Genomic DNA, 129397 nt, shown 5'->3' on the forward strand with positions numbered 1-129397 from the left:
CGCGTACTACTGCAGGGTTTGCCGAGAATACGCACCCGGCCACCTGTCGGTCTTTTGCAAAGACTTGAAAGGAGAAGCGGTCATTCCATTAGTATGGACTGACGTCGGGTTCTACGATGCGCTCGCTCGTGGGAGATCGAGCAAGACGGTATCGCTCACGCCGAAGAAATGGCGCAATCCCTCTCTATCACGGAAGAGCAGGACGACCTCCTCCACTCCAACTACGACGCCGACCCTATTTACTGGGCCAACCAAGATATGTGAAGTCGGTGACTTCATCGCTAAACGAGGGGTAATGTTACGGTAACGGTTGCCCCTATATCATTTTCTTAACTCTCCCGTGTATTACGTCATGACCGCACGACATCGTGCCATCACTAGACTTGTCTCGTCACATGTATTACAGCACGACCGCTCCACGCCATCGCTAGCTTACCAATTCTCTTATCTCTGACTCGTCTTGACGACGTCACTTCTCTTATCTCTGACTCGTCTTGATGACGTCACTTCTCTTATCTCTGACTCGTCTTGATGACGTCATTTCTCTTATCTCTGACTCGTCTTGATGACGTCATTTCTCTTATCTCTGACTCGTCTTGATGACGTCATTTCTCTTATCTCTGACTCGTCTTGATGACGTATACCGACCTACCCTAAAGTAGGCCTTACCTATATAAGCAGGTCTTGTACTTAGATAGCCCTCACTTTAATCTACTAGGTTTTACCCAGAACATCCCTCGCTTAAAGACCCCCAATCTTTAAGCGTCTGATATCGATATTCAAGTCGGAGACACTCTCTCCAACTTGTCTTAGAAGACCCTTACATTTGTGAGGTTAACGACCCGGCTTTAGACGTCACTCTTATCGAGTGTCTATCGTCGAGCCCATCCTAGTCGACCTACGGTTTACCGTAACAGCATCCTGAGCTCCAGACATAGAAGTGGACTGGGACTAGCATACCCCTCAGTTTCGGATCTGATAGAGTTAGCATCACTCACCCTCCTGGCCACCTCAGCCCTCTGCCTCTCTTCTTCCTGCGCTACCCAGAGCTCGGACTGCTCAATCCGCTTCCTCTCCTCCTCACATTTCCATTCCACTTCCTGACGCATCTGCTCCACTTCCTGATGTTTCCACTCCTCTTCCTCTTCCTCTCTCTGAGCTGCAGCCTCCGCAAGTGCCATCTGGCGCTGAAGTTCCACAAGGGTCTCCCTAGTGGATTTCTGACCACTGGACTTGTTGCCAGACATGATATTCAAAGCTAGTATGAGTGGGTAAAGTGAGGAAAGGAAGGAAGACCTAGGACGCTTTGACATCCGTATATCTGTGGAAACCAGAACTCACAAACTCCATCCATCAGCCTCTCCATCAATTCTCGCCCTCATATCGTCTAGTCCAGATCGTCAAATCTTGTGCCTCTAGGGATCGGCCCTAAAGGGGGGATACTGTCATATCCGCATGTCCAGATCTCAGATCCACATCTTATCTCCGATGCTATCCACATCTTATCCCCCTCCAACATCTCGTCATTCAATCTGTCCACTCGTCCAGTCTGGTCCACAACTCATCCGAATCCACAACCAGCGCTCGTCCTCTTTTCGGTAACCCCCTAACTCCGGTATTTCAGTTATCTGTATATCCGTCCTGCTCCCTTATCCGCTACCTATGTTTCATTTCCATTTCATGATTTGTGATCTGTTTCTACTTACCAATAGACTATCCACATGCTTCGTACGTAGCCTCAGACTCTGCTGATTGATCATTCCATTAGATACCTATAGTATATAACCTCCTGTAACTTTCTGTAGTACCTCAGTTCGAATATCATCTTAGTTCTACTCATTCCTGTCCTCCGGACTTGAGTACCTCTACTCTTGTCACCCTCCGAGACTTAGGATTGATTCCTATAGTCTATCTGTATCTGCCTCTGTCCCTGACAGTCCACTACCATTAGTTTCTAGTCTGGACTCGTCCAGATTAGCCATACAATACTTATCCCTCATCCAGAAGTCATCCAGATCTGTTACACTACTCATCCAACCTTCCAGACGTGCTAGTCTTGCCTTCCTGAAATAAGGGGCAATACTTGGGTAAGGGGCACAGTGCATGAGCTGAGGTCGAAGCCCTTCAGATCCAGTTACCCTTTGAGTATGACCTTAACAAGTGGGCAGATTGGATGATGAGATGTTGGAGGGAGATAAGATGTGGATAGGATCAGAGATAAGATGTGGATCAGATCTGAGATGAGATAAGGTTCGGATCTGAGATCTGGATATGCAGATATGACATAGCAATATATAGCTGGTAAAAGCCCTATAAAAATCCAATGAAGCATAAACCAAAATGTACTATGTGATTCTCAACCACTTACAACCCTTAATCATGGGTCAGCCCAAACTTTATAACACTCCAGAAGAACAGAGGGAGGCCAAACGGATGCATCAATAGACACACTATGCAAGGTCAATCCATGACACTCTTCTTTGTACTGTAACTCTGCTCACTTCAACTAGGAACAAAGCCACAATCAGTGTGAGACTCAAGGTAAAGTATCAGGAAAATCAAGCACAAGCTGCCCCAGTCTTTCCCTCAAAAAAAGCTAATGGGTATGTGTATTATTCATATCTATTCACCCACTGATCTTAGCATTCAATTCATAGTGATACCAATTGATCATATGATCAATCCTTGCAACAATCAGGGCTCACAGCATAGTCACCACCAGAGCCCCTTCAGTAACAAACTCCATATTATATGGGTCACCCAACCTACATAATATCCTGTATAAGACAGGCTAGCAGACTATGGGCTGATGTTATGTATATCCTCAATGTTGATGGGTGGGCCCATCTATGCCAATGTTATAAATATCCTCAACGATGGTGGATGGGCTGGAAGAAATATTATTACCAATGGAGATGGGTGGGCCCATCTGGGCAATATGTAGAGTAGGATAGACATATATTATAGACAGCTGGGCTGAAGAGAGATGTATGGTAGATATTATTATATAGACAGGTGGGCCAAGGTGGGGGTTATATTAGATAGATGGGTGGGCCGACATAGGGTATATTAGATAGACAGGTGGGCCAATGGGGCAGGGAAATATGTATTATATATACAGGTGGGCCAACAGAGGGGGATGTCATATAAATGGGTGGGCTAATGTAGGGTATATTAGATAGATGGGTGGGCCAACATAGGGTATATTAGATAGACAGGTGGGCCAATGGAGGGGGATGTCATATAAACAGGTGGGCCCAGATACATATCATTTACATGTATGGGCCAAGGTATTAGTATACTATATGGACATATGAGCAATGCTGTTGCACTAGTTTTGATCAGAGTCATCAATGACATTCAGACTCAGATCCTGTCAATGTCGATCAAAGTCAACACAGTGAGTACCGAGTCTGTTAAGGTCATGTGTTCAAGGGGGTCAGATCACAAGGGCTTGGCCTCAGCTCATACACTGTGCCCCTTTCCCAAGTATGTGCCCTTAATTTCCAGGGGCTAGAACAGTCGTCCAGAGTTTCCAGGATTTGACTAGGGTGGACAATGGATGTCCAGATCTGAAATGTGAGATAAATCCAGCGGACATCCAGATGTTACTTGGACAAGTGGATAAGACTAATCCAGACAAAGTCCAGACTAGAAACTAACAGGGGATAGACTACCCTAAGGTAGAGCTGGAGATGTAGTCTAGGATGCAATCCTAAGACTTGAAATATGACAACAGACTTGGCTCAAGTCCAGAGGACACAGGAATGAGCAGGAACTAAGATGATATTCAAACTGAAGTATTTCTGAGAGTTACAGGAGGTCTATATACTGTAGGTATCATATAGGAATCAGTCAGCAGACACAAAGGCTATGTATGAAGCATATGCAAAGTCTATTAGTAAGTAGGACGGATCACAAATAATGCATATTGGAAATGAAATGTATGTAATGGATCAATAATCAAAAGGGAAACATAGTTAACCGGAGTCCGGAGACAGGGGAAGTCTAAATGGGGTTGGGCACTGATATAGAGTTTGGATTCTGGAAGGGAGATGAAGATAGATCAGATCATTGGAGATCTGGATCTTGGATCTGGACATCCAGAGAAGCAGATTTAGAGTTGAGGGTCTGGAATGGCATATGACAGATGAGTGGTTGATGAGCAGTTGATGCAGAAGTGCATGATGCTAGGGTAAGGAGTAGGGAAGTCTTGAGGAATGGTGTGGTGTGACAATCATGTTCAGGCTGGCTTGCTAGGACCCCATTCTGCAATCCCCATCCAGTCTGCACATCTCCTACCCATCTCCAATGCTTTCCTGCCATTGATGCATCTGATGCATTAGACCCACTTGGAGATCCCATGCACTTGCCCTACCATGTCCAGTCCAGTCCTGCTTAACCCCACTGGTGCATAATCAGTTATTTGCCATTACTGATTGAGTAGACAGCATTATTACATAGATTCCCACTGGCCGCAGTACCTCATGGCCTTTTACCTACATATTATCAGACCCATGTTTTTGCTACTGCTTTCACCTATGGACTCTGGACTTTCACATAGCTAGTTATCTAGGATTGGGTGACCAGAATTACAATCACCACTTAGTAGGAGGGAGAAATCCCTGATACTGGTCACCCCATACCTGTCTTTAGAGTTACCCTTGCAATATACCTGTTTACCTGCTCTCCTTGACCCAACATGAGTGTCACTCATTCACTTGACCTTCCTTGACATCTCCAAGCTAGTCCTGACACATTCCCTCCCTTTCCCTTACTCTCCTGCCATCTCCACATCTCCGCACCTGCAGACCTGATTTCCTGTGCATCGGACTTTGTCCCATACCTTCAGACTTGATCTCTGACCTTCAGACTTTTGACCCTTTGTGTTACAGTTCCTCTTTTTTCCTTTCACCTCTTCACCTCTTCACCTCTTCACTTATTCACATCACTAATCATTCTCAGATATTCCATCATATTCTATCATATGATTCCATTTTCTATTTTCTGATTCACTATTTACTTTTGATCTCCAATTCATTTATTAAAGCTCCACTTTAATCCCTTTATATAGACTCTATCTCTTATGCTTGTACTCTTTAACTTGACCTATGCAGACCAGGGCCTGCAATATACTGCTTAACTTGCATGACTCATGAATAGGTTCACACTTTAGATCATTTGTTTCCATCTAGTTGTTCTTATGAATGCCAAGTATAACAAAAGGTCAAGTTACTCCATCATTGCATGGTTCCCTCAAACTCACACCCAAAACCAGAAACCATTTCAACCATCACACTGACCCCTCCTGGTTTCACCTGGGACAAAGAGAAGAATGAGTTTTTCTGTCTAGATGCTAAAGGCGACAGATACTCCCTTGACCAGTGGGCAGCGTATTATGCCAACCAAGCCCCAAAGAACAAAGTTTGGAATTTCTTTATCCAAACTTATGAACAATCAGCCACCGCTACCATGCCTAAAGAAATTGGCAAGACTCCCTCTCCCTTCAATGGCGATACCTGCCTTGCTCAGGGAATGGACCCTCCAAGTCAAGGCATACCTTGACATGAATGACAAAGTATATGACAATGACAAAAAGAAAGTCATCTTCATGCTGAGCCTTATGACTAAAGCCGAAGCCACTAAGTGGGCCAAAGGCCAATTGAAAGCTGCAGTAGCAGCTAAGACTTACAGAACCTGGGAAGATTTCGCTAAGCAATTTAAATCAACCTTCTTTCCTAAGAATGTAGAACAGACTGTGATTCATCACATTTCCACTCTTAGGCAGACTGGCAGTGTAGCCACTTATGCCTCCCTATTCCACACCATCCTCGCTGATACCAGCATTAATGAAGAGAACACCAGGATAATGTTCTTTAGAAACAGCTTGAAGTGCAAGATTGTCTCTGCTATCTATGCCTTCGACACTACTCCCACCACCATTGAGATGTGGCTAGAGAAAGCCCTAGATGTCAAGGTTTGAAGGACCTTAATAGCACCTCCTTCCTACACCAAAGTGCACAACCCCTACACTATGGATATAGACAAGTTAGACATGGAAGAAGAAGACAGTGAGAAGAAGATAAGGAAAACCTACTTAACTCCTCAAGAACAAGAGCACAGGCGCAAGGGTGGCCTCTGCTTCAAATGTGGTAAGAAGGGCTTAGCCACAGACTGCCCTAACCACCTCACGGTTATGACCAACACCAGAAAGGTAATCAAGGAATCATCTGATGACAATTACAAGGAATTCCAAGAATGGAAGGCATTTAAAGCATGCTAGATGAAGAAAGCCAGTAAGAAGCTGGTTAAGAAAGAAGAGAGTAGCAGTGAAGAGGATTTTGCTTAGGGGAGCCTGCCATGGTGTCAGAAACTCCCAGAATCAGACTAGTAGTACAATCTGTTGGCAATACTAATTCTATTTGTTTACCTTTAACCATCAGATCAAACAAGTCCCCGAAAACCACCATAGCCGCTGCTCTAATTGATTGTGGTGCAGAAGGCAAATTTATCGACGAGAAGTTCATACTCAAAGAAAACATTTGCATGCACAAACTTGAAACCCCAATACCTGTGCGTAATGTAGATGGCACATTAAACAAAGCCAGAAGAATCACATGGTACTGTGAACTTTCCTTTTTGATCAAAGATATCCCCATGTGGAAGTGATTCTTTGTAACCTCTCTAGGAGGAGAAGATGCTATCCTGGGAATGACTTGGCTAAAGAAAGAAAACCCAGATATTGATTGTGTTATGAACTAGGATAGTCACAACAACAGTTACTTGATAAGAGCAATGACTGAAGTTGAATCAAGACCTTTACAAATGTAAGGGTCATAAGACAAGTCAAAGAGAGTGTCTCTGGCTTGAATATTGGTCCAGATGACTTAGGATTGGGGGTCCTAAGCGAAGGATGTTTCAGGTGAAAACCTAGTAAGATTAAAGTGAAGTTCTACTAAGTACATGACTGAGTATATATAGAATGTAGGTGCTTTAGGGCAGGTACATATCCGTCAGCGATGAGTCAGAGATAAGGATGAGTCAGAGATAAGGACGAGTCAGAGATAAGAATGAGTCATCTAATGACGGCAATGGTGATCGCGATGTAGTACAAATATAGCAGAAGTCAAGTCTAGTGATAGCACAGGGCAGCACAGTCATGACGTAATACAAAGGAGAAGGAAAAATGAATAGGGGCAGGCATAACTGTAACAGATTGGACTAATCAAGAAGTCCACCTAAGGGAGCATACCCTGAAAAAAGCAACTATTGAAGAAGTCGAAGAAGACAAAGACATCTTTTATGATGCCCTAGAAGAACTCAAAGATGAATGGAACCCTGCTAATGAAACTCTCCCACATATTCTAGATCCTATTAACAATAACAACAACTTTTATACCTTTATCCAGAAAACTGACAATATTTCACAGACACTCACCCAGGACACCACTAAACCAAAGAAAACTTTTGAAGAACTCATACCCAAAGAGTTCTGACAATATAAAGACATATTTGGTGATGTAGCTAATGGTACTCTTCCACCAGAATGCAAGTATGACCACAAGATCAACCTCAAGGAATATTTCAAACCACAGAAATGCAAGATATATCCACTTAATGCCAAAGAAGATAAGGCAATGAACAATTTTATTGACAAACATCTAGCTAAGGGGACAATTGTCCCCTCCAAATCCCCTCAATCTTCTCCATCCTTCTTTGTTGGGAAGAAAGATGGTTCCCTCCGACCCTGCCAAGACTATCACTACCTGAACAAATACACAGTTAAGAATAACTACCTGTTACCGCTAATCTCAGATCTTATAGATAAGCTAAAGGATGCCAAGATCTTCACCAAGATGGATATCAGATGGGGATATAACAATGTACATATGAAAAAACCGATCAATGGAAGGCAGCTTTCACTACTTCCAGAGGACTTTTTGAACCCATGGTCATGTTCTTCAGAATGTGTAACTCACCTGCCACCTTTCAGTCTATGATGAACAACTTGTTCAGAGACATGATCCAAGAAGGATGGATTATTATATACATGGATGATATACTCATTTTCTCTATAGACGATGAAACCCACCATATCCATACTCACAAAGTACTCCAATGACTCCACGACAACCTCCCACAACTTAAACCTGAAAAATGTACCTTCAACACAACAGATATCAAATACCTTGGTATGATCATTAAACCCAGTTCTATCGCCATGGACTCTGCTAAATTAAAGGGTATCTCCAAGTGGATGACTCCCACAAAAGTGAAAGAAGTCCGATCATTCCTCAGATTCACTAATTCTTACCAACAGTTTATTGCTGACTACTCTTTAATCACCAGACCCTTGATTGATCTTACCAAGAAAGATGAAGAATTCTCTTGGACCCCAGAATGTGAGGAAGCTTTTAACAAGCTGAAATGTATCTTTACCTCATCCCCAATCCTACAAATACCTGACAAAAGCTCCCCATTCACCATCACTACTGATGCCTCTCTATACGCCACTGGCACAGTACTTCTTCAGAAAAATGACAACAGAGATTGGCTCCCTTGTTCTTTCTTATCTCAATCCTTTAATCCTGCTGAACGTAATTATCAGATCTATGACTGAGAACTACTTGCGATTGTCCGGGCTTTGAAAGCCTGGTGACATTATCTCCTTGGATCTCCCTTTCCTGTCCTCATACAAACTGACCACAAAAACCTTACTTATTTCAGAGACATACAAGACCTAAACCAATGCCAAGCAAGATGGCAAACCTTCCTTTCCAAATTTGAACTCCTGATCCAACACATACCAGGAAAAGAACTCATTATCCCAGACTTACTTTCTCATAGAACAGATCACCTTCCTGACAATAGTGTCAAAAAGGACAATATTAGTATTCAACTCCTTCCTGACTCATTATTTCTGAACATCATTGACACAATGTTCACTGACAGATTACATATTTCCTTGGCTAATGACCCTGTAGTTCATACAGCGCTTCAAGCACTTACAGACTCTTCAATTCCACCTCCCCTCCATTCTGCTCTTTCCAATTGGAAATTGAGCAATGGAATTCTTACTTACATACCCCCTGGAGATCTCTGACAAGAACTTACCTCCCTCCATCATGATCCCCCTACCACCAGCCACCCTGGATGTTATAAAACCCAGGAACTCCTATCTCACAACTACTGGTGGCCTGGACTAGCCACTTTTGTCAAGAACTTCATAGACAGCTGTTGCATCTGCCAACAGAATAAAGTAAACATGCACCTGTCTACTCCTCCCTTATCTCCTATTCCTGCTCCCATCTCCAACCGACCCTTTGCCCACTGCTCAGTGGATCTCATTACCAACTTACCCCTCTCTGATGGCTTCAACTCTATCATGGTCATGGTTGACCACAGACTTTTGAAGGGGGTAGTTTTCACTCCTTGCCTCAAGACTATTGACACTGAAGGTGTTGTGAACATTTTCTTTTCTAAAGTTTTCTCTAGGTGTGGACTATATGATAAGATTATCTCTGACTGTGGACCCCAGTTCACTTCCTGATTCCAGATTGAACTTGGAAAACTCCTCAGATACAAGAATTCCCTTTCCACCACCTTTCATCCTCAGAGTGATGGAGAGACTGAACAAGTTAATCAAGAACTCAAAGTCTATCTTTGGATCTTCTGTGCCAATGACCAAATGGGTTGGGTGCCCATGTTACCACTTGCTGAGTTCATTCATAACTCACACTATCACTCCGCTCATGGCATATCTCCATTTTACCTCATGATGGGTTATCATCCACATCACCTTCCTGATCTTTATCTGAAATCCGACATCCCTAATATAGAACAATGACTCACCATCCTTAATAAAGCATGTGACGAAGTGCTAGCCGCTCATGAACTTGCACGCAACACTATGTGTCAACAAATCACATCTAAATTTGTACCATTCTCTAAAGGCGATAAAGTTTGTCTCGAAGCCAAGAACTTACACCTCAGATACCCTAATCAGAAACTCGCTCCTAAATGCGAAGGACCATTCACCATCATTGACATATCATCCCCTATAACTTATCGACTTGCCCTACCTGCACAATGGTGCATTCACCCCATCTTCCATGCAGCGCTCCTTTCTCCTTATAAAGAGAATGATACCCATGGCCCTAATTATATTCCACCACCCCCTGACCTTATTGATGATGAAGAAGAAGATGAAGTGGAAGCCATCATCAGACACCAAGGCTCATCTTCTAGATGCCAGTATTATGTTACATAAATGGAAGGGATTCCTGAGTTCCAAGAACAAATGGATGAAGGAAGCTGAACTAGGTAACACTTCTGAACTTCTCACTAATTATAAATGATCATATCGTCTTCTTTGATAGTAGTCAGTGCCTACTACCCTTACAATGGGGATAATGTTACAGTTCCTCTTTTTTTCCTTTCACCTCTTCACTTATTCACATCACTAATCATTCTCAGACATTCCATCATATTCTATCATATGATTCCATTTTCTATTTTCTGATTCGCTATTTACTTTTGATCTCCAATTCATTTATTAAAGCTCTGCTTTAATCCCTTTATATATACTCTATCTCTTATGCTTGTACTCTTTAACTTGACCTATGCAGACCAGGGCCTGCAATATACTGCTTAACTTGCATGACTCATGAATAGGTTCACACTTTAGATCATTTGTTTCCATCTAGTTGTTCTTATGAATGCCGAGTGTAACACTTTGCATAGTACTGATTATTGAACTTGACTAGACAGCAGATCCCTCAGGTCAAACATTCTTGCTTGCAAGTGTAGTAGCTAGGCAGGACTACTAGACATATGTATATTGGCTAGGTATTCTAACAACTATCTAGCCAAGTTGTGTTATCCACAGTGGGTAACAAGTGAGGGCAAGGGTATTGATTGCATGGGTAAGGAAAGTCAAGACAAGGTGTCCAGGTATAAGGTAACCAGTAGGGGCTAAAAAGTGCCCACTAATGGTGACTGCTTCTAAGTAAAACCTAAGGGAAGGAAATACTGTAGAAGGGAAGTAAATACAAAGTAGTTACCCTAGGCACTTTATACTAGCTAAGCCCTCTCGGAAATGGAAGGAACAGGACAGACAGGCAGTAAGAATACATAAAGACATGTAATAAGACTGCAACACTTGTTATAATACACAAGGCAAGGCAAAATATGTACTGATGAGGTATGATGGACAATGGACTGATGCAGGACATCTGTAAGGTAATCTGAAGGCGTGGAAAATTGACCGCAGGTACCTGCGCAGCATGGGAGTGAATGTGCAGGTCCACAGAGTGCAGGAATGCACATCTGGAGTGGGTTGAATGTGGGAAAAGCGGTTGATGCAGAGTGGTCATGTATTGATGCACCTTTCCATCACCTATATCAAAAGATGGCCATTGCAAGCCTAGCGGGAATATGATCATCACAGTGGGCAAAAATTGACCAGTATTAGTATCACAAGTGCAGGATGAATACTAGAGGATACATGTGAGCACAGCAAATGCCAGATACCAGTGCAGTAGATGTAACATGCTCAATAGAGCAGCTGGACGCAAGAGAAATAGCACAAGAGAAGGACTGCACTAAGTTACTGGTCATGGGTCAGGCATTCTTGCAAGAGCCTAAGTATAAGGTCCTAGTGGTACAGAACTTCAGAGTGGTTGAATTACACAAGATTGTCAAGTATGAGCAAACAGAATGAATTGCACAAGGTCTAAAAATTAATGTAAGAGCAACTCTCCCATAGAGCTGAGTCCAGGGGAAAGGAAACTACTCAATTGTATGTACTGTGGTCGTTTTATCATAGCACATGAATGTCCAGAATGTGTAGGCAAGAATTGTAGCATAGTAAGTGAGTGCATGACAAGTCTATAGGTAATAAAACATCATGCACTGTGGAACATGAGTAACATGTAATAAGACCTGCAGCTCATTTAGCAATGATATTTGGGAAAAATAATGCACCAGTGGAGATAGGTGGACATGGATAGGACATGGGAGGATGGATTCCTAGGACCAGACCAAAGCTAAATGGGAGTGTGGGTCTTGGGAGGAGTGCATGCCTATAGTCAAAGGAGCATACTAAAAGTGAATGAGTTGATATATATGGATTTCATGATCAGCACTTTATCTCCTTTCCTGGGAGTGAGAAGAACCATGCTAGTGATCATATGTGCCTAGCACCAGTATGATTGTCACAATGGTTTCAAAAGAACAACAAAGACAGATGGCTAGAGTAAGCTTGAATGTTAGAACATCTAGCCTGAGAGCTGACCTCGATTTTTGATGTTCAACAGGATGATCCCATTCATCTCTGGATCCCTGAATGTCAAACTTATCTTGATGAATTCATTCACTTGGAAGGGCAAGATGATGCACATCACTCATGCTATAGCTATGGCAATTCAAATGCAGTATTTCATTGTGACAACTGCTTTTCTGTTGATCTATACTGCCAGTCATGTCTTATGAACCTCCACCAGAACATGCCTCTGCATCAGCTTAAGGTATGATTTTATGGATATCAAGCATGCTTGCTACTAATGCCATTGATTCAGAAATGGCATGAAGGGTATTTCCATCCCACAACCTTGAAGCAACTGGGGCTGCACATCCAGCTGGGCCACAGTGCTGGTCAGAGCTGCTGCAATCCAAAATCAGCCTTTGACAATGACTTTACTGTCATAGATGTTCACAGAATCAATGAAGTTGCTCTCAACTTCTGTAACTGTGAGCACATGTCCTCACATTATAAATAAATCCTGTGCTGTAGAGAATGAGACCTTCCCAGGCATAGATCATGCATATTTCAACTCACAATGATTGGTACACTGCATGACTCACTATCTATGACTATCCTATGAAATGCACCAGAGGTGCAATGCATTCCCACACTATGTGATGCATTCCGCACATGTGCTCAGTTGCCCTTTGTCGTGCAGTGTCCTGGAGCCTTCATCCATCATCTAACCAGTCCCCTGGTGCATCCCTTTCCATTTATTTTCATTATCAGACCATTTCTGGCATCATACAATATATTATTCCATCACGGACCCTTACATTACATCACTTACATACATAGAGCACTCCCTGTTTGCTTCCAGGCCCAGGGAGCATGCCTAGGAAGTTTTTCATAAAAGCAACCACCATCATGTCAGTCATTGTCTAGAGTCAGAATCTATTATCATGAGTTAGCATCTATCAGAGTCATCACCCTAGTCCTCAGCAAGTCTATCATTATCAGCCTCCACTCAGCAGCCTCAGTTCATGTCCTCATGACTTCTACCAGTTTCATATACATCCACACATCACACATGCCTTATTCCCACACTTTGTGCTCCTATGCACTCCACATTCTTGCGCATGCACTCATTGCACTTCACCAGAGTTGACCTGGCATCATTTCATGGATATTTGCTTTCTTTGCTTCCCTTAATGTCAAACACATCACTTGATGCACTTTGACCAACATATAGAGAGTTAGTGGCCTTTCTCTCATCACAGAGTGAGAGCCATCTTTCTTTCTTTAGCTCTGCAAGCCAGCAGAGTAGTTGAACCTTCAGTGCACTCACTGGTTTCCAGCAACATCCATGGACCCATGAACTGCTGCTACATTCACCATTCTTGAACACTTCCACCTGCTCTCATTTGAGTCCAAAGTATCTGCATTTGAGTTTTACCACTGCATTGCATGTTGGAGTGACAACACAGGTGTCAAGCCTATCAAGGTGATTTGTATTTTGTGACTATTGTCCCAATTAATTTACCTCAGATCATTCATAGGATCAATATTCTGTCTTTTTGCAAATGATGATGGAGTGGCACAACCTCAAGGCACTCAAATGAGGTTGTGGGCATGATCCAGCTGGAGTTGATGCTACTCAAGAAGGAGAACTTGTTGTTCTGTGCCCTGCTTGCCCTCACCCTGGCAAGAATATGGCTGAGACATTAGAGGATGTCTCACCAGGAAACCAGTAAGATTTTACTATCTCCCTATTTTCAGTGGTGATCTGACATATTCTACATAGATGGATCTACTCACTATTTCTAGCTATTGATGCCAACTTTCACCTGAAATGCCATCTGGTATCCAGTAATGACAGGGACCCTGGATTGAGCCAAGGATGGGGTTACTTTGTTGAAGAAAGGAACTACAAGGCATACCTTCAAGAGAATGCAACTCTGACACAAGAGGTGAGTTGAATAATTGTTGCATACAGCCATCGCTGATTTGAATGTGTAAGAAAAGTACCTGTGTTAGTCATAATGCCATCAGTATGGCTGATACAAAAGCTTCCAAGGGACTTGTGGCAACAGGTATTGGCACTGTGGTTTGTGCAAGGCATGACATGCAGTTAGCAAATGGTGTCAGGGATCTACAGAAAGGTGAAAAGTGAGTACTCATGACACTGGAAGATCACTATCAGTTTTGATTTCACTTGGGCAGATACTTGAATATGGACTATATTGTCTTCTCCACGCTTTCATGCTTTTCATCAATCCCATCCATCAATTTCTCCTGCAACATTGCATGTCAGTGGCACAAAAACTTTGGCATCAAGTGTTGACTACTCTTCCCTTACAGCCTCATCCCAGTAGCATCCAACAATACAGGTTTTTTGTTCCGAAATTCCATCTTGCAGCACATATTGCAGCCAGTCAAGCAGTTTTTTTGTTCAATTGGTCTCCTCATGTTGGAAGAACTGACAGGGAAGCACCAGAGCGTGGTTGGGCTGACATTAATCATGTTGCTGCAAGCATGAAGGAAATGGCACCTGGCATGTGTCAAGATGTCTTAGATGACCATTTTGGGGATTGGAACTGGAAAAAAGTAACAGGGCTTGGTAAGTCTTGAGTTTCAAACATTTATTCAGCTAATTGATAACTTCACAAGGTCAAACACTTCTACATAAAATAACTGATGCTGTCTACACTGAATGGGACCATCACCATGCCTTGGTGGACTTGGAGGGATCCATTGAAGGGTCAGAGTTGGGTGCTGCATCACTTGTGGCTTGGACAGAAGAGGTTGATGCTTGAGAGAGTGATCATATGAAGCCAAACCCTTTCAACCATCAAAGTTGAGGTAAGATCTAAATTTCAGAGTGTGATTACCATCTGATTGAAATACCTGAAATGACCCAAGCTGCTGTTTGTTTAGTGCTTGTCCAACAAGATGCAAAGGATTTGGAAGAGGGATCATTGATTTCCCTCCATTCAGAGGTGACACCTAGTATTCTCATTATGGTGCAGTTCACTTATGTGCCACTATGTTTGTGCAATTTTTCTGCCATTGCAAGAACAAGTCCCAGGAACTTTCTGTCTTGTAAAAATGCTTAGATTAATGATAGGAGCATATTGTCAAGAGCAATTTTGCATAGCATTAAATTTGAGCAAGATAAATTTTCAGACATGACCCAAATTGGTGGTGAGGGCTAAGGTACCAGTAAAATTAGTTGAAAAGACATGCTACAGTCTCCAGAACATGTCTATGAGATTTGTACTTCCTTGAGCTGAACTCCTTGACCTGCAACTGTGCTGTTTTCATCTCCAGACCCAACTGGTAAGCACTCATCCATCTGTGCATCTGATGTTCCCATAAATGGATTGTATTGAGACATATGGAAGCCATAGCCTTCAGCAAGTTGGTCTTGAGTGTTTCAAAGGTGTAATCACAGTTCTCGTGCAGATACCTCTTTACTGCCCCCCAAAAAACTCAATAAAATTGAGCTTGCAGTGGTATTTTGGCAAGAAGATGCACAAGTGACCAGCAGCCTCAATGACATCTTGCACAAGTGGTTTCTGCTCAACAAAATCTGGTTGAAGTTTGAGAATTTGCTTGAAGCAGCAGTTCATTGCCTTGTCAGGACACTTTGATTGGCACCTGCCTCGATGTCTCCCCTGCAAAAGACTACATTCCTGGAGAACAGCCTTGATGCCCTTTAGTTCGTTTGGGTGATCATGGTGATCAGAGGGAAACATCATGGGCTGAATAACTTTTTGCCCACCAGCATCAATGAACCAACCATCTTTCATCTGTGCCTGCTTGCCCCCCAGATTTACATTCATGCACAAGATCAGCAACACATCATCTGCATATGCTGAGTGTCCCTGAGAATTATTGATGAGGAACAACGCCTGGTAACCAGGTCCATGAGCACATTCAAATGCTGGAATAATTTTGTCACAGAGCTTCCCCTGTTTTCAGTTTTGTGCACAATATCTGAACAACAACACCCACCTGTGCAACAAACATTTCCCCATTCCAGTATCCCTCATAATTTTTGCCATACTCGATGGTGTGTGCTGCTTCCTCAAGATGTCCAACAGTCAAGCAAATGATACTACTCTGATGCAATCCTCGACCTGCTCCTTTCTTTCTCAGCTTGTGCTCACCATCTGGCACCCAGCTCATTGACTGTCCATCATTTGCTTGAGTTATCATCTTGTCATGCACACAAATGACCAGCTGTGTTTTGACAAAATTGGAAGGAGGGATATCAGACTCCTTCTCAACATCTCCAATAACATAATGAACAAGCCAATGTTCATGTTCCTTCATTGCAGGAAGAAAGACATTTTGGTGATATTCAACAACATCTGGTCGATCGTGGCCATCAAAATACAGCCCTTTCTTGTATGCCATGAACCAAAATCCTTCAAGACAGAGCCAGCGACGGGCTGTGCTCAATGATACCCCACACCAAACCTTCATGTGAATGTGAGGAAAGGGCTCAAGCTCAATGTATCTCTTCAGCCCCTGGGGCATTTCAGTCTGCACAAGCCCCTTGAGATATTTTGTTGCTTCAGTATGGAGAAGTTCATTATTCATGAATTTCACCAGCTTCTGGGGATCCATTGACCATTTGTTTGAGTGCATGAATGTGCAGAGCTCAGATGCGATTGCAGGGTCATCAAGAAGTGATGAAATCTTGGCATGCCATCCCCATTGTGAAACTGGAAGCATTCTTGTTTGCATCCACTCATGAGTCCACCCATGAACCTGGTGTCCTCCCCACTTTGCAGCAAACCCATTGGTCTCTGCAGCCATTTCTGAGGCCACCTTGAAACTATGCTTGTTCTTGACTACAAGCATCAAGTGAACCTCAATAGTACATGCATGATGTGCCTATAAACCATGTGGACCCCCAACAAACACTGTCTTCTTCAACTTCAAATGCTTTGTGATATCTTTGTATGCGTGCTCCAGCTCAGCTTGCTTTTGTTTTCACTGCTCATGATATGGAACCTTGAGTTTCTGGCATTTCCAAGGTAGTGCCAAGGAAACACAACTGGTGCCATCATGATCGTCACTGTGATCCATGTTGGTGTTGCTACCCCCATCATCTTCATCACTCGAGAAATTGGAAAGGAAGCCCAGCAAGCTTGGAACATATTGTGTGTTTCCATGCACTAGTGCTATTCTCTTTTGCACTGGCTTTTGTGCAGCACCTTTTTGTGTAAATGCACCCATCATGCTGATTTGTGAATTGGTACTGAACAGCCACACCAGTAAGCATTCGGATCTGATGGGGTTGTTTACTGAAGAGTTCTGCTCACCTTGTCTTTGCATATTCACGAAAATCCTCTCGGGCATGAGCATTGTGCAGTCAGCACTCCTGCATGCACTTGGAGTGTCCATCATATCCTAATCCTCAGCTTCTCTCAGCTTTCTTCCAGTTCTTGCTCATCTTGGGTCCAGCCACCTTCTGATAAGGTGTGGGTTCTGCCAGTGAGGTAACCTTGTCTCTCAACTGTGCCAAACTACTTTCGAGCTCTTCACCCTCCAGCTCAACAACACTCTCTCCACTATCTGATTCTGACTCCCAATCCATCTCAAATTCTGAGTCACTGTCAAGCTCAGGCAACAAGCAGTGAACACCACCAGTAAACCCACAATCAAAGTTATCGTTGTCATCGTCATCACCATTGCCATTGCCATTGTCATTGTTGGGCTCCTGCACAGTACTATCATTGGCTCTGACAGTAGCAGGATTCACTTGAGTTTGTTGGGCGAGTCTCATGCAAGCAGCTGCCAATTTGTGGTACTTGCAGACCATTGTATAAAGGTTGAAATAATTAACTTTTGCCTGTACATAGTACATTTGTCTATCGTGACTTGCAATCTGACACCTTGTACACTAGCATCAAAGCTGTGGTTGCTGCTACACCTACCATTTTTAGCAATGAGATTGGAGTTGGAAATTTCGGCCCTTGATTTGGTGGTTGCCCCAAAGCAGCAGCACATAAGTGAACTGCACCATAGCACAGGCTTGGACCTTGAGAATGCACAGTGAGTGATGGACTGACTGTTGCAAAATTTCTACTTATTCCTTTGTAGATGATGTTTATGAGCAGATAATGCAGGCCTCACTCAATACTCAACTACTGATCAGCAAATGAAGATTCTGATGCACACCAATGGTCTCCAGTGCTGCATGGATTCATGGATTAACATCCAAGTCCTATACATGCCCTCCATTGCTCACTTCCATACTACTGGTGTCTCTCTATCTGATGAGGATGCTGGTGATGAAGACAGTGGCTGTCCAAAAGCAAAACCCAACTCTATCAAAGCTGAGGATATCCCACTTTTTCTTCCATCTTCCATATGTAATCTTACAACATGCGATGTGAAACTACTTGAGGTTGAGTGGTCATTATGCATGGCACAGGCTAACAATGCACTCAAAGAATGTCATTCTCACATCTGTCTCCACCACCAACTTCTATGCTTCAAGGCACAACAAATTCATGGACAAAGTCTCAACACTCATGCACAAAAATCCATTCAAGCGGTTGAGCATCAGCTTGTCCTTAGTCATGAGAAGTATTCTTGTGCTTGGCAAGTGCTCACTTGTCTGTCAAGGCACCTGGACTGTGTGGGCTGGGAGCACAAGTTGCAGCCATTGAGGAAGTCTGACCTTCAGCCAATGGGGGATCTTGGAGGTCAAATGCAAGGCACAGCAATCATGTCGTGGATTTGGCATGTACATCAGGCTCCTACCCATCCACAACTGGAGAGGTTTGAGGATGGACTGTTATATCGGAAGTGTTGTGTTACATCAGCATTCCCATAGTATAGAACATTTAAACCCAGCCCAACCTTATTTCTCAACCTCTCCAGCAGTGGCTGGAAGAAAACATTTGTAAACAGTCTCAGCCACAGTGGCAAAACCCTTCGGCACTTGAAAAAAATCAAAAATCAAGTAGGTATATGTATATTAATTAAATATATATAGTTATTATTTCAATCTGCCTCAGAGATGTGTCTTGGAGATCAGATAGATGCAATCACAGAATTGTTCAATATCATTGGCATCTCAGTCTCACAATTCCTGAATGAAATACTGTCCAATAATATTTATTCAAACAATGAAATAGTGGTTGATCTCCTGACCAATGGTCATCACATCATGGAGCTTCTTGCAAGGAACTCACAAACAATACAGGAGTGGGTGAGCAACATCATGAGTAATGTACAGTGGCTCAAAAAAGTATCTCAATGTTTGTGACTTTTTGTGTAATTGCTGTACTATGGGCTAGGGTGTGAGAGTATGACTAAGCTATAGGGAGGTGTGGGAAAGCTCTGCTTCTAAGCTTCATGTTTGATCCCTCTAGCGTGAGAAAATTATGTCATCAAGTGAAGATATGGTTAATTTAATTTGGTGACTCATTGAGACACTTTTTTGACTTTCAGTTTGACCAACACAATCTCTATAATTCTGGTACTTGGTGTTTCCTCCTGTTGCTCTAATTACTTCTGCCACTCTTCTATGCATAATATCTATCAATTTGAGGCATTCCTCATCAACAATCTTGCCCCACTCTGCTGCAACTCTCTCCCACAGCTGAAATAACCCCTATTGAGGATCTTGATAGACTGCAAGTGATATCTTGAGTAATTACCAGGGCTGTTTAACAGGGTTGAGGTCTGAGGACTAGACTTGCCATGATAGAACACTGATACCATAGTTTTCAAACCATTTTATGGTCAACTTGATGTATGCTTAGGGTCATTATCTTGTTAGAAGATAATGTTTTCTTCATTAATTCTTGATTCTTGCATGCTTCTGAGCAGATACTTTTCCAAAATTGAAATGCGCTGCTTCACATTCATCCTCCAACCCACCTTACAGAGAATTCCTACTCCATACTCTAGTGTTTTCTTGACCTTGCTTTCTTCTAGTAGTTCTTTTGCATTTTATTACATATATTCTTAGCTATCTGGCCCCATCCTATTGATTTTTGTTTCATCTGACCAGGTAGCCCTATTCAAGCCCTCAACAGTCCAATATTGAGGCTTTAAAGCAAAGGCCAATCTCCTTCCTATATAGGCTGAAGACAGGAAAGACTTTTCTGCCTGTTTACAGCTTTAAGATTGGCTGCCTTAAGAGTACCCCTGACTAATTGAGTGGAGAGAGCAGTGTAGATGATGTCATTAATGAATTTAGTGGCTTGAGTAGCATTGGCAGCCTGCCTAGTTGGAATATTATGAACAAGAGATTTTTTGTTATATGATGTAAGCTTGAAAGGACAATCTAATTTGATATTTTTCTTATCTGGAATGACTTTTTTATGATCCTAATGATAGTAACCCTGCTCAGACCAGTTTTAGTAGCAATCTGCCTGGTATACAGATTGGAAAAGCTAATGATAATAACAATAGGGGCTATTTCAGCTGTGGGAGAGAGTTGCAGCAGAGTGGGGCAAGATTGTTGATGAGGAATGCCTCAAATTGATAGATATTATGCATAGAAGAGTGGCAGAAGTAATTAGAGCAACAGGAGGAAACACCAAGTACCAGAATTATAGAGATTGTGTTGGTCAAACTGAAAGTCAAAAAAGTGTCTCAATGAGTCACCAAATTAAATTAACCATATCTTCACTTGATGACATAATTTTCTCACGCTAGAGGGATCAAACATGAAGCTTAGAAGCAGAGCTTTCCCACACCTCCCTATAGCTTAGTCATACTCTCACACCCTAGCCCATAGTACAGCAATTACACAAAAAGTCACAAACATTGAGACACTTTTTTGAGCCACTGTATATATGCAGGAGATTGTTGATCTGTCAGCAAAGAAACATGGCTCTCATTTTGCTGTGTCACACCTCTGTAGAACAACTAGAGGGATTTAATATGGATCTGCTTGGGAGAGGCATGCAGTGGCTCACACCAACACTGTGGGGTCTGTTTGATAAGCTTCTATTCATGGGGAAGAAGTATGTCGGCATAGCAGTAAGTGCCAAAGGTCCGGAAGATAGTGATGATGAAGATATCTATTGGGAAGTGTTTGGTGATAGGGAATTGGATGGGTTAATGGGAGTTTCAGCCAACACATCAGCGAGACAGGAAAAGATGACAGTGCATCATAATAAGTTGGTGATGATTGTGAGTAGCATTAAATGTGCATGAAAATGGGGGGACTTACTCCTCTACTAGAAAAAGGTTGTTATTTTCAGCATAATCATGCAAACTGCAAATCAAAAATCAAATATGTTTCAAAGCATCTTCAGTATCTTTCTGCAGTCTGCACACACACCTCAAAAGGTAATCAAGATGCTATCATGGATGGGAATCTGTGTCTCCATTGATTCAATCAATACAACCATCTTGTCATTGTCAAAGGAGGCTCACCATGGCATTTCTGCTCTGGGGTGGACACTTCTTGCATCCTATGCATACAATAATTTTGATGTAGACCTTAAATCAACTGTTCATACAGTTGACAAGTCAGAAGACACTCAAACATCTTACTGCTGGCCTCCTTTTTCCGCTATAGCATGGTATTGCTCTCGAGAACTTGTATTGCTCAGAAGCATTGTGGGAAAGATCACTACTCAACCCAGAAGTGGATTCAATGGATGTGACAACCAAGAAAGGATGGAAGGATCTGCTTATCTTACATCCAGACCCCTTAAATGAAGCTAGTCTGTCACAATGAGACCACTTCAACTCCTGGAAGATCCTTTCTGATTTAATTAAGTATGGGCCTACATACTTCCATCAATTCAAGGACCACCTGCATCTGGAGTCAGTAGAAATGATCCCTGTGACCAAGACAAATATTCTGGCCTCACAAGTGATGGATATCAGTAACTCAATGGTATCTGGAGATATCAACTCAGTACTTGAGTTACTGAAGCAGGGAGATATTGAAGATCCAGCAGAATGTGATCCCCTGCAAGGACTAGATGTATCAGAGTATGTAGTGCTATTCCACAGTGACCTTGGAACAGGCAAGTGTCTCCAAGTGGCACTCCAGTGACATGCAATTGAAAGCACACCTTGGAATCACCTCCAGCATGTCATCTTTATTCCAGGTTTATTTCATTTGAAGATGGCAAGTGCAGATGCTATCTGGTGCACCTTCTTGCAGCATTCCTCAGTATGACTAGATAAGAACACTTTGATGCAAGATGTTGGGATTCTTCAACCTAAAGAAACAGGAATTTATGGCTCAAAGCCTGGGTTTTGTAGAATGCACCAGCTCATCACTTACTCTGGTATCTGCTGGCACCTTGATTGTTGGAGAGTTGAGGTAAAAAAATCTGTTCCCTTACATGTGGACTTGGATGCCTTTGCAGCATCAGAGCTGCTATTTGACAATCTACTTGTGATGGCAGATGCAATTGCAAAGGAGTATGTTGCTGATCACAGACTTCAGCGGATGAGATCAAAACATGTTACTCAGTGTGATGGGGAATATGAAAATGCACTGCTCCTCAACAAGTACATGCTACTATATGAGGAACTTTCATATGCAATGAATATTGGGGATATTGGGTGAGTGGAACATGTGCATTATTGCATGGATTCTGATATTCAAGGCAACTGGGAAGCATAAATATGTGACACATGTCAGATTTTCTATCCAATGTTCACTTTGTATACCCAGATGGCTTGTGGTGAGGTTGTGTTTTTTTCAGTCAAAACACAAGCTAATTTAAATTATGGCTTAAGAGAGCTGTTTGATATCATATTCTTGTGAACCCATTGGGAAAAGCAGGCAGCTTCTGAGCCATTGACTGGTGCATGAAATTGAATAACTTGTATACAAAGGTGACTTATTTCTAGTATATACCAGAATACATTGGCTAATCACATCCAGGTTATTCAAAGCGGCAAGGGCCCTAATTGCACCATAGACTGTATAATCATGGAATCCCCCCTTGTCCAGGTTTATCATAACTTACAACAGGTTTTTGAAGAAAGTTTCTTGCATTCACACCTCACAAACCAATATGCTATTGTTGACATGACACAGAAATTTGAAAAGCTCTGTAGGTACATAGCACAGCACTCCCCACATGAACAGTGCTTGGATGAAAAAGCAAACACTCTATTCCTGATCTCTACAGTAAAGGTCTTGAATTAATAGATAACCAATGTTCAGATGGTGGAATAGAAGAGGGGGGGCATTAGAGGATGTAGCAGTAGAGCTGGGATTGTGATAAAGACTTGGGGCAGCATTAGATGAAGATGTGTTGGAACTTGCTTGAGGTATCTGTTATTTTTATGAGCACAAACATCCAGCACAGCCAATTCAACATACATTTTCCTTGTTGGCAGTGGTTTGAGAGGTTGATGCAACATGAGATGGGTTCATTAAACAAATACAGCTGCACTCTGTCATGATTGACGTGAGCCACTGCTGCCAGCATGTGAAGACAACTTACTGGTATGTCCCTCTATGCCACATGCACTACATCTAGGTTGTTTTCAAGTGATAACCAGTTGACCAGATTGAGGAGTAGATAGGAGATTTTGTCATGGACACATGACAGTAGTGAAAACAGGTTGGAGCACAGGAACTGGTATGATGCGCTGAACAATAGCTATGACATCACTACCAAAGTGGTCCACTGCAGACCACTTTGTTTCCTTATGTAGGTCATTGGTAGTAGAAATTTATGGTGATGAGCACAGTCAACAATACAGTCCAAAACCAAGTCCAGCATTGTCACCCCAGGACCATAGTCATTGAGCATCAAATCACTGTATACTCTCTTGGTTATTAATTCTCGCCATTCTTCCAGAGCATCATGGAGCTCAAATTCATGCAGTCCCATCTCATACTTGACAGTGCATGAACGGTGGGTGATTTTAGAAGGTAAAGCTGTATTGTTATGTGAGAGTGTGTCAGGATTATGGATGTCACAACAGACACTTGATGTGAGTGGTGTGCAGCAGGTGCAACTGTCAGAATTTGATGGGTCACATGTAACATGATCTGAATCTGTGTCATAATATTACAATGAGTCAATATAACCAACTGCAATTAGAGAATATATTACCAGCCAATGAGTCATTGAAGTGAACATGGAGGACCTTGTGTCAACATTGGATTGTACCTCACAGGTGAGCATTAATCAAGCAGTCCATCCCAGGATCTAATTCCCTCTTCTTCCTTGAACCACCTGGCTTTCCCTCTAACTTTGGCTGCAACTGCCCTCTTAGCTCTTGATCACCTACCTCTGCTCTGTCACCATCACTATCAGTCCCCAGGAATATCATTTTCTCACTCATGTACATCATCCTGCCTGCTTACAGGATATAGCTGGGTATGCTATCTTGTAGCCATATGTGCTTTGTTCTCCTCTGCTTTGCGTTTCTTTGTCTCTTGCCACTAACACTTTTCTTCCTGCATGTCATATCCCACAATCTGGACTCACATTCCATAGTATTCCCACGCCTTCCGAGCCTATGTCCAGACCCCATATCTAACTCATTCCCAGATCCCCTTCTGCTGTGTACTCCACACCTCAGCAGGATCAACTATGCTCCAGATTTACCCCTGAGCTCCAGACCTCCGGATCCTCACTGCTAGCCTGATCCATACAACCCTATCCTGTCCACCCTATGCGCACTCCATCCAGCAAGACATCCGGACTTCACCTCGTCTCAGATTCCGGACTATATCCACCTTCTCGTATTCTGGTCCTGTATCCACCTTGTCTTCCGGATCCCCAGATCTCCAGACCTCCGGATATTAACTCCGGACCTATTCCCACCCTCTGTCCAATATCCTGCGCCTATCCCCATTTAGGCATTCTCTGCCTTCCAGTTTTCAGTTACCTCTTGTTCTGTCTTGCTTATTGATCCTTGTATGAGTCCTCATCTCTGAGTTCATTTACTTATGTTCTGACTTACTTACTAATGTGTTTCCACATGCTCGTACATAGCCTTGCCCCTTTGCTTACTGATCCCCTCAGATATTGTTCAGTATATAACCCCTGTAGATACTCCTGTAGTTCCTTAGTTTGAATATCAACTTAGACTTGCCCAATCCTCTCTCGGACTTGGTCCACCTAAGTCTGTCCTACCCATCAGGTCTAGGGATTGATTCCCTAGGCTGGAGCTCCACCTTTCCGGCACTTACTCTCTTTCTGGACTTAGGTCCAATCCCTGTCTCTCCAACTCTACCTTAGGGTAGTCTACCTCTGTTTGTTTCTACATTGGACAAAGTCTGATGTAGCCCCTATTCCTTCCAGACCTCCTGTCCCTCGTACCTCCAGGCATCCTGTCCTTTGGATGTTCCGTCCTCCTAACCCTCGGACATCCTATCCTCCTGTCCTTTGGATGTCCTGCCCTCATCCTGTCCTTTGTACCTCTGTCCTTCATACCTCCAGACATCCTGTCCTTCTGTCCTCTGTCATCCTGCCCTCCTGCCCTCCTGTCCTCCTGTCCTCCTGTCCTCTGGACCTTCAGACCTCCTATCCTTCCATCCTGTTTCCTGTAGAAGTATTACCTTGCAGTGGGCACTCTCCTGAGCACTTCCTGCATTCCTCTGGAACTCTCCCATGTTCCTCTGGATGTTTCCCACACTCCTCCGGAAGTCCTCTAGCACTCTCCAGCAGAGTAGCCAGCCTCCAGAAGTCCTCTGGACTTTGTCAGACCATCATCGGACCTCATATGAAATGAAGGGCACATACTTGGGTAAGGGGCACAGCGTATGAGCTGAGGCCAAGCCCCTTTGAGTCAGTCTCTCTCCCCCTTGAGCAACATGGTTCTTAACACTGTATGTCATCAAAATACTCTTTTTCAGCAAATAATATTGCTGTGCCTTGGAATCTGCAATCTCTGACAGCATATCCCCATCGTGTCATATGCCATTCCAGACTCTCAACTCTAAATCCGCTTCTCTGGATATCCAGATCCAAGATCCAGATCTCAAATGATCTGATCTATCTTTATCTCCCTTCCAGAATCCAAACCCTATATCAGCACCCAACTCCATTTAGACTGCCCCTGTCTCTGGACTCCAGTTAACCATGTTTCCCTTTTGATTATTGATCCATTACATACATTTCATTTCTGGTGTTCATTATTTGTGATCCGTCCTACTTACTAATAGACTCTGCATATGCTTCGTACATAGCCTTTATGTTTGCTGACTGATTCCTATATGTTACCTACAGTATATAAACCTCCTGTGACTCTTGGAAATACTCCAGTTCAAATATCATCTTAGTTCCTGCTCATTCCTGTGTCCTCTGGACTCGAGATAAAGTCTCTTGTCATATTCCAAGTCTTAGGATTGCATCCTAGACTACATTTCTGACTCTACCTTAAGGGTAGTCCATCCTCTGTTAGTTTCTAGTCTGGACTTTGTCCGGATTAGTCTTATCCACTTGCCCAGGTAATATCCGGACATCCGTTATCTGCCCTAGTCAAATCCTGGAAACTCCGGACGACTGTTCTAGCCCCCGGAAATTAAGGGCACATACTCGGGAAAGGGGCACAGCGTACGAGCTGAGGTCAAGCCCTTGTGATCCGACCCCCTTGAGCATGTGACCTTAACACATCGCTGCCATAGAGTAGCCAACTTGCATGTGGCTTTCCACTGGATGACAAGTAATATTGTTAAGGTCATACTCAAGGGCTAACTGGATCCGAAGGGCTTTGGCCTCAGCTCATGCGCTGTGCCCCTTACTTGAGTATTGCCCCTTATTTCAGGAAGGCAAGACTAATGCATCCAGAGGGTCAGATGGGTAGCATAGTGGATCCAGATGACTTCTGGATGCGGAATAAGTATCATAAGGCTAATCCGGACAAGTCCAGACTAGAAAATAGCAGTGGTGGCTGTCGTAGACAGAGGCAGATGCAGATAGATTATAGGAATCAATCCTAAGTCTTGGAGGGTGATGAGAGTAGAGATACTCAGGTCTGGAGGACAGGAATGAGCAGAACTAAGTTGATATTTGAACTGAAGTGTTACAGAGATTTACAGGAGGTTATATACTATAGGTATCTAATGGAATGATCAATCAGCAGGGTCCAAGGCTATGTATGAAGCATATGGATAGTCTATTGGTAAGTAGAAATGGATCACAAATAATGAAACAGAAATGAAGCATAGGTAATGGATCAGGGAGCAGGACAGATATACAGATAACAAAAATACCAGAGTTAGGGGATTACCAAAAGGAGACAAGCACTGGTTGTGGATTCAGATGAATTGTGGACTGGACCAGACGAGTGGACAGATTGGATGACAAGATGTTGGAGGGGGATAAGATGTGGATAGGATCAGAGATAAGATGTGGATCAGATCTGAGATGAGATAAGGATTGGATCTGAGATCTGGATATGCAGATATGACAAATATATCTGGTACATCCATTCCCTAAACATGACCATGATTAGCTATGATACTGTGCTACTAGATGCACGCTGATACCCTTACCATTCCAAACAATTCTGTGGTGCAAAGCCCCCAAGTCTCTCCAGATATCAAGCAATCCAACTCATCTTCTTTGAATCATGTTGTCATGTCAGAGTTAAACCACTTTATCCTGTGATGCAGTGCTGATGGAAGTTGTTTCTGTATTGTTTTTGCCACTGCTATAGAATCTTGAATGTTGTCAAAGAAGATGAGAAACTTTGGAGGCACTAGGTCACCATCCTTCCAGCTATCAGGTATTAAAAATGACAGGTCTTGATATGATGAAAGTGAGTACATGATTTTTTAGACACAGAGTTTGATATTTGCATGATCGACAGACATTTGGATTGTGAGGAGCTTGTCTGAGCACATGTGGAGTAGCCGCTTCACATGTGCAAGATTGTCCACTGTGAGCATTGCGGATGCAAGCATGAAAGGGATGTAGCAAGGCAGGATGTAACAAAGATGCTCTAATTCCCTATATTCAGGACGAAATTCACCCCCGGTTGCAATGCAATGTGCTTCATCAAATATTATGCCAATAATCTGCTGTGCAAAAAGTGGTTTGCACAGCAGTGTCTCAAATTCCTCTCTGGGCTTCATAAGCTGCTCTGGACTAATGATGATGGCCTGATACTTCATACCTTCAATGTCCTGTGTGAAAGACCAGGGTATGATAGTAAGTCATCCTCCCATAGCATAACTGTTAGATCCTCACGCAAAAGTTGCCACAGCTAGCTGTCTCCAAGCTTATTGATATACTTAGCAAGCCTGCTTTTGCCAGTGATGAAATGTTCTGTCTCCCGAGCTGGTTCAATGGAGTCACAATAATTTGGGGGCCAGGTTTGAACAGTAAAGGCATCCAAAATGTCATAGTCTTCCCCATTGATGTGCCAGCAATACACACAATGTCATGGTTAGCTTCAATGAATGCTTGTGTGATTTTGATCTGCCAAAGGCATGGCTGTTTTCCGAAGTGCTGCTGGGTGATGTCTCGAATTATGCCCAAGCTAGGGGCTTCTGACATGTGATGACTAAGTGCTCAAATGGAATATTCTATATTTAATTAACATACATATACCTACTTGATTTTTGATTTTTTTCAAGTGCCGAAGGGTTTTGCCACTGTGGCTGAGACTGTTTACAAATGTTTTCTTCCAGCCACTGCTGGAGAGGTTGAGGAATAAGGTTGGGCTGGGTTTAAATGTTCTATACTATGGGAATGCTGATGTAACACAACACTTCCGATATAACAGTCCATCCTCAAACCTCTCCAGTTGTGGATGGGTAGGAGCCTGCATGTATATGGGATTCCTTTGGACAACAGTGATGGGTTGCAGGATTGTAAGTCATCAGTCATTATTATTTTTGTCACTCAGTGCACATCTAGCACTATGCATTGAATGTGTCATATGCCATTCTGGACTCTCAACTCTAAATCTGCTTCTCCAGATATCCAGATCCAAGATCCAGATCTCAAATGATCTGATCTATCTTTATCTCCCTTCTGGAATCCAAACCCTATATCAGCGCCCAACCCCATTTAGACTGCCCCTGTCTCCAGACTCCAGTTAACCATGTTTCCCTTTTGATTATTGATCTGTTACATACATTTCATTTCTGGTGTTCATTATTTGTGATCTGTCCTACTTACTAATAGACTCTGCATATGCTTCATACATAGCCTTTATGTTTGCTGACTGATTTCCATATGATACCTACAGTATATAAACCTCCTGTGACTCTTGGAAATACTCCAGTTCGAATATCATCTTAGTTCCTGCTCATTCCTGTGTCCTCTGGACTCAAGATAAGTCTCTTGTCATATTCCAAGTCTTAGGATTGCATCCTAGACTACATTTCTGACTCTACCTTAAAGGTAGTCCATCCTCTGTTAGTTTCTAGTCCAGACTTTGTCCAGATTAGTCTTATCCGCTTGCCCAGGTAACATCCGGACATGCATCAGATTTATCTCATGTTTCAGATCTGGACGTCTGTTGTCCGCCCTAGTCAAATCCCAGAAACTCCGGATGACTGCTCTAGCCCCCAGAAATTAAGGGCACATACTCGGGAAAGGGGCACAGCATATGAGCTGAGGCCAAGCCCTTGTGATCCAACCCCCTTGAGCATGTGACCTTAACAGAATGGTGCAAAATGAGGGCCTGATGCAACCAGTAGTTCAAAGAAATACAACTGCTCTTGGAGGAAATGTGTCACATCTTGAAGTTTCTTGATTGGCAGGCCAAGTGGTGGGATGAACAGGCAACACTGCATGTGGCTGAGCGGTCTGAGGACATGGAGGGCTTGGCAGCATACACAAAATGTCAGGCTGCCATCTGTTGATCCCTGTCCACAAAATTCAGGGCATCATGGCACCATGTGACTGCTTTGGTAAGCAAAAATCTGGAAGATACTGAGGCTGATGGACCAGCAGAAGAAGGCCCCTCTATTGATGCACCCCACATGGAGATCTTGATGAGATAGACTAATTAGGATGACTTCACTCCTGTACCTTGATGTGCAATACAACTTGTTTGATCCAAACTGCAGCTGTATTCAATGTGACTGACACAAGGGTGACTGCCTGCTATATTAGACATGAGGATGCTTAGACTACATGGATGTATCACTGAGCGGACAACTAAGTCAGAAGATGTATCCCAATTTTAGGCCTATAGGCCAAAGGGATACATCCATCCCCCATCATCAGGTGGATGAGGACACAGGAATGTGGATAGTTTGTCCAGGATATAGAGCAAACAATACTCCAGAGCACACCATCATTCACACTGATGCTATCTATCATGCTGCCCATCTTATTCCCATGTACATCAGCAAAACCCTGATTTGGGTACAGCGCCACAGCCACACAGCATGTCACAGGTCACATAGATTTTGTTGTAAAGGCTCTGCAGCACCACACAAGTATTGATTCTATGTAAAAATGAGTGTAATGTAGTTATAAACATGTATATAACAAGATGGTGTGCTAATAATTATGTTTTATTGAGAAATTGTGTAGTGTGCAGCACTGTACAGCACTGTACATGGGGGGACCTTGCTGTGACACTGTGATTGCTGTGCAGCGTTGTGCAGTGCTGCACATAGGGTTAGGGTTTTGCTGATGTATGGCATGGAACTCCTGTGGCAGGAGCTCAAGTTTTATCATTCCTATGATGCATTTCAGACTTACTATGTCAACAAATATGCTGACCATCACACCGTTGAGATTGCATTTTGACTTACTTTGTATATAGCTACTTGTTTGCCATTTGAATTTAACACTCTCTTGATCCATATTTTTTCTCCTTTGCATGGTTAAATCAATTGAAGACACTTTGGCGCCTTTGAAAATTTTCAGGAAGATCGAGGTATCACTCCTTTTATTAATTTTCATGCCTTGGCGCCAGCGTCAAGGCAGGCAAAGTGGCATAATGGCGGAAAATGAATCCGAGGTTTTACTGATGCTCATATTACTATGATTAGTACCACTGGTATCATATTGATTATTCTACATTTTTTTCGCTACTGAATACGATCCATTTGATTTTTTTCATTGTGTCTGGTGCACGGCTTGTTGCTATCTGTAAGCTAGCCATTAAGTATCTGTAAGGTATCTGGTAGTGATCTGGTATCAGTCATGCCAATCTGGTCATGGCAGATTCATGTGGACACAGGCTCGCATCTGGTGCCCTGACAACCTGGAGCCAGATTCTCCAGGCCATTCAGGACTGTCCGCACGTTTGCTGATGTTTGGGTGCAAGCTTCTTAGAAGGGAATGGTGGATTGCGATTATGGTGACGAAGCCTATGGTGCGACGGAAACGGCTGCGCGAGCGTTGGTACCAGTAGCCCTCACCATTGTACTTGTTCCGAAATATAAGATCGTATGGACAGGTGGCCATGCATATTTTCCATGGGTCTGCAACGGATGCACCAATCATAGCATAATAGAATTGTGCATTATGACATCTGTTTTTCAGCCCTGTTCGGGGAGCCTGGAGGTTTCATCCAAGCTCCCGCACATTGATCAGGGATGAATTCTTCTATATATAATATCAAACAAGGAACCAGGTATAATCCACTTTACAGCGAGCGGCGTAACGAGCGCGGAAGGTGGGGCGCTGTTTCGGTACTACCGCAAGTTGCAAGACGGTGATTTACGGAGGGTAAGGTGGATGGTGTGACTTATTTAAGACGGCGAACTATCAAACCAATCTATAAAGTAAACTTAGAACTTGAACTAAGTTGTGTTGTACAATGTATCTAACATCACAATCAATTCCTAGGATAAGATCATGATCATCGATCGCAAAGCCTAGAAGTATCAATTTAGTGATTGCAAGTCAGACTAATGGCTAGGAACTCACTCATCTCGGCACTTCTGCCAGTGTTTTCCATGTGCCATGCGGCTCAAATCAACCTCAGTCGGTCGTCTATCCATCACCAATGTAGTCCAAGGAGTATCAAATGAATGACGGGAGGTAGGAGGCACCCAGAAAAGAAGCCGATGATCGGGTCCCACCATCCATCCATCAGCGCCCAGAGAAAAGGAGGTCGAGATATCATCATGATAGGAGGCGCCCTCCATTAACTCAGCCGGATTGCACAGGGCGTGGTTCGGGTCCAGCGAAAAGCAAATGGAGCGATTGTTCCAAGTGTTGGTTGACATGATGTTGTCATTCGTGGCATGCATTGTGTGACTTGTACCTGAGGAGGACGTTGAATAATCCTGCTTGGGGTACTCTTGCAATGGCTGCAAAATAGCTGCCTGCCACAGCCGAACAGTGTCATCCACCGAACTAGACACAATGCGTGACCCATCTGGCGAAAACGAGGCTGACCCAACCCCACCAGTGTGCCCCTGGAAAGGCTCACCAATTTGCTTCCCCGTCGCTACCTCCCACAGTCGGACAGTGTTATCTGATGAACCAGACACAATGCGGGTCCCATTCGGCGAGAACGAGACTGAGTTAACCCAAGCAGTGTGTCCCTGCAAGGGCTCACCGATTGGCTGCCTCGATGTGGTGTCCCACAGCCGGATGGTCTGGTCATACGAACCAGAGGTGATGCGAGTCCCATCTGGCGAGAATGAGACTGAGGTGATGGCACCAGTGTGCCCCCGCAAGGGTACACCAACGGACCGCCTCATCGCTACATCCCACAACCGAACGGTCTGATCGTCCGAACCAGATACGATATGAATGGAATCTGGCGAAAATGAGGCCGAGTTGACCCAAGCTGTGTGTCCCCGTAAGGGTTCACCAATTGGCTTCCCCGTCGCTGCCTCCCACAGTTGGACAGTGTTATCCGATGAACCAGACACAATGCAGGTCCCATTCGGCGAGAATGAAACTGAGTTAACCCAAGAAGTGTGACCCCGCAGGGGTTCACCGACTGGCTGCCCTGATGCGACATCCCACAGCCGGAGGGTCCTGTCATACGAACCGGAAGCGATGCGAGTCCCGTCTGGCGAGAATGATACTGATTTGACGGCACCAGTGTGCCCCCGCAGGGGCTCACCGACCGGTTGTCCCGTCGCTGCACTCCACAGCCGGACAGTCTTATCCGCCGAGCCAGTTACGACGCGGGTCCCATCAGGAGAGAACGAAACTGATAACACCTTATCCGCATACTCTCCGAGCAGGCTCTGAACAGCCGACCAGTTTAAATCATGCCCAGACGCCAGACGGAGGGTGTTGGGAAACTTTGCAACAAATTTTGATACCGCAGATTCGACGGGCGAGAATGACAGCGCTGACACATAAAGATGCGGCGTGCTGTGTAAAATGATGCCACCAAAGGTTTGAATAAATCGATGCACGTCCATTGCAGCGCCTGAGACTTCTTCGTATCCGGAATGATCCTGCGGCTGTGTGAACGCTTCTGATACTATCCAGATACCATGTGCTTACCTTCAGCCACTGGGCAATGTGCGGCAGGGCAGTGACTGCGCTACTGATTGCTTGGATAATGCCAAGTACTTCAAGCCAAAAGAGCAGCCGCTCGTGATCGAAGAATGATTTCACTTCATTTGCGAGTTCCGTGTCGAAGTCAGTTGCTCGTAAGTGCAAAGACCAAAATCGACAAGAATAGGACAGATGCGGGGGAATGGAGCTGTTGACTCGTTCTTGTAGCTCATGGTCTTCGCGATTGAGGAGGTATGAAGACTTCAAATCACAGAGATTGAAGCGAAGTCCATACTCCATCATTCGAAGCGATGCAAAAGTAAGGTCGCGTTGTGCTTTTGACATGTCAATGAAAAAGTCTCCACTGGATGCTTGGTCTGTGAGAAATTCGTGAAACGATGTGTGAATGGGTTTGATGGGTGTAGATGAGTTGGTGGTGCCGCTGAAGAGGGATCCCATATGTTTTACGATAACCTCTGCTTTGTAATGTTCGCTTTGGTCTGGAATACGGTCCCTCATGGCATTCAGGGAAATTAATGAGAGCGGTTCAGCTGTGCCAAGTATTTGTGCCATCACAGAACGAAACATCGCCAATGCTTCAGGTTTCTGATCTTGAGTTTGTGCCAAGATCAACCGATACATCTCATATAACAGACCAGGATCGCGGTTCCGGATAGCATCGAAGTGAAGAATTGCGTCCGTGCCAGGGGCTGTCTTGATGTATTCACAAGCACGACGTGCCCACTCGAAAAGTCCATCAGCTTGCGCAACGAGCATTGCAATTTGTTTTTCCTGGAAATCCGACAACTCCTTCAACTCCTCAGATACATAGGTATGGATGTCACGCTCCACGACTTCTGGTGGAATATCGTCCATGGACAACGGTAGGATATGCTGAGCACCGTCAAACTCGTCTTTGATATCAGGAAGCGGACGAGAGGTGACGAGGATACGGAAATTGGGTGGTAAGTCAGTGATTTTAGAACCCTGATCTGAAAGTTTACCAGCCATTATGCGGAGAAGATTATGCCGCGTATTTGGCCCGCCGCTCTCGTCCAATGCTTCAATCACGATCAAGACAGGTCCCTCCGTCAATCCAGAGAGCTTCCCCAGCGGTTCCACGAGAAGCTCATGCCATTGCTGGATGATATCTGTTGTGTTCTTGAGCGCACTGGTATGCTGTACTGCATCTGCCAACGCTCGCTTCACCTCTGGATCACGGTCAGCCAGGTCACGCGCAATGGTGAAAAAGATCTTTTCATGCCGACGGTCGGCATCTTGCTGACGGTCGAAGCAGTAACACGAACCAAGCCCTCCCACATTATTAAACCAGTTTGCAATCGTGTGGGCAATGACTGATTTGCCCTTTCCTGCAGGGCCAGATAACCACAGCACACGCTGAGCATTGTCTTGCGTGCTGTTGGCCCAGTCAGTAATCTTGGAGAGGATTTCTATGCACGTCCCCGGAAGGCATTGTTTCCCAGGATTTAGTCCAGCGCCTTCCGCATAAGTTATACCACTGAGGTCCGAATCACCTGAAGAAGTATGGATAAATGTCAAGTCAAAAGCACATACGAATCCTTACCCGTACGGTGAACGGAGGGGGGATCATCCCGGAGAGTTCGGTGTTTGAAGTCATCCATGAGCTCCTGAAACACGTCGATGTACTTTTGAATCCTACGATCTGTTTCGCTCCCGAATCTCTTCCCTATAATAACATTACAAAGATTAAGAATGAATAAAGCGCAATAATTCGCGGAATCCTCACAGGGATACTTGATCGCGGAATAATCTCTGATAAACTGGGAGCACTCGAGAGTCTGTTGAACTATTCGTCCGACGATGATCTGCATTGACGGAATTTCGCAAAGAGTCTCGTCTTGCATCATGAAGTCGTACACTCGACCCAACTGCTTGAGAAGTTCAAGAACCGCTTCATCGTGATCCGTTTGATCAAGAACTATCTACACCAATGACTTCTAAGCAGGGGATAGAAGCGAGAGAGGAACTAAATATACCTTCGATGCACGAGACAACATGCCCAGTGCAATTTTAGTATACGGATGTACCTATGCAACGGGATTAGTTCAATTGCGACCGAGAGGGCTAGCCCATACATCCATTAGCGTCCCAACAGCATTCTCAAATTTCTTGAGGGGATATATGTGTCCTGGAAGTTGTTTGCAGCCCCGAGATCCGCTAGGGAGTTTTGGGCAAGGGGTGTAAATTTCACACGCCCCGAAAGTGGCATTGGGAGTCCAAGAGATGCCACACGCGCCGAAAGTCTCCGAGTCACTTTCATGGGCTTTGCAGGCTCTTCGGCGTTCTGAGGTGCCGATTGGGGATCAGCACCTTGGTCCACACTAGTATCCTGAACCTGTGCAACCAGCAGAAGTTAGACAGAAAGAGCAGAAACTGAAAAGTGACTTACCTCGATATTCGGAATCGATGGGGCACTTTCATCAATATTCGGAAGAACAGGTTCACGATCGAGGGAATCCTTCGAGCCCTTTTGTACGATCACATGAGCCTTGTTACAGTAAACTCAGGATCCTTATCGACTCACAGAAATCCTTTTATTCGCATTCTTAACCTCCCCTAGAAACCGAAGAACTTTGTCATGGCGTCCGAGTCTGCCCTAGAATAAGTTAGATGCGTCAGAGTTAACATCTTAAGGGAAATGAATTTCGTGAAGAGTGGTCCTCATCAGCGACATACCGAACTTTCACTTGATGTGCCAAGAGGAACTGAACTCGAATCCTTCGATTGCTTGCGTTCACTTGGCCTCATTGTGGATAATTGATTTAGACGTCGACTCGATCAGTCCTTCCGGAGGCTCTGAGCAAAATGGGAGAGCGATGCACAGCTAAAGAAAGGGTGGCACCGCTTCGTTTAAATAGCTGGCAACAGGTCATACCCTAAGTCTGGAGGCATGATATTTGCTGCTGTATTGACTCGAGCGCTATGTAAATGAAACAGGCTATGCTTGAGCTATATATGCCCTTCATGGGCCGCAATTGCAAGGCGAGCAATCAACGAAACTTGTTATATTTATAGACGAATCCCTCAGGTCGTCGGGAAGCACACTGCAGCTGAATCCTACCACCACTACATGATCTTTGTACCTGGACGCTACTTCAAACTTGATGGATAAAGATAATCAGAGTAACTCGACCCTAATGTTGATGCCCAACGCATCACCAATGTGCCAATGGGTGAGGTATGAAACGTCGTTGCTGGTTGTTTATAATGATATCATCTACGGATTGCAGCTGTCCCGTTCCTCCACTTCAAACGATGAACCTCGCGGACCACGCACGGCGCTTCTATCACTCTTGCGGATGCCTGCCCCCAACATCATCCGATCTCCCCTTTCCCCTCGCATTCGGACTCGATCTCCCGACCCTGTGGTTGCGCCATCAGTTCAGAAGAGCCAGGTAGGTGACTCTTCACATACCTGAAACAGCCTTGTTTCTCTTTCAACAATGAACTAAGGTTCATCATTAGGCCGAATTACCTGGCTGGAATGCCACTGATGGTATTCTCAGACGCCTGAAGGAAGTTGACTCCGTTGCTTCTCGGATTGCACATGTATATGCCCTTATCGCTGGTCTGTGCGACTGACTGACTGACCTCCATGCATAGGTAAATTCATTTGCAAGGTCAGCAATGGCATGCGCGTACAAGGTGCGCTCATGCACACATCTTCAGCGTTGCAGGTTTTACAAGATGTCTCTCAGATGATTCACGATAAGCCACCCACGGATGATGCTTTTTCCCCTCTACTTGCAAAGATTGTGGAAGTCTATGCTTTAATGACGGAAAGGCAGGAGTCGGCTAGGGTTCCATCCATAGTAGTGGTATACGGACAGATGGCACGGCAGACGCTAGAGTGCGCAGACTTCATTGTCCATTACTCAGAGACCATGAATTTTTGTGGGTCGAATGTACTGAGTGGTTGCCTAGGACTTACTGTGGTTTGGATAGGGAAACGAGTTGGCAAGTATGTTTCCGAAGAGACATTTACCACGATTCAGAACTACAATGAGGTTCTCAACAATCTGATGCAGCAACTTCAATATCGAACGACTCGTGAGATTATTATCTACCGTATGGGTGAGGGTTGGCCTCAAACTCACATCGAACCTTCTCTGATAATCACCATCTCGTCATCTAGCTGACGATCTGGACCCCAACGACATGGTGTATGCAACTGGTGCCGGACTGGATATTTCCAAGTGTTGTCTCCCAGGTACTCGGGAAGGAATCCTATCCAAGATCAAGTCCTGAGTTTGTAGCACGGGAGAGGACGTGCCGCGCGTCCTGTGGTTGTCTGGTGCTCCAGATACAGGCAAATCAGCCATTGCCCATACAATAATCAAGTGGTATATGGAGCTTGGTGGTCTGGGAGCTTGCTTCTGCTTCGATCGTAAACGAGGAGCAGACTGCCGCCATGAGAAAATATTTTCCACGATCGCACACGATCTGGCTGCTTGTGATCCTTTTGTGAGACGAGCGCTAGGGGGTGCGTTCCACGATGACAACACGCTCAAGCATACAACAGACATTATAAAACAATGGAAAGAATTCATAATTGCACCAGTAGCAAAGGCCCCGAAAGCCATTGTTTCTCCCCTCCTGATTGTCATCGATGGGTTGAACGAGAGTGGCGAAGCAAATTCCCGGGAACAGGTTCTTCGTCTGCTTGCTGGCAAGCCGGATGCGTCTTCCTCCCAGCTAATCCCACGAAACTACCGTATTCTTGTCACTTCCCGTCCAATAAGCGACATTCGCGATGCCCTTCAAACCGTACCACATGTCAAGCATGTCTCCATGGACGGTATTCTGCCCTTGTCCGCAGAACGTGACATCCAGCTTTACTTCTCCTTCAAGTTGGCAGGCCCGCGCAACATATTCGACGACGGGCATTTCAAGATGCTTGTTCAGAAATCTGGTGGTCTGTTTGAATGGGCTCGTCTCGCCTGCGAATATATCAACGGAACCACCAGAGTGGGCCTAGATCCAATGGTCCGTTTCGAACGTGTGCTTGCTGGATCATCTGGAGAAGGAACATGTCCGTTTGATGTTCTATATAGACTTATCTTGGCAGAAGTGATGCCAGAGGACGAGCGTGGGGAATTGATTCTCATATTTCGCTCCGTGATGGGACAAATCCTTGCGTCACCAGAACCGCTTCCCATGGCCGCATTGACTGCGATGCGACTTCATTTCCCATGCGTTCATGACCGTTACGACGTAGCTCGGGTCATCAGGCCACTGGATTCACTTTTTATCGGTACTAGGGATTACACGACTCCAATATGTCCGGTCCACCTATCCTTCTACGATTTTCTCACAGCGAGATCGCGGAACCATGACTTCTTCGTCGATGTGTCAATGGTACAAAGTGATCTGGCTTTTGCCTCGCTTCGTGTCATGAAACATGGGCTTTGTTTCAATATCTGCTCCTTGGAGACTTCTTACCTGCCCAACTCTGCTGTCACCAATTTGGAGGCACGAGTGAAGAAATCCATCTCAGCTGAGCTATCGTACTCGTGTCGCTTTTGGGGGACACATGTGCAGGCTTCGTCCTTTGAACCATTGCTTGCTAAGAATGTTCAAGCTTTTCTCGATGGGGAGAGCCTCCTTTTCTGGCTGGAAGCACTGGCTCTAATGAAAAGTCTCGGCAGTTCAGAGAGGTCCCTCTCGTCTATTGCAGACTGGTTCAAGGTACGTGGCTGGATCCCATTGTTGGGACCAATCTAAACTCACGGGTAGTGGCAGGGTCATGGTGAATATACGCATACAGGTGGCGCTGTCAGGGACACCCAAGAATTCGTCCGGAATTTCGGAACCGTCATTTTACACAGCACGCCACATTTATACCTGTCCGCTCTGCCGTTTGCTCCGCCAGAGTCAGCAGTATATAAAATATTTATCACACAATTTCCTTGCACCGCTCGGGTCGTTTCCGGACATGTCATAGCGCCGCCTCAGATCCTACGCGGGGATGCCAGTGTTATGTCGGTGGTACTCTCGCCTGATGGAAGACGTATCGTGTGTGGTTCAGATGACGGGAGGGTCCAGGTGTGGGATAGGATGACTGGCAAGGAGTTGGAGTCCCCTCCCAAAGGGCACACTAGCGCTGTTCGTTCTGTTGCAATCTCGCCAGACGGAAAACTCATTGTGTCTGGCTCGAATGACGAGACGGTCCAGGTGTGGGATACAGAGAATAAGAACACGTTTATCCTCAAAGGGCACAATGGCGCCGTTCTGTCTGTCGCCATCTCGCCAAGTGGGAAATACGTTGTGTCTGGTTCAAATGACAAGACGATCCGGGTGTGGGATCTAGAGGCTCGTAAGGCACTCGGTTCCCCACTCCAAGGACATACCGACTGGGTCCAGTCTGTCGTCATCTCTCCCGATGAAAAACACGTTGTGTCTGGTTCAAATGACAAGACGATCCGGGTGTGGGATCTAGATGCTCACAAGGAACTCGGCTCCCCACTCCAAGGACATACCGACTGGGTCCAGTCTGTCGCACTCTCGTCGGATGGAAATCTCATCGTGTCCGGTTCACGTGACAAGATGATCCGGGTGTGGAATGCAGAGACTAGAGAGTCATGTAGTGCCCCTCTCCAAGGGCACAAAGACGATGTTCTGTCTGTTGCAATCTCACGAGATGGAAAACACGTCGTATCTGGTTCGGCTGATAATACTGTCCGGGTGTGGGATCTAGAGAGTAGCGGTGTATTTCGCGCCTCTCTCCAAGTTGCGAAGCACGATGATTACGTTCGGTCTGTCGCAATCTCGCCAGATGGACAATGTGTCACGTCTGGTTCAGATGACCAAACAATCCGGGTGTGGAACGAAGCCTTTGAAGCACCTACAAGCTTCTCGTCCGACCTGGCTAGTATTCTTTGTTCCACCTCCTCCGCTCTCCAAAACTCTTGCAACATAGCATCTCTTAAAGACGGGTGGATTATAGATTCCGAAGGACAGCTTCTCCTGTGGATTCCGTCTGATCGCCACCCTTCCATAGCCAACAACAAGCTGTTGATATCCAAAGGTTCTTCAAAGCTGGATTTAAAGCATTTCACACATGGTACATCATGGCGCAGGTGTCGAGAACAAAAGGTTGTACTATGATTTCTCATAGTTTACGCCCTGGCCACATATTATAGTAGTCATCAAATACATATTTGCGTACATCCTACACAAGAACTTGTACAATGGAGTCCGGGTAACACAATACCACCTTGGGTAGTGTAAATGTAACTATACGTCAGTTCCTACAGCATTGATAATCTAAGACGGCTCATGTCTTTTCAAATCTTTCATCGCAAGTAAGACTCTCTTGGGCGGTGGAGATTGTCGTGATTCCAACTTGCTAATCACGCTGCCCAGCCCATTACGAAGGAATTCGAGGTCGCTTGTTGAAGCATTTGGTGGCATGTGAAGCTTCGTGGCGGTGACAAGAGCTTCAAGAATGTCAATGCCATCATCCAGAACATCGGAATCAGAACCGTCCTTGTCCTGGCGGCCTGCGACATGCCATGCCATCCTCGTCATGTCCCACCACTGTTGTCTCGAGATAGCGAGAAACTGAGGAACGGCCTGCTGGTTGTAAGCGACTTGGATGCGGAGGAAGATTCCGACAAGATAAAAGAAGGAAGGAGGAGGTTGGTCACAAAAAACAGGAATGATTCCGATGCATCTCGCGATATGACAATCTTCATCTAAGCGAGGGAGCCAGTTGGGACCACTTGCAAGAGTGAATATGAGACGAAGATAGTAGAAATCATCGTTGGCATCAAATTGGGGTGGAGCTATGGTGAGTAAGGCTGGGGAGAGCTTGGAGAGGACTTCGTTCTGTAAAGGCACTGGAACACTCAGGCAGGGAGTGCCAGTGATCGTAGCAAGATCTCGTCTGATACGATAAGCGATGTGTAAAGCAACACGTTTGGATTCAGGGCGTTTATCTCGATTCACGAAATGAATGAGTGCACGGCAGTATTGACCAAACTCCACAGTTTTGTCAAGTGATGGTGCCGACAATACAAGGAATACTAGACGCTGAATGTCGAGCAGCGGGGAGCCTGCCAGGTCCTCGCTATATTTGGACCAATCAGTGACTTTGAGGAGACAGATTGCATTGGCGAACAGGTCACCGCCGCTGTGTCCACGCTGGATGGGGGGACTGATAGCTGTCAGGACAGCCTCTGAGAAAGATGAATCGCAGCGCGAATCGATGTCAACAGCCCGACAAGCAGCACGAAGTGCGCTATGGCGCAATGTATGCGATTTAGGGCTGCTATTCAAAAATGGGACGATAAAGGCTTGACTGATGTACGGTGGTTTCTTGAGGTCACTGAGCAGGAGGAGAGCATCTCCTGCTGCCTCAAAATATTGGATAGTGTTGAAACGTTTTGCACAGTCCATGAGCTGTTTTGCGCAGTCCATGAGCCAGTCAACGTTCGGGAGATCGAGTTCTGATCCGAATTGGCCATCCCAAACCAATTTTACATATCCCTCGTTTAGATCAACAAATTTGTCCATTCCAGCACCCAGAGCCATACGCAGAGCAGTACGCGTGTTGTCTGCTTGGTCCCGTAGACCTGTTGAAACAGTCTCCTTCATTCGGCAGAATGAAATGTTGCACTGCTCCAGTGCCCAAGGAAGATATATGCTGCGCCACAACGACCAATGCTCCCACTCCGGTAGGAGTTTATTAACTATCTTCGTCGCCCCGTCATGCTTCCAGCAAATGTGGATCAACGCCCTCCCAAATGACACCGCGTTGCCTTGGTCTGGTGATGCAGAGTCAAAGCACTTCGTAAACATGACTAGCACTTTCTCGATCAACGATGGTGACAGGACATGCCGCGAATGGTTGGGCGAGACATGCTTAGAGCTAGAACATGCTGTGAACATGCCTATCACTTTCTTGATCAACGACGATGACGGGACATGCTGTGACTGGTTGGACATGGTAACCATCAAGTCAAGCGCCAAACTGAGAACGTCAGGATTTGTCGAAGTGTCCAAGATCCATGCCATGGCGTCTCCAGTAGAATCTTTATAAATGTGGCGGTCAATATGTAGGAGATATCGAATGGCCAAGGAGATCCACGTCTGATATGGACTGTCAGGGGATCTCAGAGATACCCAGACGATGTAGATATAGAGGAGGGCGCCGCAAGCAGTTGGTGCGATGATGAAAAAGGAGACGATCCGGTGTTGCATCCACATGGAAGCTGCCAAGGACAAAATAAACAGAACGAGAGAGATTTGGAGAAGGACCGGGAATGAATGCAGGACACGTTCGAAACGCCTTTTTTCTAGCTCTTTAAACTTGCGATGCCTCTGCTGGCATCGGTCTCCAAGCTGACCACCGTCAAAACGATTGGTCTTATAGTGATTCAGCCATTGCTTGCCCAAGACAGCGCCGAAGGCGGCAATCAGACTGAATGTAAGGCTCGTATATGCAAGCACCTGCATCCATATTTTGGAAGAAGAGTAAGTGACAGGTGCCGAAAAGGCCGGCTGGACGACAGAAGATCCGTTCCATGCGTTTTGCATAAACTGTACCAAAAGATCGTTGGTAGTATCAGCAGGATTGGGTTGCATTGCGATGATGAACGCGGTATTGACAGCGGAGAATAGACCAGCCTGGTTGTTCGTGTTAGATGGTAATAAAAACAACTATACAATTTCCGTACGAAGAGCATTATTATATCCATATTGCCATTACACCTCTCGAACATGTTGTCGTCATATTCGCCAGATATCTTTTTGTATGCAGCCCAAAATTTAGAAGCCGCGCCCTTTCCTCTTTCCTCGGCAATGCTGGAAGTCTCAAGGACCTCGATGATCTGCCGAAGAAGATTCACGAGTGGACTGAAATGAAGGTATTCAATTCTAATACAATCGCACGAAAATGGAGACTTACGCAAAACTACTCCTTGCATTGTCATCATCGGAATCCATGTAGAACTTGGAGCTTGGTAATATCGGTGGGACGGGGGTGAATGGGTTGGAAGAGAACTGAGAGACGCTACAGCGCTAGAAGTATTTGAGCCTATTGATAACATTAATATCGTGACAACGTTGTAGACTGCATCAGGAAAACATTCCTAAACCACGCGAGCTAGCGAGCGCCCAGAGTTCTCACACCAGGAAACTCTGAATTTGACTTTCTCTATCACCTAGACACTATGGCCGACCAAAGAATCTCAAAGAATGTGCCATTCGACTCATAGGTAATGGATGAGGAATGGAGGATATATGCAAAGCACTTCGTAAGTGGGAGGAACTGCTGCCGCTGGAGACGGATATTTGGGAAGTTCAGTACTGCCACGAGCCTCGAGGCTTCCACTCACTGACCGCACTTACGTGCACTGTGTTGACAGTTGTTGTTTACTTGACGAGGTCCCTCGGCCCCCGGACAGCTGCTTTCTGTCACCAACTGTAGAAACTATGATACTCATAGTGAAGGTAGGAGGGCTAAGCGCTAAGAGCGCCTGAAAAATGTGTTGGAGCGGTGTATCCGCGACTGTGAGCCTGCGTGTCGCTAGCAAGGCAAGAAGTGTTGAAGAGCACTACGCTACCACTGTAAGCCCGAGCTTCGGGCTGTGATGCTCGCTAAACTACGGTGGTACTCGGCTGCCATTCGGCTCCTACCCCTGGGGTCCCCTACTCCAGTGTGCACTGTGCAAGTCGCAGGAAGTCGACTACGAGCGTCCTGGCCAGGATGTTATGTATAGTATCGACTTCCTTTTGGTCACAGGACGCGAACATTTTGTGATTGCCCGAAAACATCTGTAATGCTGTCTAGTAAATAGATGAAACACTTTCTACTATGTAACATGGCAAAAGTGAAAAAATGTGTTATTATGTAAATGATGTAGTGCATAGCACATTGAAAAAAAGGAGAAACGTTGTAGTTGAGCTCGCTGTTGCCCACAGCGAGCACAAAGGTTTCAGCAACGTGGGGCATCGACTCGGGCTGCAACACATTGGAATTGTTGTTTGGGTGTGCTCTGGAATATACGACAATGGACTTTGAAAAATGTATGCGGCATGACGAATTATCACGAACGATCCACCATGGTCATATCCTCGTACGTGTGATTGACTGCTACTTCAAAAGAGGGCATGAGAGCAAGGTATTCTGCTCGCTGCACATTTGTCATTACTCCAGTATCGAAAAAGAGGCTCTCCAAGGGATAGTTTGATCGTGCCAACAATGCATTCAACTCTGCATGAGGCAACTCTCGGATACCGTGAGTGACTGCAGGCGCGCGCAAATTTAGGAGTGACAGAATATCAAGCAGACTAGAGAGTGCACCCGCATACACAGACTTGATGCGCATGGATTGAAGTTTAGCGTGCGTGAACGGCTGCAAAGTCCGTTTGAGTATCCCGGATCCTAGGCTGAACAGCAACCCAGATCCTACTAGGCTAGACGTCAACGAGGAAATGTTGAGAGAGTTAGAGCAAGTGGAGCAATGCATTTGGATATTTGACGGCGATCTCGATGTTTGTTAGTTGTGCAGACATAGGGTCGAGAGACGATAGTCACTTAAGGGTAAGGTCCAGCCCCACTAGCTTGAAGCTGCGCAAAGTGGGTGGCAGACGGAACGACATAGCTGGCATATCATTGTTATATGGCCTGGCAGTCAGCTCCTGAAGGGCTGGAATGTCTTTCAACAGATAATCAGGATTAGCTCCATGGTGAACCTCGACATAGAGAGCCGATATCTGACCAATGTAAGGCTGAATGGTGCTTCGTAGTTTGATTTCGTTACCTTTATAGCACACGAGTGCTAAAGAGATTGGAAATACTCGGGATCCCTTGAACCATGGGTTCAATAACAGAAGGCTGCCTGCTCTCAGTCTCCGCGATCGCTCAGATGCAGTCTACACTGCAAATTGGGTATGTCTACGACAATATCCCTCCACCGTCGGCATATTCTGCATGGGAGCATCTCGGTTTGGGTCGGACAACGAGTAAGCGCGTTCCCAGAGGGGGGATACTGAGAGACAGTATTCCGGGAGACAGTGACGAAAAATTTAGGCCAATGCTTCGTTTGGAAAACGCCGGAGAGCCAATACAAGCCCCTTGTACATATTAATGGACCGGGTAATTTTCTCCTTCTTGTCGACTGTCCATGATAGTTTCCAGGCTTGAGATCTCATACAACACCGCATCCAACTGCTGCTGGTGTTCGGTGACGACGGTACTGATGCCCAAGTCCTTGGCGTTGATGGCAGAGAAGTCGATATTTAGAAATCTCGAGTGTGGTGTTCAAGGTCTGGAGCCTGGACATCGTCAGTTGTAGAATTGTGACGTGCTGAAATAGACATGCGATCACTTGTGAACGCGTGAGTTGAAGCAACGATTATTATTCTCAGACACGCGAGTGCTCATAAAACTGAGTACTGATTGCAGCGCACCGATGAGACCAGAAACAAACGAATATTATCATCCCAGTTGGTTGTTGTTCTCTCGATATTCATTGGTTTGTTGATTGTTTGAAGCGTTCGAGGAAGAGGAATGAGTTCAAGCCTCAAGACGACCGAGTTCCTTGCAGCAGGCGCGTAATGACCGGCCCTAAACCCAATAATGTGGAACCGTGTTGTTCAAAACTTCAAGTGCACGGTGGCGCTGAGTAAGTCTCAGCCGTTCACTACCTTTCGAGACGCTCTGTCGGACATCCTGTAGTCTGCCAATAACAGGCCATGTCCCACTCATTTGGGCCAGTCGATTTTCTGGACGCGGAACCCGACGAACTGGATGTTATCGCCAGTTCCAGGTCAAGTACAACTCTAATTGGTGACGGGTCTCCCCCGGTCGAAGAGGAGAAACTCACCATCAGGTTACGTGTCTCTCCTTCCCGGAATGATTTACAAAGCGGAGAAAACATTCAGATGACGGGAAAGCGCGTCAGAACATCATCGTTTTCTGCCACAGACAATGGCGCGAACTCTCAGAAAAAGCAAAAGATGCAAGATAAGAAAGCGGTAGGGTTCTATAGCTGTCTTGCGGAGCTGATGCCGATAACATGATGATAATCGATCTTCTAGAATACCATAGTCATAAATGCAAGAAGGGTACAGCTCGAATCTGCCCGCAGAAGGTGGCTGTACCGCCATCACGACCTGTTTCAACCACTATTGCCCTCGACTTCATTCTTCGACACGTTGCGCAAGGAAATAAAAGAAACGGAAGGAAGCACGGCTTATGTCCCACTCCGCGTCCTCATGACACAGCCTTCGTTGATAAAGGGCGGTGAAATGAAGGATTATCAAGTACGTATAGTACACCTTGTCCGCACAGCGTTTCCTTGAACACTTCTTGGCTGCAGCTTCAAGGCCTTGCATTCCTAATCTACATGTATAAGAACGGTATGTTTTTTTTTTGCTCCATGATGCACCCTAGGGACTAAGACCACGTGCAGGGATGAACTGTATATTGGGTGATGGTAAATCTTTCATTCTTCTGCTTTATTTTATCCATCGTGACGATTTGCGTAGAAATGGGCCTTGGAAAAACACTGCAGGTACTTCTTTTCTTTGGTCCGTATTCTTTATCTGACATAACGCCAGACCCTATCCCTCTTTGCACATATTCAAGAGAACGAACCCGGTGTGCCACCTATAGTCATTCTGCTTTGCTAAATGCTAACGCTCTGTGAAGGCCGTTACGATCCACATCTTATCATCTGCCCTCTTTCTGTTTTGTCCTCCTGGCAAAATGTAAGATTTGTAGCTCTATCCTCGACTATTTCCCATGTTAGTCATTTATTTAGGAAGCTGCCCGCTGGCTACCCTCATTGCGCGTATTTCGTTTCCACGGCAATCAGTCGGAGAGAGATCGACTCAAGACCAGTGTCAGGAACGACGATATGAAATTCGATTTATGCATCACGACTTATGAGGCGTATGTTTGTGAGGATAATTGGTTCAAGAGCCGACGATGGTTCTATTGTGTTCTTGACGAGGGGCACAGGATCAAGAATTCTGATACCAACCTCTTTGGCAAAGTCCGTGGCTTAGGTTCTCTGTACCGACTCAGTAAGGCGGTTTCTTTTGCATTGTATTTTATCATCTCACTGTCGTGTACCGCCAGTCCTTACTGGCACGCCTGTACAAAACAATTTGGTCGAGCTATGGGGCCTTTTGAATTGGCTATACCCAACCATATTTACTCCTCCTTCACAGCGATTATTTCACGAATCCTTTGACCTCTCTCGTGGCTCATACTCCATACCGTTCCTAAAGGCTGCGCAGGAGCTCTTGCTTGTCATTATGATGCGCCGCACCAAGGCGAACGTCGATATAGCCGTACCGCCACGTGAAGAACTTACTTTATTCATACCCATGACGGAGGCACAGAGGTTCTGGACTTATAGATTGTTAACACGAATGGATACAATGGACCTAGAAGAGATTTTCACAGAGGAGGATGGCCTGCTAAATGAGGGACGCAAGGAAGTGTTTTCGCACATCGCATCAGCGATAAATCGGAATGTCTCTGGAGAGACAAACAGTGAGTAACCCCGAATTGTACTTGCCCATCGTTATCACGTGCTTATGACACCAAGGATGGCGGAAGCTCATGAATTTATTGATGCAGCTACGTAAAGTTTGTGATCAGTAGGTCGTATTTTGGTCTCTTTGTGAATAATGCTCAGATTAGACGACAGTCCATATCTGCTAAAAGACGCGTCCCCTTCGCCATATATTATTGGCGAACACGTTGTTGCCTCGTCCTCAAAACTCATTGTCATTGACAAGGTTCTTGCCGATACCCTGCCCAAAGGAGAACGTGTCTTGATATTTTCTGTGAGCTCTTCCAAACAAAAATACCTGCGCCAGCCCGAGACTTACGAGCGGTCGTAGCAATGGACGAGGTAAAGGGTAATTACACTTCTCGCTGATTACGCTTTGATGCAAGGGTGTTAGCATGCTCGATCTCCTGGAGGATTACATGGAACTGCGGTCAATACCATACGCTCGGCTGGATGGTGGAACAACCCGCCCTCGGCGGAATCTTGATATCAAACTGGTAGGAATGATTTTCTTGCCTTGCTAGCTGTCCGCTGATGCTTGCTGTCTGTAGTTTCAACAAGAGAAGTCTCGTAGGGTCTTGTTTAATCATTTTATATCTTGTGCTGAAAAACGTTCAGCATATCAAGTCTTCCTTGTTTCGACCAAAGCGGGTGGACTTGGTACGTGAAGTATTGCTCGCAAAGGGTTGATTTTTACACTTTGGTAGGTATAAACCTTACAAAGGCATCAACCGTCATCATGTGCGACTGTGATTGGAATCCTCAGGTGAGCATTCTGGGACAGATCTATTTGATGTCCGTTAAAACATTCACAGAACGATTTGCAAGCCATCGCTCGGGCCCATCGCATTGGTCAGACGAAAATCGTCAAGGTGTGTCCGATGCTATATCATAACTCACCCTACAAACCTTGTTCCTGTAGGTGTACCGCCTTATTTGTCGCGGAAGCGTCGAGGATCAGATGCTCGACCGTATTCGTCGCAAGATGTTCCTATCATTAAAAGTCATGTCTTCTTCAACGTCGTCATCTTCTGCCAACGAGGATAATACCCAACTGAAGACTACAGAGCTTCTGGACATTTTGCGCAAAGGTAGTAGTGCCTTGTCTCGGTCGGATGTAGGCATGGACTTGGGGACATTCCTCAAAGCGCCAATCCAAGAAATTCTCGACGACTCACGAGAGCGGGAAGGAGCGAGGGATGTGAAGCTGAAGAAAGAGATGGTGTCTTCGCATGATATTGCTGAAGATAACGATATCGATGAGAAAACGCTGCTCGATGCAGAGGAAGAGGAGCGAAAGCTTCTTAGTGGCATCGCTCAAGTACAGAGTAGACTCTTCGAAGGCAAGCTCATTAAACGCAATCAAAACAATCATCAGATTGCGCAGGAGTGGCAGGAACTACAGAAACGGGCGCGCATAGACAGGACAGTTGTGGTAGATGGTATCACAGTCATCGCTGATCATATGGGCCAGAGTGCGGTTCGTGTGGTGTTCTCTGCAGAAAGTAAGATGTACTGACTTTTACCTTTATCAGTCGGAGGAAACAAGTCCGGCCTCGAAAAAGAAGTCGAAAGCAAAGCACGAAACAGAGGATTGGTGCGTTTATTGTCGAGATGGCGGCGACGTGATCCTCTGTACCTCGTGCCCCCGAGGTGAGACTGGACGAGCGTGTGGTTTGGCTTGCTCTTGACACCAAATCACCAGTATTTCACCCCAAGTGTCATGGTATTACCGCAGCGCAACTCCGCAAGCTACCTATGATCTGTTGTCCCCAACACAAGTGCTCAGCTTGCGATCGCTCCACTGCTGAAGCAGGAGGAATGCTATTCAGGTGCATAAATATTCTCAACAATGACCCAGTCTAAGATTGTGTAGGTGCCAAACATGCCCACAAGCGTTCTGCGAAGACTGTATGCCTGAAGGGGAGATCGATGCTGTCGGGGAAGTGTTGCCCGAGTTGTAAGTGCATGATGTTCGACTGATAGGTTTCGCCTGACCTATCTCTGATTCTGCAGTGTGTTGTTGGGGTACGGTGCTACGAGTACAGCCTACTATATACGATGTCATGAGTGTCATGAACATTGGAAAAAGGAGCCGCAGGCTTGGAAAGCCTGGGAGGAAGAAATGGCTGAAACACAGGCAAAACTAAACTCCTTGCAGACCGCATAGAGCATAGGAGTGTGTTTACGTGCGTTTGATTTGGCCTCCAGCCCATGCTTTGTTAACTCACCACTCGTCTTCATTGTATGTATTTTATTTTTGAGCGATGTGGTCTTTAGTAGTCAAGCAGTGGAGTAATATTATGATCTCGGCGGACGTTGGAGAGCCGCCCCACAAAGTTCAAGTTTAGGCTTGGTGATCGAGATTGGTCCCCATGGTGTGACGTCACTCTTGGCGTGGCAGTATAAAACCTCACCTCTGCTCTGACGCGTCCGTGAACATCAAGAATGACGAGCAACTTACCACCGAAAATTACTCCTGTACCAGCTGGCACACCCTCTACTGAGTGGGCGAGCAAAACTGAATCCCTGTTCCAGCCCAACGTTGTTACCCCTGATCCCGCCATGAGGGCGACGTCTAAGCCTGAACAACATCCCATCACACCCACAACGAACTTGAACACCCCAGGTCACGAATTTCCGGGCTCGTATCCCAGGGAGCCTGAACAAGAGCTGCAACAACAATCCCGCGACGATGGGTCTGAGGGCCCCGCGGCCGCCGCCTCAGTTGTTCAGGCAGCGAAGCAGTACATTCCGGAACCTGTGGAGCGCACCGTCGAGTATGCTGGTCAGACAGCAGCTGCATACCTTCCTATCCCTCAGGGCGTCAAAGATTCGATGGCTTCTTATTGGTGTACGTGTGGCCCCTATCTTGTGCTTGAGCTGCCCTGACGGACTTTTACCAGCCAATGACAAGCATTCTCAACCCAAAGGGACCCAGTCGTTGGGCCAACAGCTGTCCACTTCTCTTCCAAGTTCAGAGTTAAAGGGCGCCCAACCTCACGAACATGTTGGCGGTGTTGGTTCCCTGCCAGGAACTATCTCGGAATCAAGCGTCGCCTTACTACCCGATGAGCGTGCAGAGAGAGATACTCAAAGACCAGTAAGATTGAAAAAGGACGAGTCACAAACACGAGGTGATAACGAAGCAAAGAGCGCCTATCCTCTCGGTGCTGCTGCGGTTGCTGCGAAGCCAGAAGTAAGTCAGGTCTGTCTCCACCTTGACATCTTCCCTTCTTTCGCGATGTTTATTTTGAGCGAGTCGATGCAAGCCATGATGCACTGCATTTTCGGCGCTGACTCGGAGATTGTGGTGTCCGCGGACGAGGGGTTGGGCTAGTTTGTTTTGTTTTGCTTCTCTTCCACGTTCTTCGTTCTCTCCACCGTACTGCCCTTTGGCAGCTGGCGTCTTCTTGACTCAGATGCATTTGTTGGGATTTTGCAGGAGCATGCTGCATTGTCGCGGGCTTGCTACCAGACACTGACGGGTTCGATCATGATCGTACCAAGTTATTCCCCGCCACTCTGCCGTGGCATTCAGTCATGATAGTTGATGTATTTGCAATTCCCCCGGGTACTTTTCGGATTGCTCCTTCGAATGTTGAGAAGTCGAGATGCCAATATTCCGGGGGCGTTTGAACTTGATGCGGGGACGGTTGGCTATGCCATGCTTATCTATCTTCTACTTCGGGCTTTTTTAATAGTGCCATGCTTCTTTGTTGTTAACCTCTCTTGGACGCTTCCTTGGACTTGCTCGTCCGCTGTTATACATTATTGCCTCGCTGCGTCTAGAATCTGACGGTTGTCCCCATTGTAGCCTTCTAATCTTTCGAAGGATCTGTCCTCTCAGGCTCAGTCTAGCCAATATGGGACGCAAATAGACCCTCAGCAACTGGACAAATTGCCTACTCAGCAAACAGATCAGTGTCCCGCAAAGCTTTCTGATCCAAAGCCCGTGTCCGTTGATCACACTCCGAGGCACGAAGTACCGGAAGGGCAACGTTCAGATGATGCTGAGACAGCTGATGTTGGCGGAGCCACCATAGGAGCGGCTCAGGTACGTGATCAGCCACTAGGCAAGACAACGGAGAGCAAGGCGGCCGAAACTGCCGGAGCGGGAGGCGCAGTAGGCGCCGGTGAGTCAACGAAGGAAGGCATGTACATGTCATCTGACGCTTATTCTATACGCTAATTACGTTCCAACTTAGCGGGCGTCGAGAATAAGGCTCGTGATAACAAGGAAGTTCCTGTGCACGGTCAGGAAGCCAAAGTGCCGCAGCAGCCTGTGGATGAAGAGTCGACAAAGAATCAAAGCGTCGAGAATAGGACAGGCGATGTAGGCAAGGTGACTGATAACAAGGGTAGTGATGAGCATATCAAGCACACCCAAAATGCTGGAGCACGCACTGGAGGTTACGATAGCGATTACCACCCAGCGAAGTTGCATCCGCCGCGCGCTGCCGAAAGCACGGACCAGGCGGCAGTTCAGCCTGACTCTCCCGTGTCGCCAGCATCTGCGCCTCCAGCAAGTGTTACAGACAACTCCAAGGAACGTCGGGTGAGTTTTCTGGATAAACTCCGGGGTGAGGCAAAGGTAATTGCTGGGAAGATGACTGGTAAGGAGAATAAAGTGGAAGAGGGTAAACGGATAATACACGGCGAAGTGTAAGCTACCACGGACCCGCGATTGTTTTCCGACTTGATTCAGTATCTCTCACACGTTAAGTGTTGTAATGTCTAGGAGGCCTAATGAGATTTCTTGACTCTTACCTTGGTCAGATACCAACGGAACGTGACATCATTCGCTGCCAGTTAACTAATCACGAGCCTTATCTTCAAGCTCCCAAAGACATGGTATAACGAGCAGCCTGATTGGCTGTGGCCAATTAGTTTAGGCACGTGCCACCACGATACTGCGGACGGCGAAACTTATAAGTGACTGAAACTGTGCCTGACCATATATGTCCGTAGCAGAAAGCCGAGTGAGCATTTCCTCTTCTATGCAGGCCCGGGTACCTGAAAGAACAAATGAAAAACGGCCCATGGGAGGAACTCCAAGGCTGTGACCAGGCAGTCATCGAATGAAAACGGTGCAAATGACCTCTTCATAGCATTAACTGTCACGAGCATTTTTTCAAAACACCCGCACGAAAGCCATCGAAAGATCCACGGAGATATAATGATGAGAGAATTGTTGCTTACTGAAAGCTGCTTAGCAGAGTTCATCACGATGAACATAGAAGTATGAACAGGGGCCCGGTGATTCACACATTGACAAGCAAACTTGAGCATGGGACAGCTCGCCACAATTGTTTGAAACAATCAGCAAAATTATTTTAGAGATTTGAAGGAAGTGCAATGAAAGACTCGGAAGTGATATGTGTAGATTATTCTGAAGGATAGAGTTATTGGATGAAACTTAGCGTCAAAGCCATCTAAGTAGAATTAACTTTGTCCCACACTTTCAACTTCAATTTAAGCCTGGATATCGATATTACATAATCCATCATGATGATATGGATGCAATCCGCAGTGATGCGAGACTCACTGATAGCGCCTGTCACTTATTTGTTTATCATGGCGTCCCGTTCTCGCTGCGCAGTACGGACTACAACGTCAGATATTACTCATTCAGAGTATACCACGCTGAAGTATCCCACCTGAGGATCAGTCCGGGTCTGTAGTTTATATGTTCCATCAAGTTCCCATGAGCTACATCGGCTACTAGCGACCGTCGTGCTCGGACCTCCGCTTATCTCCAACGTGGTAGTGCAACGTAGTAGTGCAATGCGCCAGTCACACTCTTATTCGTGTAGCACTAAGAGTTTCGTGACGAATCAAGTACGAAGCCAAAAATTGAATGGATCCGACGAATGCGCATGCGCCCGCAATTCCAGATGGAAATGAAAATATGGCGTCACTTCAAATTCCAAGAAGCGCACTAGCCTCACGGTCGCCACATGCCTGAAGTCACAAATAACTCGTACATATTTAGACCGAGGGCAAAAGTGGAGACTCAATAGAACAGGATAGAAGAGGAAGCTCACAGTGCTGGAGATGGCCGAGTATGTTAAACATCTAAGCGAGTGTGGAGTCGGCCTAGGTCAGCGTTATTAGCTCTAGTGCTCTCCGTTACCTCTGTTCTGGCTCTTGGGACTTATCCGAGAACCGAACGCCGCTTGATATGTTCTTCAATACGATGCCTTTAATTGTCACGCCGGCCGGGGATGCTGCACGGTCGGGAAGAGTATAGATACAAATGAAAAGACGAGTGAGAAAAATACTGGCGGTTACCAAGGGACAAAAAAATGAATGCAGTAAGTCTCTAACGTCCGAGGCCAAAAAAAAGACGTTAACGCCCGGGATGGGAGAAGTCCTATAACACAACTTTGAAGCTATTGAGTACTCGTCTGTCTTCTGCGGATAAGGGGCTGTAGGTCGTTGGAGAGGGATGTCCGAGTTGCACAGATGACGAGGAATTAGATTGTCGAAATTCTGGAGTATCACGTAGACCGGTCAGGATCGAAATGCTGGGTAGGGACGTCTCTGCATGTCCAGGTCCTATAGCAGCGCCCGATGACGGTAGAGGTCTTGGATGATGCTGAGTAGGGGATAATGGTATTGATGATGACGAGGAAGCGGGAGACATTGGGCCTCGGGGGACTCCTTGTAGCATAGAATACTGACTTGATTGGCCATGTACATGACCTGCCGAGTTGTATGGCTCCATTCCATCAGTGGTGTAAGAGAAGTGATCGGTGCGAGATCCGTTGGCTTTGCTGGAAACAAAGATGCCACCCGGAACCCTCAAATTTCGAAGGTAATCGTAACTCTCGATGACAGGAAGTCGAACATAGTCATCCCCCTGTTGCAGTAATGAACAAGAAGTCTTCTTGGACCGTGTAGACTAAGCTCACTGTAAAGTATGCAACGACATGCCATTTACGCGGAAGACTTGAGCCCGGAAGGTAGACTAATGCGGAGTAAGTTTGTTTCGTCAAACCATTCGGACGATTAGGACGATCTTTTCGTCTGTTTGTTGGAGGAGCTACGGCGAGTGGATCCGCAGTACGAAGCGCTCTACGATGTAGTGAGTACACTAAGAAAGATGCTGATTCAAACCGCAACAAATTACCTTAAAGCAGCTTTAGCATCTTTCTCCTCCTGAGTTGTCTCCATCTTCTCCTCGTAGAATAGGTAGTCACCACGCATCCGACTTTGCGACCTAGGAGACACAGGTCATGACAATATCTACACAAAAGACAATGTCGAATACCATCTACGCCCGTCTGTCCAGCGTAGGAGTCCTCCATCGTTCTCAGCCTCCTCCCAGACGAAGACGTTCCCGGAGGATAACTGCTCTCGTTCTGAAGCAGTGAGTCGCCGCTTGATCAACGGTAACATATTGAGGCGCACGGCCTCGAGGACAACGTGCGCGTCTTTGGCGTCCCGGACATCTTTGTAGTTCCTAAGACACAGAACCACTAGGGAGGAAACGATGACTCACGTAATGCAGGATGCGTCGGAGGTCCGTTGTGGACAACAGGTGAATTGGAATAGTAAGCCATTTTAGGTGGGATCTGAGATAGGGATCAAAACCCGCCATTCAAATGAGAGGGCTTTATAGTCTCAGGCAAGCTTGCCATGGACACTGAGCGGAAACGGAGATCTCGAATAAACGTGGATAATAAAGTCCTGGCATGAGACGAACAAACCTTGTTTCGATGACCCGCAATCAGGTACCCGCTCCAGAGCGTTTCGCGCGCTAAAGTTCTTCCTGTCGTAAAAACGCCTGTACCGATCAGCCGATTGTCCGAATAGGCAGAGAAGATAGATCGGCGAACATTCTCACATACAAAAATCAAGTGGTCTGGAAAGCTCGTGTGACGTTATTTGCCTTTGTAGTCAATTCGAGCAACTCAACACATGGACTATGTCCTAGAGAAGGGTCATTGGATGCAAGCTAAGTTGAGTATCGCATTGCCACAAGAAAATACAGTATCTGAGTCCTACATGAGAGCGAGTTGCAGCTTGGGTAGTCATCCACGTAATTCCCCACGAAAAAAGTTGGGTGTGTCAAACTGCTATTGATCAATAAGTATGCCGAAGGTTTTGTTTCAACAAAGTGACATGCGATTGACATCATCTGCTGTGACCACATCGTTGAGCCACTATCCTGATTGGTGCGTCCTTGCGTCAATGTCCAGAATTAGGACTATCGCGGCAGAACACCTCACGAATGTCCTGACCGTCTGTCAACTTTGTCACTACATGATGCCAAGTGCAGTCCCAATTAGTTTGCTTACCCTTGAATCACAATCATCTCGCGACCAAACAACATGTCTTCTGACTTGCTATCAATGAATATTTGGAGCGGTAACGTCTCTGAATAAAGCTGACACTGCGATGGTGGCTGAATTAGTGCAATCCATGACTTCATCTGAGAAAGATTTACCGGACTGAGAGTCGCTAACCCGAATCGTGATCACAAGTTAAGCAGGTCAGTGTATAGTTGACGTGGGAATCCGATTGCTGAGAAATCATCGGTTTTACCTCGTGACTAGTAGGTTAATTTTGTCCGAAACACGAAAACCGAGTCTGGATTATGGGCGTCGTCATTGAGACCTTGGAGCATTCTACAGAGAGAAACAGTTTTTGCCGCGCCAGAAAAGGATTAAGCTCTTCACTTCAAGCTTCAAGCTCCGAAGTAAACTCGAAAATAGACTTCCGCAACAGGGGTAGTATGGTAACTGGTTTTGCTTCTGACCACATCGTGAATATGACTGCGGTATGAATATTTAGGATGCATGGGTAGTTGGCCTAATGCTATGGATAGGAACCTGGAAAGGTGATGTAATTCATCCGTTCGAGAATCCAGCACTTGGACATGAGAAGTTGAGAACAGGTCAAAGTTCACTGCGAGGAATTAAGCGTTCCAAAAACAGAGTTCCGATCCGGACAACAAAATGGGCACTGCAACCGATTGGTTGTTCATGCATTATTCTCCCTGAGACTGCCTTCCAACACATAAGTGAGGAGGCCAACGGTAGTACAGAAACTTGTGCGTCGGCCTGCCCGCACAGATGCATATTCAAATTTATGACATGGACAGGTGTCTCACAGCGGCATTCCATCGTAGACAAGCCCCGATCCAGCTGGGATCAGTGATAGGTGTATTTATATGTGAGGTGAATGCGACCGACTCATCTTCTTTTCAGACTTCGTCTATCTTTATCGTGATACCGCCGTTGATGCGACTGGCGATACAACTGGATTTAGGCGATCGGCTATCAGTCTGGCAGTCAGAAAATACGACATAATATTGTCGCTTCTACCGCCACGAGTATCAGCGGCGCCCAGGGGACATCAAACTCAATTGGCAATGCGCCTAAAGAGAGGTCGCATAGTCTTGCGCAATTGAGAGAGAATGTATGGCGCTAAAAATAAACGGTAGGTTATCGAAAATAGGTTGTCCCATTTTTATCTTGCATATCACAGCAAGTACGTGTACAGCGCTGAATTGAAAGCTAGGAGATGATATGGCAGTGAGTACTTAAGGACGCCAGGCGTGGCGCCGATCCGCAAGTCAGAAGTCGGAAATTGTATAAATTCGCACCTGGGTAAGACCTCCAGATGTCCGCACGTTCTAAAAGCGTTATGACGTAGAGCCTGAACAAACCTCATCGTAACTTTTTGAGCAGCAAAACTCGGTACCGAAGCTGACAAACATTGACAAACACTACTCGAGATTAGACTCGGGAAAAAACCGTAACGGTCGGTGTATACCGGTATTCCATGATCTTGGGGAATGTTATATGGCATGTGAGTGCCGTGCAGCCATTTTAGAGTTTGAGGCCCCCAACTTACATTTTCTTTCGCCTATTTGGCGCCTCGCATGCCAGCGCTCCGTCACTTGAACACACCATGTCTGTTTTTGCCTATTCCAGGCATTCAGGGCAGGCTTTTTCAAACTTCGTATGATCAACGAGTGAATGAGCGTCAAACATTACCTGAAAGGCCTCCGACGTGACAGCTTCGACTCAAACTGTGATGACGAGGCAGCGCCACATTTCACATGTCAGTAGCACGCATTCGAGAAAGAAAGCGCTTATATAGGCGACCGTGGTGGAGCGTGCAAGTTAGCATATCCTGATGCGGGGAAGCAGTGGAATGCCCTTACTACTATTACCGTTTTGCAGAAGTTGCCGAAGCCTAAAATCCCTGGTGGACGCATGTAACTTGGTTCCTCTGGCTCGTTGCATTTTTAGACTATAGTGCATGCTTCCTCCAAACGCACGCGACCGTTTTCCTTGTCGCACTGCTGTGACATTTCAGTGACACGTGACTACCATTGTCCGATTTTGCCTATTTGACTCAGGGCCATTTTGGAGGTCCTGAGTCTGATAGTCGAACATCAGAGAGCAGCCGGGGGCCTCAAAGAATACTTATTGGGAGTCATGAGTATCCGTGGCGCAAGAAGCCACATGGACGAAGGACAACCGGTGATAGAGGAAAAATATTTAAGCCTTGCGATGGGACAGATTCAGAGTCCATGAGAAAGAGATGTACCTGTGCGCCCCGGCTGTGCAAGGCCGCCATCCAAAAACCATACCAGAAATTCGACCACAAGGTTTCGTATAGGTGGGATGCATCTGAGTCCTAGTGGCGGTGATGTGTAATCGTTGCGCTTGCGTTGCACCCAATGCAAAAGCAAGCCGGTTCAACGTTTTACGTAAATGTCCACATTAATCAGTTCAATTAGCGGTTTGCCAGCGACTACTCCGTCAAAGCGTCAGTGACTCTGCACTATTTTCAACTGAACGGAGATACAGCTAGTTGATATGGAACGAGGTGAGAATACTCCTCGTGGCAGGTCCTCAAGTTATGTTCACACCAGCACCATGATAATTTGATAAACCATGACACGCCAGGTCATGGCGGGCTCAAAGTGACGGCAGAGATGGAGGTCATCCTCAACAGCCAGGCTATATTAGCATTAAAATGGGTAGCGAGAAACTTAGAACTATGTTTCAGACACGTGAGTTCCTCGGATTTGATTGACAGTTTATACTCTTCAGCCTACCTGAGAACGACACTAACGCTGAGTATGCAGAGTTCAGCGAACTGGATATTAATAAACTTTCACCATTCGCATTCGCATGCATGACTGGGCAAATTCAAGACGTCAAAGCTGTTCGTCTCTATCCCTATGTCGTGTTTGAAATACTGATTCCCCAGTCAAGGCAGTCAGTGGAGGGGTTGCTCCTGATATAACAGGAGCTGAAACGCCCTTCAAAATTGGATTTCTTTCATTTACTGTTCTTGGTGCACAGCGAATCGGTGGACCCACTCCAAATTCTCTCAAGCATCTTGACGTTATCAACTATCTCCTTCAGTGTGGTGCACCACCGGATATGCCGGATATATCCGGCCACACAGCCCTCCACCATGCATGTACTCCTCCGCTTGGTCATTTTGAACTCGCCAAGGCACTTCTCAAAGGTGGGGCTAACCCGAATGCCCAGAACCGTTATGGCGAAGTTCCTCTCTTCTTCCCATTCCAGGGACAAGACATACCGATCCTAGATTTGTTAATGGAGCACAACGCTGATCTGGACATTAAGGACGGAAATGGTGATTCTCCCCGTGCGTTATGTGTTGTGTTTGGTCCCCAAGTCACGGCGGCAGTTCGCCGGTGGGAAAGGAAGCGATCGGGGGAGAAAGCACTCTGGGAAGAGAAGGAATGCGAGTATTGCAAGAAAAAAGAGAGAGGCCTGAAGCAGTGCGCACGATGTCACACAGTCCGATATTGCTCGTCTGACTGTCAGCGTAAGAGACCCTTACTGCCATTCCCACGTGTTTTTCCGACTCACGATTAATGCCAGGTATGCATTGGAAAACCCACAAACCGTTATGCCAGCCATTCTCCACATCAACCACGGTCACGCTAAAGCCAACCTATGGCGACTTTTCGTCTACAATATCTCGTGCTGATTTCACTCGCGAAGCCCTCGGCCTTTCGAGTCCCAAGTCCAAGTCAGCCAAAAACGCTCCGTATACTCGAATGTCCTTTGATCAGAAGTCCATGATCGTCAAGGTGCAAGTCCCTGTAGATCCATTCTCTCCGACTGCCACGTCGATGGGACTGGGCGGCTTGCTAATATACAACAAAAAGAAAGATTTCATATGCACCGTTCAACGAGCTGGAAACACAGACGCGTATGATGATATCGTCGGCGTGGTGAAATCCAGGGGTGTTGGAGGGGTGAAGGCTTATTTTGCGGCTGAACTGCGAACTCGCGATGAGCTTGTTGTCAAGATTTCAGAAACTTTAGCGGAACAGCCGTTCTAGACGGCTTTTATCATTCTACCAGCGCAACTCTCCATTCTTGGTAAGAATCGTCATGCACTTCTCAGGGGGTGACCGCCGCTCATGGACTTTATGAGCAGGAATAATTATTCTCGTCATTTGTGCCACAAAATGATCAATTCTACTTATTGCAAAAATAATCACACTCGTCGCACGGCAATACCAAAGTATACAAGGGCGAGTAGATAACTTGTACATCAACTCAAGTTCTTCAATCGAATACATCAAATTCTCCAATAATGACAGTGTCAGCGAAAGTTGAAATTGTGCTGTAGCCATTTTCAGGATATATTTTCCCGTTTTGGTTAAGGGTACGTGAATATCAATATGGAGAACTGATTCCCAGCTTATTGTGTATTTCTCCTTCGTGATATCGTGTACGAGGTGTTGGTTGGTATTGGGCCGCCAATGGCACTATCGCATGACCCGGAATTGAGGGGTACACTGTCCGCATGACGACGTCGTGCATGTGGAAAATGAGCTTCACATGAAATCGCATGCGGCTTACGCCTTACGCTGCAGGATTGTTTGGATAGAATGCGGAGCGCATCGTTTACGATGTTCCCTCGTGTTCTACGAATGGAACAACTGAAAATCAAGCACCTCTGCCTCAGGATTCGGTACCTGTAGGTAAGAGCGTGCGCATGATCTACATCATAGCCTACAAGATCAAGAAGCGACCGACTGACATCGAGGGAAACGTGCAGATAAGTCGGACAAGCATATGAGTTGGTGGGACACCACAATGGCGGAATTTGTCGTGTTCGTCGACACCATCCAGCTTACGGCAAACAGATTGCTGGGGACGCCCACGCGGTCTCTATTACTGTCCACTTCTATCTCAAACCTGCCTTCCCTGAGATATCAGGCCAATCCGACAACGTCGTAGACTCCATCCACTATGGGCGTCTCATCTCAGCGCCCTCGGCATCTTTTGCTGGTGTCCGTGGACTCGTACATAAGGTCACTCAGAAAGTGTTCGCTCTGGCCAGAGAGTGTGTTGTGTCGTCATCGACCTTCCGAAGCAGATTTTACTTGCGAATAACTTTGAGGTTGAGGTGATTATACATAGGGGCATAGACAGTTTACAGCAGGCTGCAGAGGTGTCTTTCAAAGACCTTGTCGTTCCCGTGCTGCTAGTTTGGTGTCAATCCCCCAAACGGCTTGCAAAGCAGAAGCTGATCACTGATCACGATGGAGAGTGGGCCCGGGGGACCCCTAGGCGGCGGAGTAGCACCCCGTGTAGTACCGTAGCTTAGTCAGCCACTCAGTGCTTTGTAGCAGCGCAGTGCTCTTCACTGGCTTCACTACTTCTTGCCTTGCTCGCGACACAGGCACACAGTCACGGATACACCGCTCCAATGAACATCACATTCTACCGGAAATCTTGTATGCACCAAGTGGACTACCTTGCAATCATTAAACAGATATTCGAGCTCTCTTCCTCCCGTCGCTTAATACTGGAGAATGACAATACTGAATACCACCATGACAAGAAATCGAACATACTGCATACCTCACGCTCGAAAAATTGGTTCTACACATCGTCCGTAGCACCATCAGTGAACCGGTGAGTTCTTGCTGGCCATTATGCTGATTGCGGTGCATTTACATGGTCATATATTGCTTTATATTCCAATGTGACGAAATCCTTTCCTATATATTACGATATATAACGATATATGACAATATCTTCTTCTCACCAGTTCTCTGATGACATGCCTCACATCTGATGCCATCGAAGCCGTGACTACACGCTCGCAGAAGCCCAGTGCACTGTCCTTCGCTCATTCTTCTGGTATTGAGATAACTCGGCTCTCGCTCTCGAGCACATTCACACCGTATAATCCAACATCTATTTCCAACATCAGGAAAGTCTACAATGACAATAAACGGGATTTCAGTTTTAAAAAAGGACTCGGTACCGCGATGCGTTCCGATCTATTCCGCTAGTTGAACCGTGTAGGAGATGTGTGTAACTTCACCGGTCACATACTCATGCATGCCATCCTGTCTTAGAAGACATGTGCATGGATGCATCGTGCATGCGACTTTAAGTTCTAGTGATGGAACACGTGTCGACTACGTCGGCACCAACCGTGTAGAGAGAAAATCAGCTTATCAGTTGTAAAAGGACTGGGTGGTACATATCAGGGCTCGCGTGCCTCCTGATGAGTGCAATGCCCTTCACGATTCCTGTGGGCTGATGCAAGTTAGGGAGTGACAAAAGAACAAAAGACATGCGTCTCAAGTCACTGATTAAAATATGCTTGGGAAACTAGTCAACGCAAGAGAAAGGATAGAACACCTTGCGGCTGAAGTCGTATCCCAAGTCGGGCGCCATGACGGGGGATTATAAAATATCGTCGTGGTATTATTTAGGGAGCTATGGCGTTCAGGAGCTGAGCTTGAGAAAAACCAAGAGTCCAAGTGGTCAAAGACTCGGTAGTGAGACGTATCCCAACACGAGTTGTTCTCGAAACCACTGGGGCGCCAATACGCATGCCAACCGTGTGATGATGCCGAGATGTCAAAGCCTCTACGATTCCGAATGACATCAGTAAACCGGTGAGACGGCGGCCATTGCTCAAGCGCTCACTTCCCATGAAGCAGCATCAGTCTAACTTTTATAACCGGGCTTTCTGTCCTTGATAACCTCGTCCAAAGTGTAGACAAGCTCCATGCTTGCGACCTCGACAACAATTGAAGATACGCCATAGGTCATTGCCAATGAAGCTAGGTTCGTCCGGCGACGTCCAGATGTATCGATTTTCGAAGCAGAGAACATGGAAACTTGGCGCTGAGAGGTCTTGGGTATACATAAGCTGGCGGAGACAAGTTGCGGTATTGTGCCCACTTCTTATCTCATCTCTCATTTCATAATGACACGTCTAGCATATCTAGGCCACGGACGTGGTTCCTCGACAGGAGTTCAATCACACGTCATTAATGAAAATAAGCTTATTTTCGGAGGGTATCGGGATATAAAGATACAAGTAAGCGTAGACGAGAGCAGTAAGAGTGATGTCAACAACGAGATTCTCATGGTGAAGATGAAGATGATGATGGCGAAGTACAAAGCGCTCTACTAGGGGCAAGGTCGACAGGCAAGGGGTGTATTACAATCAAGCACAGCAAAACACAAATATCAGACTTCACCCAAGTTACCCGTCTTCATTTCCGTTGTCAATTGATGAGATAAACCGAAGAAGCAGAACAATAACTCACCTCAAGCTGGTCGATATCTATACCTGGAACCGGTTTTCCACAGGCACGAGCGGAGACAGTGCTGGCTGTCGTTTTACTCTGGGTCCCTCCACTGCTGTCCCTGTCACTTGAGGACTGCAAACCAGTTAGGTTGATAGTGTTGACACGGAAACTAGTACTGCCATCGCGAGTGTGGTTACGTCCTCGCAGGGCACTTCGGCTATTTAGGGATGCAAGAAGGGAATTGGCATATACTGCAGAATAAAAGGGTGAGACGTCTTATTACCTGAGATACGTGGTTACACTCACACTTTCCGATAACGAAATCTATCGCGATGAACCACAGACTGCCTGGGATGATAGCAAACTGTGTGGCAAACAAATATCAGCTTCAAAAGTATTGACCTGCTTCGTTCGCCTGAACTTACTGCGATGACTTCCGCCACGGCAACGACTCTGGAAAATAAGAAGTCAGATGAATATCATCGCCCATGTCTATCAGACAAGAGACTTACGAAGTCAGTAGACAACGATTGATGGCGTATACGATCAACGTATTAACAAGTGTGTTAGTCCTGATAACAGTCAATATCAATCTCAGCGATACCAGCATGCGGGATTGAAACCTACTCGACGACAGGACTGCGATTGCCGTGGAGAAGAATGCACAGTGAACCAGCAATGAAAACATCGGACAAAACAGCAGTAATAGCGAAAGGCGTAGCAGCATAGAGCTGAAAACTGTCAGTAGGACACATAGTCAAACTAGTCTTTCAGCGTACAGTGATCTCCGATAGCGCGCTGAATTGCTTCTTGATGAACCTGAGAGGAATTTTATTACATTTGATACATATTGAAGAGAGTACTCACATGAAGATAACTGTCTCTACTTTGGCTCAGCGCATCGTGTGAGTGAAATGAGAAAAGGAAGCCTACCTAATCCAAAGGCTAAGTCTCTGATCAATGAGCTGCTTTGACGAGTCGTATACGGAATCTTACCGAAGTGTGCGAGAACGACCAACATCTTGAGATGACAAAACACCATTCAGTACCAAACCACCATATGGACCAGAGAGCTTCAACTTACAAGAAAGGATGTCAGCCACCATCGGATCTTGGAGCGGGTTACTACCCCGAAAAGATTCAAGATAAGCAAATCAACTGAAACGAAATGCTTACGGTGGTATATCCGAAAAGCAAAGTATCTGACAAAAACACTCAGGATACGTCTCTACAGACCGCTAATGGAGCCGTCACGCACGTTTGCACGAGCACAGCCATGACGAGCTACTTCCAACGTTAGCTTCAGGAAGACTCAGATGGAAAAAGACTTGCATTTAGACCGAGCGATGTCTGATTCCACATATGTCAGATGTCGAATTACACAACATTAAACACTCACAAAAAGGGACCTAGGATGCACGACTCAGCACTAAATCATTGCGATGTTCGGGAAGTACATACCAAACTCCAGTTCCAAGGTTATCCGGGTCACCAAAATTCGTCACCTATCCCGAATCAGAATCTCAAACACGAGAATCCAGTTGGTGCGCACAAGGTAGTAATACAGAGCATGACACACTTGAACGGGAATCAATTCAGTAAATGTCAATATAGGCGCCCATCCATTACTCACTAAAGGAGACGTGTAGAGTGTCGATGACCCTGCAAAGCAATCAGGAGAGCACAATCCACCAAACGCAAAGAAAATCACCAGATGGACGCAACCTGTAACACTTCTGTAAAAAGCCAGAATCCAGCACAAACCAGACACGACGCACCAGTACTTTCAGGCCATGGGTATCTCTGGGGTAATACACATAATACAAGTATGTCTTGCAGGGGTTCGAGGATAATTAGTAAGTGCTACCACTTTCAACAGATGACATACGACGTACCTGCAGAGTCGTGATACCATATAAGCTGTAATTATCCAATCACATTGTCAATCTAGGCGGAAGAATACGGACTCTCGACGTACATTGCAGCTACCATACCCCCGATGAGCCCTGCGCCTACAAAAAGGTCAATTCCACCCCTAGGGACAACGTTACGAACAAAACACTCACCAAACGTATCACGAATGTCTACCGCCATAACAAACAATCAGTGTATAGAGAGGAAGAACACGTTTTGAGGTGGCTGTATACCACCAGGCATTTATGATGCGGGGTGTCAGGTCCCAACAGATCAAGTATCTACGATGGAAGGCTTAAAGAGGGAGCTTATCGGTATTAAATCTTTTTGGCGCGGTTTGCACGGGGACCCTAGGCCTGGCTTTTAAGTTGGCGCTCAATACCCACTTGATCTCCCAAACTAAAAATAACTTGACATTTCCTCTCATCGTCGGGAAAATGCTCACCTTGAGGCCTCCGTAGTGCACTTGGTTGGACTTGGCTGGGTAAACATTTGTTGTGCAGTTGCCGAAAAATCAATTGTTTTGATCATCATTAGAATCTGATGCCAGGCAGTTGATCACGGGCCTCAGTTGATGAATGGAAGATTTCAACTGTCCGCTTTATTCCATACATGGCAGTGTCATCCTGTGTCACTGGTCGGACATTAGCCTGCAGGTTGCATAGACCTATCTGAGTTCTAAAGCTGTCAACACCCTTGCTTGGCATAACTCGCTGAGCCGATGATGGAGAAAGCGATGCCCCGAAAGAACCCGAGAGTTAGACATGCCATTTATGAAATACAAAAACGTCTTTTCAGGTAACAGACACAGGTTGGAATCCGCTATGCTGCGGTCAGTACCTTTAGATCTAAGGAAACACAGCCAAAGCGGAGCACCACAGCACTTTCTTGCACTGGACCTGCAACATATACTCGATCATTAATATATGCGTATATCCATAGTGTGGTATTCACACGAAATTGACCAATGGCTGTCCACTACGTCGTCATATCCACGCCACCACGGAGCCTCCATCGTGTGTACTATTACACCGCGAGGTGTAATCAGCGTAGTGCTTATTTAACATCCGAATACCCAGGAGCACCTTGCGGGTCCGAGATGAAGATGTTGTTTCCTTTGATGTTGATGAAGGAGTACTACGGGGTTGGTTAGTTCATATTCAGGAATATCGAAGCTCGACAAACCTCTGCGAGATCCGTGTCTTTTCCTCGGTTGTAGTTCTGGTATACGAGGTTTATCTGAATAATACGATGTTGGATGGAATGTGCGATGCGTAGATTCAGTACGCACCTCATTCATAAATGGTCTCAATCCAGCTTGCTCTAGCATCTCCCACCAAGGCAAGAAATCCTCGAATTTCTTGTCCCAGGCGTGGATCTCGACTATAAGCTGTCCGAATGGTAGTGGTTCCCCGGACGAAATGTATGGTTGTATGATCTGTGAGAGTGTCTCAAACTCCCAACCCTCTATGTCAATTTTGAGTACGTCAATATGCTCATGCTCTGATCAGAGCACTTTATTAGCAGGAAATGGAGCGGAGATAGAAGGGCATACGAACTGTTAATCTGAAGCAGTGTCTTGAGAGTATACAGCTTAGGATTATTGTGCGATTCATGCGAGTCGAAGTTGGCAAGGCCCCATGAAAAGAAGTGTGCGCGGTAGTTGTTCTTGATGTGGGATCCAAACGAGTTGGAGCGATAGTCGTATCCCCAGACCTGACAGTGCCGTGTCCGTTCGAGGAGCTCTGCCTCGAAGGTTGTTTCATAGTTCATACCTGCGCAATTGCAAATGAGTATTAGTCCGAAATGAAATGAATGAACAGGCACACCAAAAGTGTATATGATACAGTCAGGTTTGTGCTCCAGTCGGGACATACCACATGCCCACTTTCCGCCATCCCCCAGTGCACCTATGCGCTCTAGTTCGTGCGGACAGTCGAAAGACGGAGGAAAGAAGCTCCCTGAGAATGTTGGTAAATGCCTAATGGCAAACGGAGATCTTCATCGACCAAACTCACAGACAGTGTATGCTGGCCATGGATCTTTATCTGGTGGAAACCTAAAACATAATTGACTCTCCATAAGAGGACTGGTGAGCCGGTGGGACGTACATGATGATATCGCGAGAGGTTGTGCCATATCTTTGTATTAGGTCCTTGCGACTAGCTACTAATCTCTGATAGACCCTTTCTGCTCGGTCAAGTCGTGCTGGAAGGGTACTGTCACGGATAGTAGGCATGCATACGAGTCGGTGGAGAGCGGTGATTCGTATGGACTGAGTAGGAAGAAGGTTGCTGTGAGAACCAAGGCCACGAGGAGGAAATATCGAGGATGTCTCTGCCAGACTATAGGCATGACAGATGTTAATGATTAGGTGGTCGGTAATGACAGGACTGAATGGGTATACGCTGGCGTAAATGATATGTGGGGAATAATGATAACCAACGAGAATCGTGTACCCACGCGCTGCGGCGACACTGGCTGAGTTAACGCACTGATTGTATGTAATTAGCTGATATGCTGTTCAAGACTGTGAATGACACTGACCAAGGCTGCAGAAAGATGTAGCTCCCTGTTGGCTCGTTATAGGATTCTTTGAAGTTAGCACGCGCAGTACATATAAACCGTTGTCTTCACGGGCGACGTGGCGATGAAATCTTTCACTTGGATTACGACATTTAAAATGGGTCTAGGCTTAGATTAGAAACAACCCCAAGTTGGCAAGCTAGCAAATTCTGCTTGCTCACTAATTCCACCATGTCCTCCAACAGTGATATGGAAACTATCTACACGCGTACTACCGAAGCTCCTTTGAAGGAACCAGACCATTTAGTACGTCCATTCAGTGTGCCTATTACATATTCTCGACGACATGTGATAAGTACAGCAAAACCGGAAGGATCAAGGTGATGTATCTGATAGCGAAAGCCAAGCACTAAAGGAGAGGCTAAAAGCGGCTGAGAAGATGTTGAGACTCAGGGAGGATCAGGTGATAGCACGAGAGGAAGGTCTGACGACGATAGAAGAGGGTCTGAGGCTGCGTAAGGAGGACTTAAAGTTTCGGGAAGAAGACCTGAACATTCGAGAAGAAGAATTGAAGGTACGAGAAGATCAGTTGCACATGCGAGAGCAAGAAAGGAGTCGAGGTTTGCATTCAGTGTGATTCATCCTTGATTTCATCTCATGTCCTCTGCAGCGGAACATGATGTCATGACCCCTTCTCGTCCGGGCCGTTAGATTTGTAATTCCATCATCAGCGACTACAACTCTGTTCAATTTATTATCATGGCAGATTGAACCATCTTATACAAGTGAGCTCAGCAACCGGTTTCACAACTCACTTGATATGCACAGCACATTCCACTAGACAGCGCCAGTGACGCAGATGACGACCATTGCCAATTCACGTGAAACGGCGCATGTACCTCAATGAGGCTACTATTGAAAGCCTCGAGGCGAATCAACGTGGCAAGCACCTCCGAGAAGCAACTCATTGCGTTTGGCAACTTGATTGGCTTGTCCAGCGATCAAACACAACCCTCTCTCCATGGATTTCACAACCGTGAAGTATTCACCGCTCCCTGAGTTCGCTGTAGTCTCGTTTTGTTCACACATCATCTCCATCGCCGCTCACTCCTTCAACCACATTACACAAGGCTCCATTACTTATTTGTAATTTATCGGCAACGGGAATGGTAACATGCCGCATGATTTCATTTAGGCGAGAAGACCGCTGCCTCGTGCCTACCCTTGTAGTGCATATAAAGCCCCACATATCTGTAAACACACCTCGTTGAGTCATCCTTACACACTACCGCCATGATCCACTTCGTACGAGTCTTCGTATACTTCCTCCTGGTAAGTTGCGAGCCCAACGCATGTCTTTCGAGATGCTGACTTCATTGTCCAGTTTCTCTTCTCAGTCGTCCTTATGGCGCTGTGCGCAGTAAGGCTACACTACACTTTACACCTGTCGCCACATGACCCTCTGAACGGAGGCGTCCGGTTTTACGGTACGTTTATCATTACGATATAAGCGCCCAATTCCTCACTTAAGCCCGTCAAGATCACATCGTGGTCGAACTGCTCATAACATCCATTATCACCATATTCTGGTCTACGTTTATGTGCGTATGATCCACATTCATTCCCTCCGAGTTTAACCCCACTCGCATCAGTGCCCGCACCATACACGGCAGACACGAGCATCGTAGGATGAACACCTTCACCGCAGAGCTCGTTGGTCTGTTTATCCTTTTCCTTCTTTGGCTCATCGGCGCTGCCGTTGCCACAGTACGTCATTCCACCCCTTTCACCATGATTCATAATACTCACACTGGGGCGCAGCACACTAGCAACCCACCTGATGTTGACGTCAGGTGGGGTAACCTTTCTTCCTGCTGGACGTACAGCACGTGTAGGATCCTCACTGCGCTACTCGCATTCGCTTGGCTAGGCTGGATCCTCGTCTTAGCCCTCTTCGTGATGTCATTACTGTTCGCGATTGCCAATAAGGCATTCCACGATCCGATGCACGGGCGCTGGGACCGCCGCGCCACAAACTACGGAGGAGACCTGTCCATGCGTAACATCGTCAGGTGAGGAGGGTGACGTCAGAGGAAGGAGGCATGGATACTAATATCCGAAGTTGAATGATGTGGAGCGGGGAGCTGTGGCGAGTCTTTCTTTTAGGTGTGGAGAAGTGGACCTCGCGAGATGTGCTATTTACATGATGACATTTACATTAACTTTACGATACAACACATCCATGGTAGCACTTATGCAACGAAGATTCTGCGAATCGTCGCAGGTCATACCATTGAAAGGAAAGGACAGCATAGCTACAGTCTGAGAGACAGAAAGTTTTCGTAATACAAAGGATTTTCGGCGCGATTAAAGTGCTATTAGTACACTTCCCTAATATGTCATTATATCATTCAATCAGCGTTCTCAGCTTCAGTCATGCGGACCCATAGACCGCCCTAGCAAATGAATTTAGTGACACAGAAACGAAGGAAGAGGAGAGCACAGTACATGGGCATACATCGTCAAATGTGCTTTCGGCCAGAACTGTTCGCGTGATTTGCGACCTTCTGCTTGAGCCCAATCAGCAGGCGGAAGAGTATCTGGATGTTGCGCTTCGGGGTGGAGAGTGATAGAAGAGAAGGATTGGAGGAGGCGGATGAGCATGAATGACATCTCGTTGTAAGCGAACTATGAGCTGAGGGTCAGGAGAATTTCGAAGTGAGGAATAGGAAGGAGTGTCACCTGTTGCCCAAGACAGATGCGGGGGCCGGCGTTGAAGGGGAGGAATATGAAAGGTTTGGGCGTAAGATATTTATGTAGCCGTTCGTCAAGGAAGCGGTCGGGATCGAACTCATCGGCTGGCAAAATATCAGTGCGTGTAGACAAATCATTCGAAACAAATGGCGTGCGTACCATCAGGGCCCCAAAGATCTTTTCTACGATGCATTAGAAAAACGGAGTAGCTGACACTAAAGCCATTATCTGTGTTACGTTGCAACTTCTGTGAGGAAAACACTACTGTACCTTGTCTTTGGAGGGACGTATATTGGCTTATCCAAGGGACTGGTTGCAGGTAGAGTAGATGCTTTGACACTTTCGCTATTATGATGTGAGCATTTCGTAGGAACGTAGGATACCGAGCATACCGAACATTGAAAGGTCTGAAAAATACAATTAGACTGGTTAAAGATTCCTGATTCAAATAGCTTACACAGGAGAAAAAACCCTCATAGTTTCTGTAAAGTGAACATGTCAGAGATCAAGTGAAAACAAGCCACAAAAAATCGAGTATACCGTTTATAACGGCGCGGAGGTACTTCATCTCACGGATGTTATCGTAAGTCGGTCTGTCCGTAGGTCCAACTTTTGTCATGACCTCCTCTCTCAGGCGGGTCATCACATGCGGGTGCGTGGAAAGCAGATATAGGGCAACAGTGAGCGTCCCAGCAGTCTACGTGCATAGTAATTAGCTGATATTCAGGCGAACGCAAACAGCAGATTTACCGTATCCCTACCGGCGATCAGGATGTTCAAGATCTCATCTTTCAGAACCACGGGATCTTATTACCAGAAAATTCAGTTTCACGATACGCGAGAGTGCTGGCGCCCTACCTGTCGTCATCTGGACAAGTTGGTCCAGTAATGTCGTATCGTCGTCATCAACATTTTTCTTTCCACTGGTATGAGACTGCTTCTTGGCAATAGCTTCTTTCAAGATTGGATCAATGAACGAGTTCACGATTTGCATAGGCGCTGCGGTGGCGTCCTTGAAGATCTCAAACAAAGGCCAGACCCAACTTTTGCGGGGACGCTGGGCGATAATTGTCTGTGCATCTGCGAACGCCTGAGCAAAGTCTTGAGCTATCTTTGCCTTCCCGGTAAGGGCTTCCGTCGTTGAGATATTATGCGGGTAAGGTAGTCCTGCAGAAAGACTGTGCACACAATTGCCAAATAAAAATTCCGTGGCGGAGTCGAGCGTGAAACGCGACATCAGGTCCTATAATTTTGTGTCAATATTGTGATGTCATAGTAGGATATGTTTGGCAGCTGACCTGAAAGTCAACGGGATATCCGGCACGGAAACGGGCCTTCATCTGTGTGATAGCGTCTTCGGCATAACGATCGAAGGTATTGAAGTGACTGATTCGGTCATGGCTGAAGAAAGGCCTTGTCATCGAACGATGGAATTTCCACATTTCACCTGTTTTAAGCGCGCTGTTAGTCGCTTGGGAACCGAGTAGAAGTTCATTTACCGTCAGAATTAAAAACACCCGTTCCGAGAACACTTGACATCGAATGCCTGAACTTATCCCCTGTATAGAACGTTTAAGACGCCGATCACTGGAGATACGATCGACTCGTCACCTTTGACATAGTTTTCAAATTCGGATGCTAGGATAGTCTGAGGATCGACATTATCAGTACCATACCTTCAATGAAGAAAACATCAGTATACCTTGATGTGGCTGGGTTCCACGGTAAATATGACGTCCTCGAACATGACATGGAGGTTAAAGCAAGATCCGAACTCTGCAACTATCTCCGCCAGTCCATCACCTGATCAAATAATTCAGACAAAATCAACACGCAGGAATTACAGATAGTCATACCAGGATAGCCATTATTGAATCGATCCATTAGTTTGAGCATGATGTCGTAGGTTACCGAATCGTTTGCCCTTAAGAGGGGACGCAAGGCGGGCACCCATTCTTGCAGCTTGTCGACGACGACAATACCGACGTACAGGATGCGCAATGCAAACCCGATAGGTAAACTACTGGTCGCACCCAGTAGCAAAATCCATGGTGGCAAGGATATACCCGACCTTGTCGCGAACCGCGCTAAGCAGACAGTGCCAAAATATAGAGAGCCTGCTGATACGACTGTACGACCAAGGAATGATATTCCCGGTGTGATCATCTTGACTTACTTTCGGCGGCAAGTGATGATGACAGCAAATTCAAATCCAGGTGCGACTCGGGAGGATGAACAAGAACTGTGGGTCAATACAGAGAACTAACGGGTATAAAAGCATTTTACAAAACGTTTGATTCCGTTCCTCCGTCATCGAGTGACGTGAGACAACGTCCGCATGGACAGTGGAAAGTTCTATTCCTTTGGGTTTCATTCCCCACACAAATGACCATACATGGAGAAAATTACCATAGTTTGAGGTGGCGAACATTCTACCTTAAAGGAAGAACGGAAGAAGGTTGCGGCGTGTGCTAGTGCTTGGGGTATGATCCGGTCACTCTGGACTCTCATTAAAGCAGATGCTAAGACAGATTAGCCTTGAGTTAGCGTCAAGATTGGGCGGGCGCTCGGGCATCATCTTCGGGGGTAGAAGGTTTGAGAGGAGCTATGAGATGAGAGTCTCAATCGCAGGGTCTTCAGGTTGCCTCTGCAGCAATAAGTTACATATCAGTTTAGACGTCCTCACCCATCGGACACGAGACCACTAGACCATACTGTGCGATACTATAAATATTAATAACTTACCTTGAGACTGCTGTGATATGAGTGACCCCAACAATAGCGAGGTACAGTAAAATGAACGATAATCTGCACACAATCTGGCCAATCTAAACAAATATGTCAAAACATATCTGGATTATATCAAGATATAAAATTGCAAAATTTATTAATTATTCACAAATGCTGCGGACTTCCATGACTAGCACTGATCATCATCAATGCAACACTTACTTATGTAACTTAAGGCTGTAACATATGGGTGACCCCATGATGTGAAATTAGATCACCGCAGTTTGAACTTGGTTTGAACGCTTTCCACGATAGCGACCATCATCTGTATCAACTAGGTGGCAACTTCAAGTGCACGAGTGCTAGTACTCCTTGGGTTTTATTGCCAATCTGGGTCACCAACTGGTAATTAACTCCAAGCTATGTCCCGATCTTGGGTCAGTCCTGGCGTAGCCTACCTCGCACGGGGCTTGCTTTCCGTCGTTGTTCCGGTCGCTTCCTCCGTCATCATCGTAGCACGCCTGACCTCTCTAAAAGGCATCCGAGTTTCTCCATGGCTTATATCTGCAGTGGTTTTGGGTGCAGCACCTCTTGGGTTTGCGGCTTACGTTCTTGTGGATGAAAGATCGCAACAACGAAAGGCCAATCGACTCGGTGCCAGACTTGTTCCTCGTGTCCAGGGCAAATGGCCTGGAAATCTGGACAAGGTAGTTAACATGGTCCTGAGGTCAGAGAATGAATACCTAGGCATGGTCTCTGTTTCGTGCATTCCATGCTTGTGCTTTACGGAATCATCCTTTTGTGTAGGACGACCTTTAGAGGACGAGATCAAGGTACTCGGGCCGACTATCAATTTTCGTTTTTTTTGGGAGGACCTTATCCTGACCACGGAGCCGCAACACATCAAGGCAAGCTTCAATATATACTAGAAGATATTTAATAATCGGACGCCACATAGACTATTCTCGCAACTGACTTTGATAACTATGTTAAAGGTATGCACCTTAGATGCCGTCTGTTGACATGTAACACGTGACTCGATGCAGGTGCCAAGTTCCGAGAAGCAGCTGACTCTGTCCTTGGAACGGGCGTATTTAATTCAGATGGTAAGCGCGCATTGGCAGGCCTTTTATGTTGTGACCGACTGACCGATTGGTTGTGCCACCAGGCGAAATCTGGAAGTGAGCCATGAATTTGAAGATTACCTTTGATAGGGAATCTTAGCCTGTGTATTTCCAGGCTTCACCGAACCATGACACGGCCTTTCTTCACTCATGATCGGATAAGTCACTTTGAGATCTTTGACCGTCATGCGGACCATGCTATCGTTTTGGCGAAGGAACGTTTTAGAGCGGGCTTGACAGTCGACTTCCAAGTACGGGCTCCTTCAAGCTGGCATTTTGACATCTTTTAATCCCATCACAGGATCTCATCTCGAGATTTACGCTTGATTCTGCATCGGAGTTCCTATTTGGGCACTGTATCGATTCACTTTCGCTGGCCTCCCTTACCCCTATAACGCATCAGAATTCACAAATGCTATTCAAGGAGACAACGCCGCCGCCGCCTTCTCATATGCTTTCTCTCAAGCTCAACAGAGTATAAACCGGCGTCTTTCTATCGGGCAGACCTGGCCACTTAATGAGATTCTTGCTGACAGCACTGAGCTACATATGAAAGTGGTAGACGCGTTTTTAGATCCGATCCTCAAAGACGCTCTGGAGAAGAATAGCACAGCTGTCGAGTTTGATAAAAATGAATTCTCAGACGACCAAACCCTTGTTGACCATCTCGTAAATTTGACGTCAGGTGAGATAGCGTGTTACCATGGAATTTCTGTTGTTGAAAATCTCCTTTTCAGATTTTAAAATCATCAAAGATGAGACGTTAAATATTTTACTTGCCGGAAGAGATACGGTAAGCTTGCATTTACCTTTGAATCATCCTACCAGGGTCTGTAACGAAGGATAATTATTAGACGGCTTCAACATTAACATCAGCTATTTATTTGTTGGCAATGCATCCAGAGTTCCTCACTCGGCTCAGAGAAGAAATCATATCGAAGGTTGGGCTAACTCGCAGGCCCACGTATGATGATATCAAGGAGATGAAGTATCTCAGAGCCATCCTCAATGGTGCGTATTCTCGTTTCCCATCGTTCGTGGGAATATTGCTAACCTATCTTTAGAAACACTGCGTCTTTTCCCCGCTGTGTAAGCAATTGAATCTGATCTCAGACGTATTTTACATCGTACCACAACCGCGTAGCCCCTTTGATGTGAGGTATGTTATTAGGCTACGTCGAAGATGCCGGACTTGACCCGCGAGCTTTTAGGGAAAACATACAGGACACTACATGGACATCCCCCGAACATGGGAAGAAGCCACTGTTTATCCCACAGGGCACCATGTATGCATCATATCTGATCGTCTAGATTCGTCGCATGATTACTTGAACAATTTCAGGCTCAGCTATTCAGTGTTCCTTATGCACCGGAGAATCGATCTATGGGGACCAGATGGTAAGTAAATTTCATTCGTTTACGTATACATTGTCGATTCAATCGGACCCCGTACTCTAGCATTGGAATTCGATCCGGATAGATGGCTCGACGAGCGCGTGAAGAAATACCTGATTCCCAATCCTTTCATTTTCCTGCCATTTAACGCGGGACCCAGAATCTGCTTGGGGCAACAAGTATGTCGCTTATTCATTATTCCCACCCATCTCATGACCCCCCTTTCCCCCCTCAGTTTGCATACAACGAAATGTCGTTCATGATCATTCGTTTACTGCAAAACTTTTTCACGATTACGCTGTCCCCCGAGCCTGCGATGCGCCCACCTGCGTGGTGGGCTGAGAAAGACGGTCGGCAGGCCATCGAACGATTCAGGCCGAGGAACCACTTGACACTTTATGCCATGGCAAGTCTTATTTCGAGGTGCTTTACAGCGATCTAATCAGGTTCTACCTCGTAGGGTGGTATGTGGATTAAGATGGAAGCTGTAGATGATGTCGAAGTCACAAACTAATCATGACCTTGATGCTGTGGGACAATACTGTAAGGTTATTCATTTCACTGACGATTTTGGCTTTCTATCTTGTTGCTATTGCTGTTATTGTTAAATATGAACACACGCTATATTGCGTGGAGTATCACTCAAGTTCAGAGTTATAGGAATCGCTTGACAGGTACTCTGCGGCTGAACTTAATCTGTGGTGATCGCGAGTCTCGCAGATTCTCAACGCTGTATCGTCATCTGTACCGCTATCTTTGCTCTCCATTGTTAAGGTGGTTCGAAGTAACCGCCTGAATACGTCCAAGCCTAACCTATGTATGATAGGCCCTGCGGAGAAGTTTGAGCAGCTGTCGTCCAATGTTCAGGTATGGTGTTGCTCAAATAACAAAACTCAATGGGTACTAGCTGATACATGCTCTTCCATCAGTGGCAGTGACTGCAATGCTGTCGTGAACCCGAATTGTTGCATAGTGCAATATCGGCGAAGCTGATCAGGACATTCTCATACCTGCCTATAGTTGGCCTAGCTTTCGAGACGTTGCGTCAATGGGTTGAATTACTATGCCGTACTGCAATACAACAACATGCACTATCCGAGTCAGTGTTTTTTTTTTTGATTCATTGCTTAATGTCCGTTGGGATCTGTCGGTGAGCTGTGAGCTTCTTTTTGTCGCCAAGCCCGGTATCCCTCGGTTTCTGGTACCTTGCTATCAGTCGGACCTTGCACGATTCCTTCGAAGAAGAGTTTATGGTACGACTTTGTTGTCAGCTAGACTTTACCTTGGTTCCTTCGAACAACTTCCAACCCTGAGCCAAATATCCAACAAAGTCCGCACAAACTCACAACATCCACAATGAACAGATCCCCAGACTCTAATACTCAACATGTTCGCTTCGGCTTAACGTTGCAGCCGTCACTGAGCGGTAAGATATAACCCGCGTATCCCCGCCACTTGCATGTTTGCTCCTTTCGTCACCGTTTCCTTCGTTGGTGTCTCCTTTATTGGTATTTTTCATTAATACTCTCGTTGTGGACGTCACGATGTGGCGCTGTTGACGTGGCAGTGAAATCTTCAGATGATGTTGCCCTAGTATGTAGTCTGAGGATCAGAGGCGAGCAGGCATGCAGGGAGTGAGCTAGATAGAATATATATTATCTCAGTATCTGGAAGAGACTCCTCTGCACATGAATAGGTACCTAGATAGAAGATCATGTACTTTAATAGTATATTAGTGTGAAGGGAAGAAACTATGACACTGCAAGCCAATCTACACACTCGATAGTGCACCAGACTTTGAGCCAAAATAATCCCTGGCGAGAATGAGTGAGAATCTGGAAATCTGACGAAATTCATTATAGAAAAAAGGTGAGCACCATATCTGCCATTAAGTAATCCATAGCAAATATTTCAAATCAAATAATCATAATAGAGCATGTTCGGATACAGATATTTGGCTGAATTTTGCAATATTGGGGACTAACTTTTGTCAGAGTACAAGGACTGAAAGGTCCCTTTCTGACATTGTATTGAACCATCACTGTTATCCACAGACTACCTGTTTGGGGTACATCTTGATATCTCGGGTTTTATCTACTTATATACTACCTCACCATCAACATCACCTCCCCATCACTGTCAATGCTATGCTCTTGTTGCTGCCTATCTGGGGCTGCACCAGTCAACTGCACCTCCTCCTACACTGCACACCAAAGGCTTGTGTAGGGCTGCACACTGTACTGTATATGGTAGATGGTGAACCCGTTGTGCAAACACAACAATGGCTAGACACTTGTTAAAGTGCCTAACCAAAAATATTGTTGTAGGTTGATGCTCTGCCTAGCTGCTACACTTGCAAGCAAAAATGTTCGACCCTAAAGGGAATTGCTACTGAGAATGGCTGATGATACTAAGACCCAAAAGTGCACAGAGCACAGGAACAAGTGCACAGGGTACATAGAGTGCAGGAATGTGGAAGTGCAGTTGATGAGTGGTTAATGAGTGGTTAATGTGGGAGTGTGAGATGCTAGGGTAAGGGGTAGGGAAGTCTTAAGGAATGGCATGGGTAACAAGTGAGGGCAAGGGTATTGATTGCATGGTAAGGAAAGTCAAGACAAGGTGTCCAGGTATAAGGTAACCAATAGGGGCTAAAAGCGCGCACTAATGGTGACTGCTCCTAAGTAAAACCTAAGGGAAGGAAATACTGTAGAAGGGAAGTAAATATGAAGTAGTCACTCTAGGCACTTTATACTAGCTAAACCCTCTCGGAAATGGAAGGGACAGGACAGACAGGCAGTAGGAATATGTAAAGACATGTAATAAGACTGCAACACTTGTTACAACACATGAGGCAAGGAAAAATACGTACCAATGAGGTAGGATGGACAATGGACTGATGTGGGACATCTGTAAGGTAGTCTGAAGGCACAGGAAATTGACTGCAGGTATGCATGCAGTGTGGGAGTGAATGCGCAAGTCTGCAGAGTGCAGGAATATGCATCCGGAGCGGGTTGAGTGTGGGAAAAGCAGTTGATGGTTTTGTAGCTTTCCATCACCTATATCAAAAGATGGCCATTGCAAGCCTAGTGGGAATATGATCGTCACACCGTATACTGTACATGGTATTGGCAGTTGGTGAAGCAAACAGTATGGTATGGAGTATTATATGGATGTATGCAGTAGTGTACAGTACATATGGAATATACAGTGGCTCAAAAAAGTGTCTTGATGTTTGTGACTTTTCATGTAATTGCTATATTATGAGCCAGGGCATGAGAATATGACTAAGCCATAGGGAGGTGTTGGAAAGTTCTGCTTCTAAGCTTCATGTTTGATCCCTATAGCGTGGGAATATTATGTCATCAAGTGAAGATATGGTTAATTTAATTTGGTGACTCATTGAGACACTTTTTTGACTTTCAGTTTGGCCAACACAATCCCTATAATTCTAGTACTTGGTGCTCCCTCCTGTTGCTCTAATTACTTCTACCACTCTTCTATGCATGCTATCTATCAATTTGAGGCATTCCTCATCAACAATCTTGCCCCCACTCCACTGCAACTCTCTCCCACAGCTGAAATAGCCCCTATTATTATCCTCAGTTCTTCTAATCTGCATACCAGGCAGATTGCTACCAAAACTGGTCTGAACAGGGTTACTATCATTAGGATCATAAAAAAGTCATGCCAGATAAGAAAAATATCAAACTAGATTGTCCTTTCAAGCTTACACCATATAACAAAAAATCTCTTGTTCATAATATTCTAACTAGGCAGGCTGCCAATGCTGCTCAAGCCACCAAATTTATTAATTACATCATCTACACTGCTCTCTTCACTCAAATAGTCAAGAATACTCCTAAGGCAGCCAATCTTAAAGCTGTAAACAGGCAGAAAAGCCTTTCCTATCTTCAGTCTATAGAAGGAGGAGACCAGCCTTGGCTTTAAAGTCTCAATATTGGATTGTTGAGGACTGGAATAGGGCTACCTGGTCAGATGAGACAAAAATCGATAGGATAGGGTCAGATGGCTAGGAATATATGTGATGAAAGGCAGAAGAACTACTAGAACAAAAAAGTCAAGAATACACTAAAGTATGTAAAGTAGGAAACTTGATGGTATGGTGATGTATGAGGTGGAATGGAGTAGGAATTCTCTGTGAGGTGGGGGGGGAGGATGAATGCAGAGCAGCACATTTCAATTTTGGAAACTATCTGCTCAGAAGCATGCAAGAATCAAGAATTATTGAATAAGATGTTACCTTCTAACAAGACAATGTCCCTAAGCATACTTCAAGTTGACCATAAAATGGTTTGAAAACTATGGCATCAGTGTGCTATCATGGCAAGTCCAGTCCTCAGACCTCAACCCTATTGAACAGCCCTGGTAATTGCTCAAGATATCACTTGCAATCTATCAAGATCCTTGATAGGGGTTATTTCAGCTGTGGGAGAGAATTGTAGCAGAGTGGGGCAAGATTGTTGATGAGGAATGCCTCAAATTGATAGATAGCATGCATAGAAGAGTGGTAGAAGTAATTAGAGCAACAGGAGGGAGCACCAAGTACTAGAATTATAGGGATTGTGTTGGCCAAACTGAAAGTCAAAAAAGTGTCTCAATGAGTCACCAAATTAAATTAACCATATCTTCACTTGATGACATAATATTCCCACGCTATAGGGATCAAACATGAAGCTTAGAAGCAGAGCTTTCCCACACCTCCCTATGGCTTAGTCATATTCTCATGCCCTAGCTCATAATACAGCAATTACATGAAAAGTCACAAACATCAAGACACTTTTTTGAGCCACTGCAGAAGGTGTGTTCCTGAATGCAGTCACCAAGCACCTGCTTCACAATATGCAGACATGCTGACTACTGCTTGAACTAATCAGATTCACAGAGCAAGTTCTTACCAACCACAAGACCCAACTGCACTTTGACAGATATACCTCAGACTGGATCAACATTAACAATGGTATAGGGCAGGGCGACCTGCTTTCGATGATCTTGTACATTATTTACAGTGCTGACTTAGTAGACATTGCCAAGCCCACATGAGGATGTGCATCTCCTACAAAACTCACCCCTGCCTTTGTTGATGACATGGCCCTAGTGGCCATAGGTAAGGACTTCACAGAAACCCATCATATCCTTCAGGATATGCTAGAGTGCCCAGGTGGAGGCTTTGACTGGTGAAGGGACCATGACTTCCAGTTTAAGACTAACAAATTTGCCTTGATTGACTTTTCTATGAACAGGAAATGTGACCACCCAGCACTACACCTTTGTGGGGTCATCATCTGCCCATCTCCCACCCACTAATTCCTGGGCATCATCCTTGACCAAGAACTGAGGTGGAAGGCTTAAGTAGACAATGTGCTGACCAAGGGCCTAGCATATGTCCTGCAACTTCAATGTCTGTCCACTATGTCTAAAGGCATCCCATTCTGTCTCATGAGGCAACTTGACTTGGCCACAGCAGTTCCCAAGATGCTGTATGCAGCAGATTTATGGTTCATGCCAGCTTTTTGTGAAGGCACTAACACCCTACAGAGAGGATTGCTGGGAGTAGCCAAGAAACTTACCTCCATCCAATGCATTGCTACCATAGCCATGACTGGCACTATGAGAAGCACCACTACTGACATTGTTAAAGTGCATGCTAACCTTCTCCCCATGACTCTGCTGCTCCAGAATACTTGTTACCATGCCATGATCAGGATGGCTGCTTACCTGGACACCCATCCTCCCCACAATACAATCAGGACAGCAGCCAAGTGTTATGTATTGTCCTATCACTCCTCCCTCTATCACCTTACTCACTTCTACTGGATTAATCCCAATAAAATTGAAGCCCTCATCCTGGCTTGTCATGCTCCCACCTCCTCCTATCCATATGTCATGCACATTGCTAGCTCCCAAGAAGAGGCCATTGCCAAACATCAAGAATTGCAGGATGACATCCAAGTCTTCAGTGACAGCTCTGGACATAATGGCCACATCAGAGCAGCAGCAATACTATTTTGTGCAGGCCAGCACCCTTGCACCCTCTGCTACTATCTGGGCACTAAGGAGGAGCACACTGTTTTCAAAGCAGAGATGGTCAGTCTCACCTTGGCAGCCAGGCTCATAGCCACAGAACAGAATCCCACCTTCCAATTGTCTATCTTGGTCAACAATCAAGCTGCTATCCTATCTGGTAAGAGTTTCTAGTCCAATCTAGGCTCCTATCCAGCAACCAAGTTTCAGAGGATGATGAAAGGGCTCAAATGTACTAATCCAGACTTCAATGCTATGCTTCACTGGGTTCCTGGTCACAAGGGAGTTCATGGTAATGAGGAAGTGGACAAAGTAGCCAAAGTAGCAGTGGAAGGGAGCCACTGAAGCAGTCCCCATGTGCATCTCCCCCTTTACCTTTGTAACAGTTCACTACTGCTTAGCATTTTAGTAATCAAGTAAGCCCATAGGGCATATACAAGTGCCAGATGGGCCAAGCAGTGGTCTGCCTCCCCCTGTTATCTACATCTCCAGCATATAGACCCCCTTATTCTTGAATGCTCTTTCATCAATTTATGGACTCCTTCTCAAAATGTCTCAATAGTCTCATTCTCAGTCTATGCACCCATCACCTCTCCTTGAACCAGCACCTATTCTGACTTACAAAAGTAGCCTCACTGGACTGCCCTCACTGTCCACAAACTGAAGAAACCATCTATCACTACTTATTTGTGTGCCTGCAATATCAGCCAGAGCGCCATGTGCTAGCCCAGGCATTGGGATGGAAGGCCACTTCCCTATCACATCTATTGCCCAACCCTGCTGCCATCCCCCATCTAGTTCACTATATCAACAAGACCCATCACTTGAAGTCCATACTAGGTAAAATTCTGATGCCTACCACATGAACAGCCTGACACTCCCTACCCAGATTTCCTCCTAACATGAGCAAGACTCATATTGAACACAATCAAGACCATACTATATCATATAACAATCATATTCAGGCCACTCTAATAACTCCTTCTATTTGGTACCATACCTCTACCTAATCACACAACACCACTCATACACATGAGATCTCCAGCCCAGCCCTGGGAATTAAGTCAGTAGCAAATAGGAACACCCCCACTGACACACTGGGTACCCATCAACCTCCTCACCCAGCCATGGAGCATGCTCCTGCTTCCCAAGGACCACACCTATTATAATTCTACTGCATACCTCATTTATTAAAGGTTGAACTAAACAGAGAGTCTCAGCATCCAGGAAGAACTGCTTCAATATTAATAGTACCTAAACAGAGAGTCTAGAGATGAGACAAAGTGAGATGGAGTTGGTGTGTAAGAGAAAGACAAAACATACCTCAGCATCCAGGAAGAACTGCTGAGGTATGTACAAACATAGATGAGATGCTTTTAAGGTACATTATGTAAAATGTCCATGATAACATAGACAAAGAAAGAGATACAAGTGACAATGTTACATCTACAACATCATTGATCTCTGTTCAGTCCACACAAGTGGCTGAGCATGTGTTATAGCTTTCATGATAGACCTCTCACTACACAATTTTACATACAGTCACCCTCTAGTTATATACATCACCCATCTAAAATGGCTAGCAGGAACAGTGGACTGGTAGGGTATGCCTTACACCAGTGCATTTGGGGATGTGATGAAAGGGCAGAGCATGGGGCTCCCTGACTAGATAGTAGTGTCCTACATAGAGTATCACTCTCAATGGACATAAAACTGGAAAAAAACCCCATTGAACTCCCATCTGATAAATCCTTGACAGCATCTTCAAGAAAGAGGGAATCTCAAAAACAGGTGAGTTAAGGGAGTCAGTGGACTATCATAAGCTTAATGACAATGAATGCGCTGAATTAATCATTGTACAAAGCAATTTTTGCCCATCTCAAGCTCCCCAAACCCAGATTGCCTCTGCAGACAAAAATTATGCAGGTATAAGCAATGAGATTGGAACAAAGATTAGAAAGTCCCACCACCTATATCTGAACATGCCAGATAGCCTCCCAGGGCTAGATGGCATTGCAAAACACAGAAGTGTGAATGATATTGAAGTCTGCTTCCAAAGCCTGATGGCAAATGCAGATTACATAATATTAATTTTCAATATCACTGATCATAGCACAATGACAAAGATTACCACTCAAGGGAAATGTGAAGAAATTGAGAGATTTCTTGACAATATACTAAGATTACCCATAAAAATACACATCCAGAAATTGTATATGGAAATACAGACTTTACCTGGATTGCTGTTAGAATATGCAGAGCAATTCATGAACACTTCTTTCAAAATACCTATTCAAGGTACACATTGAGATCTTCTTTGAAACCTGTTGCTCAATAACAAGAATGATAAATGCTCATTATTGATCATTTCTGGGTTCAAGAAAGTGATACATTGAAGGCCCAGACATGGTGGGTGCCATAATATAAGCAATACAACATGAAAGAAGGACAGAAACTGCTCTCATTCATCTTCTCTATACACTATGGATTCAAGCTATAGTGATTTCCAGTTCCCTCCCAGTTTCATGGAACCAGGCAGTTATCTAGCAGCCCCTCATGACAGGAATATAGGAGTAACTCCATTGTATGCTCAGGCCCAAGGCTTGCTGCCAGCTATAGAAAAGCCTGGGGGGAGCACAAAGCTATCAAAAACTGCTGTAGTCTCAGCATTGGAAGCAGTGAAACAGTGAGTGACTGAACTAGAGAAACAACTTTCTCAGTGCCCCAGCCAGTATGATCTCATGGATGTTGTTACTCACCAGAACATTATGATCCAATCCATCCATGACTCATGTGAGAGGTGCCTCAAAGACATGCAACAAGATTTTAAGATGAAGCTGGCAGATGCATTGCAGATTATTACGAACTCAGGTAGAGCATCATTCCAATAAAGAAATCAGGATCAGGGTTGGTCAAGGACTAAGCCTTATTGAGTTCAATGCCTCCCTCAGGAGCAATTATCTAGACTCCCGCAGGATCTAGAGTTCAAATGGGACAATGGCTAGCCTCCTTCTCAAGGAGCTAGAGTTCAAGTATGAAAGAGAACTGAGTAGATTCAAGTTAGAGAAAATACAAGCAGTAACTAGGGTTTATATATGTAAGAGAATCATGCACAGACCAGGCTGGGCTAAGGGTAATGAATAATAGGAAAGGAAGGTTCATGGGAAAATGGAGTATGAGTTAGAGATAAGAGAGACCATGATGAAACAGCACAGTGAAAAGGAAGCATCAGAAGTACAGCCATAAGGTGTCCATAGTGATGATGAGAAAAAGAGTGGAGCACTGTAACATTACCCCCTGGTTAATGTCTGAAGTCACCAACTTCAATCACTAAGAGACTGATAGTTGTTAGGGTTGAAGTCAGTGTCTCTAGCAAACTGCTTCTCATGCTCCTCTTGCTCAAGATCTTTTCTATCTTCATAGATTTTTAGTTGGTAATGGAAGGCCCAAGAGCCAGGTTTGGCATTAATGATGCATCATCCTCTAAGAGTGAGACAATAGGCAGTGAGGTGTTTTGGAGCATGGTGATGGCATTCTCAGCAAAAGTAGCGAGGGCAATGGACCTGATGATGTCCTTCCTGCTGGCAGTATCGACAGGTGATGGTGGAATAGTTAACATCATTTCAGTCACGATAAGTTTCCTCAGATAGGGCATGAGAGTCAGAGGAGGACACAGGTTTGTCTTCATCAATGATGATGGGTGGAGCAGGGGATGGTATGATAGGACGAGAGAGGCCTATTCCAAAGGCGACAATGTTTCTTTTCTTTCAACAAGCACAATGTGGGTTTCTTGCAGAACAAACTGCAAGCTGAGAGGGAGCAGGAACAGGGGTGTCGTCAGAAGATTCCAATGGAGATCTAGGGACTTCTTGGGTGGAGAAGCAAAGGGGTTTGACAGAGACAGAGCATTCTAGTTTCACAATTTCAGAGATCATTTCTGGAGTGAGTGCTTGCTCAAACCCTCAATCTAAGAGTTGTTCAGTGGTGAGGGACTTGATCTTGGTCATATGATAAATAATGGAATACTTGGTGGTTTCTTCAGCAGGAGCTGCAATGGTATGGGCATAGCTAGATGCCAGGTCTGCACTGCAGTGAATGGTCATCAAGGAAAGAGAAACAATGTCTTCAGAAAAGAAAAGATCTAAAGGTAAAACACAAGGAAGAGAAGAAAGGGTTGATTCAACAAGGGCTCGCTTGTGGTGAAGTTCAAGCTGAGAGTGATGGAGTTCAAGAGGGGAGTTCAAGGATTGTGAAGAAGGCATATTCTGGGATCAGGTTTCTAGGTAAAGAGTCAAGAAAGTTGAAGATGGTTTTTATAGATTTTCAAGATTTCCTGGGTGTTGTCTAATTCCTTTTCAGGTTTCAGGGAGCCAAGAGTTATCTGAAGAAGGGTAATCCTTCCATGATATGAGGAAGCATCATTTTCCTTTTACGTTTCCCTTATGGGCGAGAATGGCTATCTCGTATTCTTCTTGTCCATTGATGATGTCAGGGGGTGGTTTGGTGTGGTTTGGGCCATGAACTTCTGTTTCCCAATAGGAGGATAACTCAGAAGCATGAAAGACAGGGTGTGATTTCCAGGAGGCAGGGAGTCAGATCTTGAATGTGATAGGGGAAAGGATGGCTTCTACTGTGAAGGGGCTGTAGCATTTAGGGGCAAGCTTCTTTGAGGGTAGTCCAGTGATGAGGTTCTTTGCTGATAGCCACACTTTCTCACTGATCTTCCAGGGTTCAAACTTCTTTCCAAAAGTCCAATCAGACATGCATTGCATGGTGAGATTGTGACAAGAGATAGCTTCTTCTCAGATCTTCTGAAGGTATTTGACTCAATCTTCTGCTGTAGGGATGGCGGAATTCAGGAGAATATAGGGGATTCCTCGGGGTTTGTAACCTATCATGAGGTGGAAAGGGAAGACATTGTGGGCATCATGCTTTCAGTGGTTGTGTATGAATTTAGCCATGGGCAGATGCTTTACCCAATTGAGAGGTGTAGAATGGCAGTAAATGTGAAGATAGGTTTCAAGTTCCTGATTTAGACGTTCAGTCTGTCCATCAGTTTGCAGGTGATAGGCAGTGGAAAGTGCAACTTCATAGTCAAGGAGTCTTCCAAGTTCTTTGGCAAATTTAGAGGCAAACTGGGGTCCTCTGTCAGAAATGATTTTGTCATAGAGTCCAAATCTAAGAAAGACTTTCTTGAAAAAGAGTTGGGCGACTCCTTCTGACATAATGGTTTTCTTGCATGGTGAGAGAATTACCCCCTTCATAAGGCCATGGTCTACCATGACCATAACCAAATCAAAACAGCCTGATTCAGGCAAGTCAGCAATCAGATTGATGGAGATCTGTGAGAAGGGGCAAAGTGCAGAGGAAGGGATAGGGTTCAGAGGTGGTGTGGGAGGATGGGTGTTGGATTTCATTTGCTGACATAGGGTGCAACCCTCAATGTATTTGCGGATAAATGTGCCCATTCTGGGCCACCAATAGTCATGTTTGACTAATTCTTCAGTTTTAAAGTGTCCTGGGTGACCAGCAGTGGGGTGATCATGGTGAAGGTGTAGAATGCGGTGATGTCAATGGATGGGGACATAAACATGGTTCTTATAAAACAGAGTGCTGTCATCAAACTTCCAATTGGAGAGGGCAGATTTCATAGGGGGTGCATTTAACCCATTAAGGGCTTGTTGCACAGCCAAAATGACAGGGTCAGAGAGAGGGTCTGTGGTTTTCAGGGCATTGGCAAGGTCATTATCAATGAGTCGGGAAAACATGGTATCAGGGAGAAGTGTGACATCAGAATTATCTGAGGGGTCAGAAGAATGATCAGGGCAGTGTGAGAGAGCATCAGGAGCAGCAAGTTTGCTTCCTTGGACATGGTGGAGTTCAAGATCAAATTCATTCAGGGTTAACTGCCAACATGCTTGTTGGCGAGTGAGGTTCTGTGCGGAGCAGAAATAAAGGAGATTCTTGTGATCGGTGAAAACAATGACAGGGTGAGGATTCTCTTCAAGGTAATGGTGCCATGCTTTCAAAGCATGGATGATAGTGAGGAGTTCACGATCATAGATCTGGTAGTTTCATTCAGCAGGGTTAAAGGATTGAGAGAGATAGCCACATGGATGATATGTACCATTCTCATCAGTCTGAAGGAGGACTGCACTGGTGGCAACAAGTGATGCATCAGTGGCAAGGGTGAATTGCTGAGAGGGATCAGGGTTTCAGAGGACAGGTTCTGATAAGAAGCATTGCTTTAGAGTCCATTTGGGAAGGATTATTTTGCCCAACTTTGCCCAACTTGAAAACTAAAATCCAATTAAGTAAGCTTGCCAGTGTGCCAGATGACTGTGACAGGTCAGTGACAGTCAGTAGGCTTATTATACTAATATGCCCTCAACCCGGATGCGAATGAGGTCTGACTGTTTATGCAGTGCCACCAGCCTGAGGATGCCACCCAAAGGGAAAGGAAAGGGCAAGAAGAAGGCAGCAACTGACAATCAAGACTCTGCCAGAGAGACAAGAGATTGCTGCATCTGGTCTTTGGCCGATGCAACAAGGCTGGTCGACTATATCACAGACAAGCATTCCAAAGTGGGAGATGGGACGAACTTCACCAGGACCTTCTGGAATAATGCTGCCCTACATATGGCAGCAGGTCCAGTGCCTGAGGGTGCTCCCAAGACAGCTGATTCCTGTCAATCTAAATGGAGCCATGTAAGTACTCATCTCTGAGTGCCAGTACTGAAACTGACACATTTTTAGTTAAGAAAAGTGTTTAAGGTGGTCAACAAACTGAGCAATGCTTCAGGTGTATTGTATGACTTCAAAAAAGGGGCTAATATTGATGATGAAGGTGAGACTATGTGGATGGACTACATTTCAGTATGTATTGTCCATCTCTCCTGCTCTACCACACTAACCATTCACACAGAAGAACCCCAATGCGAAGGCCTTCAAAAACAAAGGATGGCTGCATTTTGAGAAGCTGCAGGGTGTCATCCCAGTGACCACAAGCAGCTGGACTGGCTTCTATGCTGGCTTGAGCCAGGCCGCAACCATGGGCCACAATACAGATACACCAACAGCCAGTAGCAACATCACGAGTGGCGAGGGTGATGAGGTCATGTCAACACTTGAGAAAGTGCTTGACCGGGTTGAGTTCAGTCCTAGTAGCTCCAGCAATGTTGAGATGGGCAGTGACTCTAGGTCAATGCCACTGCCACCTCACACACCTGTCACACCAAGAGGTTTCAATGCAGCACTCCAGCCCTTCATGTCTCTTTCAATAACTTCTACATCTACTTCGTCACTTGCAATGAAGCACAAATCTGATGGGGATGATTCCTCACGCACTCATTCCCGCCCCCCACGTTCCAAATCAAGGAGCATAGCAGGATCATTGAAATCGCAACAGCTCACTATGCCACTCATGTTGGAAGAGTTGGGGGAGAAAGTCGTCGATCGCATAGCTGATGCCACTTCATTGTTTCAGGACACTGTTGCTGGCCATTTGACTGATCCTGTCCCAGCCTGTAAGCAGCACGCTGTCCTTCAGGCGCAAGAAGAAAAGAGCTTGAATGATCACGAGGTGGTCACCATGATGGATCTTTTCCAAGCTGACATCACCATCACTGATAATTATAATGTGATCCTATGGGATGGTGTCCACAAGGTTTTTTTAGCACGGCACCTACAGGAAGTGAGGGAAGCGTGGGCAAAGGAAAATATAACTAGTTGAACCCCATGATGTATCTCACTCATTCATACTGCAATCAATGGACTCATGTTTGTGCAATCAAGACTGAATTAGCAGCAAGGGAACAATACATTGTACATTGAGTGAGTCAAACACAACAACAACAAAAACGACAATAAAAATGACAAATGACAAACAGCCTCACTATTCTACTTGTACATCAGGCAGTAAAGGCTGGCCTCTGCAAAGCCTTTCTTGAAGATAATTAACCCACATCAATTGTGTGATTTCATTGCAGATTTTATGTGCACAGGTGCGTGCTGCATTGGTGGGTGGCCCATCAGCAAGCACACTGCTGTCATAAGAAGCCCCCCACTCATTGGAATCCACACAATGATAGTTTAGTATATTGTTGGGGTCATGGAATCAGATGACATTGTGTACAAAACACAATGCTGGAGGGATGCAAGATTGGATATCTAAGTTGTACTTGGGAGGGATGCAAATAATCTGGAACCACTTTTTCAACACACCAAAGATATGTTCAATGACATTGCAGAGCTGTGCATGACATAGATTATATAGTTCCTTTGGATTGTGAGGCCTGAAAAAAATAAGTACTAGGGTGGTAAGTCAGTGGGATAACATACAGCATATTTGCCTGGCCCCATTCAGCCAGGTGGTAGTGCACACCACGGTAAGGCACAAGTAACTCATCACATGTGGTGAATCCTGCATCTGCAAGGTACAACTTGCCCAGAGGGATGGTGAAATTGGTTAGGCAAACCTCATTGTAAAGGTGAGCATCTCCTGCGGACCCTGGGAAGCCACTTAACATGTAAGTGAACCACATGTTGAAATCACATGCGACAAGGCAATTTTGTGTTAAATTGCCCTTGTGGTTGTGAGTGGCATCACGATCAACAGTGTTGGGATGGCACGCAATGTGAGTGCCATCAATGGCACTGATTACATCAGCAAAGTAAGGATATAATTTTTTCATCTTGAGGATTTCAGCAGGTATTGGAGTTTGTGCATTTGGAAGCCAGACATAGGTGGAATATATTGGTTGGGAGGACAATGTGATCAGAATCCATTTGAAATACCTTGTAGAATATTAATTAAATGTAAGGATGAGAGCTAGTAGACATACCTTGATATAGTATCATTTGAGTGTTGAAAATGCTCAGCAAGGTGCTGTACAGTGAGGCCTGTAACACAGGCATACAGGAAGATAGCCAGCTGCTCTTCCAACATTACATTTTTTGAGTCAGTTATTCCACCATCACGAAGTATATCCCACAATACAATGAATATGTGGTGGCGTACATCGAGCTCGCATCGGATTCGTTCTGGATGGCCGTTCAGAAGCTCATTGACCCAGTCAATCCCAGACAGAGCTGAAGTATGGTATGGTTGTTTGTTGTAATATGTGTTTGTATAGGAGTTAAGGGTGTCCCTGGCAAGACTGACAACTTCAGATGCTGAAACAACCATATCCTGGAAAAAGTTTATGATAGCTCAGAGGTTCTTGATATCTGACTGCTCTGCATCCTCAACACCCTGCCCATCAGCCTGCTCATCCTGCTCATCCTGTTCGACCACCATATCGTCATCAGTGGAAGGGTTGTCAGCGTGGTGTAAGAGATGGGGGAGCATGGCAATAGTATGTGTGGCATATGTTTTTTGTTACTGATAACACCAATCAGCATGACATCAGCTTCAAGCTCTGAGCTTACTTAATCGGATTTTATTTTTTCAAGTTGGGCAAAGTTGGGCAAAATAATCCTTCCCAAATGGACTCTTAACTTCTCAAAGGAGTCAGTGCAGGATTGCAACCATGTGAAAATGGTGTCTTTCTTGGTCAGATCTATCAAAGGTCAGGCAAGATCAGGGTAATGGGAAATGAAGTGATGGTAGAAGTTGCAAAATCCAAGGAATGAGTGGACTTCTTTTACTAAAGTCAGAGTCATCCATTGACTGATACTGGATAATTTGGCTGGATCCACCACAACTTGTCTGGGGTGAATGATCATTCCAAGATAATCAACTTCTTGAGTGTCAAAGGTGCATTTTTGGGTTTCAGGAAGAGGGTTTCTTTTTGGATGATGTTGAGGATACAGTGTGTTCATTTCTGGTGCTCTTCTAGGGTTTTTGAGAAAATGAGGATGTCATCCATGTAAACAATCATCCAGCCTTTGGCAATTTCTTTCTGGAAGGTCTGATTCATGAAGGCTTGGAATGTTGCAGGAGAGTTGCATAAGCCAAAGAACATGACTTTCAGTTTGAAGAGTCTGAAGGAGGTGGTGAATGCTGCTTTCCAGTGATTATCAGGGTGGATCAAGATATTATTATATCTGGATTGGATGTCCATCTTGGTGAAGTACTTGGTGTCCCTTAGTTTGGCAATAAGAGGAGGGATCAAAGGAAGAGGGTAAGTGTTCTTTATCGTCCATTCATTGATGTATCAATAATCTTGACAGGGTTGTAGAGATCCATCTTTCTTTCCTACAAAGAAGAATCTGCTGGCTTGCGGAGATTTTGAAGGTTGGATAAAATCTTTAGTAATGTGTTCATCAAGAAAGGCTTTCACAGTGTTGGTTTCTTTCAGGGATAATGGATAGGTTTTCGCAGATTTCGGAATATATCCAGGTTTGGTTTCAATTCTATGATCAACACCTGGTTGAGATGGGGGAAGTGTGTTTAAGCCATCTTTGGTGAAAACATTGGCAAAGTCATGGAGATAATCAGGGATGAGTTCTTCAAAAGTTTTCTTTTTCTTTTCTTGGGCATCTTTGAGAGCAAATTCTTGAGCTTTATTACTAGTTTTCAAGTATTCTTCGTCTCCTTCGGTCTTTTGTGCATAGATCCAAGAGTTTCTTAAGGGAGATAGAGCTGCAGCTTGTCAGATCTCAGAGGCAGATGTGCCATCACATGTGAGGGGTGTGTTGAAGGAGAGGTTTTTGAAAAGGGTAATAGAAGAGCCATCTTTGGCATATTTGATTAATACTTCATCGTCATTGATGGGGTAAGTGACAGGGTCATCAACTTTTTGAAGGAAAGTTGGTTCAGTGGGAATGTCATCCCAGACATCATCTTTGGTGTCATATTGGGGTAAAGGATCTTCGTCAGGATCTGGCCAAAGAGGTGGAAGTGGTTCTTCCTCTTTCTTCTTTTCCTGTTTATGGGAAGTGGAGCATAGATGGGTTTAAATTGCTCTGGGTCTTCTTCTTCTTTGATTGTGACCTTCTTGCAAGGTGAAGGAATGAAGCCCCATTTCTTCTTGAATACTTCTTCTAGTCAAAGTGATCTGGGAGTTGAAGGGAGTCAAAGGGTGTCTTTAGCCCAGTTGATATCAGGGTTCATGGCGGAAAGCCAAGGTTTCCCAAGGAGGATCATATCATTGTTGCTCATATTCATGATGTTGAATTTTCCAATCATAAGTTGATCATCAATCTTGATTGCGAGATGACAATAATGGGTGATGGGGTCTTTGGAGATTTTTCCATCAGTGGTTCGGATAGGGAAGGGGGTTTCAAAGTGATGTGTCTTGATTCTGTGTTTTCTTACAAACATCCAATGGATGAATGTAGCAGCTGCACCGCAGTTGACAATAGTGGTGGTTTGCAATGATTTATTGGGGTGTATGGAGGAAAAGACAGTCGCTGGGACCCATAATTCTTTAGTTTTTCCTACATTGTGTGCAATACAGTGGCTCAAAAAGTGTCTCAATGTTTGTGACTTTTCATGTAATTGCTGTATTATGAGCTAGGGCATGAGAATATGACTAAGCCATAGGGAGGTGTGGGAAAGCTCTGCTTCTAAGCTTCATGTTTGATCCCTATAGCGTGGGAATATTATGTCATCAAGTGAAGATATGGTTAATTTAATTTGGTGACTCATTGAGACACTTTTTTGACTTTCAGTTTGGCCAACACAATCCCTATAATTCTAGTACTTGGTGCTCCCTCCTGTTGCTCTAATTACTTCTACCACTCTTCTATGCATGCTATCTATCAATTTGAGGCATTCCTCATCAACAATCTTGCCCCACTCTGCTGCAACTCTCTCCCATAGCTGAAATAACCCCTATTAAGGTTCTTAATAGACTACAAGTGATATCTTGAGCAATTACCAGGGCTGTTCAATAGGATTGAGGTCTGAGGACTGGACTTGCCATGATAGCACACTGATGCCATAGTTTTCAAACCATTTTATGGTCAACTTGAAGTATGCTTAGGGACATTGTCTTGTTAGAAGGTAACATCTTATTCAATAATTCTTGATTCTTGCATGCTTCTGAGCAGATAGTTTCCAAAATTGAAATGTGCTGCTCTGCATTCGTCCTCCCCCCCCACCTCACAGAGAATTCCTACTCCATTCCACCTCATACATCACCATACCATCAAGTTTCCTACTTTACATACTTTAGTGTTTTCTTGACTTTTTTTGTTCTAATAGTTGTTCTGTCTTTTATCACATATATTCCTAGCCATCTGACCCCATCCTATTGATTTTGGTCTCATCTGACCAGGTAGCCCTATTCCAGTCCTTGATAATCCAATATTGAGACTTTAAAGCCAAGGCTGGTCTCCTTCTCCTCTAGGCTGAAGACAGGAAAGGCTTTTTCTGCCTGTTTACAGCTTTAAGATTGGCTGCCTTAGGAGTATTCCTGACTATTTGAGTGGAGAGAGCAGTGTAGATGATGTAATTAATAAATTTGGTGGCTTGAGCAGCATTGGCAGCCTGCCTAGTTGGAATATCATGAACAAGAGATTTTTTGCTATATGGTGTAAGCTTGAAAGGACAATCTAGTTTGATATTTTTCTTATCTGGCATGACTTTTTTATGATCCTAATGATAGTAACCCTGCTTAGGCCAGTTTTGGTAGCAACAGGAGGGAGCACCAAGTACTAGAATTATAGGGATTGTGTTGGCCAAACTGAAAGTCAAAAAAGTGTCTCAATGAGTCACCAAATTAAATTAACCATATCTTCACTTGATGACATAATATTCCCACGCTATATGGATCAAACATGAAGCTTAGAAGCAGAGCTTTCCCACACCTCCCTATGGCTTAGTCATATTCTCATGCCCTAGCTCATAATACAGCAATTACATGAAAAGTCACAAACATTGAGACACTTTTTTGAGCCACTGTACATACATTGATACAAGGAGTGGCTAACATTGCAGTAGGCTCCTGGTTCAAAAATCCATTCTTCTGGCGCTAAGATCTTCTTCGTCATTGAGGTCTTTGATCTTGCTGGTGTCTTCTTCTTTAGGTGCTGTACACCTTACCGTCTGCTTTCCTTTATAGTTATTCTTTCTGGCATCTCCATTTTGAGGGTGGAATTCTTGGTCATTAGATCTGTGACCAACCTTTCCGCAAGAGAAGCATTTCCCTTGCTTCATGTATTCCTTCTTTTCAGCCTCAGAGAGGTGATCAACATCCATGGCATTAGGGTTGTTGTTTCTAGGGGTGAAACACGGAGTGGATCACCAATCATTGAAACAGGTGTTTCTATTATTGTTCTGGGGTCTGTGGGAAAGGAGAAGCTGATAAGAGTTCTCAATGGATATCACCTTCTTGACTATTCTGTCAAGGGTGTCAGGGATCTCTCTGGAATTGCAGAGTTTCGTAATGAGCAGCTGTTTAAGGCCTCAAAGGAAGTAGTCTTTCTGAGCATTGAAGCTATAGATCTCAGCTCAGTTACAGAGCTGTCAGAGTGTGGCTATGTACTCGCTTAAGTCATTGCCTTGTTTAAGAGCATGGAGCTTGTGAAGCACAGTACCAGCTGAGTCAATTGGGTTAAAGGTTTCTTCAAACTGGGGAGTAAATTCATCCCAAGTTCCATATCTGTTCTTTTCTCCAGTAGTGGATGTTGGATCAGGTTGCTGAGCATGTTCAATGAAGTCTTCTGTCCATGCTGCAGCCGTGCCTTCTTTCATAAATGAAAGAGCGAAGGTGATCTTTCTGGTGTTAGTATCATAAATTTCTTTGTTCACATCTAGGTAGAGTGTGATGAGGCAGAGGAACTTTGCGGTTCCATCTCAATTTTCATCAAAGTCAGGTAGTGAACAAATCTTTCTTTCAATTGGTTTTGGCATGTCTGAGTCTGAGTCAGTGTCTGATGGTTCTGGTTCAGGGAAGGGGAATCTGGGTGGTGCTACCAGTTCAATGGGTGGAGTGTCAGGGATTTCTTCATCTCTGTCTTCTATAGGTGCTGGTGCACTTGTTTCAAAATGAGAAACAATAGTGTGGTGTGTAATGGATGAAGGGCCTGGGACAGCAAGAGTAGGGAGAACAGGAGTGCAGGGAGTGTCAAAGGATCCTCACAATGAAGAGGTTCATCTGGGAGAGTTGGGTAGATAAGGACTGTATGGAATTCTGGATTGTTCAGAGAAAGCCTTCTTGCTTTTCTTGGAGGGTGCCACTTTGGCAATCAATCAGTTTTCATGGGTTCAAAAAGTAAAAGCCCCTACAGATGGAGGGGTTCAGAGATAACTTGAATCTTTTGTTATGAACTTGGACAGAGTGTTGTTCCAATCAAGGAATCAGGATCAGGGTTGATCAAGGACTAAGCCTTATTGAATTCAATGCCTCCCTCAGGAGCAATTATCTAGACTCCCGCAGGATCTAGAGTTCAAATGGGACAATGGCTAGCCTCCTTCTCAAGGAGCTAGAGTTCAAGTATGAAAGAGAACTGAGTAGATTCAAGTTAGAGAAAATACAAGCAGTAACTAGGGTTTATATATGTAAGAGAATCATGCACAGACCAGGCTGGGCTAAGGGTAATGAATAATAGGAAAGGAAGGTTCATGGGAAAATGGAGTATGAGTCAGAGATAAGAGAGACCATGATGAAACAGCACAGTGAAAAGGAAGCATCAGAAGTACAGCCATAAGGTGTCTGCAGTAATGATGGGAAAAAGAGTGGAGCACTGTAACACAGATGGTCAAAAGTGGGCATGAAGTTGAGGAATCTAGTGACAAAGAAGATGAAGAGGATGAGGATGAAACAAGGATGGAGGCAAGTCTTGAAGCAAAAAATGATCCTGGGCTACTGGTGAGTACACAACTTTTCTAAAAAAAAAGATCATGCTGATGAACACAGGCTGTCATACATCATATATTTTCACATATGCTTGGTACTGTGAAATTGACATCCAAATATCTGCCATGGTGGCCCATGGATGGTGCAACTGGTAAAAAGCTCCTCTTATTCTGCTGGGGGGACAGTCACACTCATGAAGATTACTATCAAGGTCTCCAGACAGTCTTTAGATATATTTGTGCAAAGGGTGCTGAATTTAGCCCTGCATCTGCAAAGGCATTGCATCCAATCAGTGATGAAGACTTGCTTGATTGTGTGCACACCAAGTACCAAGACTTACATAAAGCATTACAGGCAGCCAAGATATTGTCATCATCTTGTGTAACCACCTCAACAGAGGCTTCCAAAAACCAAGGAGCATTGTGAGATGCAAAACTATCAAAGGCTGTGTGTCAGATTTAATAGCAAGGTGCAAGTACTAAGCAATGATGTTGTTATGATCAAGCTAAGTCTGTGACTAGCAAACAAAGCAAGTAAGTAACATAGAACTTGGATTGGGGCTTGCACCAAGCCTGCTGCAACCAGCAAGTGTTTGTAGGTACAAGTTCACAGCAATCAATCTAGCTGCAAAGGCTACAATCAATTATTGACAATTACAATGGTGAGTCATCAATTGTTCTCTTTATAAGGCTAAGGATGTTGGCAGCGACAAGCTCCAACGAAGGTACCTGTCAAAGAGGAGAGCTTGCTTAGGGCTCAAGGAGTAGACAGTATGAACCAAGTAGATTCAAGTTAGAGAATACAAATGCTACCTGTAAAGTATATATACTGTTGGAAGGGATAAGGGCAGGTTTGCCATATTAGTGGTAAGGGTAGAGGGTGAATGAGTCACAATGAGTCAGGATACCAAAGTAAGTAGAAAGTACTGGTTGAGTAGTAAGGGTAAAGGGGACATGAGTCATGGTGAGTCATGACGAGTCAGAATACCATAGTAAGTAAGAAGTACCAGTTAGGTGGTAAGGGCATAGGGTTGGTGAGTCATTGGATGAACTGAAGATAAGGTACAACTGACAGAATGGTCAGTGGAATGATCAGGAGAAAATGATAGAACAATCAAGAAAAGAGAAAAGGGGTGATCACCTGAAGAGGAAAGGGGTCCAGCAAAGGTGTGAGTGAGAAAAACGAATAGGGGCCAAACAAGTGGATGTTACCTATGACAGCAGCTGTCATATCCCACAATCTGGACCCACATTCCATCATGTTCCCACGCCTTCTGAGCCTATGTCTGGACCCCACTTCATATCCAACTCATTCCCAGATCCCCTTCCGCTGTGTGCTCCACACCTCAGCAGGATTGACTATGCTCCGGATTTACCCCTGAGCTCCAGACCATTGGATCTCCACTGCTAGCCTGATCCATACCCCCCTGTCCCATCCACCCTATGCACACTCCATCCAGCAAGACATCTGGACTTCACCTCGTCTTGGATTCCGAACTATATCCACCTTCTCATATCCCAGTCCTGTATCCACCTTGTCTTCCAGATCCCCAGATCTCTGGACCTCCGGATATTAACTCTGGACCTATTCCCACCCTCTGTCTGATATCCTGCACCTATCCCCATTTAGGCATCTCTGCCTTTCCGGCTTTCGGGTACTGTTACAGTCAAGTATGCCCCTATTCATTTTCTCTCCTTCGATCTACTGTGTATTACGTCATGAGCCGCATGATGCTGCCGCTAGACTTATCTCTGACTCATATGTTGTATTACATCACAACCGCAGCTGCCATTGCTAGATGTCCTATTTCTGTTATCGCTTATGCATTCTTCTTATCTCTGACTCACTTCGTTACTACACCTGCCCTAAAGCACAGTAGCTCACTATAAATAGTCCTCCTGTATGCTTTAGTTACTTCACTTTAATCTTACTAGATTCTACCTGAAACATCTTTCACTTAGGACCCCCAATCCTAAGTCATCTGAACCAATATTCAAGTTAGAGACACTCTCTCTACCTTGTCTTATGACCCTTACATTTGTAAGGTCTTGATTGTAATGTCAGCCGTCGCTCTTATCAAGCTGCTGCCGTTATACTATTCTAGTTCATAACAAAAGATTAAAGTGCAACTTTGACCCTCTCCATCTGGGAGGTCCCAGAAACCAGAACCAGGCAGAGAAGAGACATACCATCCCCTGCAGATAATCACTAGACCAGAAGTTCAGGATGTCAGCACCCACCAATACCCCAGAACTTAAAGCCAGAGCACCAACATCTTATGACGGAACTCCCCAGCAAGCTTTGAGATGGTTGTACTTGATTAAGGCATACTTTGCCCTTAATGCTACAATCTATAACACTGATGAAAAGAAAGTCATCACCGCACTTGTGTATATGACAGAAGATAGCACCATGGGTTGGGCACTCACCTTTTACACTGAGGTTGTTAAGAACCATGTTGCTCAAAGGGGAGAGAGACTGACTCAGAGGGGCTTGGCCTCAGCTTGTACACTGTGCCCCTTACCCGAGTATGTGCCCTTCATTTCGTATGAGGTCCAATGATGGTCCAATGAAGTCTGGAGGACTTCTGGAGGCTGGCTACTCTGCTGGAGAGTGCTAGAGGACTTCCAGAGGAGTGTGGGAAACATCCGGAGGAGCGCAGGAGAGTTCTGGAGGAACGCAGGAAGTGCTCAGGAGAGTTCCCACTGCAAGGTAATACTTCTACAGGAAACAGGATGGAAGGATAGGAGGTCCAAAGGTCCAGAGGACTGGAGGACAGGAGGACAGGAGGACAGGATGTCTGAAGGTACAGAGGGCAGGATGTCCGAGGGTTAGGAGGACAGAACATCCGAAGGTACAGAGGATGGAATGTCTGAAGGACAGGATGCCTGGAGGTATGAGGGACAGGAGGTCCGGAGGTCTGGAAGGAATAGGTGCTACATCAGATGAAGTCTGATGTAGAAACAAACGGAGGTAGACTACCCTAAGGTAGAGTTGGAGAGACAAGGGTTGGACCTAAGTCTGGAAAGAGGGTAAGTGCCAGAAAGGCGGAGCTCTGGCCTAGGGAATCAATCCCTAGGCCTGATGGGTAGGACAGACTTGGGTGGACCAAAGTCTGAGAGAGGATTGGGCAAGTCTAAGTTGATATTCAAACTAAGGAACTACAGGAGTATCTACAGGGGTTATATACTGAACAGTATCTGAGGGGATCAGTAAGCAAAGGAGCAAGGCTATGTACAAGCATGTGGAAACACATTAGTAAGTAAGACAGAACATAAGTAAATGAACTTGGAGATGAAGACTCATACAAGGATCAATAAGCAAGACAGAAGAAGAGGTAACCAAAAGCCAGAAAGCAGAGAATGCCTAAATGGGGATAGGCGCAGGATATCGGACAGAGGGTGGGAATAGGTCCAGAGATCTGGGGATCTGGAAGACAAGGTGGATACAGGACCAGGATATGAGAAGGTGGATAGAGTCCAGAATCTGAGATGAGGTGAAGTCCAGATGTCTTGCTGGATGGAGTGTACATAGGGTGGATGGGACAGGGGGTTATGGTTCAGGCTAGCAGTGGAGATCTGATGGTCCGGAGCTCAGGGGTAAATCCAGAGCATAGTTGATCCTGCTGAGGTGTGGAGCACACAGTGGAAGGGGATCTGGGAATGAGTTGGATATGAAGTGTGGTCCAGATGTAGGCTCGGAAGGCGTGGGAATATGATGGAATGTGGGTCCGGATTGTGGGATATGACAGAGGTCAACAACTCCATCTCCAAATCTTACAGAACCTTCACAAATTTTGAGACAAAGTTCAAAGAAGCCTTCACACCAGCTGATGCCATTGGCACAGCTATGAATAAGCTCTGCACTCTGAAGCAGACAGGCGATCTCACTTCCTACACCGCCAGTTTCAAGACCCTTGCTGCACAGGCTGCTGTGAAACAAGACGCCGTCTTGATCACATTCTTCAATGATGGGCTTAAGAAGAGGATCAGTAATGCTATCTACCAGATGGAGACCGTCCCCATGGATTTTGATAAGTACGTCGCCGCAGCCATTAGGCTCGACAGCAATTGGCAAAGAGGCGCCATGTTCCATCAGAACAACCGCACCACTACCAAGCCAACCGGACAGCAATATGTACCCAGACCTTCCATTGATTGGCATGATCCAAATGCCATGGAAGTAGACTGGCTTACTGAAGCTGAGAGAAGCAATCATATGAAGAAAGGACTATGCTTCACATGTCACCAAAAGGGGCATATGACTAGAGCCTGTCCCCAGAAGAAGAATGGGAAAACCCCAGTCCATTGCGAAGAAATTGAAGACAGTGACAAGGAAGATGAAGAAACAATGATCTGTCACCTCACTGAGGATTTTTGATGTGGAAGACTGGATCGACGTCAGTATCTTCCAATTTAGCTATCAGACTTGTACAAAGTATTGGAATCAGAAAAGAACTCCATGTTCCCATTTCCCTCATCTCCAAAACACGTCTGAAAACCGTCAAAACAACAGCTGTTGTTGACTCCGGCACCGCCGGAACATTCATCTCAGAAGACTTCATTAAGCTTCATAACATCCGAATGCATAAACTCACCAAACCATTCCAGGTCACTACTGCAGATGGGAGCTATGCAAAGGGGGGCGCTATCACCCGATATTGCATCCTCATCATGAAAATTGATGAACGATCCATGATCGGAAAGTTTAATATCACATGGCTTGGCTGTCATGATCAGATTTTACTCGGGATTCCCTGGCTACATGCTATGGACCCAGTAATCAGATGGAAAGCGGAAACCCTGGAACTCCCTCGAAGTGAAAAGAGCAACCTAATTGAAAAAGAAGTTGATAATGAATGGAAGAGAAATGGTCTTCCACCTCTTTTCTGAACAACCGACCAGAAGTCACAACCAAATCCAGTTGTAGTGCTGCTGAAGGCACCTCCTGAGAAATTGGTCACAACCGCACTACCCAGAGAACCAATACCTCATGCTACTATTGAAGAATACTGGACGAAGAAGAACCCCCAGCATTACCATGCCTTGACCCCATCCCCGATGATGACCACAACCCCTTCGGCACCAAAGAAGACGTATGGACTTCAGACTATGCTCCACCTGTGTGTGAACTTGCCACATACCATCTCAACGATGATGAGTTTCTGGTCGAATATCCTGTTGATGCTGCTGAACTCCAGGTTATCACCAATGTCTCTTTAGATACTCCATTAACCAAAGATGGTACTAGCACCACGGAACAAAGACCCATGGTCACACCCCTGTCATGACCAACGGAATACATCAAAACCAGTAATAAAGCACAGCAGTTTGTGTTAGCAGCTGGACTTGAGCAGAAGAAGAAATCATTCGAAGAACTCGTCCCTTCCTACCTTCATGATTTTGCCGATATCTTTGCAAAAGACAGTCTCAATCAGTTACCACCCGAATGACCTGGTATCGACCATTGCATTGAAATCAAACCCAGTTTTATTCCAAAAACATCAAAGGTGTACCTGTTATTGGAAGCAGAACGTACTGCTGTCAAAGCTTTTATCAATGAAAATGTGAAGAAAGGGTTCATCTCTGAATTGAAATCACCGCAAGCAAGTGGCTTCTTCTTTGTAGGAAAGAAAAGTGGAGATCTTTGTCCCTGTCAGGACTATTGATACATCAACAATTGGACAGTTAAGAATGCTTACCCTCTCCCACTACCACTTTCATTAGTCGCTCGATTGCACAGTGCCAAATACTTCATGAAGATGGACATCCACTCCAGTTATAACAACATTCGCATTCACCCTGATGATAGATGGAAAGCCGCCTTCACTATGGAATATGGTCTTTTTGAGCCAAATGTCATGTTTTTTGGCCTTTGCAACTCCCCTGCTACCTTCCAAGCATATATGAACTGGACGTTCCAACAGGAAATCAACGAAGGATGGTTGGTCATTTACATGGACGATATTTTGATTTTTTCAAACGACCTCTCCTCCCATCACGATCGTACCTGACACATCCTGAAAAGGATTCATAAAGAGAAACTCTTCCTCAAACCAGAAAAATGCACCTTTGATGCAGAAGAAGTGGAATATTTGGGCATGATCATACAACCAGGATGTGTCACGATGGACGTTGCCAAAACAGATGGGATTAGGGATTGGCCTACTCCAACAATGGTGAAAGAGGTCCAGTCGTTTCCAGGATTTTGCAATTTCTATCAAAATTTCGTCCCTCACTACTCTGATATTGCCAGGCCACTGATAGATCTAACGAAGAAGACCACTATATTCCATTGGTCAGATCTCTGCACCACCGCCTTCTCCACATTGAAAGACTGTTTCTTGAAGCAACCTGTCCTTTGAAACCCAGACCCAAGTCAGCAGTTTGCTGTAGCCACTGATGCTTCACTGGTCGCTACTGGTGCAGTGTTACTACAGACTGATGACAATGGAATGTATCACCCATGCAGATACCTGTCACAAACCCTGAACCCCACAGAACAAAACTATCAGATATTTGATTGTGAGCTCCTGGCCGTTATTCGTGCCCTGACCAAATGGCGTCACTATTTGGAAGGAAATCCCCATCCTGTCCTTGTCTTCACTGACCATAAGAACCTCCTATACTTCCGTTCAGCCCAGAAGCTCACTCGCTGGCAAGCCCATTGGCAATTAATTTTGTCTTGCTATGATATAGAGCTCCATCATGTCGCTGGAACCAAGCTTGCTGCCCCCGACACCCTCTCCCATTGACCTGATCACGGTGTAGATATTGACCTAGACAACTCTGATGTCACTCTCCTGCCTGACTCCATGTTTGTCCACCTCCTTGATGTTGAACTTATGACCACCCTTGCAAACCCTGATCCCTCTGACCCTGACCCCATCTTCCAAGCTGCCTCTGATGCCCTTGATGGATTATCTCTGCCCCCCATGAAATCCATACTCGCTGATTGGACGATAAAGGATGACATCCTTTACTATAAGGACTGAGCTTATGTCCGCCCCACAGGACAGCATCTTATTTTAGAACGATGTCATGATCACGCCACTGCCAGTCACCCCAGTCATTTTAAGACTGAAGAACTCGTCAAATGGGACTTCTGGTGGCCATCTATGGGTACTTATATCCATCGTTACATTGAGGGTTGCACCCTTTGTCAGCAGATGAAGTCTGATACCCATCCAACCACCCCACCTCTTGTCCTGATTCCTTCTGCTGCCATCACCCCATTCACCCAGGTCTCTGTCAATCTTATCACCAATCTTCCTGTGTGCTGGTTTTGACTCTGTTATGGTTGTGGTTGACCATGGCCTTACAAAGGGGTAATTCTTATCCCTTGCACAAAAACCATCACTTCTGAAGGCGTCGCTAAGAAATTTTTCAAATACATCTACCACAGATTTGGACTGCATGAGAAAGTCATTTCTGACTGCAGACTGCAATTCATATTGAAATTCTCAAAAGCCCTTGCTAAGCTTTTGAAATATGACATAGCCACATCAACTGCTTATCACCCTCAGACTGATGGTCAGACTGAACAGCTTAATCAAGAACTCGAAACCTATCTCTGGATCTATTGCCGAAACCACCCTGAAGATTGGGTAGAACACCTCCCAATGGCAGAATTTGTGCACAACCATCGAAAACATGACTCCTGCAATGCTTCACCATTCTTCCTAATGATGGGATATGAACCAAGAGCCCTTCTGCATGTACTTCCTGACTCTACTGTCCCCGCAGCAGAAGATAGACTCCACTCACTCCAGAAATCCAGAGAAGAAGCATTGTCATGCCATAATCTCACCATGCAGCGAATGGCAGAATGAACTCACAGACAGAAGTATCATCCATGGAAAATAGGAGATAAGGTTTGGTTATCAGGAAAGAATCTAATCACGCAGTTACCATCATGGAAGCTCGCACCGAAACAATACAGTCCTTTCCCGATCATTGCCATTCTCTCCCCTATCATGTTCACACTCCAATTACCGCCACAATGGAAAGTTCACCCCATGTTCCACACTTCTGAATTATCGTCCTATCACGAAACAGAGGTTCATGGTCCAAATTTCCATGATCCACCCCCAGACGTCATCAATAATGAAGAAGAATATGAAGTCGATGCAATCTTATTGCATAAAGGCATGGGTAAACGAAGACGCTACCTCTTATCCTGGAAAGGTTACTCTTCTGCCAGTAACAAATGGGTCCCAGAAGAGAACCTTAGCAATGCTACCAACATCCTAACTGCATATAAGAAGGCCCACAAATTGTAAACTCAGAACAATGTCTCTTGAATGCCTATGCCTCTGCATACAGTGCATCGAAGAACTCACTGCTGCTATGAACACTGTATCCAAAAACATCACCAACCCATTGTCCCTTCTTGACTACCAAACCACCACTGCCACCGACCTCGCCAATAACACATCCTCCCCTGTAGTTTCCCCACCTTCGTCCAACTCCACTCTAACCAGTGACTCTACCCTCACTGATTACTTCACAATCATTGATCAAGTCGAGACCAGCACCTTGTTCGAATCTGCTCTCATGTCTCAACAATATGCTATTGAGATAGACCTTCTCTTAGGAGAAAGAGGAGCAATCTCCAGCAGGCTCATCATCCAAATCATTAGAGACGCTAGTCTCATTGAATGCACCACTAATCTCCTTGATGATGAGTGTCACAAGACCATATTCTGCCATCTTCATATATGCATTCATAATACTGCAATCCGTCTGTTGCCTGATGATACTATAGAAGCTATCAGAGAAGCTATCCACATTGTCACAGAACGAATTGCCACAGAACCAGTCACATGACCTCCGTCCCTACATGTTGCTGTTCTGATCCCACCACCTATTCTTCCAGCAGCTACTGTGGAGTGTTCGGATGACAATATCCCTCCTATTTCTGTACTTAACATACCAACTTCTCCTTCTCCTACCCCCATTGCACCTGCTGCACATTGGTACCCTACCAAGCGCAGATCCACCCATATTGCCAAACAAACAGCCTCAGCCTCGCCACACAGAGATCGTAAACGACGATCTAGATCTCTGTCCCCGCCTGTACAGTCAACCACCATCACCACCATAAAAATGCCCACCATTGACAATGTTGTATGTTGTAATTGTCGTGTTGCCAGGCACCACCATAAGAACTGCCCAGCATATTACTGTCAGGTTTGCAAAGAATATGCACCTGGCCACTTATCAGTCTTTTGTAAAGACCTGAAAGGGGAAGCAGTCATTCCACTGGTTTGGACTGACACTGGTTTCTATGAGGCTCTCACTCGTTGGGAGATTGAGCAGGATGCCATTTATCATGCTGAAGAGATGGCTGATAAATCATCTTATACGATCACTGAGGAACAAAACGACTTGCTAGACTCTAACTTTGACGCCGACCCTGTCTACTGGGCAAATCAGGATAACTGAAGTCAGTGACTTCATTCCTAAACAGGGGGTAATGTTACAGTCAAGTACGCCCCTATTCATTTTCTCTCCTTTGATCTACTGTGTATTATGTCACGAGTCGCATGATGCTGCCACTAGACTTATCTCTGACTCATATGTTGTATTACATCACAACCACAGCTGCCATTGCTAGATGTCCTATTTCTGTTATTGCTTACACATTCTTCTTATCTCTGACTCACTTCATTACTACACCTGCCCTAAAGCATAGTAGCTCACTATAAATAGTCCTCCTGTATGCTTTAGTTACTTCACTTTAATCTTACTAGATTCTACCTGAAACATCTTTCGCTTAGGACCCCCAATCCTAAGTCGTCTGAACTGATATTCAAGTTAGAGACACTCTCTCTACCTTGTCTTATGACCCTTACATTTGTAAGATCTTGATTGTAATGTCAGCCGTCACTCTTATCAAGCTGCTGCCGTTATACTATTCTAGTTCATAACAGGTACCTCCTGTTCTGTCTTGCTTATTGATCCTTGTATGAGTCTTCATCTCCAAGTTCATTTAGTTATGTTCTGTCTTACTTACTAACATGTTTCCACATGCTTGTACATAGCCTTGCTCCTTTGCTTACTGATCCCCTCAGATAGTCTCCAGTATATAACCCCTGTAGATACTCCTGTAGTTTCCTCAGTTTGAATATCAACTTAGACTTGCCCAATCCTCTCTCAGACTTTGGTCCACCTAAGTCTGTCCTACTCATCAGGCCTAGGGATTGATTCCCTAGGCCAGAGCTTTGCCTTTCCGGCACTTACCCTCTTTCCAGACTTAGGTCAGATCCCTGTTCTCTCCGACTCTACCTTAGGGTAGTCTACCTCTATTTGCTTCTACATTGGACTTCATCTGATGTAGCCCCTATTCCTTCCAGACCTCTGGACCTCCTGTCCTTTGGATGTTCCACCCTCCTAACCCTCAGATGTCCTATCCTCCTGTCCTTTGGACATCCTGCCCTCTGTACCTTCAGACACCCTGTCCTTCATACCTCCGGACATCCTGTCCTTCTGTCCTCCATCATCCTGCCCTCCTGTCCTCCAGACCTTCAGACCTCCTATCCTTCCATCCTGTTTCCTGTAGAAGTATTATCTTGCAGTGGGAACTCTCCTAAACACTTCCTGTGTTCCTCCGGAACTCTCCCACGCTCCTCCAGATGTTTCCCACGCTCCTCCGGACTTCATTGGACCATCATCAGACCTCATATGAAATGAAGGGCACATACTTAGGTAAGGGGCACAGCAATTGAGCTGAGGCCAAGCCCCTCTGAGTCAGTCTCTCTCTCCTTTGAGCAACATGGTTCTTAACAGCAGCTAAGGCCTGAGGTTCACAAGCAGAAATTTGATGTACCACCTGACAAATCAGAGTTCAAGATCACCCTTGTCCCACAACTCATGTCATAAGATGAGGATGAGACAAATGAAGAAGAACATCTCACTGGAAGATACATCTCACATCCTTGGGTATGGGGAAGTGAGCATGTAAGCAATGATTTAACAATAACTTTTCAAGTGCTGACCTACCTTGTGTAACAGAGGAACCAGTTTATCACTGCTGTTGATGCTCAACAGGATCCTCATCTACCAAAGCATTACACTATTCATACCCAAGGCGAGCCATTTGATGTCGCTGTTCCACAAATTTAGAAAGTTGAACATTGTGTAAGAAGGTAGATGGTATCACAGGAGTGACTCACACAGCCAGGGAATTAAAAGTATGATGTGCCAGCATTTATCATAAACAATGAGAAAGCATGGGGTGATCCAAAGGACCCTGAAGAAACTATATCAGCCCAGAAGCATGTCAAGAACCAAAAGAAAGAAGTTGCTACACATAAGAGAGCAAAATTGGTAGATGATGCGAACAAGAAATCAGAGAAGGGTAAGAAAAAGCACAATCAAAAAAGGACAAGGGGAAAGTAAGAGCAGTTGATGTTGATAAGGAGCCAACTCAGCCAAAGAATACAGTGCCAGCACAGCCTGTTGCGAGCACATCAATTGCACATCAGATGATTGATGACAATGCTGATAGCAAATTTGAAGACTGAAGGTATGCACTTTGTATATTCAGTCTCATGATATAGAGCTCAGTTGTCATCATCAAAGAAATCCTCAGGCTCTGTTCCTGACTAAAGGACAAAGAATGTTAGCTGTCTCATTTGTACATCCATACCATAACCAAATCTTGTACATGGTCAAATGATACTGCAATCTGAAGACTTTTCTTGATGACATTAGAGTATACTGGAATAAGTGTGGGTGGGCTTGCAATTTGAGCAACTGGGATTATTTCATATGGATGGTAATCGTTTGAATATGATGAGAAACAAAGGCATGACTTACTAGAGTGCCCAAGGCATCAGTGAAATATTTTCATTAGACTTGAGATGTCAGACAAGGGCACAAATGTGAGGTACTTTGTCTTGAATGTCAACAATGAGGAGTATGGTTATCTCAACAGGAAGACAGGACTCACTACAGGAAATGAAAGCATATGTATCAGTTTGTGTTCATCTGTTGGTTATGTAACCATATTGAATACTATCCTTTTGGATGTACATGAGGGCACAGGCAACCTTAAAGGCAAAGAAGACTATGCCATTGTCAAACGAGAAGTCACCAATGATGTTAAGATCAGGCCAGTGTTACAGTCAATGTATGCCCCTATTCATTTTCTCTTACTGTATTATGTCACATGCTGCATGCTACCACTGATAGACTTATCTCTGACTTACACTTGTATTATGCCATGATTGCTATCGCCATTACTAGGTACCTATTCTTGTTATCTCTGACTCATCCTTGATCCCACACCTGCCATAAAGCACTTGTGTTCACTATATATAGTCTACCTTGTATGCCTTGATACTACACTTAATCTTACTAGGTTTTACCTGGAACATCCTTTGCTTAGGACTCCCAATCCTAAGTCATCTGAACTGTATCTTAAGTCAGAGACACTCCCACTGCCTTAGCTTACCTTGAACACTTGACTTATCATCTCATGTAGAATCTCAATGGAGGTCCTGACTCTTATCAAGTCATCTGTTGTTAGAACCACCCTAGTTCGTAACAGCCAGAGAGCTCAGCAGTATGTTATAAGCAATGGATAAAGGACACCTTCAGGCCCAAAAGTTCAAAGATTGACAAACTTTGCTTGGTGAAGTGGGAGTTGGATGTTGTCTGAGGAGCTATTCAATAGAGTCAAAGTATAGCATGAGAACATACCTTGAGCAGCTTCACCCTAATACACAGCAATGTCTGTCATCATACTCCCTTGCTGCTGGGCTTGACTCTTAAGGATCTCATGGAGGGTATCTTGTTCTAGCATATGAGCATTGTGGAGAAGTGAAAGAGTATACTTGTATACAGTGGCTCAAAAAACTGTCCGCATGTTTTGACATTTTTCACTATCTATGATATTGTGTGAGAACAAACAAATGCCTCAAGGACATGGTTATACCACATTGTAGTATGGCTTCAGGGCTTTCATTTGAGCCCTACACCGTGGGAATCGGTGGAGATATGGTGGAGATACAAGGCTCACAAAATGGTGACTCATGCAGACAGTTTTTTGACTTGAGTATTTTACAATAATAACCAGGTATTCTAGTATTTTGTATGACCTCCCTTGGCTTCAATTACTGCCTCTATCCTTCTAGGCATACTCTCAATTAATTTCTGGCAATCCTCAGCTGTGATCTTCCCCCATTCCACTGCTACTCTCTCCCAAAGCTCCCATACTCCTTTAGGGGGGTTTTCATAGGCTTGAAGCTTTTTCTTGAGTGTTCCCCAGAGATATTCAATGACATTGACATCAGGAGACTGTGCTGGCCAGTCAAGAACATTGATGTTATGTTCTTCAAACCATTCCTTAGCTCTTCTGGATGTGTGCTTGGGATCATTATCCTGTTGGAAAATGATATCTTCTTCATCAATCCCTGATTCTGTCAAGCTAGGCAGCAAGTGGTTATTTAAAATGTCCACATACTGCTCAGCATTCATCTTCCCCTCAACCTCAGCAAGCATTCCCACACCATTCCATCCCATACAGCCCCATACCATTAAAGAACCTCCTCCAAACTTGACAGTCCCATTAACCTCTCTGTCTGTTAGGCCATCTCCCTTCTTTTTCCATACATATACCTTCCCATCTGACCCAATCCTATTGATTTTGGTCTCATCTGACCATATAACATGCTCCCAGTCCTCTACAGTCCAGTGTTGATGAGCTAAGGCAAAGGCTAGTCTTCTCTGCCTATGTTTGATGGAGAGAAGAGGCTTTTTCTTCTTTGTTACTGCCTTGAGAACATTCCTCACAGTTTGTGAAGAGACAGGGGTAGTTATGGTGGAATTGATATAATGGGTGGCTTGGACAGCATTATCAGCCTTTTCTGTAGTGATATGTTGGATAATAGCCCTTTTGTCAATAGAGGTAAGCTTGGATGGACGTCCTCCACAAGAGTTTTCCTTGTCTGGGTGGCTTTCTTTGATAAACTTGGCCACAGTGGACTTGCATACTCCAGTTCTAGAGGAAATTTGGCAAGCAGAGAGGCCAGCATAAGACAGAGAGAGGATATTATCTCTTTGCGCAGAGGAAATGGCTTTCATGGTGATTATGACTATGATACATGAGATATTCTGGTTTATATAGTTAGATATAGTCATAAAATAACATAATGACACCACTTCATAATTTATATAATAGTGGCATGATTTTTGTGGTGTCATAAATAATGATTTATATAGTTTTAATATACACTCAAAAAACTGTCTACATGAGTCATCATTTTATAAGCCTTATGCCTCCACCATATCTCCACCGATTCCCACGGTGTAGGGCTCAAATGAAAGCCCTGAAGCCATACTACAATGTGGTATAACCATGTCCTTGAGGCATTTGTTCATTCTCACACAATATCATAGATAGTGAAAAATATCAAAACATGCAGACAGTTTTTTGAGCCACTGTATATGCACTCATATAGGGGTATTATACCAATACCTCAGCCCATATGTCTAAATGATACATATCTGGGCCCACCCATCTATATACAGTGACTTGCAAAACTGTTACAATGTTTGGTACTTTTTTAGTGTACACAATATAGCGCCTATGCATGTGGGAATCATGCTTAGTGTTGGTAGGGGTGTGCGAACTACAAACCCTTGGCTACAGACTGACACTTAGATCACATGATTTGGCCAAGGGGATGTGAAGATATGCCTATTTTAAGACAGAGATACCATTGTAACAGTTTTGCAGCTGTTAATATAGATGGTGGGATCTCAGTCAAATCAGATGATGGGTACTGTTATTTGCTTATACAAATAAAAATATACATAAAAATATTATGTCTGAGTTTGAAATTGCTCCCACACTTCTCTATTTTTAATCATTACCTGTTACAGTGCCCCACTCTTTTTCCCATCATCACCGTGGACTCCTATATGGCTATACTTCTAATGCTTCCTTTTCACTGTGCTGTCTCCTCATGGTCTCTCTTATCTCTGACTCATACCATGTTTTCCCATGAACCTTCCATTTCTAGTACTAGTTACCCTTTGCCCAGCCTGGTCTGTGCATGATTCCTTTATGTATATAAACCCTAGTTACCACTTGTATTTTCTCTAACTTGAATCTACTCGGTTCTCCTTGATACTCAAACTCTAGCTTCTTGGGAAGGAGGCTAGCCATTGTCCCATTTGAACCTTAGATCCTGCAGGAGTCTAAGTGATCACTCCTGAGGGAGGCATTGACTCAATAAGGCTTAGTCCTTGATCGACCTTGATCCTGATTCCTTTATTGGAATGACACTCTATCCGAGTTCATAACATTACCACCATGGGATCCCCCTCTACTACTCAAAAGAATACCATTTTCTTTTAGCTTAATGCTGGTCATTCTATCCACTCTATTGCCTCCACAACTGGTGTCAGCACTACTACTATCTCCAAGCTTCATTAAAAAGAGTGTTCCTACTTGCAAAAGTTGACTGGTGGTCATTCAACCAAGCTTTTCTCAGTCAATATTTGTCATCCTATTTGTTTCATCTTCACTCAGCAGGCAGAAACTGCTATCCAAGTGCTCAAATCTTTTTCAAATATTGTCACTCAGTCCCCCAACCCAAGTACCACTTGCTGCTACCTGAAAAAGCTGGGATGAGGGCTGTAGTCAAGTCCAAACACTCTCTACTGTCTGCCAAATATTGCAAAGCACACTTGGACTTTGCCTATACTCACAAAAATTGGACTTTGGAGGACTGGAAGTTGGTCATATGGTCTGATGAAACCAAAATTAATCACCTAGGGTCAGATGGTTGCAAATGGGCTTGGAAAAAGTCAGGAGAGAGGCATAGTGACAGATTGGTATAAGGAACTATCAAGTTTAATGGAAGTTCTGTGATGATATGGGGCTATATGACCTGTGAAGAAGTTGGCTATGCTGCTAAGATTGATGGTAGAATGGGTGAAGATCTTTACCTTCAAATTTTGAAGTATAAACTTCAAAATTTCCTGGAGTTTTACAATCTTAATGCTTCTGATGTCATCTTTCAGCAAGACAATGACCCTAAGCATACCTGCAAAAAGGTCAAGAAGTGACTAGATGGGCAGGAATTTAGGACTATGGTGTGGTCTGCACAATCTCCTGACCTTAACCCATTGGAATATCTCTGGGACCTTGTCAAAAGGAGACTTGCAGAGTATGAGCATTCCCCTAAGGAAATAGTAGCAATGGTTGGGAATAAAGAAGTGTGGGAGCAATTTCAAACTCAGACATAATATTTTTATGTATATTTTTATTTATATAAGCAAATAATAGTAACCATCCTCTGATTTGACTGAGATCCCACCATCTATATTAACAGCTGCAAAACTGTTACAATGGTATCTCTGTCTTAAAATAGGCATATCTTCACATCCCCTTGGCCAAATCACGTGATCTAAGTGTCAGTCTGTAGCCAAGGGTTTGTAGTTCGCACACCCCCACCAACACTAAGCATGATTCCCATGTGCATAGGCACTATATTGTGTACACTGAAAAAGTACCAAACATTGTAACAGTTTTGCAAGTCACTGTAATAAATATTTTACCACCCTATCGGCCTACCTGTCTATCTAATATACCCCCATGTTGGCCTACCCGTATATACAATAAATATTTCACTGCCCCATTGGCCCACCCATCTACAAAATAATACTAATATGTCAGCCCACCTGTCTATATAATAATATCTGCCATACATCTCTCTTCAGCCCAGCTGTCTATAATATATGTCTATCCTACTCTACATATTACCCAGATGGGCCCACCCATCTCCATCAGTAATAATATTTCTCCCAGCCCATCCACCACTGTCAAGGATATTTATGACATTGGCATACATAGATGGGCCTACCCATCAACATCAAGGATATACATAACATCAGCCCATAGTCTGCTGGTTTGTCTTATACAGGATATTATGTAGGTCAGGTGACCCATATAATATGGAGTTTGTCACTGAAGGGGCTCTATCCAGATGGTTTCATTGCCATGAAGAATAAGATGATGTTGCAAGGAAGTCAAGTTTCCAGCCATTGTGAGCTAGCTTAAAGATAGGATGTGCACTTTCCATAATAGTGTTCACCAACTGAGTTCTGGATGCCATGAGTTTTCCCCAAAATGATGGCACTAGATTATGGGTGTCAAGCTCAGACCATGCCCCCTGCAGTGACTTACAGATAGCTTCAACTACAGCTTCAGATATCAGGTTCCCAATTTTGTCCTCCAAAAATGGCAGTTTTCTGTGATCACTTGAAGTCACCTCCAGAGAATCCAATCAGTCAAGGTAGTCAGCTTTGTTCCAGAAGTGAACCTTGGGATGCATCTGAGCATTTGGGCAGTGAGGATCATATTTTGGTGCAGAACCAGGTGTAGGTTTTTGAGCAAATTGAAGTGGGTCAGTGACTGAAATATGGACAGCATTGGTGAGTGTTTGAAAAGCAGTGCTGTCAAATGTGTCTGAGTCTAAATCAAACTTGTAAACTGATATGTATGTGATTGTATTGCATGTAGCTGTAACTTTGAGGATTTGCATCTCCAGAGCCTTGCAGTGTTCATGCAAGGCCTGGAGCTGCTAATTATCATGCATATATCCACCCTATAATTTATCTTATTAGTTTGCAGACTTGGTGAAGAAATTATCAGGACAAAGGCACCTGTTGGAACAGGGTCAGAATCAGTTGTGGGGGGACCCTTGGATCAGTCATATATTAATCTTCAATGTCAGGCAATGGCATATGACCAGAAGACAGGGGTGCCGGTGATGGGGTATATTCCCCCAAATGCAGATTCTGTGAAGAATAACCAGGAGTTTTATCTGAATCAAACAAAGACATGCTGTTGTGATGATCATATCCCTGCTAGGCTTGCATGGCTGTCTTTTGATATAGGTGATGGAAAGGTAGCCCTCATATCATTCATCACTCTCCTATATGCAGCCTTTATTAGTTTCAGCTACAAAACCATTGTCTGCTCCTTAGGCCCCACTTTCCTGTGATGCCTGCACACACCATGCATTGCTATTCATGTTCTCGCACCTTAACCTGCACATTTCCTGTGCCTCACACACCATTAGTTCACCTGGTAATGTGTTTCAGGTGCATCAGTACACAACTGCTTTGCATCAACTGCTTTTCCTACACTCAACCCACTTCTGATGTGCATTCCCATGCTCTGTGGACCCACACATTCACTCCTGCTGTGACAGTCAAGTTGTCCTTGGGCTTAGATTTACTTACTTTCATTACCTTTACCTACCCCCACTTTCTTTAGCTCATGTTTGCATTTTTGCAGCTTATATAAGCATTGCATCTTACCTTTCACTCTTTACCTGTAGTCTGAGACTAGCAGTTTTATGATGATTTCTCTCCTCTCTGAGCTCTGGGTCTAGTACAGAAACCCTTGTGGGTTGAATAGCAGCTAGGTACTTTACCAAGTATCTAGCCAAGTTGTGTTACTCACACCACTGTTAAGGTCTTACTCAAGGGATAACTGGATCCAAAGGGCTTTGGCCTCAGCTTATGCACTGTGCCCCTTACCCGAGTATTGCCCCTTATTTCAGGAAGGCAAGACTAACGTGTCTGGAAGGTCGGACGAGTATTGTAACAGATCCGGATGATTTCCAGATGCGGGATAGGCATCGTAGGGCTAATCCGGACGAGTCCAGACTAGAAACTAATGGTAATAGACTGTCAGAGACAGAGGCAGATACAGATAGACTACAGGAATCAATCCTAAGTCTCAGAGGGTAACAAGAGTGGAGGTACTCAAGTCCAGAGGACAGGAATGAGTAGAACTAAGATGATATTCGAACTGAGGTACTACAGAAAGTTACAGGAGGTTATATACTATAGGTATCTAACAGAATGATCAATCAGCAGAGTCCAAGGCTATGTACGAAGCATGTGGATAGTCTATTGGTAAGTAGAAATGGAAATGAAACATAGGTAGCAGATCAGGGAGCAGGATGGATATACAGATAACCGAAATACTGGAGTTAGGAGGTTACCGAAAGGAGACAAGCGCTGGTTGTGGATTCGGATGAGTTGTGGACCGGACCGGATGAGTGGATAGATTGAATAATGAGATGTTGGAGGAAGATAAGATGTGGATAGGATCAGAGATAAGATGTGGATCTGAGATGAGATAAGGGTCAGATCTGAGATCCGGATATGCGGATATGACAACCACACTGTGTGCATACCTGCAGTCGATTTCCTGCACCTTCAGAGTACCTTACAGATGTCCTGTGTCAGTCCATTGTCCATCCTACCTCATTAGTATATATTTTTCCTTGCCTCATGTGTTGTAACAAGTGTTACAGTCTTATTACATGTCTTTCCATATTCCTACTGCCTGTATGCCCTGTCCCTTCCATTTCCAAGAGGGTTTAGCTAGTATAAAGTGCCTAGAGTGACTACTTCATATTTGCTTCCCTTCTACTGCATTTCCTTCCCTTAGGTTTTACTTAGGAGCAGTCACCATTAGTACATGCTTTTAAGCCCCTATTGGTTACCTTATACCTGGACACCTTACCTTGATTTTCCTTACCCTTGCAATCAATACCCTTGCCCTCACTCATCATCTGCCCCATTCCTTAAGACTTCCCTATTCTGTACCTTCACTCCTTTGCATCTTGCACCACACATCAACCAGACATTGACTGCACTTGTGCATTCCTGTGCTCTGTGCACTTTCAGGTCTTTAGTATCATTGGCTATTCTCAGTAGCAATTCCCTTTAGGGTTGAACACTCTTGCTTGCAGGTATAACAGCTAGACAGAGCATCAACCTTATAACAATATTTTTGGTTAGGCACTTTACCAAGTGTCTAGCTATTGTTGTATTTGCACACTGTGAAGATTTGAAGAACTTCCAGTATTGCTAGAGAACATCTTGGCAGTATGATGGGGGTATGAGCTACAGAACTTGCACATACAGTAATATAGAATTATAACTCCACTGGAAAAACATAACTAGGTGAATATCTATTCTACTACTCTACATCTCCATCCTTGTCATTGTCATCCTCATCAACATGATTGATTCCAAGGTTTGAGATCTGTAATCCAGGCTTCTCTAGCAAAAAAAATCACTCCTTGGTGATACCAGAAGGCAGTTTGGGTGTATGTGAAATCATTGCTATAACACTAATGATCTTCTTCACAGGAACAACACAGAGTTCATTAAGGCAAGAGCAGGAGGCCACTGTACATGAGGAGAGTTGGATAAGGGCATTGTCAGGAAGAGAGTATAGCTGGATGACTGTGATGACTGCCAATCTACATCATCAAGCACATCTGCTTCAACAGCCAACCAAGTGAAGTATAGAATCTCACCATGTCATTCCTGCCCACAGTATTTTAGCTGTAGTACTATCATGTCAGTAGTGTATTTAGTATAAGTTTAACAAACATACCTTGATGTTACAAGACACACAAATTTGCTCAAGTTCTTTGAGATTCTCCCTCCATGCTGAGTATGCCACTTGGTCATTAGGTAGAAGGAGGTGAGCCCATCTTTTAATATGAGGTATATCACACTCATATCCAAGAAAGTTAGAGATTGCTCAAGCAGATTCTCCAGTTAGAAATATAGTGTACCTATCACATTTGCAAAGTGTTACGGCGAACCATATGTCAACTAGGATAGGCGCGACAACAGGTACTCGATAAGAGTATCGCCTGAAGCCGGATCAAGACCTCACAAATGTAAGGCTTCTTAAGACAAGTTAGAGAGGGTGTCTCCGACTTGAATATCGATATCAGACACTTAGGATTGGGAGTCCTAAGCGAAGGATGTTCTGGGTAAAACCTAGTAGATTAAAGTGAAGTCTAGCTAAGTACAAGACCTGGTATATATAGGTATGGCTAGCTTTAGGGCCGGTACATATTCGTCATCAAGACGAGTCAGAGATAAGGAAATGAGTCACCTAGTGACGGCACGTGGCGGTCGTGGTGTAATACAAGTATAGTAATCGGTTAGTCTAATGATGGCACAGCTAGATGCGGTCATGACGTAATACACAGATGACAGATGAGAGAAAATGAATAGGGGGTCACTATGTCTGTAACACAAAGCAATGCATACCCATCTCCCAAGTCAATGACTCCCATTAGAAGACCTTTAGGAGGTTTATCGAGCTCAGGCATGATAGACAGGAGAGTATTGACTTGGCAGTGCTGAACACCTTCTTTTGAAAGATTAGTATAAGGGTTGGAGGGCTGCCAGATCTCTTGACCAAGGTTTCCGATTGTTTGCTTCATGGTCCATTGAGCATAGCATATCAGAGGGCCTTTGCATATGGTTTCTGGTACAAGGTGGCTTGTCTGGTGAATGCATGGTTGAATGAATTGGTGTTGGTCCTCCTTAAGCTGATAATAAACCATCTCAAACTCCCATTCCCATACACAAAGAAGGGCATGGGCATCTGTGAAATCTTTAACAGTTATAGAATGTTAACATATCAACTGGAATCCCTGCACAAGCTTGCAGTAGTTAGCCCAGTATAACTCAGGTAGGATACCATAAAGTAGGGTGGAACCAAGGCTGAAGGTGTACACATGAAACTCCCAGGTCTTATAACCAGTGTTGAGCTTTTCAGCAATATTGCAAGGCTTGCAATTGAATGACAGTGGAAGATATGGCCCTGTCTGCTCAACTTCTTTGCCATGGGTATCCAAAATCTCTCCATCTTTGAGTATGGCCCATTCCCATATGTCAATGTTGTCACTTGAACCACAATTGACTGTTGCATGCCACAGACTAAGTAGTAGCTCACTAAAATTGCCTGTGAGGTGCATGACATCCATTGTCATGCAATGGGGGACTCCAAGACAACAAGATGAATGAAGACTGAGAATCAATGGAGCCTTTGTAAGACCCATCTTTATCCTGCAAATCTCCCACTGACACTGGTTTGGTGATGCAACAAGCTAATGCAAGTTGTTAGCATAACCATCAGATCCTGAAGGTGGTAGGTTAGAGACATTGATATCACCATGGTCACTTCCTGCAACACATTGATCATGCAGCTTCAGGAGGGTGGGATAGTAGTGTGTTCCACAAGTCTTTCACCTGCCCATTATTTCACAATACAAGCAACATCTATTCTTCCCACTATGGCCCACTATACCATCCCAATACACCAATCTGGGACCATCAGCTGTTGTAAATCTGAGGTAGAGATCCAATGTAAATACTGTATCACAAGACAAGTCCCAGATCTGCAGTCCTTCTGTCTGAAGAGCTGTGAGATGGTGCAACCCAACAATGAGGAAGGAGTTGAGAATTTTTGGCTTGTTTAGTCTTAGGATGAAGCCACCTGGACATACATGAATTTTCCAATAATGCTTGTCTAGTCATACTGGGAGTGTTCTTCTCATCTGAAATGGCTGCAACAAGATATTTCTTTGGCTTCCTACTGCCCTTGGCCCAAGGCATTTTACCTTCCATTCTATTCCCTTGTTGCATACAATAATGGTTCTCAAAGTCAAACCTTGAAAGAAATTCTCAGTGAAAATATGTGAATTCAGATGCTGCCAGTACAGCAGGTTTTGAGCTCTGACCTGCCATGCCAGTGTGCTCAATGTCATTGTTGCTGGTGTCGATGCTGCAAAAGCTTCGATCTAATCCTTAATCACTATCAGTCAGAATACCCTGGATCATGTCACGATCTAATCAAAGATGTTGAGCCAGTGCATCTGCTAGTATGGATATCATAAAGAAGTGCACTATCCACTGGGAGGGGGTCTGCAGTGCTTGTACTGGACACTTACTTGCCTGGTGCAAAGAAAATGAAGATGCATGTATCAAGCTTTTCTCTGATTCTGCAAAGGATGCCAAGGAGCAAGGTTAGAAGAAGAAGCAGAGTGGTTTTTCAAGAGATATCATCTATGTGCAGGTTGCACAAGCTGTATTTTCAAATGACAAGGATCTGGATGTTCAACAACTCTTCAAGGAGGAGCCTAAGGCATTTATCAAACCAGTTTCAACCTGTTGTGGGAATCACAAAACAGCTGGCCAAGCTGCTGAGTGGAGAGCAGTATGTTTAGCCCATGGGATTCTGACTTGGCTCAGTGCTCAGAGAGTAGAAATTATCATCAAAAAGGACTGTCATTCAGACTGGTACTGACACTGGTGAAAGAGATACATGCTTGAGTAAGCAGCAAAAATGCAAACATAAGCTAATGAAAGTGGGGGTAGGTAAAGGTAAGTAAAGTAAGTAAATCTAAGCCCAAGGAAAACTTAACTGTCACACTGTTTCAGGATGTAAGTATCTAGGTCCTGTGCCATTCATCTTCCTGACCAGAATCACTGATCAGGTGTTTCAGACTTGGGAAAAAATATAATGAATTCAACAAAGACCTCAAGCAGTTGGGAGCAGAAAAGACATATGCTGAGCTGCAAGAGGATCCTAAGATGAAGTCATTGATTGGTAAGTTTCAGCCACTGTTGATCTGTGTATGTCTTAATCATGTCTCCATCACTGGTCAGATACAAAGCTCAAAAAATTTCCTTGGTAGCCTGAGCTTCATCACTGGTGGCAGACAAATCCAGCCTTCAATCATGCCTTCTCTACTGCAGATGCAGAGTGAGATTTTGCATCTGCCACATTGGAACATTTTAATGTTTCCAAGTGCTCAAAACCACCAGCTACAGGTGACAACAATGCTCACACAGATGATAATCCTGAAGAAGGCAAAATAGTCAAGATTAGTATGGATGATAAGGCTGTTGTAGATGTGACTGACGACATGGTGGTCAACCAGCCCCCCCACATAGAATCACTCAAACCACAATCCTCAGCATCATCACTCCCATTGCCACACTGGTACCAATGACCCCAGCTCCCTCCCATTACAACCTCTGATGCACTTGGAGTTGTATCATTGAACTCTCCTGAGCACTCACCAGTACCTAATCAACATGCTCATGCTCCCAATAATTCACTATCCTTTTTTTCTGATTTCAAGCACTCTTTACCTAGCCATCAGTCTACACCTATCAACTCAGAAGATTCAGATATTGGGGCCAGCCAAGCACTGCAGTCTCTCCATGTTAGCTCATTGAAATGAAGTCATGAAAGTTCACCCTCTCTTGCTGCAAAACAATCTCATTCATCTACTCGAAACACGTCACCTCAGTTTAGTCATCCCCCCTCTGCATCACACAAATGCCCTGGCAGCAGTGCTCTCAACCAGACCTCTGCTGCTGCAGAAAAAATGTCTCAAATGGCAAAGTCTCTAATGAAGCACCTTGATGACAAACATGAGGGTTGTACTGAGCACAAAAGCTACAAATGCTGTCCTGCATGATTTGGGAATCATGTATGGACATGACTACTAGGAAGCCCCCTAAAAGACAAAGTTTGTTAGCTTAGGCATCAGGCTAGTCAACCCATACCTTGGTGTCAAACTTTGGTCAAATAGTTTAGTTTCCCCTCTGTGATTCATGAATTTGTTATATCTTGAAGAAAAGTCATTTGTGAGATGGGAATCACATAATGACCTAGTTGATATTGTGAAGCAAGAAGGTTAAGGTATTGCCTTGCCTTTGGCTTATTCACTTTGGCTAGAGAAAACCATAGAGAAAAGTTCAAAGCCTAACAAAAACCTATCTAAAAAGCCTGTGTTTTGTGTCTTGTTATTGTATTATTATTTCTGAGTTGTTTTCTCTAGTATTTCCTTGATTTATTTTTCTATTGGGATGCTCTGACCCATCAGATACTTCACAAAATTATACCTCCAGGGTATGATGTCATAATGATGTCATATGGCTCCACAGATACTCCTGCAAGTATTCTGTTGAAAGTTATGATGTCATGATGATGTCATTTGTTCTGGAATGTTCTGCTCCACTTCTGATGTCATTGCTCCGCTTTTTTACTTACATAATATTCCCACACAAAATGTATATAAAGAGGGCCCATTCTCTCTCAAAAAATAGGATCTCCCACTTGCAATCATTTGAATCTCAGTTTGAGCTACTCACTGTGAAGATTGTTGCTTACAAAGAAAGCCCCTTTGAAGTACCAAGTGCAGGGAAAAGACATTCCCTTGAGATTACATAAGTTTCTTATGATAGAAACTTAGTTTATTTGAGACCAGCTTCTCACCTAGTTTTCTGATATTGACTAACACAAGCTTTGGTCAATCTGATCATTTGTGAGACCAGTTTCTCACTACTTTGTGCCTATTTGACCAACCAGTCTTTGGTCAACATATTCATATTTGAGACTGTAGTCTCTACAGAGAATTATCTTAATGAGGAACCATGTTCCAGTGTCTAGATGGTTTATCCTAGACAAGTTTATAAGTTGGGATAAAACACAAAAGCTTTGGCTAAGTTAATCACATAGATTGGTTTAGCGAGCCTCTCAAGAACTCACACATTATCTACCATGAAAGAAGAAAAGTTGTAGACCATGTTAATCAAGGACTGGCAAGAAGTCTTATCTTAGTGTAATTGTGGTGTCATTACATTTTACACACATTTATATAAGACCCTCAGTTATTAAGACAACGCATGAAACTTCAGGGCAACATTTGGGCTCATGATCTCAAGGTCCACAGTGCTTGTGATGAGCAGGAGCATGTGATGCATCTTGCTGAACAAGACCATCTCAACAAGCAGGAGAGGATGACTCAACAAATTGAGTTTGCAAGAATTGAGCTTGAGCTACTGCGTGCATGTCAAGAAGAGAAGGAGGCTCAGATTCATCATATCACCATGGAGTGTGATCTCAATCAAAACTGAAGTAAGTCTATACTGTGTCATCACAGAATTGATTTTTAGGAAATGCATATAGTTTTGTACTCAATGGTACTAACTTGGTCCTTTCTTGAGAAAATCTCAAGTGCAACTACACACAATAAATACTACAGGTTTGGGATAAGCACTTTGAGTTCACTGAGCTCAAGCTCAAATTTCCCTTGTTAGGTACTAAAGAGGACAAAGAACTTCTACTTGACAAAGAGAGAGTAGTAAAGAAGCCCAAGATCAAGCCCAATCATATGTACCTTTTAATTCCTTCACTTCAACAAGGCAAGCAACCACGCCTTTAATGCATTGCGAAAATCCTGCCTCACTAATCATCCTCTTCTGTGTCACCATCAGCTCACCTTGGCCTCTGAGTTTGTTGATAGAAACAGATGTTCATATCTTCATGGTTTGATTTCTCCTTGATTTCAACAATTAAATTGTGCAGGACAAAGCACAAATGGATCCACATATTTGTGTAGTTGAGGTCCTTCTGGCTTTGGATGAGGATGCAAAGCTCCTGCAGTGATTGGAACCAGCCCTTGATAGAGCCAAAAAAATGCTCTAAACAGACATGAACCTAGACATTGGGTAAGTCTTAAGGTCATACTCAAAGGCTAATGGATCCTAAGGGCTTCAGCCTCAGCTTGTGCGCTGTGCCCCTTACCCAAGTATTGCCCCTTATTTCAGAAGGGCAAGACTAATGCATCTGGAAGGTCAGATGAGTAGCATAGCGGATCCGGATGACTTCTGGATGCAGGATAAGTATCGTAGGGCTAATCCAGACAAGTCCAGACTAGAAACTAATGGTAATGGACTGTCATAGACAGAGGCAGATATGGATAGACTATAGGAATCAATCCTAAGTCTCGGAGGGTGACGAGAGTAGAGATACTCAAGTCTGGAGGACAGGAATGAGTAGAACTAAGATGATATTCAAACTGAAGTGTTACAGAGATTTACAGGAGGTTATATACTATAGGTATCTAATGGAATGATCAATCAGCAGGGTCTGAGGCTATGTACAAAGCATATGGATAGTCTATTGGTAAGTAGAAATGGATCACAAATAATGAAACAGAAATGAAGCATAGGTAACAGATCAGGGAGCAGGACAGATATACAGATAACCAAAATACTGGAGTTAGGGGATTACCGAAAAGAGACAAGCACTGGTTGTGGATTCGGATGAATTGTGGACCAGACTGGATGAGTGGACAGATTGGATGACAAGATGATGGAGGGGGATAAGATGTGGATAGGATTGGAGATAAGATGTGGATCAGATCTGAGATCCGGATATGCAGATATGACAGTAAGGACCAAACATATGTATATATTGCCATTTGAACTCACTATTGACAGGTTACAGTTGAATGTCTTTTGATCCACCATCAAGCTCCCTCCTGGTGGCCATTTATACGGTGGCACATGCTGTTAAGAACCATGCTCAATGGAGAGAGAGACTGACTCAGAGGGGCTTGGCCTCAGCTCATACACTGTGTCCCTTACCCAAGTATGTGCCCTTTATTTCAGATGAAGTCTGATGATGGTCCATTGAAGTCTGAAGGACTTCTGGAGGAGCACAGGAAACGTCCGGAGGAGCACAGGAGAGTTCCAGAGGAATGCAGGAAGTGCTCAGGAGAGTTCCCACTGCAAGGTAATACTTCTACAGGAAACAGGATGGAAGGATAGGAGGGCGGAATGTATGGAGGGCGGATTGTTGGGTTCATCTTACAATCAGACCCAGAAGACATATTATTGACAGTGTTTGCATATTCAGAACCTGGTCTAGCTAATTTTAGCTGACCACATTGATGATTCACCTCCTTGGTGAATGACATGGCAACTTGCTCAAAAGTGACTGTTGTAGGTGCAGAAGTTGTGGACATGGAGGATTGTGTTATGTTACTGACATTGCTCAAGTTGTAGAGCCCAATGTTGAGACTCCTGAAAATGACCCATTCAGTGACATAAAAATGGCTTCCTCATCAGTAAAGGTGATCCACATCTCAGCAAAGTGACAACAGCCATTTTTGATGACACTGAGGTATCTTGGTGTGTCCTCTGCGTCTTTAAGCTTCTCTGTAAAGAGCTGTGAACATAATTCAAATTGCAAGGTGATGTCAAGATGTGCAAATCTTCTTGCAAGGAAATCCCATTGTTCATGTGCAGTAAGAGTTTCATCAAGCATGTTTTGAATGACTGCTGAGAGCTTTCAGCCAATAATAGCCTTGGCCTGCACATCCTCTTTGATCCATTCTCTCATAGACTTGAGTTCATCTACAGTAGGAGAGCCTGCAGTAGCTGGCTTGGGCACAGTGCTCACATATTCAGCTATATCATTGGGATCTGTCCCACTGCTTGTTATGAACTAGGGTGGTTGTCATATCCCACAATCCGGACTCACATTCCATAATGTTCCCACGCCATCCAAGCCTACATCCGGACCCCATATCCAATTCATTCCCAGATCCCCTTCCACTGTGTATGTCATATCCCACAATCCAGACCCACATTCCATCATATTCCCACACCTTCCGAGCCTACATCTGGACCACACTTCATATCCAACTCATTCCCAGATCCCCTTCCACTGTGTGCTCCACACCTCAGCAGGATCAACTATGCTCTGGATTTACCCCTGAGCTCCAGACCATCGGATCTCCACTGCTAGCCTGAACCATAACCCCCTGTCCCATCCACCCTATGTACACTCCATCCAGCAAGACATCTGGACTTCACCTCATCTCAGATTCTGGACTCTATCCACCTTCTCATATCCTGGTCCTGTATCCACCTTGTCTTCTGGATCCCCAGATTTCCAGACCTCTGGATATTAGCTCCGGACCTATTCCCACCCTCTGTCCAATATCCTGCACCTATCCCCATTTAGGCATTCTCTGCTTTCCGGCTTTTGGTTACCTCTTCTTCCGTCTTGCTTATTGATCCTTGTATGAGTCTTCATCTCCGAGTTCATTTACTTATGTTCTGTCTTACTTACTAATGTGTTTCCACATGCTTGTACATAGCCTTGCTCCTTTGCTTACTGATCCCCTCAGATACTGTTCAGTATATACCCCTGTAGATACTCCCGTAGTTCCTTAGTTTGAATATCAACTTAGACTTGCCCAATCCTCTCTTGGACTTTGGTCCACCTAAGTCTGTCCTACCCATCAGGCCTAGGGATTGATTCCCTAGGCCAGGGCTCCACCTTTCCGGCACTTACCCTCTTTCCAGACTTAGGTCCAACCCTTGTCTCTCCAACTCTACCTTAGGGTAGTCTACCTCCATTTGTTTCTACATCGAACTTCATCTGATGTAGCCCCTATTCCTTCCAGACCTCCGGACCTCCTGTCCCTCATACCTCCAGGCATCCTGTCCTTCGGATGTTCTGTCCTCCTAACCCTCGGACATCCTATCCTCCTGTCCTTTGGACATCCTGCCCTCTGTACCTTTGGACATCCTGTCCTTCTGTCCTCCATCATCCTGTCCTCCTGTCCTCCTGTCCTCCTGCCCTCCTGTCCTCCAGTCCTCTGGACCTTCAGACCTCCTATCCTTCCATCCTGTTTCCTGTAGAAGTATTACCTTGCAGTGGGAACTCTCCTGAGCACTTCCTGTGTTCCTCCAGAACTCTCCCGCACTCCTCCGGATGTTTCCCGCACTCCTCTGGAAGTCCTCTAGCACTCTCCAGCAGAGTAGCCAGCCTCTAGAAGTCCTCCGGACTTCATTGGACCATCATCAGACCTCATATGAAATGAAGGGCACATACTCGGGTAAGGGGCACAGCGTACGAGCTGAGGCCAAGCCCCTCTGAGTCAGTCTCTCTCCCCTTTGAGCAACATGGTTCTTAACAGTGTACTCCACACCTCAGCAGGATCAACTACGCTCCAGATTTACCCCTGAGCTCCGGACCTCCGGATCCTCACTGCTGGCCTGATCCATACCACCCTATCCCATCCACCCTATGCACACTCCATCCAGCAAGACATCTGGACTTCACCTTGTCCTGGATTCCAGACTATATCCACCTTGTCATATTCTGGTCCTATATCCACCCTGTCTTCCAGATCCCCAGATCTCCAGACCTATTCCCACCCTCTGTCTGATATCCTGTGCCTATCCCCATTTAGGCATCTCTGCCTTTCCAGCTTTCAGTTACCTCTTCTTCCGTCTTGCTTATTGATCCTTGTATGAGTCTTCATCTCCGAGTTCATTTACTTATGTTCTGTCTTACTTACTAATGTGTTTCCACATGCTCACACATAGCCCTGCTCCTTTGCTTATTGATCCCCTCAGATATTCTCCAGTATATAACCCCTGTAGATACTCCTGTAGTTTCCTTAGTTTGAATATCAACTTAGACTTGCCCAATCCTCTCTCGGACTTTGGTCCACCTAAGTCTGTCCTACTCATCAGGCCTAGGGATTGATTCCCTAGGCCGGAGCTCCACCTTTCCAGCACTTACCCTCTTTCCGTACCTTGGTCCACTTCCTGTCTCTCCGACTCTACCTTCAGGTAGTCTACCTCTGTTTGCTTCTACATCGAACTTCATCCGATGTAGCCCCTATTCCTTCCAGACCTCCAGGCATCCTGTCCTTCAGACATTCCGCCCTCCGTACCTTCAGACAATCCGTCCTCCTAACCCTCAGACATCCTGCCCTCTGTACCTTCAGACATCCTGTCCTTCTGTCCTCCATCATCCTGTCCTCCTGCCCTCCTGTCCTCCTGTCCCCCAGACCTTCAGACCTCCTATCCTTCCATCCTGTTTCCTGTAGAAGTATTACCTTGCAGTGGGAACTCTCCTGAGCACTTCCTGTGTTCCTCCGGAAGTCCTCCAGACTTCATTGGGCCATCATCAGACCTCATACGAAATGAAGGGCACATACTTGGGTAAGGGGCACAGTGTACAAGCTGAGGCCAAGCCCCTCTGAGTCGGTCTCTCTCCCCCTTGAGCAACATGGTTCTTAACAGTGGTTCTAACAACAGACAACTTGATAAGAGTCAGAACCTCTGTTGAGATTCTACACAAGGCAATAAGCCAAGTGCTCAGAGTAAGCTAAGACAGAGGGAGTGCCTCTGACTTAAAGTATGGTTCAGACGACTTAGGATTGGGAGTCCTAAGTGAAGAGTGTTCCAGGTAAAACCTAGTAAGATTAAGTGCAGAATCAAAGCATACAAGGTAGACTATATATAGTGAACACAAGTGCTTTAGGGCAGGTGTGGGATTGAGGACAAGTCAGAGATAAGGAATGAGTCAGAGATAACAAGAATAGACACCTAGTGACAGCGATAGCAATCATGGCATAATACAAGTGCAAGTCAGAGATAAGACAAGTCTGGAGATAAGTCTAGTGGTGGCAGCATGCAGCATGTGACATAATACAGTGTAAGAGTAAGAGAAAATGAATAGGGGCATATATTGACTGTAACACTGCTGCAGTGGTTCCAAAGCCCTTCACCTGCAAGCACAAGCCTGACTACTTGTCTCCAGCTAGGGTAAGTTTCTGCACTGAGTAGCTCAATGATATGATTGAATTTCCCCATGTTATGAAATAAAAGACTCAAGGGACTTTGAAGTGTCAAGATCATCAAATTCCAAATGATTGGGTGTTGAGCATCTTCAACATGCTCCTGTGAGATTAACATGTTCTAATCTTAATTTACTGAGCTATTTGAGCTCAGGGCTCATAACCTAATAGGCTAGAGCACAAGTGAACTCAGCAAGTGGAACAAATACTGTAATATTGAACAGTACCTAGAGCATGAGTGAACTAGGTAACATGAGTACAAATAGGTACAAGACAGTAAGAGTAACATACTTCAGCAAGTGGAACAAACACTGAGGTAAAACAATGTTGTGATGTACCAGACATGTACAAGTCCAAGTGCAGTCACTGTAGTTAGTAATCAAACATGAGCCAAACATTAGTAATACAGTACACGGACTCATTAATAAGCATACATTGGTACATACAGACTCAACTACTTAGTATTAGTAGCACATAGTATGTAGATAAGTCTGTGAAAGCAGAACTAGTTAGTGAACAGGAGACTGGAAATATTATCTTGCTGAATAACTCACCTACTACCTCGCATCATAACCTTAAGAAACAAATGACTATGCATGGCTACTAATATGATATGGAGTGGTTATGCAAGGTGGCTGAGCATCAAAGGTGAATCACTGTATAGTTCCAAGAACCAAGAGAAGCAAGAGAGACAACAAACAAGGTAAGGAGAAAGCTATATGCACCAACACCCACATTCACCAGGACCATTACTTTAGCACCACCCTGTGGTTATGAGACTTAGAGTAGAGTAGAAGTTATTTATTAGACTGAATTCTAATGTAAATAATTGTACAGTATATATACTATCGAACAGTTAATTCTATGTGTCCGATCCGAAAGTCTGTGCGTTGGACTTGTCTCTCTTCCATGCTGTGCTTACTAATCGACACCGCTCCGGCTATTCCCGGTTATCGGTGTTTCCTATATTACTCATCGTTTATCATATTACTAGTCTTTCGTCTCTTGTGCTCGTACTATGACATTCGTCATATGACTCCGACACACCCATATATATTGTATCCCATTAGAGTAAACATATGTATGTACTGTCC

General features: G+C 44.8%; 28 protein-coding genes across 28 annotated transcripts; 16 read left to right on the forward strand and 12 right to left on the reverse strand.

Annotated features, from left to right (window-relative positions):
- Positions 1-13362: 13362 nt before the first annotated feature.
- On the forward strand, positions 13363-14875 carry BJ212DRAFT_1448831 (uncharacterized protein; the record flags this gene model as incomplete). Its single annotated transcript, XM_041338597.1, has 7 exons — positions 13363-13407; positions 13674-13731; positions 13868-13994; positions 14049-14214; positions 14265-14413; positions 14468-14553; positions 14583-14875. The coding sequence occupies 7 exons, from the start codon at positions 13363-13365 to the stop codon at positions 14873-14875; spliced, it is 924 nt and encodes a 307-aa protein (XP_041188980.1).
- An 842-nt stretch (positions 14876-15717) lies between these two features.
- Positions 15718-17071, reverse strand: BJ212DRAFT_1484568 (uncharacterized protein; the record flags this gene model as incomplete). The annotated part of the gene is made up of 2 exons (XM_041340818.1): positions 15718-16218; positions 16262-17071. 2 exons carry the CDS (start codon positions 17069-17071, stop codon positions 15718-15720), a joined length of 1311 nt encoding a protein of 436 aa, XP_041188981.1.
- A 604-nt stretch (positions 17072-17675) lies between these two features.
- Positions 17676-18125, reverse strand: BJ212DRAFT_1302655 (uncharacterized protein; the record flags this gene model as incomplete). Its single annotated transcript, XM_041333295.1, has 1 exon — positions 17676-18125. One exon carries the CDS (start codon positions 18123-18125, stop codon positions 17676-17678), a length of 450 nt encoding a protein of 149 aa, XP_041188982.1.
- A 3368-nt stretch (positions 18126-21493) lies between these two features.
- BJ212DRAFT_1448833 (uncharacterized protein) lies at positions 21494-22292 on the forward strand (the record flags this gene model as incomplete). Its single annotated transcript, XM_041338598.1, has 4 exons — positions 21494-21748; positions 21807-21890; positions 21990-22228; positions 22250-22292. The coding sequence occupies 4 exons, from the start codon at positions 21494-21496 to the stop codon at positions 22290-22292; spliced, it is 621 nt and encodes a 206-aa protein (XP_041188983.1).
- A 752-nt stretch (positions 22293-23044) lies between these two features.
- On the forward strand, positions 23045-23336 carry BJ212DRAFT_1206980 (uncharacterized protein; the record flags this gene model as incomplete). Its single annotated transcript, XM_041329164.1, has 2 exons — positions 23045-23086; positions 23136-23336. Coding segments are annotated over 2 exons (243 nt in total), but the record flags the coding sequence as incomplete, so codon positions are not given.
- A 4452-nt stretch (positions 23337-27788) lies between these two features.
- On the reverse strand, positions 27789-28334 carry BJ212DRAFT_1448834 (uncharacterized protein; the record flags this gene model as incomplete). The annotated part of the gene is made up of 2 exons (XM_041338599.1): positions 27789-27964; positions 28004-28334. The coding sequence occupies 2 exons, from the start codon at positions 28332-28334 to the stop codon at positions 27789-27791; spliced, it is 507 nt and encodes a 168-aa protein (XP_041188985.1).
- A 64-nt stretch (positions 28335-28398) lies between these two features.
- BJ212DRAFT_1280030 (uncharacterized protein) lies at positions 28399-28719 on the reverse strand (the record flags this gene model as incomplete). The annotated part of the gene is made up of 1 exon (XM_041331537.1): positions 28399-28719. One exon carries the CDS (start codon positions 28717-28719, stop codon positions 28399-28401), a length of 321 nt encoding a protein of 106 aa, XP_041188986.1.
- A 1626-nt stretch (positions 28720-30345) lies between these two features.
- Positions 30346-30933, forward strand: BJ212DRAFT_1279960 (uncharacterized protein; the record flags this gene model as incomplete). Its single annotated transcript, XM_041331532.1, has 2 exons — positions 30346-30518; positions 30807-30933. 2 exons carry the CDS (start codon positions 30346-30348, stop codon positions 30931-30933), a joined length of 300 nt encoding a protein of 99 aa, XP_041188987.1.
- Positions 30934-31975: 1042 nt separating this feature from the next.
- Positions 31976-32462, reverse strand: BJ212DRAFT_1380123 (uncharacterized protein). The gene is made up of 2 exons (XM_041336625.1): positions 32062-32462; positions 31976-32009 (listed from the first exon to the last, which is right to left on the reverse strand). Exons 1-2 carry the CDS (start codon positions 32361-32363, stop codon positions 31994-31996), a joined length of 318 nt encoding a protein of 105 aa, XP_041188988.1. The 5' UTR covers positions 32364-32462; the 3' UTR covers positions 31976-31993.
- A 4409-nt stretch (positions 32463-36871) lies between these two features.
- On the forward strand, positions 36872-37903 carry BJ212DRAFT_1380140 (uncharacterized protein). Its single transcript, XM_041336626.1, has 6 exons — positions 36872-37037; positions 37108-37191; positions 37246-37287; positions 37341-37536; positions 37588-37716; positions 37778-37903. The coding sequence occupies exons 1-6, from the start codon at positions 36942-36944 to the stop codon at positions 37888-37890; spliced, it is 660 nt and encodes a 219-aa protein (XP_041188989.1). The 5' UTR covers positions 36872-36941; the 3' UTR covers positions 37891-37903.
- Positions 37904-43026: 5123 nt separating this feature from the next.
- On the reverse strand, positions 43027-43571 carry BJ212DRAFT_1280016 (uncharacterized protein; the record flags this gene model as incomplete). Its single annotated transcript, XM_041331534.1, has 2 exons — positions 43027-43272; positions 43323-43571. Coding segments are annotated over 2 exons (495 nt in total), but the record flags the coding sequence as incomplete, so codon positions are not given.
- A 2962-nt stretch (positions 43572-46533) lies between these two features.
- Positions 46534-50346, forward strand: BJ212DRAFT_1279836 (SNF2 family N-terminal domain-containing protein; the record flags this gene model as incomplete). The annotated part of the gene is made up of 21 exons (XM_041331525.1): positions 46534-46626; positions 46690-46914; positions 46971-47010; positions 47064-47087; positions 47140-47165; positions 47212-47251; positions 47303-47361; positions 47415-47679; positions 47735-48154; positions 48210-48261; positions 48312-48450; positions 48563-48673; positions 48728-48746; positions 48795-48836; positions 48884-48942; positions 48992-49048; positions 49099-49667; positions 49726-49829; positions 49882-50008; positions 50053-50136; positions 50193-50346. 21 exons carry the CDS (start codon positions 46534-46536, stop codon positions 50344-50346), a joined length of 2709 nt encoding a protein of 902 aa, XP_041188991.1.
- A 278-nt stretch (positions 50347-50624) lies between these two features.
- On the forward strand, positions 50625-52845 carry BJ212DRAFT_1484575 (uncharacterized protein; the record flags this gene model as incomplete). The annotated part of the gene is made up of 4 exons (XM_041340819.1): positions 50625-51030; positions 51083-51375; positions 51994-52312; positions 52385-52845. The coding sequence occupies 4 exons, from the start codon at positions 50625-50627 to the stop codon at positions 52843-52845; spliced, it is 1479 nt and encodes a 492-aa protein (XP_041188992.1).
- Positions 52846-54362: 1517 nt separating this feature from the next.
- On the reverse strand, positions 54363-56211 carry BJ212DRAFT_1380166 (Gti1/Pac2 family-domain-containing protein). Its single transcript, XM_041336627.1, has 7 exons — positions 56021-56211; positions 55892-55968; positions 55684-55756; positions 55453-55633; positions 55312-55401; positions 55094-55256; positions 54363-55041 (listed from the first exon to the last, which is right to left on the reverse strand). The coding sequence occupies exons 3-7, from the start codon at positions 55742-55744 to the stop codon at positions 54553-54555; spliced, it is 984 nt and encodes a 327-aa protein (XP_041188993.1). The 5' UTR covers positions 55745-55756; positions 55892-55968; positions 56021-56211; the 3' UTR covers positions 54363-54552.
- Positions 56212-59191: 2980 nt separating this feature from the next.
- Positions 59192-60791, forward strand: BJ212DRAFT_1380195 (uncharacterized protein). The gene is made up of 4 exons (XM_041336628.1): positions 59192-59369; positions 59420-60005; positions 60062-60568; positions 60627-60791. Exons 1-3 carry the CDS (start codon positions 59340-59342, stop codon positions 60526-60528), a joined length of 1083 nt encoding a protein of 360 aa, XP_041188994.1. The 5' UTR covers positions 59192-59339; the 3' UTR covers positions 60529-60568; positions 60627-60791.
- Positions 60792-63496, forward strand: BJ212DRAFT_1570233 (uncharacterized protein; the record flags this gene model as incomplete). The annotated part of the gene is made up of 7 exons (XM_041342041.1): positions 60792-60985; positions 61328-61545; positions 61575-61747; positions 61889-61995; positions 62043-62108; positions 62291-62387; positions 63451-63496. Exons 1-7 carry the CDS (start codon positions 60955-60957, stop codon positions 63494-63496), a joined length of 738 nt encoding a protein of 245 aa, XP_041188995.1. The 5' UTR covers positions 60792-60954.
- A 289-nt stretch (positions 63497-63785) lies between these two features.
- Positions 63786-66249, reverse strand: BJ212DRAFT_613913 (uncharacterized protein). Its single transcript, XM_041343656.1, has 23 exons — positions 66116-66249; positions 65823-66069; positions 65735-65768; positions 65652-65676; positions 65535-65588; positions 65468-65481; positions 65390-65418; positions 65309-65334; positions 65218-65261; positions 65156-65165; positions 65089-65106; positions 65015-65040; positions 64933-64958; positions 64841-64881; positions 64690-64777; positions 64624-64639; positions 64536-64575; positions 64384-64487; positions 64269-64328; positions 64182-64209; positions 64063-64120; positions 63936-64007; positions 63786-63888 (listed from the first exon to the last, which is right to left on the reverse strand). The coding sequence occupies exons 2-23, from the start codon at positions 65848-65850 to the stop codon at positions 63878-63880; spliced, it is 852 nt and encodes a 283-aa protein (XP_041188996.1). The 5' UTR covers positions 65851-66069; positions 66116-66249; the 3' UTR covers positions 63786-63877.
- Positions 66250-66397: 148 nt separating this feature from the next.
- BJ212DRAFT_1380231 (methyltransferase domain-containing protein) lies at positions 66398-68358 on the reverse strand. Its single transcript, XM_041336629.1, has 10 exons — positions 68218-68358; positions 67916-68164; positions 67782-67889; positions 67689-67729; positions 67500-67631; positions 67230-67445; positions 66962-67173; positions 66856-66909; positions 66625-66807; positions 66398-66569 (listed from the first exon to the last, which is right to left on the reverse strand). Exons 2-9 carry the CDS (start codon positions 68023-68025, stop codon positions 66727-66729), a joined length of 954 nt encoding a protein of 317 aa, XP_041188997.1. The 5' UTR covers positions 68026-68164; positions 68218-68358; the 3' UTR covers positions 66398-66569; positions 66625-66726.
- A 69-nt stretch (positions 68359-68427) lies between these two features.
- On the forward strand, positions 68428-68907 carry BJ212DRAFT_1484580 (uncharacterized protein; the record flags this gene model as incomplete). Its single annotated transcript, XM_041340820.1, has 3 exons — positions 68428-68502; positions 68558-68816; positions 68867-68907. The coding sequence occupies 3 exons, from the start codon at positions 68428-68430 to the stop codon at positions 68905-68907; spliced, it is 375 nt and encodes a 124-aa protein (XP_041188998.1).
- A 582-nt stretch (positions 68908-69489) lies between these two features.
- On the forward strand, positions 69490-70272 carry BJ212DRAFT_1448841 (uncharacterized protein; the record flags this gene model as incomplete). The annotated part of the gene is made up of 5 exons (XM_041338600.1): positions 69490-69532; positions 69561-69683; positions 69737-69797; positions 69849-69963; positions 70018-70272. The coding sequence occupies 5 exons, from the start codon at positions 69490-69492 to the stop codon at positions 70270-70272; spliced, it is 597 nt and encodes a 198-aa protein (XP_041188999.1).
- A 167-nt stretch (positions 70273-70439) lies between these two features.
- Positions 70440-73320, reverse strand: BJ212DRAFT_615061 (cytochrome P450). The gene is made up of 15 exons (XM_041343657.1): positions 72807-73320; positions 72653-72753; positions 72562-72598; positions 72450-72509; positions 72249-72397; positions 71809-72193; positions 71701-71756; positions 71491-71647; positions 71408-71432; positions 71343-71357; positions 71221-71295; positions 71110-71165; positions 70939-71054; positions 70705-70884; positions 70440-70652 (listed from the first exon to the last, which is right to left on the reverse strand). Exons 1-15 carry the CDS (start codon positions 73114-73116, stop codon positions 70608-70610), a joined length of 1767 nt encoding a protein of 588 aa, XP_041189000.1. The 5' UTR covers positions 73117-73320; the 3' UTR covers positions 70440-70607.
- A 534-nt stretch (positions 73321-73854) lies between these two features.
- BJ212DRAFT_1570237 (cytochrome P450) lies at positions 73855-77837 on the forward strand (the record flags this gene model as incomplete). Its single annotated transcript, XM_041342042.1, has 16 exons — positions 73855-74588; positions 74639-74675; positions 74727-74786; positions 74849-74861; positions 74920-75055; positions 75106-75160; positions 75232-75489; positions 75542-75597; positions 75659-75815; positions 75869-75893; positions 75949-75963; positions 76016-76090; positions 76147-76202; positions 76263-76378; positions 76435-76622; positions 77801-77837. Exons 1-16 carry the CDS (start codon positions 74103-74105, stop codon positions 77835-77837), a joined length of 1770 nt encoding a protein of 589 aa, XP_041189001.1. The 5' UTR covers positions 73855-74102.
- Positions 77838-82882: 5045 nt separating this feature from the next.
- Positions 82883-83107, forward strand: BJ212DRAFT_1279786 (uncharacterized protein; the record flags this gene model as incomplete). Its single annotated transcript, XM_041331522.1, has 1 exon — positions 82883-83107. A coding segment is annotated over one exon (225 nt), but the record flags the coding sequence as incomplete, so codon positions are not given.
- Positions 83108-88802: 5695 nt separating this feature from the next.
- Positions 88803-89235, forward strand: BJ212DRAFT_1206713 (uncharacterized protein; the record flags this gene model as incomplete). Its single annotated transcript, XM_041329162.1, has 3 exons — positions 88803-88949; positions 88998-89126; positions 89167-89235. Coding segments are annotated over 3 exons (345 nt in total), but the record flags the coding sequence as incomplete, so codon positions are not given.
- An 18945-nt stretch (positions 89236-108180) lies between these two features.
- On the forward strand, positions 108181-108390 carry BJ212DRAFT_1279934 (uncharacterized protein; the record flags this gene model as incomplete). Its single annotated transcript, XM_041331531.1, has 1 exon — positions 108181-108390. A coding segment is annotated over one exon (210 nt), but the record flags the coding sequence as incomplete, so codon positions are not given.
- A 9698-nt stretch (positions 108391-118088) lies between these two features.
- On the reverse strand, positions 118089-118277 carry BJ212DRAFT_1209769 (uncharacterized protein; the record flags this gene model as incomplete). The annotated part of the gene is made up of 1 exon (XM_041329209.1): positions 118089-118277. A coding segment is annotated over one exon (189 nt), but the record flags the coding sequence as incomplete, so codon positions are not given.
- An 807-nt stretch (positions 118278-119084) lies between these two features.
- Positions 119085-119360, reverse strand: BJ212DRAFT_1280022 (uncharacterized protein; the record flags this gene model as incomplete). Its single annotated transcript, XM_041331535.1, has 1 exon — positions 119085-119360. A coding segment is annotated over one exon (276 nt), but the record flags the coding sequence as incomplete, so codon positions are not given.
- A 576-nt stretch (positions 119361-119936) lies between these two features.
- BJ212DRAFT_1302670 (uncharacterized protein) lies at positions 119937-120854 on the forward strand (the record flags this gene model as incomplete). Its single annotated transcript, XM_041333296.1, has 4 exons — positions 119937-120055; positions 120280-120282; positions 120345-120448; positions 120694-120854. The coding sequence occupies 4 exons, from the start codon at positions 119937-119939 to the stop codon at positions 120852-120854; spliced, it is 387 nt and encodes a 128-aa protein (XP_041189007.1).
- Positions 120855-129397: the final 8543 nt, after the last annotated feature.

The sequence above is a fragment of the Suillus subaureus genome (genome assembly GCF_016647635.1).
Source record: "Suillus subaureus strain MN1 chromosome Unknown BJ212scaffold_35, whole genome shotgun sequence".
Lineage (NCBI taxonomy): Eukaryota > Fungi > Basidiomycota > Agaricomycetes > Boletales > Suillaceae > Suillus > Suillus subaureus.

Coding starts and splice junctions, on each gene's coding strand:
- BJ212DRAFT_1380231 (XM_041336629.1), bottom strand. CDS start 68,025: ATGCCTATAGTCTGGCAGAGACATCCTCGATATTTCCTCCTCGTGGCC. Junction 67,890..67,915: donor TCACCGCTCTCCACCGACTC/GTATGCATGCCT, acceptor TATCCGTGACAG/TACCCTTCCAGCACGACTTG. Junction 67,446..67,499: donor CTGTATCATATACACTTTTG/GTGTGCCTGTTC, acceptor GCAATTGCGCAG/GTATGAACTATGAAACAACC.
- BJ212DRAFT_1380166 (XM_041336627.1), bottom strand. CDS start 55,744: ATGGCTTACTATTCCAATTCACCTGTTGTCCACAACGGACCTCCGACG. Junction 55,257..55,311: donor GATGCTAAAGCTGCTTTAAG/GTAATTTGTTGC, acceptor ACTACATCGTAG/AGCGCTTCGTACTGCGGATC. Junction 55,042..55,093: donor ATGTCGTTGCATACTTTACA/GTGAGCTTAGTC, acceptor TTACTGCAACAG/GGGGATGACTATGTTCGACT.
- BJ212DRAFT_615061 (XM_041343657.1), bottom strand. CDS start 73,116: ATGATCACACCGGGAATATCATTCCTTGGTCGTACAGTCGTATCAGCA. Junction 72,194..72,248: donor GATATCCCGTTGACTTTCAG/GTCAGCTGCCAA, acceptor ACAAAATTATAG/GACCTGATGTCGCGTTTCAC. Junction 71,648..71,700: donor TGATCGCCGGTAGGGATACG/GTAAATCTGCTG, acceptor CTATGCACGTAG/ACTGCTGGGACGCTCACTGT.
- BJ212DRAFT_613913 (XM_041343656.1), bottom strand. CDS start 65,850: ATGGCGGTAGACATTCGTGATACGTTTG. Junction 65,769..65,822: donor AGACATTCGTGATACGTTTG/GTGAGTGTTTTG, acceptor ACCTTTTTGTAG/GCGCAGGGCTCATCGGGGGT. Junction 64,959..65,014: donor ATGGCTGTGCTCGTGCAAAC/GTGCGTGACGGC, acceptor TGTTTTTGTCAG/ATACTTTGCTTTTCGGATAT.
- BJ212DRAFT_1380140 (XM_041336626.1), top strand. CDS start 36,942: ATGCCTGCCCCCAACATCATCCGATCTCCCCTTTCCCCTCGCATTCGG. Junction 37,192..37,245: donor TTGCTTCTCGGATTGCACAT/GTATATGCCCTT, acceptor CTCCATGCATAG/GTAAATTCATTTGCAAGGTC. Junction 37,537..37,587: donor CTCAGAGACCATGAATTTTT/GTGGGTCGAATG, acceptor TGGTTTGGATAG/GGAAACGAGTTGGCAAGTAT.
- BJ212DRAFT_1380123 (XM_041336625.1), bottom strand. CDS start 32,363: ATGTCAACCAACACTTGGAACAATCGCTCCATTTGCTTTTCGCTGGAC.
- BJ212DRAFT_1380195 (XM_041336628.1), top strand. CDS start 59,340: ATGACTGGGCAAATTCAAGACGTCAAAGCT. Junction 59,370..59,419: donor AAATTCAAGACGTCAAAGCT/GTTCGTCTCTAT, acceptor TCCCCAGTCAAG/GCAGTCAGTGGAGGGGTTGC. Junction 60,006..60,061: donor TTGCTCGTCTGACTGTCAGC/GTAAGAGACCCT, acceptor GATTAATGCCAG/GTATGCATTGGAAAACCCAC.